General features: G+C 37.6%; 18 protein-coding genes, 1 long non-coding RNA gene and 1 other non-coding gene across 33 annotated transcripts; 13 read left to right on the forward strand and 7 right to left on the reverse strand.

Moving 5' to 3' along the window:
* Positions 1-11,380: 11,380 nt before the first annotated feature.
* Positions 11,381-53,548, forward strand: LOC118447457 (uncharacterized). Its single transcript, XM_085664320.1, has 6 exons — positions 11,381-11,539; positions 17,256-17,463; positions 50,995-51,136; positions 51,235-51,466; positions 51,587-51,976; positions 52,077-53,548. The coding sequence occupies exons 1-6, from the start codon at positions 11,381-11,383 to the stop codon at positions 53,004-53,006; spliced, it is 2,061 nt and encodes a 686-aa protein (XP_085520446.1). The 3' UTR covers positions 53,007-53,548.
* On the forward strand, positions 42,316-45,478 carry LOC118447468 (uncharacterized). Of its 3 annotated transcripts, XM_035879453.2 has the most exons (5): positions 42,316-43,965; positions 44,121-44,288; positions 44,345-44,543; positions 44,640-44,732; positions 45,042-45,478. In XM_035879453.2, exons 2-5 carry the CDS (start codon positions 44,167-44,169, stop codon positions 45,306-45,308), a joined length of 681 nt encoding a protein of 226 aa, XP_035735346.1. In that variant the 5' UTR covers positions 42,316-43,965; positions 44,121-44,166; the 3' UTR covers positions 45,309-45,478. The 3 variants fall into 3 exon arrangements, with proteins under 3 accessions (XP_035735346.1, XP_085520438.1, XP_085520437.1); XM_085664312.1 differs by lacking the exon at positions 42,316-43,965 and having other exon boundaries at positions 43,990-44,288; positions 44,956-45,091; XM_085664311.1 differs by lacking the exon at positions 42,316-43,965 and having other exon boundaries at positions 43,994-44,288.
* A 115-nt stretch (positions 53,549-53,663) lies between the features above and the next one.
* Positions 53,664-57,077, forward strand: LOC118447456 (sodium-coupled monocarboxylate transporter 2-like). The gene is made up of 9 exons (XM_035879425.2): positions 53,664-53,889; positions 53,986-54,298; positions 54,778-55,123; positions 55,231-55,385; positions 55,478-55,618; positions 55,756-55,864; positions 56,014-56,235; positions 56,321-56,814; positions 56,903-57,077. The coding sequence occupies exons 2-9, from the start codon at positions 54,084-54,086 to the stop codon at positions 57,009-57,011; spliced, it is 1,791 nt and encodes a 596-aa protein (XP_035735318.2). The 5' UTR covers positions 53,664-53,889; positions 53,986-54,083; the 3' UTR covers positions 57,012-57,077.
* Positions 57,078-61,569: 4,492 nt separating this feature from the next.
* Positions 61,570-64,303, forward strand: LOC118447462 (methanethiol oxidase). The gene is made up of 8 exons (XM_035879442.2): positions 61,570-61,730; positions 62,123-62,286; positions 62,357-62,536; positions 62,600-62,903; positions 63,002-63,262; positions 63,362-63,698; positions 63,867-63,989; positions 64,099-64,303. Exons 1-8 carry the CDS (start codon positions 61,715-61,717, stop codon positions 64,148-64,150), a joined length of 1,437 nt encoding a protein of 478 aa, XP_035735335.2. The 5' UTR covers positions 61,570-61,714; the 3' UTR covers positions 64,151-64,303.
* Positions 64,304-64,941: 638 nt separating this feature from the next.
* LOC118447438 (uncharacterized) lies at positions 64,942-66,879 on the forward strand. Its single transcript, XM_085664309.1, has 2 exons — positions 64,942-65,299; positions 65,414-66,879. Exons 1-2 carry the CDS (start codon positions 65,027-65,029, stop codon positions 66,860-66,862), a joined length of 1,722 nt encoding a protein of 573 aa, XP_085520435.1. The 5' UTR covers positions 64,942-65,026; the 3' UTR covers positions 66,863-66,879.
* A 145-nt stretch (positions 66,880-67,024) lies between these two features.
* Pgant35A (polypeptide N-acetylgalactosaminyltransferase 35A) lies at positions 67,025-70,681 on the forward strand. 2 transcript variants are annotated; one of them, XM_085664308.1, is made up of 9 exons: positions 67,025-67,305; positions 67,438-67,609; positions 67,739-67,822; positions 68,060-68,738; positions 68,882-69,017; positions 69,095-69,583; positions 69,697-69,828; positions 69,925-70,126; positions 70,196-70,681. In XM_085664308.1, exons 2-8 carry the CDS (start codon positions 67,441-67,443, stop codon positions 70,084-70,086), a joined length of 1,851 nt encoding a protein of 616 aa, XP_085520434.1. In that variant the 5' UTR covers positions 67,025-67,305; positions 67,438-67,440; the 3' UTR covers positions 70,087-70,126; positions 70,196-70,681. The 2 variants fall into 2 exon arrangements, with proteins under 2 accessions (XP_085520434.1, XP_035735316.1); XM_035879423.2 differs by having other exon boundaries at positions 68,900-69,017.
* Positions 70,371-71,511, reverse strand: LOC118447472 (uncharacterized). Its single transcript, XM_035879458.2, has 2 exons — positions 71,302-71,511; positions 70,371-71,208 (listed from the first exon to the last, which is right to left on the reverse strand). Exons 1-2 carry the CDS (start codon positions 71,356-71,358, stop codon positions 70,789-70,791), a joined length of 477 nt encoding a protein of 158 aa, XP_035735351.1. The 5' UTR covers positions 71,359-71,511; the 3' UTR covers positions 70,371-70,788.
* A 409-nt stretch (positions 71,512-71,920) lies between these two features.
* LOC118447471 (gamma-glutamylcyclotransferase) lies at positions 71,921-73,914 on the forward strand. Its single transcript, XM_035879456.2, has 4 exons — positions 71,921-72,057; positions 72,183-72,481; positions 72,565-72,669; positions 73,002-73,914. The coding sequence occupies exons 1-4, from the start codon at positions 71,953-71,955 to the stop codon at positions 73,021-73,023; spliced, it is 531 nt and encodes a 176-aa protein (XP_035735349.1). The 5' UTR covers positions 71,921-71,952; the 3' UTR covers positions 73,024-73,914.
* A 436-nt stretch (positions 73,915-74,350) lies between these two features.
* On the forward strand, positions 74,351-78,201 carry LOC118447469 (glucose-induced degradation protein 4 homolog). The gene is made up of 4 exons (XM_035879454.2): positions 74,351-74,599; positions 75,135-75,302; positions 75,441-75,673; positions 75,920-78,201. The coding sequence occupies exons 1-4, from the start codon at positions 74,453-74,455 to the stop codon at positions 75,981-75,983; spliced, it is 612 nt and encodes a 203-aa protein (XP_035735347.1). The 5' UTR covers positions 74,351-74,452; the 3' UTR covers positions 75,984-78,201.
* A 1,076-nt stretch (positions 78,202-79,277) lies between these two features.
* Positions 79,278-80,692, reverse strand: LOC118447467 (uncharacterized). Of its 2 annotated transcripts, none has more exons than XM_035879450.2 (3): positions 80,008-80,692; positions 79,589-79,923; positions 79,278-79,490 (listed from the first exon to the last, which is right to left on the reverse strand). In XM_035879450.2, exons 1-3 carry the CDS (start codon positions 80,333-80,335, stop codon positions 79,278-79,280), a joined length of 876 nt encoding a protein of 291 aa, XP_035735343.1. In that variant the 5' UTR covers positions 80,336-80,692. The 2 variants fall into 2 exon arrangements, with proteins under 2 accessions (XP_035735343.1, XP_035735344.1); XM_035879451.2 differs by having other exon boundaries at positions 79,298-79,485.
* A 371-nt stretch (positions 80,693-81,063) lies between these two features.
* Rab40 (RAS oncogene family member Rab40) lies at positions 81,064-84,474 on the reverse strand. Its single transcript, XM_035879449.2, has 4 exons — positions 83,848-84,474; positions 83,536-83,729; positions 83,151-83,373; positions 81,064-83,052 (listed from the first exon to the last, which is right to left on the reverse strand). Exons 1-4 carry the CDS (start codon positions 84,005-84,007, stop codon positions 82,745-82,747), a joined length of 885 nt encoding a protein of 294 aa, XP_035735342.1. The 5' UTR covers positions 84,008-84,474; the 3' UTR covers positions 81,064-82,744.
* Positions 84,475-84,615: 141 nt separating this feature from the next.
* LOC118447463 (developmentally-regulated GTP-binding protein 2) lies at positions 84,616-86,634 on the forward strand. The gene is made up of 5 exons (XM_035879443.2): positions 84,616-84,879; positions 85,001-85,308; positions 85,457-85,887; positions 85,964-86,165; positions 86,249-86,634. The coding sequence occupies exons 1-5, from the start codon at positions 84,816-84,818 to the stop codon at positions 86,333-86,335; spliced, it is 1,092 nt and encodes a 363-aa protein (XP_035735336.1). The 5' UTR covers positions 84,616-84,815; the 3' UTR covers positions 86,336-86,634.
* A 1,441-nt stretch (positions 86,635-88,075) lies between these two features.
* On the forward strand, positions 88,076-93,298 carry elg1 (enhanced level of genomic instability 1). Of its 3 annotated transcripts, none has more exons than XM_085664316.1 (6): positions 88,078-88,694; positions 89,007-89,197; positions 89,346-89,683; positions 89,954-91,133; positions 91,337-91,745; positions 91,860-93,298. In XM_085664316.1, the coding sequence occupies exons 1-6, from the start codon at positions 88,281-88,283 to the stop codon at positions 92,571-92,573; spliced, it is 3,246 nt and encodes a 1,081-aa protein (XP_085520442.1). In that variant the 5' UTR covers positions 88,078-88,280; the 3' UTR covers positions 92,574-93,298. The 3 variants fall into 3 exon arrangements, with proteins under 3 accessions (XP_035735298.2, XP_085520442.1, XP_085520443.1); XM_085664317.1 differs by having other exon boundaries at positions 88,553-88,694; positions 88,808-89,197; XM_035879405.2 differs by having other exon boundaries at positions 88,076-89,197.
* On the reverse strand, positions 93,266-95,271 carry eIF3l (eukaryotic translation initiation factor 3 subunit L). Its single transcript, XM_035879431.2, has 3 exons — positions 95,111-95,271; positions 93,553-95,013; positions 93,266-93,458 (listed from the first exon to the last, which is right to left on the reverse strand). Exons 1-3 carry the CDS (start codon positions 95,129-95,131, stop codon positions 93,324-93,326), a joined length of 1,617 nt encoding a protein of 538 aa, XP_035735324.1. The 5' UTR covers positions 95,132-95,271; the 3' UTR covers positions 93,266-93,323.
* A 731-nt stretch (positions 95,272-96,002) lies between these two features.
* Grip163 (gamma-tubulin complex component 6) lies at positions 96,003-102,732 on the forward strand. Of its 3 annotated transcripts, XM_085664313.1 has the most exons (16): positions 96,003-96,286; positions 96,386-96,600; positions 96,702-96,919; positions 97,001-97,239; positions 97,410-97,503; positions 97,591-97,950; positions 98,026-98,139; positions 98,212-98,382; positions 98,530-98,825; positions 98,937-99,156; positions 99,380-99,611; positions 99,785-99,977; positions 100,058-101,687; positions 101,789-101,998; positions 102,171-102,343; positions 102,435-102,732. In XM_085664313.1, the coding sequence occupies exons 2-16, from the start codon at positions 96,405-96,407 to the stop codon at positions 102,730-102,732; spliced, it is 4,644 nt and encodes a 1,547-aa protein (XP_085520439.1). In that variant the 5' UTR covers positions 96,003-96,286; positions 96,386-96,404. The 3 variants fall into 3 exon arrangements, with proteins under 3 accessions (XP_085520439.1, XP_085520440.1, XP_085520441.1); XM_085664314.1 differs by having other exon boundaries at positions 96,004-96,600; positions 98,029-98,139; XM_085664315.1 differs by lacking the exons at positions 96,003-96,286; positions 96,386-96,600; positions 96,702-96,919; positions 97,001-97,239 and having other exon boundaries at positions 97,433-97,503; positions 97,595-97,950.
* Positions 102,733-103,076: 344 nt separating this feature from the next.
* Positions 103,077-107,836, reverse strand: IleRS-m (Isoleucyl-tRNA synthetase, mitochondrial). 2 transcript variants are annotated; one of them, XM_035879406.2, is made up of 15 exons: positions 107,434-107,836; positions 107,221-107,343; positions 106,676-106,835; positions 106,392-106,596; positions 105,996-106,300; positions 105,740-105,906; positions 105,425-105,661; positions 105,155-105,327; positions 104,947-105,085; positions 104,677-104,834; positions 104,357-104,497; positions 104,033-104,243; positions 103,666-103,927; positions 103,402-103,583; positions 103,077-103,310 (listed from the first exon to the last, which is right to left on the reverse strand). In XM_035879406.2, the coding sequence occupies exons 1-15, from the start codon at positions 107,656-107,658 to the stop codon at positions 103,077-103,079; spliced, it is 2,922 nt and encodes a 973-aa protein (XP_035735299.2). In that variant the 5' UTR covers positions 107,659-107,836. The 2 variants fall into 2 exon arrangements, with proteins under 2 accessions (XP_035735299.2, XP_035735300.2); XM_035879407.2 differs by having other exon boundaries at positions 107,221-107,327; positions 107,434-107,573.
* A 447-nt stretch (positions 107,837-108,283) lies between these two features.
* Positions 108,284-108,356, forward strand: TRNAR-CCU (transfer RNA arginine (anticodon CCU)). Its single transcript has one exon. It is a non-coding gene; the product is annotated as a tRNA-Arg (tRNA).
* Positions 108,357-108,616: 260 nt separating this feature from the next.
* Positions 108,617-111,999, reverse strand: AsnS (asparagine synthetase). 3 transcript variants are annotated; one of them, XM_035879429.2, is made up of 10 exons: positions 111,838-111,999; positions 111,284-111,440; positions 111,072-111,197; positions 110,746-110,982; positions 110,498-110,672; positions 110,183-110,412; positions 109,964-110,091; positions 109,397-109,686; positions 109,046-109,280; positions 108,617-108,932 (listed from the first exon to the last, which is right to left on the reverse strand). In XM_035879429.2, exons 2-10 carry the CDS (start codon positions 111,407-111,409, stop codon positions 108,773-108,775), a joined length of 1,707 nt encoding a protein of 568 aa, XP_035735322.1. In that variant the 5' UTR covers positions 111,410-111,440; positions 111,838-111,999; the 3' UTR covers positions 108,617-108,772. The 3 variants fall into 3 exon arrangements, with proteins under 3 accessions (XP_035735322.1, XP_085520445.1, XP_085520444.1); XM_085664319.1 differs by having other exon boundaries at positions 111,734-111,858; XM_085664318.1 differs by lacking the exon at positions 111,838-111,999 and adding an exon at positions 111,522-111,659.
* Positions 112,000-112,207: 208 nt separating this feature from the next.
* Mic26-27 (MICOS complex subunit 26/27) lies at positions 112,208-115,405 on the forward strand. Of its 3 annotated transcripts, none has more exons than XM_035879447.2 (6): positions 112,208-112,294; positions 113,418-113,593; positions 113,852-113,991; positions 114,219-114,452; positions 114,760-114,941; positions 115,117-115,405. In XM_035879447.2, the coding sequence occupies exons 1-6, from the start codon at positions 112,256-112,258 to the stop codon at positions 115,168-115,170; spliced, it is 825 nt and encodes a 274-aa protein (XP_035735340.1). In that variant the 5' UTR covers positions 112,208-112,255; the 3' UTR covers positions 115,171-115,405. The 3 variants fall into 3 exon arrangements, with proteins under 3 accessions (XP_035735340.1, XP_035735339.1, XP_035735341.1); XM_035879446.2 differs by lacking the exon at positions 112,208-112,294 and adding an exon at positions 112,602-112,764; XM_035879448.2 differs by lacking the exon at positions 112,208-112,294 and adding an exon at positions 112,895-113,141.
* A 4,672-nt stretch (positions 115,406-120,077) lies between these two features.
* Positions 120,078-121,092, reverse strand: LOC146872150 (uncharacterized). Its single transcript, XR_014983649.1, has 3 exons — positions 120,966-121,092; positions 120,618-120,808; positions 120,078-120,533 (listed from the first exon to the last, which is right to left on the reverse strand). It is a non-coding gene; the product is annotated as an uncharacterized LOC146872150 (long non-coding RNA).
* Positions 121,093-125,040: the final 3,948 nt, after the last annotated feature.

A 125,040-nucleotide genomic window follows, 5' to 3' on the forward strand; every position in this document is an offset into this window, starting at 1 on the left:
CTTTACGTCAAGGCCGGCTTGGCGAAACGCGACGTCCCTGCAGTAATTGAAGACTTCCCAAGGGTGGTAGTGTCTACTAGTGCTAGTAAACCAGCGCTCCTCCTAATACTACGTTCGGTACTGATGATAAGACGAAGGTGGAAGGAGCTAACGTTTGCCTTGCTATAATATCCGTTTATTTTTGTTAACCCGTGAAAAAGGACAAAAGAAAAGAAAAAAAAAAAAAAAAAAAAAGAAAAAGAAATGAGAGAAAGAAAAAAGCAGAAAAAACTTATTAACGACTACGAACGCCTACGATTCGCAATGTGACATTAAACGTTAATATTACGCTCTTAATAAATATCCATTACAATGGTAAATAGATACGATTACGATGGTAAGTAGATGCAAGTAAACTTTTAGCAACGACTATATCGACAAGTCGAACGAACTACTCTCTCACCTTTATCGGGGAACTATCTGTCGCGCTGCATTCTATGATCTGAAAGCAGAGGAAACATTTTCTGTTAGACGTTGAACATTTATCGCGAAGCGAATAATAGATTGAAATAAGGTTTAAACGAGTCTTCTTTATATTTGATCCACGTGGAAACTATCTCGTCATCGTTATTTAACCAGGTAGCTTCGCGCGAAAAAGAAAAGAATAAAAGTGGAAAGAGAAGATAAGGACTCAACATTCCACGCGATAAAAGCGGTCGCGTAAGGAATTCTTTCTTACGCGAGCGATCAAGTCCATTAAACTCCTCTTTTCTTTCAACCAAGGATGATCTTGCGTGCGACGTATCCTCGAACGAGAAGGCAAACGACGAGCGTCCGCGGCGCGGCGCCGGCATGCAACGACCCTCGGGCTATTGGCGCGTGGCGGTGCTAATGAACTTTAGAGTCACGTTTTGTAAAAGCACGTGGCACTTTTGTATGCACATACTCGGAAGGAGGCCGAGAGGACGAGGGCTGGGGGAAAGAGGCCGCATTAACGCTTGCTCATTAAAGTACGAACATTGCGTACGTAGCTGCGTACTTCGACCTCGAAGATTATTTTAGCTGCGAGAGTGTCTGTCTCTATGTGCGTGCGTGTGAGCGTGTGTGAAAGAGAGAGAGAGAGAGAGAGAGAGAGAGAGACAGAGAAAGCACAGGCTATGCCAGTGTCGTTTTAATGGAAGCAATAACGCATAACTAATGGACGTCATCGATCAAACACTTACTCTATTTAATCGCTTAACGTTAATTAATGGTTAGTTAAGTGCCGTATTTCATAGTCCCCTAGTCGTTTGTTTCAAGTCACCGATACATCGAGTTTCGTTAATATCATTTTATTGTAGTAAGTAGACCGGAGTAATTGCGGGCGCATTTAATGGACGTGGTAATGCGTGTACTTATCGAGCGCCATTTACTAGTGCACGCGCAGCTTTCCGAGAAATGCACGGCCGTAGTGATTTACTACGAATGTATCTATATTTAAAGGATTCCTCGCGCAAGAATCATTCGTCGATTCGTAAGAGGGGCAGTATAAGAAGGCAGAAGACGAGGCCGCTGAATTTGCCAACAAAATGACAAGTATAATTTCATTGTCGCGCGAGCGATCGTCCAGCCGACTTGATCGCGCTGCTATGAAAATGCACGATATCCTTCAGGAAGTCCATTAATTAAATCTCTCCCTGAAGCGTACGGAAGAGATGGATTCTTCTTATTGTCAAAGAGAGAGAGAGAGAGAGAGAGGTAGACGGCATTTTCCACTGGAAAGCCGTGGACGTGGCTCTCATTAAAAGTAAAGCTCGGACGAGAAAGAGAGAGAGAGAGAGAGGGAGAGAGAGAGAGAGAGAGAGAGAGAGAGAGAGAAGGACGTCGTCATCTCGAGTCGACGTCGCTCGCTTACTTGCCAAGAATAACAATCAGGACGATCCGGTAGTAATGGAATTATCGTTTCGGACGGCCGTTCCTCTTTTCCCCTTTACCCTTCTATTCCGTCATCGAGTCCATCGTTCGGTCTTTCAAGCATGCCGGCGATTTAAGTGTTAATGAACTCCCACCGAGTCACGTTTTAAAAAACAAAGAAGCAAAAGGATAGGATAGCGCGACGTACATAATTGGAGAATCCCAAGACGGAGTGCGAGGCTTGCAAATTCATTGGTTGTTTCACTCGTGGCGGCGTTACGCCCGATAACATTGTCCGATAACGTCGTCCTCGGGGTTCATCGTTGGGGGCGGGAGGGTGTTCATCGATCGAACACGTACGACCCGTACGTAGACGTAATTTTCCCACGTAGAGCCCAAAATTTCCTTTTCGCCTCGTAAGGCGAACTCTTGTAACATTCACACGGGACGCTAAAGAACAGTGCTTGCTCCCACGTCCTGCCCTGCGAAAGATCGGATTCTTTCTCACGAAGAATGCATCGCTGACAGGTTAAAGCGAACAACAAGCTCACGCGCTTTTCCAGTGTGACGCGCGCGAGCCGACCGAATGTCATCGACCTTGCCCATTGCTCGCCACTTTTCCGGAGGAAGACGGGTATTATTGTTGCTCAACCGTACCAAACCGTACCTCCCGCGTAAAGGATGTACGCGTAAAGAGCACACGCACTACTCTTATCCCGCTCGACGAAGCGCCATGGGAAAAGGAGGAGGGTCGAGCCCTTCCTCTAGTTTAAAACTACCGGATCGATTGATCTCGTTCCGTAACAACTGAAAAGAAAAAAGAAACAAAGAAAAAGGAAAGGAAGAATAATAAGACGAAACAACGTAGAAATTACTGTAGAAAAAAAAAAAACAAAAAAAAAAAACAAAAAAAAACGTAGCAAAGAGGAAGAAGGTAGGGCAAAGTAACGAGAAGAGGCACGGAGAAGGATGAAGGTGAATGGGACGAGAAGTTCGGAATGAAATATAATCGGTCGATCGACTCGAGTTAAAGGGAATCCTTTGGTTCCCGATCTTCGTATCGATCTCCCTTTGCTTAACACCCGATGATGCCAATGCGTGGCAGCATTTAATCGGCGCGTACGATACGCCCTAGTAATTAGAGGTACCGATCGATCAGCGAAACGTTGTAACGTTGTTACCGGAGCGGAAGAAGGCTCAAAGCGAATTTCCCCTTTGGTCATTTAGATTTTATTTTCAACATAAAAATCGAGTTCAACAACGATCGATTATCTCGAGAGAGAATCGTATTTTCACCGTGAAAAACGTCGCGCTACACTTGTCCGCTTTGTCGTGAGCATTCTATTCTTCCAAAATGTTGTAATTAATTCAATGTTGAAACGGCCGGTAAATGAAATTTAATCGGTATATACTTTAGCGATCCTTTTCGCGTCCATAGTTTTGACTTTTCGGATTCGTAAGATCGAGGACTTTGTAAAAAAGTCGATTCGAAAATTGACCGTTCGAAAGTCACCTCGTCGATCCATTCGAAGCGAGCACAAAGCTCGATTTCTCTGGCTTCGACGGCTTCCTGTGACCGACGCTACGAGACGCTTTTAGAAACAGGAAGTCTAAAAGAGAGTGGCGCGTAGACCTCGCGGACCTTTATTTTGAGAAAAAATATTGAAGTCGAAGGTATTCTTGCCGAGAGGAAATGCCGAAAGTTTTTACCTTTTCGCTCTTATTCCCGATTTCAAGTAGAAGAAATTTCGTGGATAGCGTCGATAAATACGATAAAAATAGTATTTCGAGGAATGACGGTCCAGGAGAACGACGGAGGAGAAAAGCAGGACAAAAGAAAGAGGCAACAAAAGTAGTGACCGAGCCTAATCGGATTCGTTCAAATTTAGCATCGCTTGAAAATAGGCGGACTCCGACCTCTTAAGAGCAAGTTATTTCTGCCCCTATATATACGTTTCCGTACGATATTCCTGCCGAGGCTGCGTGTTGCGCGGCGCGAAGTAGCGCAGGCGACCCAAATGTCCAATCGTGATATTTCGTTGAAAAGGACGATCACCGGTCGTACGTGTCCCGGCATGCCGATCTATGATTCGAAATAGAATGCTTATAACGTATTTCCTCTGTCTAACGTAGGCTCGATCGAAAAATCCGAATCGCTTATTAAATAAAAGTCGATCCACGAGACGTGCACTTTCTACCCTCCAAATTCTCGGTCGTTTAATTCTCGGTCGAAATTCGGTCGACGCGACACGAGAAAGATGTTTGGCCCAACCGCCCGTCGCAACGGCCGCCCATCCGAGTGAACTTACGTGTCTGCATACGGTCAACACTCTTCTTTATAATCAGCACTCGCTTCGATATAGCTTTCGGAAGAGCATTTACTTTCGAAGAGCACTTCGACTTTCCTCTCTCTCTCTCCCTCTATTCTATATCCTCGCATTCTACTTTCGATATCGCATTCGAATTTAGAACTCGTATTTCTAGAATATCGTGAGAGAAGTGTATTTCGGAAGCAGGTCGCGTCGACCCAGATATTCGACTTTAATTACGCTCGCTTCGCCTCGCCCCGCCGCGCCTATCCACGGGTGTACGGGTAGGTACATCGATATATATATATATATATATATATATATATATCGATCGATTTAATATAGGTCTTAACCTGTAAATGCGAAAGTGCAAAATGGCGGAAAGTCGAATTGATAGGGCTTTCTTTAATAATAGTTTTGACAATATTATTAGAAGAAATAATTTTTTTCTCCTTCGCAAATTCTCGACTCAATTCTCAAAGGGGAAAAGGTCTATGGGAGTACGTATCTTCTCGTCGGAAGAAAAAGGAGAAAGAAAGATTCTTCGTGGTCTACGCTTCAACTTGTTACCGATGGTCGAACAGTTACGGCGAGGACGAAAGAGGACCAATAGTTTTTTCCATTTTTATCGGAAAGAGAAAAGAGCGGTTCCAACGGACTCCGTAATGGAGTCTAGGCACGTATCCGTCGTGCACACGCCAGCAGAGCCCGCGGCTTTTCCAGGCAGTCACCCCACCGACTACCACCACCAATAGCAGTTCTCCACCAACGTGCCGGAGGAGCTTGACAGACCGACGTTAGAAGTCCTTTCTTTTTTCCCCCTTGCACACGCCCCTCTGCACACACCAACGCAGCCCAAAACGCTTGTACGGTCGAGGCATCTCGTACAATTTTCACCGAGCGTCGCGTTTCGAGAGATTGACCTCGTTCACGAAATATCGTCCAATTTCTATCTCCTCCGTACCCTCGATTCGCCGTTGGCTCTCTTAATTGAGACTCGTATCCTTCGACGAACGTTGCTTCCTCCTATGGAGAGAGAGAGAGAGAGAGAGAGAGAGAGAGAGAGAGAGAGAGAGGGAGAGCGCGCGTATAAACATCTTCCTTGTTCGCACTGGCCTTTTTTTCTAATGGCCTTTGTAATATTACAAAAAGTAGAATAAAGTTTCATAAACGTAAAGAAGAAAAAAAGGAAAGACACGAGCGAACGATCGATGAAACTTTAATAACTCTGATTTCAATTCCGAATCGCAAGAGCTGTCCAGCGCGCCAATTTTCGTCTTGCCTCTCTCTCTCTTCTCATCTTCTTTGCACGCCCGTTTCCTCTTCTTTTCCGTTTCTCGAGCGGTCGTACATCTCCCCTTTATCTACCTACGTTTCAATTTTTTTCATTGCACTTTTTTCTAGCGTATCTCGAACGCGTCGAATTGACCAGATTGTTTTCCTACCGGACGATTAAAGAGACAGAGAAAAACGAAAGAAAAGAAGAGGCACGGATCGATTCGTTCGAAGTTCAAAAAAAAAGGGAAGGCAAGTTAGTATCGTTAAATTTTGCACAGAGAAATACGCTTCCACGCTTCATAAATCTTTCGTAAAGTCCTCGTGGAACGTTTCGCGTACGATCGCGTATAATACGCTTCTTCGAGATTAATAATTACGAGCCATGTAGCCACTAACATATCCGTATTGCTACGTAAAATGTACGTAGCGGAAAGCAAACGAAGCGGAAAATGTTCTCGATATTGTCCATCGTAACGCTGTTTCCCATTAAATTCGTAGGGAATTCCTCAACCCTGACTAATGATCCACGTCGAAAGTACGGTAACTTAACGGTAATAGATACGTTCGTGGTTCGACATTCGACGTATACTCGTTTCTCAAGTCGCACAGATGCGACGTGCGAATTGAAAAACGCCCATAGCTAAGCTACGGGTTTCTAGCGAACTATGAGACTTCGAAAAGGGATATTTTTCTAAGGAAAATCATCTTATCGCGTGGATAAGCACTAGCTGGACGAGACCTGATCGTTCGATAAACCAACGAATCTGAGGCGTCACCGAAACGAACAGATCTTATTTCATGGTCAAATGGAAATGGGTCCTTTCAAGAGAGCAACCGCTTTGCCGCATTAGGGAGGACCATTCTCTTCTTCTCCTTCTCGCGCGCGCGCGCCAACAGGGATAGAGAGAGAGAGAGAGAGAGAGAGAGAGAGAGAGAGAGAGAGAGAGAGAGCCGCTCTTCCTCTTCCTTGTCCGACCATCGTCTTGTCTGGCTCGCCCTTGTCTTTTTCTTATTTCCTGCACTCGTCTTCCAAGGAATCGGGCCGTTTTGTTCCCTCTTCTCGCCGGTGCCACGTTCGCACGCACTTTTTCGCAAAGGGCTTTCTCACAAGGAGAAAGGGAGGGAGGGAGGAATGGAGAGGCGCACGCTCGAAACACGATCCAGGTCGTCCGTGCATGCATAATGAACCTGCTAGGATGCGAGCCTCGAAGAAATTCAAACTTCCTGTTTGGAGGTTCCTCCCTCTTTCCTCGGGAGAATCTCGCGCGTCTTCTTCGTGCGCATTAAAAATACACCACGAGATCGCCGTGAAATAGGACAAAATCTCTCTCGTTTCAAAGACGATATTAAAAGGGAACGATAAACTGCTACTGCTTCGCCAAGGATTCATCCGTAATCGATGATTGAACCGGGCAAAAGGGCAGATATCATCGAAAGGACGAAGAAAGTGACGAAGAAGGCAAGGGGGGAAAGAGAGGATAAAAGAGGGGAACTCTGGAATGGCGGTGATCAAAGAGCTGGGAACGGCACGCAAGGTGCGCGCGCGCAGCTTGGCGGGAAACCGTGTCTACGAGCTGGCAGCGGCAACGACCGATGAAAGGCACCTTCTTGGCGGGACGCGAAGGACGACGGCCTTTCGCTTTCTTTCTTTCTTTCTTTCCTTCCTCGACTCGAGCGCGCGACTAAATTCTAGCGCAAGATCTAGCTTGTACAAGATCGTTACACTTTCCTTCGACGTCGAGTAACAAACGCAATCCTTTCATCTTTTTCTCTTTCAATTATATTCTCACTACTTAGAAGAAGGTATATACGCGTAATACATGCTAGAGAGGACCGGATACTTCCCCGATAAAGCACGGAAAATGTAAAAATTGGCAGTCGTGCACAGAGTGCATTTGGTACATAACCGTAGGTTTCGTCGAACTCCATGGAGAGCCAGCTAAAATATAAATTCCCGCGAACCTAACGTCTAAACGTGTTCTTTTTTCTTCTTCTTTCCCCCCGCCCCTATCTAGACTTCCGAGCAAGAGCAAGCAAACCCTTTGAATCGTTCGATCGATGTACTTCACTTTCGAATTAATCCGATTCAATGGACTTGCAGGACATTCGACGTATCGCGATGGCGCATCGTAGGTATGTATCGATGTCTATGCTGCAAATACATTTCTATCGTACGGCCAAGTCGACCCGATGGGAAATGTGCACATACGAGAAAGCTCTAAATTAATTGGCCAATAACGACCCACACATTGGAGGCTCTTTTCGCATTTCGATCGAATAGACAAGGATCGCCGATAAGTACTTGTTATTACGGATAAAAAATTATCGAAGTGACACGACGATTTTACTTATCACAAATACGTTATCGAACTTTTTGTGAAGCAGTCGTTGGAAGAGGCGCATTTTTTTGCTTTTCTTTCGTTCCCCCACCCCCGAAAAAGAAGAGAAACATCTTTCGCTTTATTATCCTAGCTTTAGAATACAAGTTTACACGTAGAATTCCAGAGGAGACGTGGCCTCTTAGAGGTATTTGAACTCGATGTCGCTTAGTCGCCGCGAACAACGTCGCAGTCGAAGGAGACGACCGCCTCTCTTCCACTACCATCTTTCGTATTAGTAGTGGTAGTAGACCGTCTAACCTTCCACGCCTTCTCTCCCTCTACTCTGCGTTCCTACGAGTAAGAGAAAACCCGCTCGAAGCGGGAGACGGAAGGGTCTCAAAGGATAGCAAACTCGAAGCTTTCTTGTTCTTATTTTTCTTCCACTCGTGCCAACATTCGCATTTTTCTATCTTAGATCTATCCGATCGAACGCATTCTTTCCAAAGATTTGATTTACGATCAAAAACGGCACACGGTGACCGACATATTTAACGGGCGCAATTAACGGGACCGTTTGTAATATTTTTCATAAAAATTATCTCAAAATCAAGGATCGATATCATTACGAGGGAAGCGAAAAATGCGTCTTACCGCATCGAAAGGGACCTGAAAAGGGAGACCCCTCCGCGTCTCCACCTAAAACGAGCTCTCTCTCTCTCTCTCTCAAGTGGCTCGTCTCGACCACAAATCTCCGGCTTCTCCTATCTTTCTCCTCCTTAGCCGCATTAGCTTGGCGGGAAACCAAACACGTGATTCTCATGGCGTCCATTCTCGTCGGACAAAGGATTTTCTCTCTCTCTCTCTCTCTCTCTCTCTCTCATGATTCCAGCAGACGTAGCAGTGGTATTACTACTACGGTCACTACTAGGCGTCCCACGCTTTCACGGGATTTGAAAAGAAGACGATTACGACGAGCGAGAGACGAGACGAAGAGAGAACACGGCCCGTCTCTTGGACAACGAGACGGGTCTCTCTGTCTCGAGTTCTTTGCGTCCATAGGACTCGGCCGGTATACAGGCAGGCCGGTATATGTAACGGTCGATTCGCGCTATGAGCGCACGAGTTTGCGAGCGACGTACATTGTCGACGACGCCGCTCTTTTATCGGTAGTATCTTTTCCCTTTCCTTTCCTCCTCCTTCCATTCCTTGTCAATTTCCATCGTTGAACGCATACTCGCGAGAGAGAGCTACGTAGTAGGGACATTTGTTACTTGGATGCAATCAAAGAGCCGATAACTTTTCTTTTCGAGAACAGGACGGTTGATAAACGTCCAGCTAGCAGAATTTTAGTTATACTTTTGCAGAATATCTCAGTAGCTTTCGTATGACTTTGAAACGATAGGCAAACGTAGAAGGCCGTTCTAGTCTATTGCCGTTACCAATGATCTTTCTCTGGCGGTAGGTCCTGAAAACTCGATGACACCGTGTCTCCCTTTACTCGATTTACAGGGAAACGAAACGTCGGTCAACGAGTCGTCGTTTTCAACGGAAATTCAATTGAAAGTATAAATAGTTCGAGAGGGGGAAGAGAGACTCTATTAAAATGGTCGACGGAGGCCAATAAGAAGGCAGATCGTGCTTTGTTTGGCCTCGCTATCGTCGCGCCTTCGGCATGGGTACGCGTTCGGCATGATGCGGCCACCGACGTGCGGCCACGCAGTGTTGCATTACGTTCCACCGTTCCAGACCTACCGCAATCCCGACCCTTTCCTTCTGGACTCGTCCAACGAGCGCCGGTCACACGTCGGTCATTCACACGTGTGCGACTACTCTACGCCCGACTATTACGCCGTAGTCTATTTTACGATTTTACGATCGCCGCCATTCGAGGACACTTTCTATGCGAACAACGTGAAACGTTTAAGAAGCGTGCCGATGCGTCGAACCTGAGCCACAAACGCCATTCTATTGTATTTCTATCATCCAGGGACCCTGCTAAATTACTCTCTCTCTCTCTCTCTCTCTCTCTCCTTATATATATATATATATATACACACATGTCGTGAAGATTGTGCAAGGGAGAACCTTTGGCATAATCACAGGGACGGTCAGCGCGTTGGATCTTTACCGCGACCTTCGACTAGAACGGTTTCACCCTCTTAACGAGGAGTACCTTATACTTCTTAGAATCGATTCGATTCCGAAAAGGATCCGGTAAGGCTAACCGCCGAAGGTCGACTTTCGATCCGTGAAACTTTCTGCGAATCTTCGCCGTTATACGTAGACGCTCGACCTTCGTGGCTGGTCGTTTCGATGAGGACGTTGCGAAGTAACGAACAGAAACGTACGAACGCGGGTGGTTCTACGTTGACGGTCACCGCAAATTAGTCCCGTTCGCTAATAATTCGACCGATCTTGCTCCGTCAAAGGAGCAAAAGTTTACGAGAGCGCTCTCTCCCCGCCCCGAGTCCCAACAAAACGATTGAAACGATCAACGTCCTTGATCTTTCCAAGTGGAATGGAACGAGGTTAAATCGAAATAAATGGAAAGCAAAGTTATATAGATCGAATAGATGAGAAATAAAAGGCCCTCTCGGAAGAGGGAGAAAAGGTGAAACGCAAATGATCAATCTCGTTTTATCATCAAATCGGTAGGGCTAAATGTTGATTCGTTGCGGCTTAAGCGCAGTAATGGATACGACCGACCCCGCGCTCGAAAGAGACGACGAGATCTGCGAGAAACGCGTGGATTCGATTAAAATAAATTAAAAGCCCTTGCCATTCGCGATCCGTCCCTTTGGCAGCGGCTTTTGAAAAGCAATTACAAGAGGAAGAAAGTTTTCTGCGAAGACATCCTTGAGCGCGTCTACGAATCAGTTCGAGTAGGAAGGAAGTCTTAGAAGATGACGGATACGAGGAATACGTAGATTCGTTCGTCTTCGTTCGGTCCGTCTCCGAGCGGACAACAACCGGTTTTGGTTTCACGGTTCTCGTCACCTGCGCGACCTTCTCTCATCGACGGGCCAACGACACTGCACCCCGGTCAAAGGAAGTCTGGTGCCATTTTAACGACCTGCGCGCCTTGTACGCACGAGAAAGCTCAGGGTCAGAGGCCAGACGGGCCACCACTACGTATGCGAAACTTCTTACAAGAGACGCACGCACACGCGACGTCCTCTCATAATATCGGAGCCAGAGGGAAGAGAGCCGGTCGAGGAGAATCGAGGTGACCGCCTCCTCCCGAGTCGTGTCTCGATTACCATTGAAAAAAACGTGCACGCGGCCTGGGTCGCGTCTGTTTACCACCTATTATGCGAATCGTACGAACTTTGCCTCTCGTTGATCTACCAAAGGCCAAAGTACATCGAGCGAAGCGTTGTTTGTTAGCTATGTTTCCATTAATGTTATATTTTTTTCGTTATAATTACTGAAGAGAGTGTATGTATAGAGTATGTAAAAAAAAGAAAAAAAAAGAAAAAAAAAATAAAGGAAAAAGAAAACAAAAAATAAAAATAAAGAGGAATATATTGTAGTAAGGTCGTAAGAGGGCAACGAGCGATCTAGCGACGGCACTGAATACCGGTACGAGTGCGAATGCGAATGAGTTATCCCTCCTTAACGTTCTTAAGAGCCCTCCATAACGGCGGCGGCGACGGCGGCGGCGGCGACGGCAGCGACGACGATGTTCGCCGTAGCTCTGGCATCGTCCATGGGAAAGATTTTCGGCGTATAAAAGGGGCTCCGTTGTGTCTTCCATGGGCAATGGGGGTTTTATTAGGATTTGGGGCGCGCGGGTATTCGAGCGGCCATAATGGATCTTGCGAATCTCTGTCTGTCCCCGTGTCTGGCCTTGCGTCTGTCCTCCCTAGGGTTCAACGAAATGGGCGTCGAACGAACGAACGAACGAACGAACGAACGAACGAACGAACGAACGAACGAACACGAGAGAAAGAGGAGAAAGAGCACTGGCATCCGAGTGTCGTCGGCGACGGCGCCGCCATCATCATCTCCCTCTCTCTCTCTCTCTCTCTCTCTCTCTCTCTCTCTCCATACGATCCATCGTTTCTTTTTCTACCAATATGATGCGCACGCCGCCGATGGCAAAGGCTAATCGAGACTTGGCCGCTTCACTTAACGCGGTTACTACGATGACTCGCTGTTCCCTTTCTCTCCCATGCTCTTTATATCTTAGATGGAAAAAAATTAACGAAGCTAGCCTCTGCCTTTGACGCGATCGTCGATCCAAAGTCGTCCTCTATCGCGTTAATATTTCGATAGGGTCCCGATCGTATTCATCGTATGATCTTGAAAAATATCGGCTAGTTGGACGAGAATGACGATAATCGTAAGGGCTTTCTTCTCTTTCCACCTTCGAAGAGTGTTGTCGGGAGTCGGTACGCTCCGACGAGTGCTCGACGACTATGCTGCCAAAGTTTTCAAGAAACTGCGAGAGATTTTCGAGACTTTCGAAGCTTCTCCAACTTTTAAATCTTATCAAGGCTTTTAAGCTTCGAAAGGGAGTATTCAGAACGCCGGAGACTTTGCTGACGTTTAAAATATCTAAATATATCAGAGTTTACGAGGCACGAGCTATCACGAGTCTTTTTACAAAGAGTCTCTCCGCGAGACATGCAAATTAAAGAGATTCGAGCGAACGAACGACCGTCAGCGATAAATTTAGGATACTCGATGATACCAAGAGAGGAATACGCAAAGAAGAAAAAAAGATTTATTTCGCGAACGTCACGTACGCTCCTATCTCGGCCCCTAGAGATTCCACGAGAATCTAGAGGAAAGTTTAACGAGCCGGAGACCTTCGCCGTCTGTGTTCCCCGAGCCGAGCGTCCTTCGTCATTTCGCAATGCCGAAGGAACGGGCTCTGTTTACTGCTAGAAATAGATAGTCTAGTTAGGTAGTGTACGTTCGTAGCCTCTATTCTTAGGCTCCTACTTTTTTCGTCCTCCGTCTCGCGCGCGCGCGCAATGCTCCGCCTCGGCAATGCTTCTCTACCTCTCACCTGTTCCTCTCAGACCACGTCCCTGCGTTCTTACGCCGCTTCTACGCCTCTTCCTTCGGCTCCTTATATCCGTGTACGAAAGCGCCTCTTACGATTCTCTGACGTCGCTTTAAGGAATATATTAATAAGTATAGGAAAAATGATTCCATGAGCTTGAGTTGCTTCCATCCTATCGTAATCCATAACGTATAAATATGTGATCACATCGATGACGTATCGTAGTATGGTGCACGGCACCATATACATTTCCTTCGTAATTATAAGTCTTATCCCCTTTCACTTTTCATTTAACCTCGTTCCTTATCTATTCGTTCGTACGGCTCTATCCGTGAAATTCCATTACTTTCCGGAGGTTGGACGAGGAATTCTACGCTCTCGTTTATCGCGAAGAGACACGAAACAGACATTTTTCTCGTCGGCGAATAATAAATTCCTACTAATAGGTACCGGCTAGACGCATGAGGAAAGATTCTCTCGGCGTCCCTTATGATCTCGTTCGGCCATTTTCATTTTGATATCGTAATCGCGACGAAACGCGTTCTCCTTCTTTGTCGTCGCCTCGCATCGGCTACTTTTTCCTACTCCTCACCCTCACTGAACGCATTACCAACGAGATTCTTTGTCCTCGGAAGGCCTCGGCCCACGGCCGACCAATTCCGAGAATAAACTTCTCATCGACTAAAATTAAGGATATTTATAGATCTCTGCGCCGTGCTGGTGCTAACTCTGGACTCTGACATTTAACGATCGAATCGATTTCTGTCCGCGAAGGAGAAAAAAGAGAAGAAAAAAGAGAAGAAAAAAGGAGAAGAAAAAAAAAGAAGAAAAAAAACGAAGGAAAAAGAAGAAAAAAGAAAAAATAAAGAAAAAAAAAAGAAAAAAAGAAAAAATCAAATTTTTCTCCATCCAAACGGGAAAATCAAATGTCGAACGAATAATTAACGTATTGAGATTAAATATTGTTATAATTTTGTTTCTTTCGGTAACGTTAACCGAGGGCATTAACCGACAGCGCGCGCAGCGTTACGAATGTAACTATTCGACGTGTTAAGTGGAACGTAGAAGGGAACGTTGGCCTATTAAAAGTAGGCGAATTAACTTAACGTGTCCAAGAGAGATGACGTTATAAGAACTGATATTAACGAAAGAAATCGGATTAGTCGGAGTAAAAGCATACGCACTTGAGAGAGCCTACTCTACTTAAGTAGCTTAGATAACGAGAGAAAAAGTATTTAATCCAATTTGCTACCACGGTCCGTACTATCTGGTATAAAAGTTTAATCGCCAACGATCAAAGCTTATATCTTGGAGGAAGAAGAAGAAGAAGCAGCGGAAATCGCGTGCGTGGTTCTTTCGAAACTTGGAAGAGAGATTCTAAGCGGAGATGGAGAGCGAAGATTGGACAAAAGTCGAAACATGGCTTTAGGTGGGACGGAGGGAGGAAGAAGAGCCGCAGCCGTCTCCCTTATGCGCCAACAGACACGAAAGTAAAGAACTTTGACACGGGCCGTGTCACTTTTGCCCGTCCGTTTCTCAATCTGAAGGCCAGAGACATTTCTTTAACTATCAAAGGCGATCGATCTAAGCTCGAGACGAAATAATATTCGGCTATCTCGATATTTTTATTTCGAAAATATCATACTCGTCTTTAGTAATTTTAATCGTTGCGTCTGCCGTCGCTATTGTGACGTTAGCTCGCGTAATAAGAGATTCGCGTCTGTTTACGAATCGTATCATCCAAAGGACGGCGAAATGTAATATATGCTCGTAGGCGTAGCGGAGTTTGTATAGTATTATACATGAAATAATGCAAGGAGAGGAAAGTAGGGTTGATCGTCGGTTGAGACAACGATTTATCAATGTCCTCCAAAAGTAAGAAAATTCGATCGGAAAAGGATCCGAAGCGCAAGAGAAAAAACGCCCAAGTCGGAGCTTGTAAGAGGCCGCATACCTTACTTATAATCTCTTACGTAAAGTTTAGGTGCAACGCGCATTATATTATAACGAGAGAATAAAAACGAATACGCATATCCTTTTAACTAATAAATTTTACAAGAACGGAACGAGCGATAAATCCGCAAAGCGATCGAAATCGTCGATAGAGCTGGAATTAGCATGAAATACTTACCTCTCTCGTTAGGAGTTCTGGCCGCGCGGCCTACACCCCCTCGAGATAATCGATCGCACCCTTTGACCGCTAAGCCCTTTGCCTCCTCGATCAGAGATTTATTTGCATAAGAAAAGCGATCTCCAAAGTGGAGGAGACTCTGCTCGGGCTAACGCGCACGCCACACCGAAATATATTGATTTTTACATCGAATTCCGGTAAGCGGCGCGGCAAGGCTGTATTAAAAAATTGACGAAAGGAACGAGTTCTTCGAGTAGGCGAAGCTAGACACGGGGAATAAAGAAAAGTATTATGTAACGATCAATCGACGTTGATATACGTTGGTATATCGATCGTCGATTTGATCGAGCCTTCGAGGTATAAGCCACGAAGATGAGGAAAAATGTGTGCTTTTCGCTGAACTCGTCGGATTAAATTTCCGCGCGTTATCGTCAACGACAAACACGGAAATATACGTATAATATTATCGGGGATCGATTTATCGTTCGTACACCCACCTCCCCCCCGCCCCCCCGCGCACATCGAGAGAAGAGACTAGCACATTTCGAAAGCGCCGCTACGTCTGCGTTTCTAACAGCCCTAATGCTTTCGAGCTAAGATTATTCCAATGCTGATTATTCTCTCGTATGTTTGTGGTAAGGAGAGACAAGCTTGATCCCGATTTGACGGATTTAATCACCCTGAACTGCGTCGTCGCTGGCAGCATTAGCAACGTTCTCTAAACGGTAGTTCTACCGTCTGCGCGCCTCCTCTTCGAGAAAAGCGGCTTTGATCGATCTTGGCCGATCGTTCTACGCTTTCCTACGTTCTATTAAATTTACAATGCGGCTACGTAAATCGGTCGCGCATCGCTTTTCGTTTTCTAACTAATAGATAGAAGTCTCTTAGCGATGGCTAAAGTCACTGGTAGTTAATCCAAGAAGGAAGAAGGAAAGAACGATGAAGAAGAAGAAAGGAGAAGGAACCCCTTGGAAGGTTCGCTCATTTGAGCGGTATTGCTCTGTCGAGCGTGAATAGATCCTCGCTTAATAGCACGTCATCTTTCTGAAAATTTCCTTAACAAAAAAAAAAGGACTCGTAACGGACGCGTAAGTAAGACTGTTGTCCGTTACGCAACGTTTGACCATGCGCGAAATGTAAAATTAATAATCGAAGTTACATCCCACGTCGTGCTCGTTATAATTCTATTTTGCTTCGCTCTTCCAACGAAGAACGATAGAGAGAAGAAATATTTATTACTTGCCATTCGATGGTCGTTAACGAACATTGACGAGAAATGTAAGAAGATCGTCCCTGAAAGAAAAGTAGAAGAATGAATTATATTTCGAAGCGAAAACCACGAACGAGAGGATGAAAATTGCTTCCCCGACGAAATATTTCCTTCGCTACCGCCACCTCTCTCTCTCTCTCTCTCTCTCTCTCGTCGCGCAATCGCATTCTCGGAATTATATGCACGTCGCGACAATGCGATCCGATCGGTGCACGGCTTCGAGAATCGCCGAGGACGAAGGTGCAGCTGTGTGCCTCCTCTCTCTCTCTCTTGGTCGGCTCATCCGAGAAAGGGGTGAGGCGAGATATAGCGAAGGCTCACCGTGTCTCCACCGATTCGCGGAATTTCGTTGGAGAAATGTGGAACGGCACGGCAGCAATGCCAGGGCCGTAATAAGCCGTCCGATCGCGCGCGCACAGCTACAACTCGGTGGTAGAAGCATTTCGAGGGGTGTTTCGAGGAAAATCATTCCTGCCGGGGTGAACGCGTTCCGTTAGAACTTCGCACAACGGTTGGTTGGTTGATTGGTTGGTCGGTCGGTTGGTCGATCGGTCGGTCGGTCGGTCGTCGAACTGAGAGCCGCGTTGAAAGCAACTTAACCCACCAGCCGATATGCGAGAACCTTGCTCCGGAGAGACCCTCGTGGCAACCGAATTAACGCGGTAAAACCCCTCGCGATATCACCTCTCTGGATCCCTTTCATCGACCAGCTACGGACTCGCAATCGGTCTCGTCTTCTTCCCTATAATTTCCTCAACCTAATCTCCTTTCATGTCGTACGAATCTTTTGTTATTATTTTCGCCATCGAGCACCCATGGATACAAGAGTATTTTTTTTGTACGATATAAATCGTGAAAAAGGAGAGAAAGATGGAGAAGAATATATCTATATTCTAAAAAAGTAAACGCGTCCGGGTTGATAAGTATAATCCCTCGATCCTGAGGGAACGCGCGACCCGTTCATTTCCATCGCCTTTAACCCAAATGCTTCTCGTCAAGTTATTAATATACATTATTTTTCTGTTAAATTTTTGCACGTACGTATATGCGGTGCTGAAAGCGCCGCGACGCCGCTAGAACTCATACCTCTGGGAGATGCGTACCCACCGGCGTGGTAATTCTTTCTCATCCCGTAATTAGGAAGCCCTTCGTCCGTGCCGGGCATAAATCACCGAGGGAAAGTCGCTCGAGAAAAGGGCTGCCGGAAACGTCGAGCGGAAAAAGCGTCCTGACGGGCGCACGACCTTGCACGGAGAGCCATGCACAAGGTAGATATGCGATAAGATTAAGAACTTCCCCACCCACGGTGTTTTATCATTAGGCGATTATAATCGAGAATAGTGTCATTTGTGGATTACCGACTCGAAGAATTAGACGCTTCCAGTCTTCCTCGATAATCCTCAAAAAGCTGTTATGTAAATTTTCATGATATATATATATATATATATATATATATATATATATATATATACATACCATATAACGTTACGCGAGCGTTTACATTATGCATTTCCTCGTTACAACTGGCGTGTCTGAATAATGGCCGTGCCTGGACTCTTGGGAAATTGTGTTTTATAATTTCCTTCTATTAATAATCCTCGCTCGTACCACTTCTCAGACATTTATTTCTACCTCCGTGTAATCGTTAAGACCTTTACCTTTGAAAACTTTGATCCTGGATCAAATAGTCGTACTTTTGAGTACCTATGCGAGAACGAACCACGATGATTTCTCGAGCGTTTCGGGAGAGGTGCAAGAGGACGAAATGGAAAAATATATACATATCTGTAAGCGAGATGGAAAAGAAAGAGAGAAGGTTGTACTCGTATTGCGAGTGCTTTCATACAAAAGACCGGACAAAGAGGGAGAAACGAGTTAACAGAGTCACTTGGGCACTTTACAATGCATCGAACGGGATCCTCAGGCGCTACTTTGAAATCGATTCGAAGGAATATATGTATGTACATATCCCATGTACGAAGGAATAACTGCAAAAGATATTGGAAAACTATGAAAAGTGTCGCGGCTAAGCGCAAATGACTCTCGATAGATAGATCAAAGTACGATGTATCGTGCTGGCGGTTTGGTAAGAGTCGCGGGGGGAGAGGGGGGAGCAATGAGTCATTGTCGAGCCAGAGAGGGTGACTGTAGGGATGGTTCCCGCATTCGTTAGGGGATATTTTAATGGCCCGCCACGTTGAATTCGCCGGTGTTTAATTACAAAGCTCTCCTCTCTCTCTCTCCTACTATTCTCCATATATATATATATATATATATATATATATATATATATCTTTCTATGTATATGTAGATACTTTGTTGCGTTTTTCGAATGCACGCGATTTCGTGAACTCGAATGATTCTATGCATTGCCGAACGGTTATCGAGGACTACAGTGCGATTCGTTCCTTTGAAAAGCTTCAAATTCCGGATGAAAGAGATGTGGCGTTATATGCCGGGAAAAATAATTTGTACGCGACAGTTTGAATGAAAATAAAATCGCAACGATAAGCGGCAAAGCCTTTTGAGGTGTCATGGGCTCGGACTTTAATTCGTTCGAAGTTAAACGTGTACCGCACAACTAAATGCAATAACGCACGGCGCAATACAAGCGCTCGTTCACCTTTTGTAAAAGGGATAGAGAGAGAGAAAGAGAGAGAGAGAGAGAGAGAGAGAGAGAGAAAGAGAGCAGACGAGCAGACGGAGAGGAGATGGAAGAAGAGAGGGGTAGTATGCCAGCCCAGTAAAAAGGGGATGAGAGTGTTGTGTCTGGAGCTGGACCCACCCTTGGGTGAACGCCCTGGAACCCTCGCGCGCAGACGGTTTTTCATCTCCTTCTCCATCCCTCCCTCCCTCCCTCTGTCTACCGCTCGCAAACTCTCCCTCCAACCTTTCGAAGCCCCTGCAGACTCCATAAGGTGTCTACATCCCTGGACCTAAATGGAAGGGTCGCGCTGGAGGGGAGGTGAAGACTATCCTTCTCTACGAGTATTTTCTTTTCCCACAGGCAAGTCTCCGATGTGAAATCTCTCTCTCTCTCTCTCTCTCTCTCTCTCTCTCTCTCCCTCTCTCTTCCTATCGCTAATAATCGCGGCAACCACGCGAAACAGGATTTTAACGAGCTGCGAGTGAATCCTATCGAGCGATGCCAAGTCGAATAGTCGCTTACTCGTAATTTTGCCTGGAAAAAGTTAAGTCGCCTCGGGAGAGACGTAAGACGTTGAAAGTGACTCTTTCTCTCTCTCTCTCTCTCTCCCTCTCGGAGTACTTAACTTGGGCCGGAAATTTGAAAGTGTAATAGGTATGGCTCTGAAAGCGGCTGAAACTAATTAACGGGCACGCACGACACCCGAGTCCATCCAAAGACCTTGTCTCGAGGAGAGAAAGATGCAGAAGACACCACACTCAACGAATTTGCGTTCAAAGTTTTCCCGTAAATGGCGAGACGATTTATGAAAACAACCCTAATAATGTAAACGCAAATGATCATACGCGTACGAACTCTCCAAGTTTCATGGGGTCGTAAGCCAAACGTAAAACCGTCATAAATATCGTTGAATTTCAAGTTGCCCGGGAAAAGCTTCGATTTATCGTTGCTCGCCCCTTTCGGTCTTCCCCTAGTCTTCCTCTATTATTTTTGTCTGAAAAAAAGTAAGGAACTCGCGTATCCACTTTGAAAAAATATGAACGATCCACGTAGGAGGACTCGGCCAGGAAATGATGTATACCTGAACAAACATACCGATAACGATCCTTCCTTTTATTAATTCTATCGTTTCCGTTTTCATTTTATTTTCCTGAATATTCAGAGGAAATCGTCAAAACGTTTCGGGACAGTGGGGACGGTAGGGAGTGACGCGAACAAAAATAAAAGGAATTAATAGTTTATCGAATTATACCGATATTCCGATCTAACATTATATAGGGAGTATTTAAGTGCACCTAAACCGTTCTACCGAAGAAGGGGACGATAACAAATGCTGCTGTACGCAGGCCATCGGCCTTTTTCGTTCACCCCTTCATCATGGCGTCGCATCGGCAGCATCGTCGTCGCCCGATCTGCCTGTCTGTTTGTAAACACAGCCGTGCTACTTTCCCCGATGAAACTTCGGTTTCGGTGTACACATTACACGGAGAAATGCGTAATGGATATACGCGTATGGAACGGGAACGGGAACGCGAACGGGAACGCGAACGGCGAGAAGAATATGTTCTTGCCTCGACGGCACGTATATAAAAATTTATTATTCGTCAGGCTAGAAGACGAATAATTTATACTGGAATTCACGGGCTATTTGATCAACTGCATTTTCTCGTCAAAGATAATCGATACATTTTCTCTCGCGAAAGAGACGTAAACGCGGTCGATGAGGTTTCGCAAAGAGATATACGCGCGGTCTTAAGCGCTAATTAAGTCCTTTCATCGGACGAAGTCTTCAAGTTAATCCATTTCCATAGTTCTTACCGCGCAGATTTGTCGTAAGTGCTTTTGCTCGACCGTAGAGAAGGGGTAATTAAAAAGTTTCACTCGTTCGCGTCGCCGCTACTCGAATCGCCGTGGCCGCGTGAAGGACACCACCCTCATAAAAGGAGCTCTTAAGGCTCGCTTAATTTATTATTTCGTTAATGAAGAGAAGCCACTGCGCGATTTACAGGAAAAACTCGACGTCATTTGTTTCGATCGTCGTAACAGTTAAATATCTCGTCGCATTTCCTTTTTCTTCTTTCTTACTCATGTCCGAACGTGAAACGAACGATTTAATATCTATCTTCCTTTTAAAAATATCAAATACGATGTACATATTTGCAAACGAATAGGAGAAAGAAGGAATTTACGATTCGATCCAGAGACCGTTCGACGTTACTTCGCAACGGCTACAGCTTGGAGAGAAAATATGAGAGTAGAAAATGTTTTCCTCATGTGTCATGGGACGCGACAAGTTTTATCGAGATAATCTTCGGTCGTTGCGAGTATGCTGCGACTCGATGTTCGGCCGACTCGGCCTGATTCGACCTCGAGGCATCTATCGTCGAACTACGAGGAAGCATCAATGTTCCTTGCGCCGATGGCAGAGGATGGAAGGCCGGGAGGATGTCCGCCAGAGAGAAGGAACACGCTGCGAGGGTGCAGGAGACGTACGCGAGAATAGGAAGGCAGGGTGGGTGGGTGGGGGGGGGGCTGTGAGATCAGAAAGACGAAGAACGCGCAAGAAAGAAAAGGAGGCGGATAAGGAGGGGCAATGGTGGCGCTACCGTTCCTGCCAACGAGAAGAAACGAATCTAACAAACGCTCGAGAGAAATCGACGAACTATGCGGTGAGAAGGAAACAAAAAGGATCGATGAACTCGATAACGTCTGCTTTTTTCGATTCGTACAAGAGCGTACAATATTGAGACGCTGCATCGTCGACCACTCTTCTCGATCCGAATGACGACAAAAGGCTCTTGTAAAAATTTCAAATCTATCGTATTAGAGAAAACAACGAAAAGATATTATTTTTGTTAACGATCGAAAGCATAAAAGAGAAGAAAGGGCGTATATGTAAACTAGAATCGTGCGCGACGAGTAGAGAGGGAGAGAGAGGAGTCGCAGAACGAATGGTACGACGGAGGGTTGATGTCGCTCGTGCGATACAGAGAGAGAGAGAGAGAGAGAGAGAGAGAGAGAGAGAGAGAGAGGATAGGACCGGTAAAGAGAGATAAAGAGGAAGGCGTCGTCCGGGCGAACAAGGTGGGAGGGGAAAGAGAGGAAGAGCGTCCGGGAGATCAATGGACGCAACTCCGCGGGGCACTACGCTCTCTCGAATACTACGTAGTAGTAGTATTTCTCTCTCTCTCTCTCTCTCTCTCTCTCTCTCTCTCTCTCTCTCTCTCTCTTGCTCTCAGTCGGTGCGGCGTGGCCGCGTAGAATCGAGTAAGTAGACACTATAGTACAGTCGGCGCAGCGCGTACTACAGCCGTCACTACTGCGCCGCCGACCTTCCCGCCGTCTAGCTGCGCAATACCCCCACTTGGAAACATCCACCGAGCAGCGACCCCGTTGCCTCTACCCCACCACGACCCTCTTCGGCTCCTCGCGGTCACGAGGGCCGACGGCCTCCCGCGCTAACTTCGATCCGCCAATGGCTTCGATCCGCAACGAGCTGTTTCGCGCGCGCGGGAAAACCTTACGCGTACCTACAAAATCCTCTCTCTCTCTCTCTCTCTCTCTCTCTCTCTCTGTGTGTGTGTGTGTGTGTGTGTGTATGCATGCGTGCGCCGCTCCGTACACGGCGCGGCGACCGAGGTATCCGCCCAAGCACGTTTCCTGCTCGAAATTCTCTGAAAATTCGACTCTCTGATACTCGAATATTTATGTCATATGTTTATACGCTGCGGTAATTTTAACGCTGCGATAAAAGGACACGGAAGCAGGGCGAGAGAGAAAAAGGGATAAGAATAAAGGGGAAAGCGCGAAAGGATGTTTTAGTACGAATAATTTCCCGACGGTAGAAAAGTTTCCATCTCGACCTTTTTCTATGTATATATGTATAGATATTCATGTACGTAGCGAGTATATTTTCTCTAGGGTGGCGGTATATTTACCGAGAATTCTAGGTGGAAAACAAAGTTTTAACAATGAAAATATTTGAAGAGACGCTACGAAAGAAGCGTTCCGAAATACCACTCAACGATAGGCACAACGATATTTCGATTGAACGAGAAGTAATTTCTGAATGTTCACTTTTGTATTTTCCAGAGATAGAACGCGCACGTTCTCCATCTCGCTCGAGAAACAATTCGAATATAGATCGTTGAGTTTTCGATTATTATCAAAAGCCTGCCTTTGCTCATTTATCAATCGAAGTTCCTACTCGAAAAATTCTACAAGCACCATTGACCACTGACTTACGTACTCGTCGTAAGTGCATTATAAATAGCACAGGCCCATTAACGGAAGGACAGTTTTTCGATAGAGTTTCGAAAGAGGTTCATTAGAGGGGACCATTACAAATATCACGTATGAAATTGCTGTTTCTTATCGGACCTCCCTCCATCGTCGTCTCTTCTTTCCCTCGTTCGCTATTACTTTTAAGGCTTTTCCTATTCCTGCGAAAGATTCGAAGGGAAAGAAGGACGTTCGTTTCATCTATCTCGAATGCGAATACTTTTAGAATTAACGTCAAAGGCTAAGTAACGAGAATGAAAAAAGAAATACTAGAGAGAGAAAGAAAAAGTATTTCGATTAATTGATAAGAGTCAAGGGACAGCTGCTAACCTGGCTTTTTTAAAAGATCACTGTGCATACATTTCATTTTCCATATCTTGTTAAAATTCTTGGATAAAAGCACCAGATCGATGTTACCATAATAGAAAGCTTCTTGGATGGTGAATGGTGAGCACCTTCCTGAGATCGGAATTAGGCATCTCAAGCGACCATCCTTGAGTCGACAGTGTTTACAGATTATTCGATTCGACTCGAGAGGACGAGGAAGGACTGTTTCAGAATTGTTCGATCGTCTTTCACCGTCGTGAAAACAGACGGCGTCGAGAACTTTTCGTTATCACCTCTCGTCAAGCTCTCGATAAAAGACATTCTCCCCAATTATTAACGGCTTTCCGATAATTTCAATCGACGTTTTGTCTCGACTGAACCTACGTTCCTTCTCTCTCTCGTGACGGTTGGAACACAATTTGCTTAATTAACGTTTAACGTGAAAAAGGTATGTACTGTTATCGCGTTTCGTTGCCATAAGTTCTGACGGGCGTTATTCTTTGAATTCTGGTAGATCGATTAAAAGAGAGACAGGGCCAGACACGATTCACACGGCGACGACTCTTTACGAGAACGAGAGATGAGCATAGAAGAGAAGAGAAAAGACGAGAAAAAAGAGAGAGAGAGAGAGAAAGAGGTCGTGAGAAAATGGTCTCCAAAGGTGCCGTAGAATCGGAGAAGGTGCTGCTGGAGTAGGAGGAGGGGGACACAAATTGTGTGAAGATAGGAGTCAGCTCGACCTCTTGGAAAATAAGAGCGCACGAGGTGAAGAGGAAGAGAGAGAGAGAGAGAGAGAGAGAGCAGACTCGACATCCTCTATTACCAATTCATGCCCCTCCACGAGGCGTCGATATATTCAAACCTAGCGGAGAAAAGACCAGTCATTGTGTCGGCCTCTTTGTCGTCCTCGCACCTTCCTATTCCTCTCGTTATCCTCCCGTCTAGCTCTTACTCTTTTACACCTCCTCGTTCCATAGAAAACGGATGCCATCGCCGCGTTCCATCGTCAATAGGAGAAGATCGAGACGGGAGGGAAGGAGGATGTTCGAGGGAGGGAGAAAAGCGACGGTGGGTGCTGAGAACAAGTTCAATGGATCGGCTGAATTGGGTCTTGCCAGAACTCCTCGACTCGGAAGGAATTAGCGATCGAATCGTCCCATCGGCGCGCCGCACCGTTTCGTTTCCTATCATACGACAAATCAAAAGGAAAGAGAAAAAGAGAAGAGTAACTCTGGTGCAACTCGTACGAAGGAATTGGAAATTTGCTTGAGGAAATTCCTCTCTAACGTTATTTTTTGTTTTCCCAAACTTCATCGATTTTCTCTCTTCCGTCGACTAAACCAACGGACTTAACGTTTTCTCGCGTATAATTCGATTATAATTCGACTGTACGATACGGACGATGTCTTTTATGACGAGATAACGTCAGAAGAAAGAGGAGAATAAATATGAAAATAGGCATATGTGCCAACGAAATTTATCGTCAAAAAATTCGCAGTCACAACGCGAACCTGGTACGCTAGTCATTGAGGAGAGCAACGAAGTTGAGAGAAAAATTCTAAATTTAAAAAGCAGAGACACCGTCGTTTCGTTTTTTATTTTCTATGTAATCGTAACATCGTTAGAATTTCATTTTTTTTTTTGGCGATCACAAAATTTTGACATACGCAATGTGACGAAGAAACAAAGATAAAATAAACTCGAGCAAAGCGTAAAGCAAAAACGAAGACAAGTTGAACGGAGAGGGAGGGAGGGGGGGGGGGAGAGAGAGAGAGAGAGAGAGAGAACGTTGACATTCGCAAAGAAGCAAAAGGAAAAAGTAGGAAAAAATAGTTTATCGCAACCCAGACGCTGATACGCACCGGATCGCAATACCCGTGAAATATAATACTATCCCTCTTTCTTCCCTCTGTCCTATGGCAAAGAAGTATAAAGGGTAGCCGACGTAAAGGCGTTAGCGACAGTAAAACGTGACACTTGAGGATTTTATCCCGCTTACTGACTCATATCTATGTGTCTACGTATTTTACAGAAAACAGGCCATTTCGGTAGCTTTTACGACGTTGAAATGAAACAAATTATTATTTCGCACGAATAAAAGATTTCTTTTATATCCTATATCGGAGGACATAGAGGAGAGACGAAAAATCTATCGAAATAGGTTGAACGGCTATCGAAACGGCGCTTAATCAATTTTTTCTGCTAAACGATTTGATATTCACATAGGGATTTCTTCAACGTAATCGAGGTCATAGGTAGGATACAATGAAGATTCTCGAAAGGGATGCTCTACCATTTGACTGACATATCCTCAAAGTCGTCCACCGAGGATATACCTTTTCCGGCCGGCCTCGACCTGACCTATATATCCTATTATTATAACGACACCTACGTTTTCCTTCCATATTCGCTTGCCTTTCCACGCGCGATACGAAAGCATAATCGATCGTAGGCAATTGCAAACGTCGTTAAAGGACATTTCGTTGTACAATCTAACGTCGGCCGTCGGGTAAAATAAAATGGTCCCTTTGACAGAACGAACGGTCAAACGATCTGGAGAAGGAACGTGGTTAAATATAAATAAAAAAAAAAAAATCGTACGAATCGAAGTTCACACGAATGATGATGAATTAAGAGAAATTACAAAGACGTTGATCCTTGAGGATGAGTCGGTACGTTGAGAATAAAGGTAAAAAAGAATGAAGAAAAATGTATAACTGCGCACTGGGATCGTAATAAGGCGCGTCCACGATACCGACGGGCAAGAGAATATTTTGTGAAACGCGCATACTTCCGTGGCGTTCCTAGTCGGCGGAACCCTTCATAAAAATTGTGCGGCAACAGGTTGCCCGTACGCACCTGCATGTAAAATAAGAGAGCGAGAGAAAGGGAGATACCGCAAAACGAGGATATGGAAATGTATAATATGCCTGTCCACATTTAGCGATCTCTGAAAATATGATGCTCCGAACGGTCGAACGGTGTAGATAAAAGTAACTCGAGATAACACTTTCGTCGTTGTTTTTTCCTTCAAATTTTTCTTATATCATCGTTTAGATTAGATTCACAAGACAAATTTATCTACGATAAGATGTACAAAACTGTGATCCGATTATTCGACGAAACCTTATTCTAAAAAGTTTTGCGTCGAAAAATATATATGCTATGGAACGTCGATGCGAAACGAAAAAAGGGAATGAAAAATGGAAGAAAACGAGAAAGGAAGAGTGAGGGGGAAGAGAGTCGAGGCGCATTTCCTGCTACGAGCATAGCGCAGCAGCGTCGCACGTAGGACGCTACGTAAATCTTTGCTAGGTTAAAAAAAAAATATAGAGGAAGAAGGAGAGGAAACGGAGCTTTTTCTTTTTATCAATTGTGCGATTCCTTCCCTCGGTTAACCCCCGACTTCAATCTAGACCGACCTCGAAGCCGAAGGGGCGGGAGGGGGGGCTTACGTCGAACGTAAGCGCGCTCGTGGACGCGAATCTTAATATTTAATACCAACGCGTATACGTGTCGTATACGGCAAATGTCATACAAAAAGTATGTTCGTTACGAAAGTAAAGAAGAGACCGAGGCTCGAAGAGTCACAAACTTAATTGGTGACTGCCGAAAGCATTATGACCAAAGTCAAGGACGATCACGTGTCCGAAATCGTACTTGTTTCGAAAATGGATTTTGCGAAAATCCATTCGGGATCAGGGAGAGAACGGGCAGCTCCGATCACGGTACTTGTGTTACATCGAGAGAGAGAGAAACAAAGTCTAGCGCACGCACGAAACGTGCAACGTAATCTTGATTGAATGGATAGCTAACACGAAACTGGTATATACTCGAACGTACAAATCCCTGCGAGCTGGACAATGCCGATTAACGCAATCTTCTCTGCATCGAGTTTTGCTTTATTTGTTTGGCGTTTATCTGCTTTCGTCTACGATAAAAGGGCATTCGCATGCGTCGCATGCCAATGCCCTTTGACAATGCCGGCCGAATCAACCGTAAATTGTTGAATTGTGTTCACACTGCGTTTCACGAGCGTCGTGCAAAGCCCTGCGCAAAGCAGTGCGTCCTTCAATGTAAACATTACTACGAACGAGCAAGACCGAGGTGGAAAATCTAGAAGCTTAGTAACCGAAACTCTCGTCAAAGGCATCGCTGCTTTTCGTCGTTCTATGCCAAACCTCTCGTTGTTATGCCGACGATCAATTCCATCTTGAACGATCGTTCTGTTCCTTTCTAAACGATCGACCTAAAGAGACCGACCTGCTCGCTCGCAAAAGACCAAAGCAACTAGCGAGAGTATTCGACAGAAATCTTTAATTATCGTAACGTTGTAAAATTGCCCTCGAACGGCGATTATCGGCTTTGAAGTCTGTCGAGGAGGAAGTGATCGACCGATATAAAAAGGGATAGGATAAAAACAAATTCATCGAGCTACTTCAAAGACGTGCTTCTTCCCTTCAAGAATACTCTTCGAATAACTCCTCTCTCTCTCTCTCTCTCTCTCTCTCTCTCTCTCATAATGGCTAGGCTCATTGTTGTTTTTCCTTTGGACTTACGCTTTCCTCTCGACTCGTTGATCGCGCTCGACCCATCTCTTCTTCCTGAATCCTCGTCTGTGAGGGAGAATATCGAGCTCGTTTATCGAGATGCAACTATAAGTATTGGATATGAAACAAGCGAAAGTCCTTGATTTCGCGACATGAGGAGATGCAATGGCGAACGAAACGATCGGAGGACGTTGTTGTCGTATCTTCGGGGCACTGCGAATATTCGATGAAGATTTATATATTTGCGATGCAATTTCAGGTCCACCTATCGAATCATAATTTGGTGATGCTCTTAAGCGCTCCACTAACTTGAAAAACATTTCGAAAGGGTCACTTCGCATGGACGCTAGTACTTTCGCGGCGGCTCCATCTTCAATCGAAAGCCGTTACTCTTTTTCCTCCTAGTCGTCATAGTCATAGCTACTTACGTTACTACTCATAAATTTCCTATGGCATCGCATAAATCAGTCGCGCGTACGTGTCTAAACGAGCCGAATTTCTCCCGAAGGAAGGGCAACGAAACGTAAAGAGGAAACGTATCAGGAGTATAATAAAAACAGGAAGAAGGGCCGAAAAGACGTGAGGTTTGATATAATGATCTTCCTAAACGTCTCTGTGTTCCTCCGGGAGAGGATATAATATTAAAAAAGGGGCCTTCCGATCGTACAAATATGCACGACGCGTTCCACGGGACATCTAAAGTCATCTACTTTCCTGCGATGGTAGTCGTTGGATAAAAAGAAAGCTCGAAATGATCGATGACCGAGAGATATTGGCTAGCGACACGTGGAGTATATGCCTGCCAACGGTGACGGCCCGGTGGACGGCCGTTTTGGGAGTTGTCTTTTGTATAATGATAAATGCTTATCAATCCGTATGTTAATCAAGAACCAAGAGAGTGGTTCAAAGTTTGTCTTTTTCGTAAACCGATTTCAGACTCATTCCGGGTCCTTCGATCATCTCGACTTGCTTTAAAAGGATCCTCCTGGCTTTGTGCGCCCATGAAAGAGAGAGAAAGAAAATATTTTTTCTTTCGCACGCAAATACATATTTCTCGTTTTTCTCTTTTCCGTTCTTCGCGCTTAAACTCCATATGGTAGAAAGAGAAAAAAAACGGCAAACAATGCCGTAAACGAGTGATCGTCTACCTCAAGATCACCTTGGCTCAAGGATACTCTTTTCAACAAATATTCTTTTCTTCGATCAGTTTCGTATTGTTGTCGAAATCAATATACCTTTCGAGCGACGAACGTTTGCCGTTAGCACGGCAAACCATTAGCGATATTATCCTCCGCGATATTGATTTTAATTTTCTTTGCCAGAACGAATCAAAGCAAAATAGGTATCTATTCGATCAATACGCGTTTACGCGTAAATTCTCGAATATGAAACGAGATCATACCTAAGATCGAACCTAAATCGAACGGGGATGTCCCTTCGCTTTTTCTTGTCCTATAATGTGATCACTTCCTTAGGGTAAAATTATCGTCCAACTCAGTCCGATAACGATGGAGATTAATCATTGGGTTCCGGTAAAAAATGTACTCGCCAATCGACTTAGGATCGTTCTCCGGTTAGTCGAAAAGTTAATCGGAAAAACTCGAGCTATTCGAGGAACGAAAGCCAAAGTCAAAGCACTAACGTCGAGAAAAATAAGCCAGAGTGGATATTTCTTTGCCGGCTTCCCTCGAACGACGGGTAACGTCGTCCCCTCGATGCGACGATCTTTCCGTTTGTAGGATGTAAAGTACAGCGAGTGGCGGTTTGCCAGCGATTCCGCCGTCGATTAATTCGAGTAGCGTCGAGCAATTAATTCGCGTTTCAGGCTGCGAATGCCGCTAGCCGCTGATAAAACGTGCAGATAAAATTAATGAGAGAGGAACAGGAGAAGAGGCAGTCTGCTCGCCCCGCGTCATGTTTCGCGAAGGGAGAAGCCAGGGCAAAACGCAAAAAGAAGGGAGGGAGGAGGCTGACGGCTCATTGAGCGGAGAGGATGAAAGGACGCGCGCCGCGCCGCGTTGGTGAGTATCGTCGACGACAACGAGGGAAGGGATTGAAGGACGATGGTGATACCAAAGCGACATCGGGAGGAAGCCCTGCGCGCACCTAGAATTGTATCAGAAATAATATTCCACGGTCCTTTGGTGAGACAAAACGGCCTGTGAAGGATGACCGAGGGGAAGAAGAGGCTGTTGAAACATCGAGTTACTGCTCGCCAACCAACAACCCTCGTTCGCTTTTCCTTTGCTCCTCGAAATCCTCTCTCCTACTCTCTCTCTCTCTCTCTCTCTCTCTCTCTCTCTCTCTTGCGCGCGCGCGCGCGCTCCCTCTCCTTTCCTCGCATTAATGCACCGAGCCATCAATATTTCTGTTATCGGCAAACTGATAATTGACTCGTTATCCGGAGCAAAACGTATGTAAAACATCCGCTTCTGCCGCGGCATCACATTTCCGCGACGACCTCATAATTAGATTTAAAAAAAAAGAAAAAGAAAAAGAAAGCTTTCTTCGATATCAAACAATACCAACCGAATGTCCTTTATCAATTAAAAGAGAACAAAAGAGAAGAAACAAGTAGAAAGATTTTTCCATCGATCGCATCGCAGTGATTCGATATCGGTGTATTCTCGAGTCCGATGATGGAAGAGCGAATAAGCGCGCGAAAGAGTACGATAGAAAGAGAGTGAGAGAATCTAACAGGGGCAAAACCGTTTGAAACGCACGTGCTCGATTCGAGCTAGCAGTCCACTAGCGTCGCCGAACATCGAGCTCTCGCGACAACAATATTTTTCCACGTGTGGAAAAAGCGATTTTCAACGAAGGCACCAATGTGGAACGTTGAAACGCGCTGGCTCCATTGGAGGTACACGGGGGAGAGGAAGAAATTTTAGCGAGCAGAATCTCACCGTGTACTTTTCAGCGTCCCACCGCTAGACCATACACATTCGCGTACGCAAGTGTTTGCATGTGTGTGTGTGTGTGTGTGTGTGTGTGTGTGTGTAGCTCGACGGTGCAGACCGAGCCTATCCCACTAACGTGGGTTGGTAGGTGGATCCTAGCGGATCAATAGCCTCTGTCTGGCCTCACCCTCTGCCACCAGTCTCAGTGCCCTCATTCGCCAACAACTCAACTTCAAACTCACCCTCTCTCTCTTCACTCTCGCAAGCTACCTTCTCTCTCTCTCTCTCTCTCTCTCTCTCTCTCTCTCTCTCTCACTCTCTCTTTGCCTCTCTGTTTTTCTCTATCTCTATGTATCCATATCCGTCCATCCATCGACCCACCCATCCATCCAATCAACCATCCATCCATCCATCCATCGATCGATCCATCCATCGACCCATCCGTCCACCTCTCCCTCCTTCTCGATTTACCTCAAAAGCACGCGGTATGCTCGTAAGCCAACGCTGGCGCTGGGATCGCGACGCTGGGGTCGGCGCTAGGGTCGCCGTTGAGGTCGACGAGTGCGAACGCGCGCACTCGCTACTTGATAGAAGTAGGGGCACGGAGAACGGGCTGACCCATTTTTTATCGTTTCACCTGTTCCATCTTCCCTCCCTTTTTACGCCAGAGCCCTACTTTGTTAATGCCGCCCCCCGCCTCCCCCACTACTTTGCCTCGCTAGATGGCAAACGACTTCGTCGCTGATCGAGAAAGAGAGAGAGAGAGAAAGAGAGAGAGAGAATAATGGCCGTCGACACTTTTTCACGCGTTCATATATTTTCATGCGCATTTTGACTCTTTTTTCTCCTCCTCGTAAAACACTCGCGCCTATTACACTTTCTATCTCAATTTATATTCACATTTTATTTCGTCGAATTTTATTGTACTCAAATATTGTACTACATGGGATTTTGATATACTTGAAATGACATAATAAATACTATCGGAACGTTTACTTTAAATACGATTTAACTTTCCATCTTAATCGCATACTAGAGCGATTTTAGAAGCTAAATATATATATATATATATATATATATATATATATATATATAGAGAGAGAGAGAGAGAGAGAGAGAGAGACAGATACTCTCCGTAGACTAGAAACTACATCGTTCAACTTTTGCGATGAACGTTGCGCTATTCCGCACTACGAACTGGAAATACCAATGCTATAAACTTCTTAATACAGCTCGTGCGAGCACAAAAAGTTTCCAAATCGAGGGACGGTAGAGTGCCTAAATAAAACCAAGATCGATTTATTCTATTAGCCATTCCTCCACCTATTCGTGCTCCTCTTTGAATAATCATAACTATTTACCTATACATGCAATCGTGATACAATTGCAATATCTCGAAATGAAATTCACGAAATCTCGCTTTCGCTGTCGACTTTCGTAAGGAAAATGGGAGAAATGGGTACGCGTCGACTTGTAAAAAAAAGAGAAAGATTGGACGCGCGACGAAGAAGTTTTGCTTCAAAAGTAGTAGACCTCCTCTTGTGCGGTCAATGCGAAGTGATCAATCAGATCGTAAAAGTTAATAACTAGGCGCAATAATGTACACGCACGAAGCATCGAACAAAGTAAAGGAAGGAAGTCAACGCTGATTCTCTCGCGAAAGAGACTACATCGTTTCTGTGTCCCCATTTTCGCATTTTTCCACGGCGTGCGTTTCCACCTCGCTGCCTTTGCGACCTCGACTCCTTCCTATCCCCTGCCTAACTCTCTTTCTTTCTCTCTCTCTCTCTCTCTCTCTCTCTCTCTCTCTCTCTCTCTCTCTCTCTCTCTCTCTCTCTCTCTTTCTCTCTCGGATAGCTTCTACGCGAGTTGGAGAAATAATAATAAAAGAATATAAACAAGTAAAAAAGTGTACAATGTTATAGTCGATACGGCATCGACGTTGGATAAAGGGTCGGTGACAAGATCCTGGAAACACCGTTTGCATATTGTGAAGCAGAAACTTAATCAACTGCCCCATCACCGGCAAATATTTTGAATCCGACATTCGAAATGGAGGGGAAATAATCCTCGTTAGGATCTTCCTTCGATGACCGATAGAATTGATCGATCGATCGATCGTAAGGAGAAACGCAAACTTGTGGAAGAACCGCAGTAAGAGGACGAACTTAATTCGTGAATGCGTCCGTTGTGCACGCATACTCGCGGTAAAACGCGAGTGCAGTTAACGCATAACGTTCGAGGATAAAAGGATGATAAGAGTGGAAGTTGCACGAACGGAAAGGGTGGAAATCGGTTGTAACGCCCTACGATACGAGGGGAAAAGTTTTGCTCGGAGAGAAACGATCGTCAGGATTCCAATCAACATTTTACTGCCTGTAAAACTGCTCCATTTCGTAACATTGCTTCCTCGGTAGCCGACACCCTTAAACTTCTTCGCCAAGTTCCGCTTTATTACCGTACCAACTCGGATTATATATCCAGCACGATACCGAGCTCACGTTTTACAAATAGAATCCGCATTCATCGATTTCTTCGAGGACACTTGGAATACTCCTCGAGGGGACTTTGCGTTTTCAATTTTTGGAAGAAACTTATCGTTTTAAAAACGATTAATCTTAGCGCAAAAGCAAAAATCCTCTCGATTCTCCTTCCGTATCATCCTCTTTCTTTAGTTAGGATGATTTTCCTCTTAGAAACTAATATATCGAAAGGGATTATTATTCTAATAGTAAGTTTAGTAGTACGAATCGAAGAAAAATATTAATCGGGAGGGCGTAGATTTATCGCTCGATTACTCTTTCTCTTCCGTTTACTACGATATTAACGAATTAATCAACGCCGAGCTCGCAAGTACCAAAGTCATTTTACAAATGACGAATTTACTTTCCATCGTTCGTTCGATATGAAACCTTGAAGATAAGAAAAATGTTACTTTTCCCGGTTATATGCTTTCCATGATAGTAGAAGGTATAGGAAAAATGAGTGAAAAATGTAAATTGAAATTTGGTTAGTTCGAGTCCTCGAGAATTTATCCCTGAATTGAAGGGAGGAGGAGGAGGAGGAGGAGAAGGAGGATTTCTCTCCTTCTATGCTATTACGAACGGGGAATAGGTTTTAAATCAAAGTATCCAAAAAGAAAGGATAGTTAAGTCTCTAGCGAGCGTAGTTTCGGGGAAAGCTTCCCGAAGAACGTCGTCTCCTAGGAAAGTCTAAGGACCCTATAGGGTATCGGGTGTTCCACTTGAAAGCAGTTTCTTTAAAACGATCCTCCCTTTTTGTTCCTACTTCGGTGTGTGCCTTTTTCTTCCTCAGTCCCTTCCTTATCGAACGAAGGAAATCCAATCGGCGGCGGCTAGTCCCTATCCCTCTTACGTTTTATGCGTCCCGTCCTAGACGAGTCGCGAGTATAAGAGTAAAAAAGAGGTCCCTTGTATAGGACGAAAAAAAGATAACAGTAGGCAGCAGCTTTACGAGAATTCAGGAGTAATCGTAAGCGTAACTCTCTTCGTTACTATTTCGAACATAATATCAAGCTCGAACACTTCGGCGACACTTATCTTTTTGCCTTTTCTTGCATTACGAAAGTTCTGCTCCGTTCGAACATCTCGCACACGTATGATACGTTAATAAGATTTCTTTGGAGAAGGAGTCCTCGATGGTGAAAAATGTCCGGTGAAAAATAATGGTTGGTACGTCGTGAAATACGAGCGTTGGAGATGGAAGAGGAACTGAAACATTCTCAAGGGTAAAGAGCACATTCGAGACGTCCCTTTGTTTGCAACTTTTTTTATCGCTGACAGCTTGGCAAGATAACTTTTCGCGTTCCCTCTTTCTCGTCCATCTCACTTGCTCTTTTCCATTTCGCTATACGAATCCTCGCTATATACAAACGTTTCTATGTAAATCGGAGGGCGTAATAACGAAAGGCCGCGAATGAAATATTTCTTTTCGCAAAGGAATTTTTTTACAGCATCCCTCTGTCAATCTACCGCACGGACAAAGGATATGTCAAAGGATACGTTGCTTTTAAAACTTGAACTTTCAATTTGTATCATGTTGAACGACAATCCGAAAGGTCTCCCAATGAACTTTTCAATAGGGCAATTAACACTCGGCCCATTGCCTGTTCAAGAAATTATCCCCCGTTTTCCATCTTTTCGATTATAGGAAACATTTATTATAAATTCTGCCTCTCCTTCCTTATATCGTATTTTGTCTCACAGAAAGCTGACTAGTAGGCTATTTCAGTATGTTCACCTTTTACAGGCTCTGTCCTTAGGCGCTACTAACCTCCGTCTCTTTGACACAACCACGCGACGCCACCACGCGATGCTGCCACGGCAAAGTTGACCGCACATTCGATACCTTTGAGGGAGGGAGAGAAATAAATTTATCGGATAAGCGATAAATTTCGAATAAATTTCGGCCGGTTTAAATGCGAAGGACTCGACCCGATAAAATTACAGCCGCGCTTCATATTCGTGTAATCTCATATCCGAGGGTAAGCAACCCTTGGCGTGACGAGCCGAACCGGACCTTGCTAAGCTGCATACATAGATGCATACGTACCACTTCGTTACTTAGGTACTTACGTACGCCTACCATGTAGGTCGGCTTACAACACAACATCGCTCAAATCTCAGGGAGCATTGTACGAGAATCTCGATAGAAATTCGACCGGTAACTATGTATCCAACACGTAATATGTGTGTGCGAACGAAAATAAACGAAAAGTCTAGTCTGGAAGAAGTCTGAAAGAAAAAGAAAAAGAAAAAGAAAAAGAAAAAGAAGAAGAAACAGAAAAAGAAACAGAAAAAAAATGAACAGAGAAGAAGGCAAATTATGCGGCATCGTAGCGAAAAGAACAGAAAATATAATATCTTGAAAAGAGTCGAAGATATTTAACGAAATAACGATAATGTCGCGTCGCATTATTTTCATGTGGCGACGTATAACCTGGAAGAAGCGGACGCGGAAAAGGCACGCGATGGCCCAGACAGGATGGCGACTATGCTAGCCCCTCTCCTTACGTTCTGCCGCCAACTCGATCGGTATAGTAGTTACCCTATTTAGACCTATTCCATTCCATACCAGTGCGCGCGGACCATCTACCTACACACATACACACACACACACACATATTATACACGTCGTAACGTTTAGTAGGCGCCCTGTTCTTTCTTAGGATTCCTAATGACCGGAAGAGAACGTGATCGCCTTTTCGAAACTTACTACATTCGAACGAGATAAAGACGATTAGATAGAAATATACGGTAATAGAAATCGACTGGTTTAACCCTTACGGCACATCATCTACCTAATACGACGACGTATATATCGCACTTTTAACAAATGTTCGCGATGAGTATAGATATACGTTATACGTTGTTATATACCTATAACCATCTACGTTTCCTAGAATAATATTCTCGTATAATAGGTATATTATTTTCTTATGTTCCCTTTAAACTTTAACATACGCGAGAGCAACCGTAGGATTAAAGATATCGATCCGACGGTCTTTAATCTCGATGTATCTCGGCGAACGATAAATCGCGCATACATAGCTCGATTACATTGGACAATCTCGAATCGTACGCATTGCTCACTCAGTTTACAAGCAAATATACGTTATAGAAACGAACACGAGGGATACTGGATTGTTGCGATTGAAAATCTATCTTTGTTATGAAGAGCAGCGCGCTCGGCCAAGGCGCAAAACGATTTCATAAGGTTTATATGAAAATCATCGGAGAGAGAAAGATTATCATATGATAATCATAAAGCATAAAGACGACGGTCAAGAAACGTCTTGCTCGTCCGAAAAAAATTCTCCTAAGAGCTTGTAACTTTGTGGAAGGGAGAGAGCGAATCATCAAGATTTGCGATTATCAGAGGAAGACAAATCTTTCAGGGAAAATGAAAACACGCCAGTTTTATCTCGTGAATAAGCAACGGCATCAATTGGAGAAAAAAAGAAAAGAGAAGCGTTGAAAGATCTGTCCGGACGTTGGGAAATTGCGTGACCGAACCATTCGTCTCGGACTTATACTTTTCCTCGAGTGGGCTCACGCGCGCAACCTTATCATTTATCCGTGCACGCGTTTTAACAGATATATCCAGGGATGGGAACATCGAATCCGTCATTCTCGACGACGAAACTCCCTGAAACTCCCGAGAAAAATGTAAGTGAAAAAAAAGTAATCAACGAGGGGAGAAAAAGAAATAGGCCTCGCGAAAAGAAGCAATAACAAGATGGGTGGTTCGTCGGTGTTACTACCGTACTCGTAGCAAAGTTGTCGCGTGCTTTTTACAAATGAAATTTCTCCTGTCAAATTCGTCAAATCTCTCTGATGATATTGACGGGTCCTATTTTTGGTAGCTATCGTTTTGATAGAACGATTGAAACAAGTTTCAACGTAAACTTCGACGAGATTTTCTATTTCTTCGAAGGTAACTTCCTCGAAGCTAACTAGGAAGAATCTTTCAGCTCGCAAAGGCAAAATCTCAGTAGGTCATCCGTCTTCGTGGTCGAGCCGCATGAAAAGTTGATACAGAGAGCGACGGTGCGCGACCACAAAGGACTAATGATCCTTGGTCGAGCAAGGGCAAGAAGCTCCAATTATTTCTGATGGATTTCCGTTCTTAACGACGAAACGTATACGCTTCCATTCGCTCGCGAGGCACATGTTTCAGAAAGAACTTTTTTCGCTATTACTCGCTGCGCGAACACGAAATGACTAATCTCTGACTGGCGATGACCAGATGCTTTTTCCTCTCGCCTTCGAGATCATCCCTTCTACGAGTTTATATTAGCGCCCCGTAACAAGAACTTTCTTAGATGATTCTTCTCTCGACGAGAACGGCAACTGCGAAGAGAATCGCAATGACCTTTAGAAATGGAAACCTTTTAAAAATATCTTTTATCCCTAAAGGTTTTAGGGGACGTAATCCCGTGCGCAAAAGTAACCATTGCTCTCTAGTTATCGTGGAGCTTGCGATTCGTATGTCAAATTTCATTACTCCAGAGATAGAAAGGTATTCTTCCTATTCTCGAGATAGTTGATAGAAAAAAAAAAAAAATAAAAAAAAAAAAAAAAAAAGAAAAAAAGCTATGAAAAAGATAAAAGTCCGGAAAGACTCGGACTTTATAATAATACCATGGATTAGAAATTCTCGCTTTTCCCTCAACATCTTTTCTTCACGCTACGTAATGCGCACTTGCAACTTTGAAAATCAAGGACACGCGATAGCTGATTAAATAACATCGAAGCGAGTCGAAGAAAAAAGAGAAACAAGGGAAAAGAGAAGGAAATGAAATTATGATACGATAAAAAGTAAACGCGATAATCGTTCGATGGAAAGGACCTTAAGACCTTCTCGATCGCTCAATTTTATCTATCGCTAGCGGCGGATCTGCCGTTAGAGAAATGACCGGACAATAATGTCCGATCGATCATGGAAAAAAGATTTTATGTCCAATTATAAAGAGGATGAGTGTGTAGAGAATTGCGACGCCGTCGCAAATACGATGCGCGTCCTCGAGCAGCGGTTATATGAATCCAACGGGATTTTAGTGGATCCTAAAAATCCCAATTTAGACTTTACGAAGGAGCTGACGATTGGATTTGCGGATTACCAAACGTGACGTTAACCAATGCCGTATGCTTATAAAAGCGAGAACCACGAGAAACGAAGAAAACTCCTTCAACAATTTTGAATCTCCCATTAGCCAGTTTTAGCATTAATCAGAGCCTAGAAAGAAATCCTATTAAATGTATTGAAAATTATGATAAACTTTCGTTAATAACAATTTACATATTGAAAGGGAATGTTAGAACGAAAGAATAAAAGAAGAAGGAATGAAATGATAAAGGAGAAGATGTAACGATTTTTTTCCTATTCCAGACTAGGCGAAACATTTTTTTTCTCCACTTTTCTTTGCGTAATACTCGAGGCGCAATAACGAAGGCCATGCGCTTACGAGGAATAGTGCGGAATGCAAGTAGAAGAGACCATTTTCAGGGACTCGTATTGCGCCAGGATAGATGAGGAAGACAGGGGAAAGGGGCGGTGAGGGGCGGGGGTGTGAGGAAGGAAGGAAAGAAAGAAGAGAGGAGAGATTGGAAGAGAGAGACGCCCGTGATGTTCCAACCCCTTCCTTTGCCTTCCCCTTTTCCTTACCCCTTGCCACCCACCCCTCTCTCTCTCTCTCTCTCTCTCTCTCTCTCCAGACGTAGGCGATAGCGTAGTACTCGAGGAGCAGAACCGCGTGTATCGACCGCTGACGTCATCCATCCCCACTAAGCTACGTCACGTATACGCTTCGTCGTCGGAGTGGAGATTGACGCAGTGCCGTGTGATCTCGTTGGCGCATTAAATCCATCAGCTTAAACGCCTTAACTTTGCCTTAAACTTGAACCGATAGACTTGCACGACGATCGATCGATACCAACAGCTTAATTCTTCGTACTTTTTTAACGCATTTCTTCGTATGATCAACTAATATTTGCGATAGAATAGGTCGCTTCGATGGTACGAATATACAGGGTTCCTTTAAATTTTCTAACGACGTCACGGCATTTTAATACGTATAAGGGATGATAATCGATTATTCTGTAAGTCTAAATTCTATTTTGTAAATCTATATGATAGAGTCGAAAGCAGGGAACGTATAAGAACAACCATATATTCTTTATTATTCTCTTCGGAATAAAAGAAATAAATAAATCATAAACTATTATGTGCGCGTATCTAATATACCTACGTCTTATTGTACTCGCGTTAATGCAGCCAAATACGACTTTTACAAATATATAAGAGCGTAAAACACACACAAGAGGGAAAACAAAACGATCGTTCTTTCGAAGTCATCTAGAATCTTACTAAAAATAGAAAATCGTCTGAAATATTCAAAGTCGATATACCGTAACGCGAGGGAAAGGCACGTGCTTAGATTACGTCAAGAGAACGGTATGATACGGTCCTGAGGCCAAGGGAGGCTGAGTACAAAAGTATTGATCCGCTTTGCCACCACTCTTGGCGCAGCAGTTACTCCCACCATTTCGCGTCTCCGCTGCCGCCGCCGCCGCCACCGCCGCCGCCACCCCCGTGCTCATCGTCGTCCTCGTCATCGTCGTATCTTCTCGTAGCTTCTCTCTGCATTTTCCATCCTTGCTCGGCCTTTCCCGCCCTTTCTAGAACGTCGAGAGAGAGAGAGAGAGAGAGAGAGAGAGAGAGAGAGAGAATTGACGAGCGGGAAACTTCGCCCTCGATTTTTCTCATAGAATGGTAACGCGCTATCGTGAAGCCTCTCTCTCTCTCTCTCTCTCTCTCTCTCATGTAGAAGCAAGCGCAAGGAGAAACAAGACCCTTTGTTATTCTTCCCTTCGTTTGTTTTGCTCATTACCCACCTTTCTAGCACTACTAGAGCCCATCGATATTCCATTACGCGACACGACCTCGTGAAAGAAACCAATTAAGACACGATGCGGGCAAATATCTTGCCAATTTTGTGTCGCTAAAGGAAAAAAAAGAAGTAAGGGAAGAAAGATTTATTATAAAAATATTACGTCGATCAAGCTGGATCAAAAAAGATCAAAGTCGCAACGCAAACTTTAAACTTTTCTTTTCGTTTCTTCGATAAAACGCATAAGAGGAAGAATCTCGTATATATCGTAGAAAGAAAGAAAACGTCGGATGACGTTGCTCGTTAGGCGAACTGTAAAACGTTATAATTATTCGACATCGTTTCAGGCTGTAATAGTAGAGTTCGTTTCGCATGTACCTACTTCTGAGCTATCGGACACGTGGCTCGTGGTGAGACACGTGTCGCGATGCCATGATGTCGCAGTTCCACCCGATTTCCCTCCGCTCTCCTCTTCTATCTGTTCTTTTTTTCTTGTTTCCTAATTATAGGGATTTAAGCGGCTCCGAGGCACGCCATCGTGTGGCTCAGGTATAAGTGGTACGTAAAGTTCTGCCGCGTGTTAACGAGAAAGAAAGAAGAGCGCGTCCTAAGATCTATCTAAGTGGTTAAGTGTACTCGGATATGTTAAGGATCGTATCGCGATCGAGGCATCGCGATTGAAACGTAGGGCCCTGACACGGGCTTGACGCAAGGTTGTGACGCATCGGCAGCGACAATTGGTACAACAGAATCGACGCGAAACGAGGAGAAACGAGTGCGAACGGAGGCGGCATGTGGGTGTCTCTGTAGATATATACAAGCATCGCTTCGATGGGGTCGTTAAAATTAACGAGCGTATTCTCGGCTTCTCAAAAGTGTCGCGAGCTTACATTTGTCACGCACACCGATCGCCGACATTTGCATTGCCGAGAATATGCGTTTTTTCCGTAATACGATACCCACGCGACGTTCAACTTAGGAACGAAGCAAGTGGCAAAAGTAGTAAGGGGAGCCGAACCGAAAAAAAGGAATAGGAATGTTGATACGGCCGTTAACCCTTTTAACCATGGTCCAACGAGTACCATGAGTCTCAAAGAGCCAACAATAAGGAAGGATCGCGCATTATTCTTATCTATTATTCTTCTCGAGCGAGTAATCGGTTCGTACGATCGCCCTACCGTCGAGTTTCCAATCGATATTCGACCATTGCCGAAGGAATAATCGAAGGACGGTCGATGTCGATGGGAATATCTAACGATACGGTAACGATAATGCGCTTTCCTCCAACGATCGTATTCTCTCTCTCTCTCTCTCTCTCGGGAACGATTCGTGCGACCTTTCGCGCAACCAACTGATTTTTATCGCGGCGTACGTTACACCGCTAATTTCTTACGATACTCGTCGATAGCAGGCAGGAGGGAGAGAGAAGGTAGGAAAGAGCACGAAGGGGCCTCGCTTTCGTAAAGCTAACGATCCGTAAGTCTGAAACGAGCTCGAGCAAGCAGCCGGGCTTTTTCGGTCGAGGGTTGCCGCGCGCGAACTATTCCATAAGAGCAGACGCTTGGAAAAAATATGCTGCGGATACGCGTAAATGGTTGCCCATATATATCCTTGCCCTATACGATGCCCTAGAGCATACGCTAAAAACGCGAGATATTGCAAAAATCCTTGTGCTCCTTATTGTTCGCCAAGAGTTTCGAGGAGGACTCTGCTGGTGTGAACCAATCGCGTCGCCACCGAATTTCTTGAATTTTCTCTAATTCTCCCAGCCCTCTCTCTCTCTCTCTCTCTTTCTCTCTCTCTCTCTCTCTCTCTCTCTCTTTCGTTCCTTGTTTTTAAGCAAGTCCTCTCCCATGGCTCTCTTTACAGCGAACGTTTGACGCATAAATAGGAAAGATGCGGGTGCATCGTCTCTCCTTGTAAGCTGCCTCGTAGACTGCCTAGTTTCCTTCCCAACTCCCTCGAAACTCGTATACTCCCCTGCGGAAGTATCTAGATAGAGGCTATGTACGCTGGCACGTCGTGTGGCTTTTGCTAAACAACCAAAGATACATTCAACGAGCGAATAAATCTTTTATCGCGCGAAGGTTTGTTGCACGTTCAACGATCGGACGATCTCGTAATTCCGTAACAGAAAAAAAAAAAAAAAAGAAACGTACGAGGAGCATCAGTAGAAAAGCATCGTCCAATTAAGAGGTTCTCTTTCACTCGTGCGGATTTAACGTGACATCAAAGAAATCCATGCATCATATCCAGGCCCGTCGCGACGACAGCTGCATTTTCCCGGCGATTTCTTAAAAACATCGTCGCGTCGCGAGGTTGCCTCTGGGGGCGAAAAAGAAAAATGTCAGAGAGAGCGAACGAGTGAGCGAGCCTTTGAGAGACACCGAGAGACGATGACAGCTGCGCGTCGTTGTCGATCAACAACGTTCTTTCTGCTTCTCGACGAAAGTGGCTTCGTTCGGTGACCGGTAACTCGATCCAATCCATTCCAAATCTACCAAAATTTATTTCCTACAACGACGAGACAGAATTACTTTTCAAAGTCCTCCCTCTCTGGTCTTATTTCCGATACGTGTTGCAACTCGGTGTAAGGCGTGCACGAACGAACGAACGAACGAACGAACGAATTTATCGAACGCGAGCAGATTTATCAAATAGGCGCGAGACACGCTTAAACACATGTAAAACAAGGGAGCACTTTTAATCGATACGTATAACCTTTTAACGAGTACAAATTCCCTCCTCCCTCCGCTCTTTTTCATTTTCTTCTACCAACCTTATTTTCTACTTCGAATGCATCGCTCGACGATATCTGTGAGTGTCATAAGTGTTAATTCATCGTTAAAAGCATATATCGAGTCGGCATTCAAAACGAGGAAGAGCCGAGTTTAAAATCCATCGACGCGAAAAGCGCATCGTAGGCTCGCGCTTGTTTTGCGCCATACTATTGCGCTGTCTCCGTCATCTTTTCTTCCTCTTATCTCCTACATGAAAGTACCGATGTTTTTTAGATGGACGACGAGTTATCGTCGAAGTTAATGCATCCACGCACGACGATGGGATTCCGAGCAATTTTCGGGTTCTAATAATAAGCGCTTAACGAAGAGCGTACGAGAAGAAATAATCGGTGCAAACTGTCAAAAGAGTTTTAACTAAGGAATAAAATTAATCGACGATTCGCAAAATTATTCGCGATAAGCGGTAAAGTGCATGAACGAATACGAGTTTCCAAGTCGACGCACGTATTCGTCGACATTTTCGTCGATATATATTTTAATAATCAAGCCAGACAGAAGAATTCATCCGATGGATCGCATCCGCGACAAACCCCGCGCCCCTTTTGCCCGTTCTTTCCCGTCTCCTGTCTCCTATTTACGGTCTATTTTCATGAAATAATAAGTTACGGCTTATGCGTAACTGTCAGAGTTAAAAACGATAAATAAACAAGGCGAGCTCGCGGCTAGCATTTCCTTCGAGGCTTTCCATTCGCAACAGGATGATGTCGCGTTCTCACGGACACGGAGAATGAAAATTTCGTTTCATAATCGGCCCGAACGAATCAACGAAGAACGAATAACGTCGAACGACCGTGCATAATTGTGCTCCGATTTGACATCGTCCAAAGCGGACGAAAACTTCCGTTATCGAAGGTAAACTAATTTTCACAATATTTACAACGTAGGTATAATACGTTATTATAATAGAGCGGCCTATTTGTTTATCTTGTGCTCGTTCGAACGAACGAGAGTACGACGTCCTTGCGACGCGGTTCGATGCGTGATGCCTATCTACCGTATAAAAACAGGCCCGAGCGAGGATTTTTCCGCAAAACTCTGCGTGTTAAAGCCGTAATGGCGAGGTTACCGGTGGTCCTCCTTTTCCTGATATCTCCGCCTTTTCTCGACAACGGAGATGCTCTGATACAAGACGGCTTATCCAAGTTGTTGTTCGGCTCCCTGGCTACGATAAAAAAGTAGGTCGGTCTTCGTTCGCTCACTTTTTTTCATTACAATCAATATCAATTTACAGCGTAAGGATCCCCGAGTTACTGAATCAATTGTGCAACGAATCGCAAGGCGCCAACGTTACGCTGCGCGATGCCTGTTACGGTTGCTTTTATAGGGCGAGCAATCAACCAACGGGATATCCCTTGCTATTAAGAATGTCCGCGTGCGCGGACATGTACCTGAATAATACCGATTACGGTCACTGCCAAGCCTATCTGAGAGTAAGCGAATAATATTGAAATCGATGACAACTCGAGAAATCGAACACAACTCGACGTTATTATTAACATTTTCGATAAAATCATTCCTTTATGCAGAATGCGACGAATAATTTGAACAACCGTGTCGGTCCTGTTACGATCTATTGTACCTTCCTCGAGTGCATTCGGCAAGTGAACAAGGACACGCTGGTAACGTACAACCTCCTTCTTTTTTTTCCTCACTTCTCGCTTCTTTTTCATCTTCGTTCGAACGTGACTATTATCCTTTAATTTTAATTCTGCGTGCGCGCAGGTGTACATATGTCGCAGAGTTTCTGAATAAAATAATATGTAAATAAGAGAGACCAGAAATAGGATAAAGAAATCGAAAACATAAATAGAACGCTCTTCTTAATAGAAATCTTCTTAATAGAACGCTCCACGACTTTCTTTTTCTTCCTCGTGCAACTCGAAAATGATAAAGCTATTAAAAGGACGAACGATGTAAATATTGTATAGGATGCTTTGCGCGCAACCATAAGGGAAGAAGGAACAACGACGGGCCGGAAAGCACGAAGGAGGAATTCCGGCTTTATAATAAAAATATATCCTCGCACTTTGAGAGCCGTTTGCGCGTTCAGAGAACGGCAAAACACCGATTCCATTACCGTACGACCCGGAGCAGAGCCCATCGATCCCAGAACGAATCCTGCAAGTCCTCGAAAATCCCAATTAGAAACTTTTGTCTCCGACGCTTTAATTACATGCACCAAGAGCCGACTGTAATAAGTCCCCTTGTATATAGGCGCATACGTACGTACTCACGTATTTACGCGTGTAAGTAGATGGTGGTGTGTAGATAGGTATACGATAATCCCATCCCATGGAATGCATTGTATAAACAACAAAAAAGCTGTATGTATGTATATAAAAGTCCTTTTATACGACGAACGACACACTTTTCTTTTTGGCCTCTATCTCTTTTATAATATAGACATTTGGAGGAAGTCGTCTCTCTCTCTCTCTCTCTCTCCCTCTCTCATTATTCGTAAGGCGTCGCTCATCAAGCCTGACGCTACCACACACCCGTTGAATATAACGATCCATTGTATATAATGTCTTCCCACTGTGTGCGGCTAAGGGAAAGAGGAGAAATAAAAAGAAGAAATATAATATATATAGTTATATATATATATATAGTTGAGCCTAAATAATATTGCGCCTAAATATGATATACGAGATGGTCGAGGCGCGCGATCCTCTACTATTCCGAGCAACTTTTTCCGCAGTTACGTGAGTGCGTAGGCGAGGCCCTGCGAATCTTTCCAAGCTTCAATTTGACAGACGTCAAACTGAGCCAACTCCTCGTCAACGCTACTGCCTGCGTTTTGGCGAAAACGCGTTGCGCTTATACGAATCCGATAACCGGGGAGATTCAAGAGGACGATCTACCCAATAAATTTCACCTACCGTCTGTCAACGCCATTTTCGTCAACACGGACTACGACATCAACATCGTGCAGTTTCCTATCCGTTACGGCACCTCGGATGTATGCGCGAAATTCCGAAACGTCGAGCCGGCTACGTGGCCCTCCGCCGCTTGTTGACGGTTGGTTGACGATCGCTTACTTATCCTTATTCCACCTTACCTTTTATTCATTTTACTATCCACTTATATGTGGTCGATCATTTATCTATTATGTCGGATATTATTTAACGAATCATTATGCTCTTTTCGTTCGACTATCGACATCGCGCCAGGACGTTCTCGTTAGATCTAACGTTAGCAATCCTTCGAGCCGGATCTCAGAGATTTAAAAAAGAAATCTAAAAGAGCCAATGTAAATAAAGGAACTAATATATTTTAATATGTCATCGTCTAATCGTTTCCTAATATCATATAAAATTTCGCACAGGACGTTTAAGAAATTTCTCGAAACTCGACGTGATACTTGGCATAAGGAACAAAGACTCTTCTACGTAATATACGTATTACTACGTATACGGACACGTCGTTCCATTTAGCGAAAAGGCGATTATTTCTATCCATTAACTTGGCTAATCGGATCACGAGCGACGATACTGGCAAAGTCGGTACCGATCCTTGGACTCGAACGACTGCGCTTAACGAAGTCTCTAAGTGTTTCTTTAAGTATTTACCAGTTAATTATCCTTAATCCCGATATCTCGAAAGAGCGCATCGCGCGATTATCATATTCTTTCGGAATTTCGCTGCTGCATAAACGTAAGAGCGGAATTTCAAAAGACAACGAAGAAGGGAGGAGAAGAAGCGTAACATCTTGGACCAATGCGAATGATCGCGATCAGTTAGAGACGCCGCGCCTTCCATTTGGATCGCGCGTCTTGTTCGACATAATTGCGATATATGCAAATGGATACTTAGTAGTAGGACCTCGAGTAGGCGCACTTGTCCTACACGGGGCGCGCGCTCGTCTCTCCTCTATTATATCCATCCGTTCTAGCTATTCGTTGGTACTTACGTGAACCATATAAGAAAGCAGAGAGAGAGAGAGAGAGAATGTATGTTCCACAGTAGAGAGAGCGCGCGCGCACGCTTCGGTTCTCTCCAAGCCAATTTAACTTAACATGCAGATGTAGTGTACGTGGAATCGACGTGAACAGAGCGTGCGTGGACATAAGGAAGAAGAAGAGAGAGAGAGAGAGAGAGAGAGAGAGAGAGAGAGAGAGAGAGAGGAAGTCTGAATCATTTGGTGTCATTTTCAGGCGTTCCTTGCAATTACACCTTGTATACGTCATACACGGGTTTCGCATTATTTAAGATAGTCCTTCGGAATAAGAATAAGACGCGTTCGTGTCCAAAATTACATTTCCATCTCATATTGCGCGTACTTTGCTAAAGACATCTCTGCTATGGTCACTACTCTACGACAAGTTGACGGGAGAAAAAATGCGATACGTCATCGGCGCTGATCGTTCGAAGCTGACAATGAGTCATCGACCGCATTTTTTCATATATGGAACACTTATATGAAACAAATATAAAATTATTCCGTCGAAATGATGTCAGCCTGAACGCGCGCGCGTCGATGCTATTCCGGACGCGATGACAACTTCACCTACACGGAATCCGCGCCTACGCTCGCGGATGACGCACTAAACGCTATCTCGCGCTAACGTCAAATATCTTTCAAATGTCGTCTCATACATAAATTTTGATTACGCGATCGTTTCTACGCCCGTTTTGTTGACGTAAACCTATTCGTATACGAGCAAACTACGAAGCTTTTAAAATAGTTTCAAATATCGAACGCATTATCTCCGTATTATAATACATACACGTATAATATCATACACGTGGCGCCATCTGGTAAAAAACACTTCGACCACTTTATATATCATGTATTCCGACTTAGTCGAGTCGACATTTTAAATCTCTATCTAGTCTCGATACCATAAAAGAAACTAAAATAATATCTCTCGATAAATTTGATCGCTTATCTTTTTTTATTAATCCAATGGACGCATGCGTATCTAATGTCAAAAGATTTAGATCGTATGAAGATATATATTCGATCGTTAGGACATAATTCGACGAAGTTCGTTAGAAGATTAGACGAGATATTGAAAGGTAATCCAGAGCCATAAGAGAAGCGACCGCGAATAATCCTTCCTATTCGCTCGCTTGGAAGAAGCGGAGATTGCAACGCTCGATTGCATCATCGCGGCGCAATGACGTCACGGGCCGAACGAGGCGCAACGGTCCGAACAGGTGACAGTCGCTGTCAAGCAATGACGTCAATCGGCTGACGGCCAATGAACCTGCGGCTCGCGTATGCGCGTTCAAACTTTTGATATCGTATCGTATGCATCGCGAATCTCTCTCTCTCTCCCTCTCTCTCTCTCTCTCTCGCGCGCGCGCGCGCGCGCTTGACGAAGGACAATAATCGAGAACGGCCAGATGCAGATCAATTTGCCAATTCGCTCATCGTCGAACAATTTCTTACACTTTTATCTTTCTTCCTTCCTTCGCAAAATCCATTAGGATTCTACCCGTTAATCGTCTATAATCGAACGCTAATGCAGTTAATCGTTTGACGTAAGAATATAGACGAGTCTGAAAAAAATCTGAATATAACCTAACGAAAGACCGATCCTCCTCGAGAGTACCATCTTATAAAAATCTTAATAAAGATTGTCATTACTCACGAGTGGCGACGGACCGTCGGTCATTCTTTAAAGGATGCTTTCGCCGGGCTTGGGAGCTTCTCGCTTGATTTAACACTCGATAAAGAGGACACACACTCGCGTTACCCTCCTCGAAATAGCAAACGCTGCCTCGGCCATCATGGTTTCGGACGACGACGTCGATCGCTCGAATTTTTCCCACCGCAGAGACTCCTGGTGCCATCTTGCGATCGATCTTCGAACGATCAAATGTACACGCGGAATAATTTGAAAATGAAGCGCGCTACCGTACTTTCTTTTCATCCCTCGGTTAAGACTAAAATCATCCTCTGTCGTCGATAATAACGCGATCGACCTTATCGTCGATAGAGAATTTATAAAAACGTTGCCATTAACTAAAACGATCGCGGATATATTTTGCGTAAATTATTTCACATACTAAAGAAATATCAGATAATTAATTTAATTTACAATGGACAAGCGTTAATTACAATTCCTTCAGCGATAATTTCTTGTGCGCGAATCAATTTCAAACTAATTAATGAAATTTTCAATGAAAATTCGATATGTTTATTGTATCGTTTCCTTTAAAGTTCTCTTACACAAGCTGACCTTTTTCTATAGAAATATTCCATTTGACGTATTTATCTTTTACGATCATTCGTAAAAAGTAAACTTTGTCCCCGATCTGTTATTTATCGCAGGACTCTCTCTAAGGTGATGCACGTATGTGTACACGTATGCATACGTGTATGCTATGTATATACGTGATATTATATATGTGAAAGAGGAAGAAAAAGATGTTGGAGAAAATTCTAAATAAGCGTTAAATTCTTCCAAGGGAGCAGATGTTTTTCTTTGCCCTTTTGCCCACCCAATAAGGCAGATTTCTCAATCTACTATTGGCCACCTACGATGACTGCCGAAAAGCCGAGGGTACGTAGGCACAATGAGACCTCGCCGCCATAAAAGGTAAACGCAACTTTTTCTCATTTCGATCTAGCAACGCTCGAGTTATTTCTTAATATTAAAAAGACAAATCCGCTATCCAATGATTTGTTTTTCTTTGTTTCTTTTCTTCTCTTTTTCATATACGCGAATGGCCCACCAGACGAGGAAAAAAAAGCAAGGAAACGCTTTCGAGGTAACCCTTACAACGGGGCTCCTCGAAAAGATTTTCCTACGAAAAAGAGAATTTTTACCTTCGAGATATCTTCTTCGGGCCCAGATCAACGCAGGATCATGAACAAGAGAAAGAAAGAGAATGAGAGAGCGAGCAAGAGAGAGAGAGAGAGAGAGAGAGAGAGAGAGAGAGACAGAGAGAGAGTGGGGACAAGACTATATAATCTTGGGGTAGGTCGGTCAGAGAGAGTATTCTCTGAAAAGTACGAATAGTGAAACTTTCGTCGCTAATAAATAAAAACGTCGTCCTTCGAGACATCAAATAACATAATATTTTAAAATAAGGTTTTCGATAATAACGTTCCCCATAAAACACACAAACACACACACACACACACACACACACACAAACACAAGGATGTTTCGGATAATTAAGCTCCTTACTCCACTAATAATCTTTGGTACGTACTAATATCTTTTTTTACGCTCACTCGTTCGTAGGATCAGTGGCTCGTAACTTTTTAGCGCATTTAGTATTTTCCCACAAAATGGCTTTTTTAATCGTTTTTATCTTAGCGTTTGTGATAGCGTAGTAAATTTTCCGTGAACAAGGTACATAAGTATTCAAAGATCTTGTAACGCGTCTTCGTACGAATAACATATACGAAAAGCAAAGACGACGCATAACTGCACGCATCGTATCCGCCGACGTGATTATCGTCGAGTCGAGATTCGATTCGACTGGAATACCAATCGAAACGATAACAATGAAAGGATAGACGCTGACGACCAACCTCGATGGGTGAAGCAAAAGCGATCGAATGTTAAGCAGCCGCGACAACTTTTCTCTCTATTGACTTCTTAAACTCGTTGTTAATCTATCTTTTTTCACCGAATAAAGGATCTTGTCGTTCAGATTTTTGAAGGATCGCATTCTAAAGAAATTGCGACCTTTTCAACCTATTCGTCCGCGCCCCTATTGACGCTTATCCGATATTCCTCGGTATTCGACGATATTCGAGCAAATTTTATCGATAAACGTAACCCCCCAACTTAACTTAACCTTCCCTTTTACCTAAAATTTATTATTCGTTAGACTTGGTAACTGTAACACGGCAAAGCGATCCTTTTTCGTTTAATTCGAGATCATTTTAATTATATTATCGATTCTGTTATTTCTCAGGCATTTCTCAGGCGACCACATGGAGATCGGAAAACAACGAGGATCAGTGTGAGGCAGCTATCAAGAAGGTCGTCCGAGAAGATCGGGCCATAATAGAAGATGACAGTCTAACTAGGCTACGCTATACATGGTCGTCTCAAGAGTGAGTTTGCTTTTTTTCTTATGAAACGATATACGTTAGTAAAATCGATAAAAATCCTCTGATATCAAAGATCCATGTAGCGAATAACTTTCTCTTAGATGCGAAGTACGCGCCGGTCCAGAATATATCATTCGAAAGTATACATTTTTCGAAAACGGCACGTTCTTGTTACTGCGCTATCACTATGCCGAAGAATCTTGTAGCATAGCAACGCACACCGTAGTAGCACGTGGATCCATCCAACTTGGTTTACCATCCGCATTGATACCTGGTGCGACTGATACCAAATTTCACATAGACATTGTTCATATTGTACCATTGAATCGTCAGGTAATATAAACGAGAAATATCTATTACAATTAGATTATTCTAATGCACGATATGTGGTACTCCTTATGGATCGCCTTTAATTTGCCAACTCTCCTGTTATTCGCGACGTTTCACACACAGATCGCGAATAAATTTGGGCATAGATTAAACGTCACTTGTAGCCTACAACCTAAATGGCGTCCGTACGTGGCTCAACCAATTTACGAGCGTCTTCATCGTCAATTCGAATCTCCTTCCTGGTACGGTCCAAGATATAATTCGCTTCAAAGTTATCCTTTCTCGAAAAAAGGAAAAGCGATAGACTGTCTGGAAACGCTTGGAATCGAGTTTGACGAATTGAGTATGCTAAGAGTGCAAAAGAAAGAGTTCGATCAGAAATACGTTGTCCCTGGTTCAAACGTTAAATCGAAAGTCGAATTGGCGCTTGCAAACGTGCCACCGAACGTTCAATCCCCATGGATTCGTCGAGCCACGTCGTTACAATCTACCATGTTAATCCGCATGGATACCGTAAGTATATGCTCATGTTTTCTACCAATTGTAAGTTGGCTCTCTCTCTCTCTCTCTCTCTCTCTCTCTCTCTCTTCCAACGTTCATTTACAAATTTTAGACAAGCGAATGTCCGATCTGCGGTAGTATATTCCGAGGAACGGAATATAATCCACCTCTGTTACACGAGGTAGCGCCACTTCCAGCGTTGCTCGGTGGTTCCTGGATAAGCTCTCAATGCGAGAGCGTCAAAGGTGGTCTATGGTCTCGACGACGCGTGAAAATTTATTCCGGCGACAAACTTTGGACAGGTCGTTGGGATTATCATTTAGATCCACGATGTATCATTTTCTCTTACTCGATCACTGCGGCAGGGAGCTACGTTCAACGTGCCGGAAGATATAAACGCGAAAAAGATAATGCGAAACTATTTCAACTATCTTGGTATCCTTCGATGGACAGGCTAAAGGATAGATCGAGAAGAAGTATGGACGGGGCGTATCGTCATCTCTTTCGAAACGCTCGACCTTCGATGATCGAATCATTTGCCGCTATGCTCAGGGGCAATAAAAAACATGAAGAGGTCGTAACGAGCTCAGAGACATCCTCGAGTACACCCTCCGGGACGACGGAGTTGGACCTTCACGTAGCCGAGAGCGTTCTCGTTCCAGGAGATATGTCGATAGTTGACCGATGTGCTGGCAAAGAGGCAGGGAAACCTCTTACCTTATGGCCCAGTAATTGCGTTCCTCTAGCCATAGAAGCGCCATCCACTCTTCGATTAAGGGCCAAAATTGGCGTTAGTTGGTCGGGTCAATACATTCTGCGATTAAGTCCGAGAGATGACGACATTTGGGATATGCCGCTTCGTCAATGCGGATCAACAAATTCGCGCAATCCTAGATTAAGAGTATATCTTAGGAAAAGCCTAGGGCTTAAATATGGACTTGCTTCTTCGGCGATTTCACTCAATCGGACATCCGTCCACTTGACCCTGTTCGTCCTTCTCTTTTTCCATTATTTTTACCGAACAGATAGTCTTCTGTTATAATTTTGTGATATAAATTTGATTGTCCGTTAAATTTAAAAAAGTTTAACGTCGTATGTACTTATTAGATGTACGCGAATACACAGTATGTACCTACTTTAGTATGTATCTACTTAGCTTCTACTCGTTTCAAGGATATCGTTCGTAGGATAAAATGGGAAAAAGAAACGGAAAGAAGAGAGAAAAAAAATAAAAAAAAAATATTCGAGAATATTTATAAGAAATAATGAAAAGCTTTGGTGAACGAACGATATCAAGCAGTGACTCAAAGTACAATCCTTTTGGCCTCGCCGAGTGAGACAAACCTGATGAGTTGAGGTTTCCTTCTGAATCTTGTACATAATTTGTATATACATAATATTACGATTATTTTTTCTCTTTCTTTTCTTTGCGTGCATGCGTGTGTGCGTGCGTGTGTGTATGTGTGTGTGTGTGTGTGTGCAAGAATAAGTATATGGTATATTATAGTTTAAATAGCCTATTATCTCGGCTGTCTTCAAGCAAGAATAATGCTAATACTAATAAGAAACTAATAAAGAAATAAATCCGACAGCGTTCTTTTATATCATTTTAGATATTTTTCATCAAATATACGTATTTCCCTTATCTATACGTTATAAATTACTCCCGTAGACGAAATCATTCGAGCTACCGTATCATGTGCTTCACTTTGCGAGTTAGTATTTCCGTGGGTTCCGTACGAATCCATTACTTCTTCGTTATGTATCACCTCTTTCTATAGTATCAGGATCTGTAAAATCTGTTTACATATTTAGCTCCTATATATTACTTGTGTATACATAAATTACTTGGTATAAACTATAGAATTGTTATGTCCATCGTGTATTAGATGAAACGAGTTTCGAAGGAAAAGAGCGTAACAAAGGTAAGAATGACATACCGTACTCCGTAGAAAATAACGATGCGCAAAGGCAATCATGAAAATGTGATATAACTTCTAAATTATATTTTGTAATTTTAGATAAATCGCAGCGACGTACGTACGTACGTACGTATAAGTACGTGCTATACCTACTTATCCTATCTACTGTATCCCACGGAAAAAGCGTGCAATTGAAAATGTCTCTCAACGATTCGTCGATTCTCAATCCGGAAATTTCTGACCGTTTCATTTTCGGATGGACCGATTACGTCCTTTTCGCTATGATTCTAACGGTCAGCATCCTGATTGGAATTTATTTCGGCTTTTTCAGCAAGCAAGACACAACCATGGAATATCTTTTAGGTGGAAAGAGAATGGGATTCTTCCCAATAGCAATGAGTTTAATAGCCAGGTGAGCGATCGATTATCTATGCAAAGTACGATCCCGATGATACGAATATTAAATGTCCATTACATAGATGCTTCGACAAAAAGTCAAGCTCTTTCTTAGAAATGAAAGCGCAGTGCTATGACAATGACCTACTATCGATATAGATAATCGTAAAAGATGGAAGGAATAAGCGCGTCATTTCATCTCTCAAAAGTAACGATCAAATCGTAACGACATTCTTACGCTTACTATCTTTTATCAGTAATGACTATTTAAAGAATCCAAAGGAAAATATTTATTTTTCATTATCTGAGAACGATCTTCGTTTCGTTATCTTTGAACCGTTCGGACGATCGGTTGGACTGAAAATAATATCCACCTATCCATTATACATCGACATATCTTATATATATATATATATATATGTGTGTGTGTGTGTGTGTGTGTGTGTGTGTGTGTGTGTGTGTGTATGTATATATATATCGTCATATTATTTTCAGCCATATATCAGGTATTACGCTATTAGGAGTACCATCCGAGGTCTATCAATACGGAACTCAATATGCGGCCTGCGTTATTACGTCGATCCTTTCGTGCTTTATCAGTGCTTACGTATTTTTGCCGGTTTTCTTCAAACTCCAACTAACCAGTACCTTTGAATATTTGGAAGTCAGATTCAGCAGGCGGGTTAGGATACTTTGCTCTCTTTTATTCCTCATATCGTTACTGATGTATATACCCATCGTAATCTACGTACCGGCTTTGGCATTCTCTCAAGTAACCGATTTCAGTCTGCATACCATTACACCCGTCCTTTGCGCCGTTTGCATCCTTTATACGAGCATAGTGAGTAAACATCCAAATGTTATAACGCATATTTAATGATAAATTTGTAACAACATTACCTAAATATTCTTTGAAATATCGCTTTATATTTCACTCAAATTTTGTAGGGTGGCTTAAAAGCCGTCGTTTGGACGGATACGATCCAGTTTACTGTTACAGTCGGAGGTTTATTCGCCGTTCTTATCTTAGGTATAAAATCTGTTGGCGGAGTATCGGAAGTATGGAAACGCTCCGAGATGGGTAATCGTTTAATATTCTTCAAGTAAGTTCATCGAGAAATAATCCTAAGAGCAAACTCTATTTCGTTATTTATTATTTCAACGTCGTCTCATATGAACGCGATTGTTCTATTAGCATGGATGTCAGCCCTTACGCTAGAAATACATTTTGGGGAATGACGATAGGAATGACGACGACGTGGCTCGTACATCTTGGCATACATCAAGGATGCGTTCAGAGGTACCTTTCTGTACCAAAAGAAAGAGATGCGAAACGGTAAGATTCTAATTACCCACGTAAATTAACCTACGTAATTCGAATTCGAGAAAATTTCATTGTGTCTTTTCTTTTTTCTTTCTTCTTCTTTCAAACAACAAAAAATCATAAAATTTTGTTTCGTTCATCTACAACAGAGCGCTGGGCATAACAGCTGTGGGTTTGATCGTCGTTAAGCTCGTTTCCGTTTTCACAGGATTAATCATATTCGCCAAATATTATGATTGCGATCCTTTGCTTTCCAAGGTTAGAGACAATCGTTTCGTTAGGTGTATACCTATTATACAGATATTATATATATATATATATATATATATATATATATATGTATATATACACATAGGTAGATCGTTTGATTGTCAATTTCTTTTTCTCATTTGCATGTTATTTCGAAGACAATAAAAAGGGCTGACCAAATCTTACCTTATTACGTAATGGACGTGGCAGGAAACGTACCAGGACTGCCAGGTTTGTTCTTAGCCGGTCTTGTAAGCGCAGCTCTCGCCACAATGAGCGCGAGCTTAAACACCATGTCCGGTACGATCTATAAAGATTTTATCGAGCCCTGGATACCGGACGGACCAAAAAAAGAAGCTCGAGCAGCTACCATCATGAAGGTAGGTGTCGCATTATGAATCCCGTCGAGTGACTTAAGAATAAGCTTTATTTTCCTTTTTGTTCTTTTTCCTTTTTCCACGACAGATAATCGTACTTATCATTGGCGGAATTTCGGTAGGTTTAGTTTTCATCGTCGAACATCTAGGGACAGTTTTCCAAATGGCCATTAGCATACGCAGCGTAACCGATGGCCCTTGGCTCGGTTTATTTCTACTCGGAATGTTGTTCCCATGTTCCAATGCGGAAGGAGCTCTTTTAGGTGGTTTCGTGTCCTTGATAGTTATGTTTTTCTTAGCCGGAGGATCGGAATGGTACATAGCAAATGGACAAATTCATAAGATTTTATTGCCAGTGTCCGTCGAGGGATGTTCTTATCCGTTAAACGAAACAGATAGCACCACCCGAGCCCCGTTAACGCTAAACGAAGAACCAATGGGCATCTTCAAGATATCCTTTATGTACTTTACCCTTATAGGCTCGCTAATTGTCGTTGTAGTAGGTGTTATTGGAAGTTATCTATTTGGTAATGTCGATCTAACTGAAATCGATCCTGACCATATATCTCCGATAATGAAAAGGTGAATGGAAAGGTGTACTTATGACCATTCTTACGTACACATCAAATTTATTCTTATCAGCATCATTTTTAATACTTGCTCTTCGTAGGTTCCTGCCACGTAAAGAATATACGGAAGTATCATTAAAATCAATGCCGGAGGAATTCGAAATGAGTAAGGACATCGATCGTCAAATAATAAAGAAATTGAACGAGTAAAGACGATTAGCGTGACGAAAAGGAACGTATCCTACCAAGACGAATACTATATATATATATATGAATGTATGTATATCTGTGTATGTATCTGTGTATGTATGTATGTATGCAGCTTGAATGGAAATATACGTGAACAGTACAGAGAGAATCGAGGTTGATCCTGAGTGGACCAAATAGAAAGCACACGCAGCTTCTTTATCGATTTGCAAGCGCAAGCGCCGGTCGACCTGCCGTTCTCGGCACGCATCGACGAATCCCGGCTATTTTCGGCTACGCAGTACCGTTTCAAACGGCCTGTCGCGGTGAATCCGTATTAGAAGAGCAATCATTCGTCTTCGGGCTGAGTATCGTTTTTCAAAATCGTCACCATCACCAGCCACATTCCTCTTAGAGAGGTTGAAAAGGGAAAGGATCGTTTGTGTTTCCAAAAAAAAGAATCCATTGCTAATTGATTAATCGCTTTGATGCAATAGACGACGGTTGCAACGACAACGACGATGGCGATGACGACGACGACGACGATGGCGACGACGACGACGACGACGACGACGACGACGACGACGACGACGACGACGACGACGACGACGACGACAACGACGACGACGGCGACGACGACGATGAATAACAAAACACACAATAACGATCGAGAAATAATCTTGAAAATAATAATGGAAAATTGGTCAAATTTCATCTCGCTATTCGTCTTGACTCGACTCGGCTCTACTCGGTGATAAGAAATTAAAATGAGGGAAAAAAATTGAAAATAAGATGGGGGAAAGATCGAACGGTATGATACAGCCCTGTAAAACGTTCCTCGCGGCTGCTCGGAGGTAGACGGTCGTCCTCGCTTACCTCCTCGAGGGTAAAACGACCGCGCCTACACGTGGAGTAAGCACCAGCAATTCTCGTCGTCGGTTAAATCTCGAACGGAGGGAGTCTCGGCCGTGCCGTGACACGATCAACAAGTACATACGCGGCGTAACGATGCACGCATAAGATCGCTCTCGCTTTGGTTAACTTTCTCTCAGCCGCGTGCGCTCTGTTTTTGCCTCTTGTCTCGTTCTTCCATTTCCTTTCGCTCGATCGACCGCAATGTTTATAATCGCCAGGACTTGAAAGAATCGTAGAAGGAGAAGTAGTGTACGGTGCTCGTTGTACGATCAAAGTGTCGTGTAAACCGAAAGAAATTCTTATCCAAACAGACTGGTCAAATCAAGCTCCGATCGGAGTCGCTGATTGCAGTAAAGAAAAAAAATGAAATATTTTGGGTGCAACTCGGACGCTCCGATGATAACGAGTAAAATAGGATTTAGTCGGTATGACGAAACGACATGCATTCCTTCGACTTGACGTTCGTCGCTCGAGATACTCTTCGAGGGAAAGCGCGAGGAGAGCTCCGCGAAATGCGAAATGCGAATACGCCGGAACGAATTCCAGAAATAATATTAACCGAAGGACGATTCAGGAGGTGGAATATTTACTTACGTTAGACTGCCGTCTTGCTTTTAATAATAGATAAAAACGTAGGGGCGGGCTCGCGCGCCGGAAAAAGAACGGAAACGGTTCACAGTTTAACGAGACGATCTCTCGACTATTATCTCATCGTGCTGCACCTTTTCGACATTTTCGATTGAACGACGTTTTTCCCTAAATTTTACCCTCGGTCCGGCTGGATTTACAACAAAAAAAAAAAAAAAAAAAAAAAAAAAAAAAAAAAAAAAAAAAAATCGAAAGAAGAAGAAAATGTCATCATTTCGCAGTAAGATAGTAAGATAGTAATTCTTTTTAACGAGATAGTTGAACGAACGAGATTGCTCGTCGTTGTTTATCGATCGATCGATCGATCGATAACTGTGCATCGTCCCTCTAATCTCTAATTTGTAATCTAATACGTTAATATAATTTATTCAAAGTTTGTTCCGCGATGACGTCACAGAGATCGAGTAATGCTACGACACGTATGTCCTATTGGAAATGATGTCGTTGCCATACAAAGGTCTTCTTGGATCGTCCATACTGTTAATGATCGCTCTGGTTGCCTTATTGACGAGCAAGCGGTACGGCTTGGAAACGCGTAAAAAGGATAAGGACGCTTTGCTGCTCGATATTATAGCAAACATAAGCGGCACCATAGATAAACTCAGCACTGGGTTCGACGGGATGGCAATGGAAACGGAAATGGCAAGGAGTCGGCTCAAGCAACTGGTTGCCCTTCATCGGGAGAATGCTGCAATTTGTGCGATGATGCATGAGCAACGAAGAAAGAAAATATTAAGGAAAGCGACGAAGCGCGTGTGACAAATTCGAGCGTCTTCAAAATATGTCGAAACACTAGCCGAGAATCGGACAGTTTTAATTTATCTCGTACTCGGGATCAGATGTGAAACTCTGCGCTATGGTGTATAGTAATATATCTTACTTCTTAAATACCAAGATACGAGATGGTAAATGTCAAGATCGACGAACGATAAAATAATGAAGTAACACTTGAACCGTTGTCGACTTCTAAATAAATTTCGGAAGATTCGTATTAATTTATTATAGTATTAAATTGTTATACGCCTCTTATTTTACTACGTATACCATATATCGATATTAATTGGTTTAACTTTGTGCAATCTACCGAGGTATTATGAAAGATTATACAAGAGGCCACGTAAGAAGGAAGCATCGCTTCCAAATATAACAAATTCTTCTTCTTCATGGGAAAAAGAATAAGCACAAATTGTTGATTATTAGCAAGACGATGACTAACTTTAACTAGATTTACAAATGCGAACGTTAAGTAACATCTGATACTGTGAGCGTATCACTAGTTACATAAACTATACATATAATATTATACGGTGCGATAATTTTTAACAGGATGCGAAACGGGAACGTAACTTTCCAGGCGAGAACTTGATTGCTTACACACCTTGCAATTATTGATATGCATACACACGCACACACACACACACACACGCGCGCGCGCGATAGACAGTCCAAAGATACGTTTTCATCGATATACCCTTAAATACACAGTTTGACCAAATCGCAAGGTGGAACGTAAATCGCAATATAAACAGAATTGTTAGAATCGTGTCGCGCGGAATTGATTGAAGTTTATCTACCGATAGAGGAGACATAGAACGAACAACCTAATTCTGTACTGGACTCGATAGAGTCACATTATATAGTATTATATGCCTAACAGTAATAGTATTATGTCGTAACTAAAATATCGTAATAAAAATATTTAAAAAGGCATATATTTGAATGAAGAAAACGACCCAATGAAATAATCGCCTTCATTAAAACGTCGATGTCTCCTAAGAGGCGGCTCTAAAAAAAGAAAAAATCATTCGAAAAAAGACAATCATTCGAAATATCTACAAATAGAACATTTATTTTTAATAACGTTGAGTTTTAATTCGCAAATAGATAAGAGAGTGAAAAATAAGAAATAATTTATTCGATATAGGGGCCAATGACCTACTCGATGTCCCAATTAAATAAGAAATATAATCGCCAATGTGAAACGCTATCCCTATCATTTGATAGCTGGATCACAAATATGGAAAATCGATAATCTACAGGTACTCGGTTGTTAATACGTAGGTAAAATGCAGCACTTCGTTACGTAAATTACTTTTATACCTTAAGAAAAATGTAAAAGAAAGATACGAACACAATGATACAATTTGCACTTTCATGCTTTCCAGTTCGTGACAAATATAATGACAAAAACTCGATAACCCAGCCCGAATCGATGATATTACGTTCCGAAAATACAATGCGCGAGCGCACGAATAAAATTATCGTGTCAGATTATATGTAAGGTCGTATTCGTGAAAAATAATACAACGAAACTATATTCTCTCGGTAAATACTTTGCGATATCAAATTCTTATTTCTTACGTTAAAAGAACCATTGTCATACTGTTGTCGCCTACGCAATAAAATTTACAGATATAAACTTACATATATGTGGATAGTTAAACAGATTCTCTCCGTTAGGAATTGAAATAATCTTGCATGTATAATATTATATCTAAATAAATTTAATAATATTAATTTCGAACGGACCAAACTGTTAAAGCTGTTATTTATTTAAGAAGACATGGGATACGTTATAAAATTAATTCGATCGTGAATGCATGCTTTCGTCGTCTTTCCAATTATTTTTGTAATCCTACCAAAAGAAACGAATAAAGCCATTTGTCATGAATATCTATGTACGTTGATCGAATCAAAACCGATTCCCTTTAACCATAATTTGAATTATCCCATTTATAAAAGTGCTTATTATTATAATATTATAAGTACATTTATATTTCATACATTTCTACGTTTTAAAAAAAATGTTCAGGCTAACATCGTAATAAGTTAATTTCTCGTAATCAGCTAATATCGAGACCTTGGGGCACAAATTATATACGAAACTACGATATACACTATCTCTCTCTCTCTCTCTCTCTCTCTCTCTCTCTCTCTCTCTCTCTCTCTCTCTTTCTCTCTCCCTCTCTCTCTCTCTCTCTCTCTCGACAGGACGTTACCGAAGATGAAGAAAGTGGCGAGACTTATCTGACAGTAGTCGAGCGACGACCGTCATTGGAAATAGTCCCGTTCGTTTCTTCAATAACAACACATCGTTAAGTCGTTCCTTGCTTCTGTCCCATTTAAGTGAACGTTCGAGAGAGGGATCGACAACCTAACGCCTAATGTCAAAGCATACTAGTGAGTATTTTAAATTACTTATATGAAGTCGGGTAGAGTTACGAAAGGCGAAAGCGTCCTTTTACGTAAGATATCTGGATATATAACCTGGATATATGCATACGTAGGAAATGTCTTCCATATCGTCGTTATATCCGTCGAAATACTTCAATAAATTAATTAAATAATCCATACTTGATCGATCATGTACATTTGCAATCTACTTAAGAACGTAATATTGTGCCCTACTCGTATAAACTTATTAATTATAATTACCCCCTGTGTTATCTCTTTTCTCTTTTACATTTTCCCTTTACTCGATTCTGAGCCTTTCTTCTTTCATATATCCCGTATCTATAAAAAGATTTGCTCTTTTATTGGCGAGAAATCATAACGACGTCGAAACATTATAGATTGTACGGCCGATTGTCGGCCGGGCTATCCCAGTCCTAAAATGGCGATGCTGGATGGGCCGCGTGAAAAAATTATGTACGTCGTTTGCATACATACGGATCCCGATAAGCCTGATGTCCTTTCAACGGTCGATGTAGATCCTAAAAGTCCTACGTATTGTAAAGTAAGTTTTACTTTCGGACATCGAACCACGTATTTATATATATTTAAGCGCTACTACTAATGTCTTCTAGATAATACACAAACTTAGAATGTTACACGTCGGGGACGAACTCCATCATTCCGGTTGGAACATATGCAGCAGTTGTCACGAATTACCGCGCGCGCGCGATGTATTGGTATTACCATGTCTTATGTCGGATAGGATTTACTTCGTTGATACGAGTAACGAGACGTCACCAAAAATAAAGAAGGTCGGTATGCGAAAATGTTAAAAAGATAAAAACCATATTTGAAGGTCTACGACGCGCATTTAGGTCCTGGAGCCGAAGGATATGCATGAATTTGGCTTATCGACGCCGCACACCTCGCATTGCGCACCGACAGGCGAAATAATCATCTCTACGATGGGTAAACCTAATGGCGACGGACAGGGAGAATTTCTTTGTATAGATAGCGAAACGTTAGAAACGAAAGGCTCGTGGATTAAAGACGGAAATAAAGCAGCATTCGGTTACGATTTCTGGTATCAGCCCTATCACGATACGCTCATAGCTACCGAATGGGGCACGCCAAGGATTTTTAAGAAGGGTTACGCTCCCGATCACGTTACCGATACAAGTGAGAAATTAATCTAATTATCTAACATCAATATCGCATTTTATCTTTTACTTCACTCGCCTTATCGCAAATTCAAATTTTCTTTATTTTTACGACAGCTATTTATGGTAGAAATCTAAATATTTACTCTTGGTCCGAACGAGCATTAAAACAAATCATTTGTCTTGGTGACGACGGCATTGCACCGCTCGAAATAAGATTTCTTCACGATCCAAAGGCAGCGGAGGGCTACGTTGGATGTGCTGTCACCTCGAAAGTCTATAGATTTTACAAGACGAGCAAGGGCGATTGGGATGCCGAGAAAGTGATCGAGGTACCTCGGAAAAAAGTTGAAGGATGGATTGAACCTTATATGTCTGGTAGGTATTATATGTCCTCTTATCCCTTTCTTTCTACATCTTCTAATCGTCGATACACAAGTTATGTGTACCGTTTCTTACTATTTTCCTTCCTCGCAGGAATGATCACGGACATACTGATAAGCTTAGATGACAAATATTTGTATTTTTCCAACTGGTTGCATGGCGATGTCAGGCAGTACGACATAACCGATCGTCGAAATCCAAAATTAACTGGACAAGTCTTCCTCGGTGGATCCATATTAAAAGATTCGAAAATTCGTGTCTTAGAAGAATCGGCCGAATCGGAGAGTCGACCGGATCCCGTATATGTGAAAGGACGTAGATTATACGGTGGACCGCAAATGTTGCAGCTCAGTCTCGACGGACGTCGACTTTATGTAACGACGTCCATTTTCAAGCCCTGGGATAAACAATTCTATCCCGAACTCATTGAGTAAGTTGCAAAATTCTAAATGCGACCTCTCGAACATACCACAACCTTTCCTTTTTGCTTGGCTCTGAAAGCATTAAATGGTACATTTCTCTCTCTCTCTCTCTCTCTCTCTCTCTCTCTCTCTCTCTCTCCCTCTCTCTCTCTTTTCTTCTTGTATATAACGCATAGGCATGGATCGACGATGGTCAAACTTGATGTCAACATTGAAAATGGAGGCATGACGTTGGATGAAGAATTTTTGGTTGACTTTGGATTGGATAAAGATGATATTTTATTGGCTCATGAAATGAGGTGAGCATAGATTACGCGTCATCTTTTTCCTCCCTCTTTTTTTTACGTTGCTTTTAATTTAAGTCACACCTAATTAAGATCGATTAATAACCAATTTTTCTCGAAACAGATACCCCGGCGGCGATTGCACATCCGACATATGGTTACTGGAAAAACAATGATGATATACGTTTATTATATGCAGAAAAAAGAATAATATTTTTTATGCTTATAGGCATTTGCCGTAAATACTTGCGCATAATATTACTTTGATATATTTTCTACTCTTTCTTATATGCATATATAGAAATATAATTTTTATTTTCAAACTATTATCATCAAATTTGTTCTTTCATACTTCTCGAGAAATTTATTGCAAATTTAATTGACTTTAAATACCACATTCATTTTTCCCACCTTCATGGTACCTTTCTATGTATCATCTATCCGATACACGAGAAAAACGTTACGATCATGGATCTTGCAATTAAAAGGGTATACTTGTACATATGCACATATGACCCAGTACGACCTCTGGCTTACGGCGGCTCACTTATATTAAAATCCCATGTGACCTTTTTTTTCTTTTCTTTTTTTTTTTTTTCAAAGATACGTTTAACCAAATTTCCGTAATGTAGTAGGCACCCAACGATTTTTCACGTAAGTAATGTTTCGTAAGTAAAACTTTATATATTAATAATAAGCGAATTCGTTTGAACATTTTTGCTCGATCTTCGGCTTAACTAGATTTTTTATGGCAAAACAATCGTCTATCACATTTTATTATATAAAGTTTTAATCAAATATTTCATTTATTAGTCTTACTTACTTGCTGCACCGAAAACTACCGAAATCTTTACAATAAACATGTAAATACGTTTATGTTTCAAATCTGTTAACTTTGGTAAGTATAAATAATTATCGTATTGGAGCAGTTTTGTGTTAAACGTAATCGTAATATTACGGTTTGACATATTGCCGTTGTACGAGTTAAATAATTATTCCTCTATCCCCATAAGCAGATACATTTTGATTACGTATGACTTCAGAATGCCGAAATGATTAGCAAAATGGTTCGAAAAGATAGGTATGCTAAAAGTAATGTTCAAAAATTGAGACACGAAATTAAACCAGATATAATGTTATTTACGGAAAATAAAATGCTTCCTACATTCAAATCCGTACCCACAAAAATGCCTCCAAGGATTTGCTCTTTTCCAAATGTTAAACCCACAATGATGCAACTTTCAAAGCGTGAAAAGAAACGTACGTTGTCGTTCCTACAAAGCCCATCGCACGGCTTTTATAATACCATCCAAGAAAAACGGAAGGTGAATACTGCAATGACATTAATAGATAAAACGTCCTTTTTCTTTTTTTCTTCCCCCGAATTAATCATCGGCGTGATTTTAATACAAGTCATTAATTAAATCAATATTTCTTAGGTATATGGCTCTACTTACGAAAAATCGTACAAGACGCAATACGAGAAAAGTATTAGCCGGAATAAATTAGATTCGCAAAAGAACGATATTTCTAGTACTTTAGAACAATTTTCTTATAAATCGAGAAAGTTAAAGAGAGAAAACGAAAATAAATCTCTATTATTTCCGAATACAATAAATTCATCGGACGATAAATGTTATTCTCAGGAAAAGATGTTTAATTCTAGTAGAGAGTCCTTTCCTATTTCTACAGTAGTATTATGTAGCGATGCACCAGAAGAACAGAAGGTACTTAAACGGCCGTGCGAGAAAGATCAATTTTCTGCTGAAAAAAATACTTTACTTTGTAAAAAGAAAAATACGTTGCATAGAAACAATAAAATATTTATGCCAATGACTCAAAATATTTTTCAAGAGACTGACAAAACAAATATAAATTGCATTAATTATATAACGTCGAATCTCGATCGCACAGAAAATCACTATCGAAGGAATACTGTCGGATTAACATTCTCAAAGATGAAAACTACAAATAATGAAGATTTATTAATTGCTCCAATGTATCAATCATTTTTTTGCAATCTTATTACGCCTGATTTATGCAAAAACGGCAATAGAAAAGAAGATGTCAATGTTAAGGATAAACTTTATACCAGTTATAGCGAGGATATGATGAAAATAGTAAATCATAAAAGTGAAATGCGATTATTACAAGTATATCATCCTAAAATTTGTTATTTATGTTGTAGTAGAGAAAAAAAAAGAGACATAAAAGGATCAATGAGCGCCATACGTTATAGCAGATCTACTCAATGCGTATTCGACATAAAAAATAATAATTCATATTTGCACATCTCACAAAGTAAACGTAACAATGACCAACGATATGACGTTAAATGTTCGTTTGAGGATATTAATTGTATAGGTATGCCTGAAAAAAGATCGTGGTTAATTAAAACGTCCGAAGGAAAAGAGAATAAACGATGCATGGAAGATGGTTGTGATTGTAAAATAAAATATTCCTGGCAGATTATAGGCACAAGTTCGCAAACTTCTAAAGTTTTGCTACATAATGATCTAGAAGAAAATCAAAGTCAATTTTCCAATCATAATGATAAATCTTCAACGTATAAATGCGAAATCAAATACTCTTGGCAAATTGTAGGTACTGGAACGCAGGTTGCATTGCAAAATAGCAATGATACGGATTATTGGACCGGAGTTATATTTTCACCGAGTATTCATCGAAATAGGAAAAGCTTCATTGATGAGGAAAATAAAAAGACATGCAACGAGATTGATTGGTGCAAATTACAAGGATGCAAAAAAAAATGTATAATTTTAAATAATCAATGTATTCAGACGCTCGCCGAGAAAAAAACTCAAACTGACATTCTTGACTGTAATGTAAAATATTCCTGGCAAAATTTAATTCTACGACATCTGTGAATTAAGCATAATAGAAAATAATTATAGTAGACAATGTAGTTCCTGTAGTATTGTAGATGTTGTCGTGGTCGTGGATCGATAATTGGATTTTTCCAACCTTTGGATATATTAATGTACATAGGAAAAATGAGGCGGGCGATCAGTGCGAAGTCTAGCGACGAACTAAACGAAGCACGCTACACGTGCAATGAAAATATTTTCATGAAATATTGTGAAATAACAAAGATAAGAGAATGCGACTGCACTGTTACTAATACTTTTAAATATTTCCTCGTATATTATATACGATTATTACATTCGTATTTATCTATTTTAAATTTACAATGTCCTTGTCCGTGCTAACAGCGTTTCTATTGCATAACCTGAAAATATGTATTATAATGTAATCATTAAATTGCAAATTTGAAGATAAAGGGACATACAAGTGCCGTTCTAAGCAACAAGTAAGTACACATTTATAATATGTCAAATGAAAACAAAATCATTCGTTTTATCTTCAACCGTAAAATAGAGAAATAAATTATATCACCGTACTCTGTATTAAGAAACATCAATATTTTGTTGTCAACTTACAGATTATGTCGACAACGTACACAGCATTTATAACTGGGGTTGTGATAGCATCGCTAACATGGATATTGAGCTTATACCTTTACTCGACGCTTTCTCATAACGAAGGAAATAAGAATATTTACTCGTCATCAAATTTTTTACAAGTTTTAACAAAGACCAAAACTTTTGATAAAGGTACCATAATAATATCTGATAAAGTTAATGGACTCTTATAATGTTCTGACAAAAATAAATTACATGTACATATATATATATATATATATATATACATACCCACGTACATATCTATATATATTTTAATAGGCATGAATAACTATGAAAACAGCAACAAGCTGCTGCATCATTTACAAGCAGTTTCGCTTAAACCTGCCGTTTTATTAAGCAATGGTAAGATTTTGTACAATATGTACCTGCGCCTTTACAATAATACAATATAAATTATATATTATTATAAATTGAATACTTACACTTGAGATGAGTGTGGGTGTGTGTGAATGAACACGCGCCATGTGCATATAACTCATTTACAATAAGGCTCTTTTAATCATGTGCTACGAATTATATAAAAAAATATATAACATGATACGATTTCAATATACATATAACATGATACAATTTCTTTAGGATTGGATACTTTAGGAATGGTGAGGAATTTGGAAGATCAACAAAAAAGAAATGAAGGATATAAAAATTATTCTTTTAACATCTTGGTATCGGATAATATTGGCTTTTACAGAGACATATTAGACACAAGAAATGAATTGTGTCAAACGCAAAAGTATGCAAATAATTTGCCAAACGCTAGTATCGTTATTTGTTTCTACAACGAACATTATACAACACTCATGAGATCTTTGCAATCTTTGATCGTAAGAACACCAATGTCATTATTACATGAAATTATTTTAGTGAATGATTATAGCGAAAGTAATATGTTACATGAAAAAATAAAACGTTACATCGATAACTTTAACGGCAAAGTAAAATTATTTAAAACTGAAAGGAGGGAAGGATTGATTAGAGCAAGAATGTTTGGTGCAAGAAAGGCAACAGGGAACGTTTTAATATTTTTAGACAGTCACATTGAAGTAAATAAAGAATGGATAGAACCTCTTCTTTCGAGAATAGCATATTCAAGGACTATTGTGCCTATGCCAGTTATCGATATTATAAACGCAGATACATTTCAATATACTGGGAGTCCTTTGGTCAGAGGAGGTTTCAATTGGGGACTGCATTTTAAATGGGACAACTTACCCGTTGGTACATTGACCAATCACGAAGACTTTGTAAAACCTATTAAGTAAAAAGATTTTTCCTAAATATGCATATATATACATATATATATATATATATGTATATATATATATGTATATATATATACATATATATATATACATATATATATATATATATATAAAATACCGTGTAATCTGAAATAGATAGGCATTATATTACCAACAGATCGCCAACTATGGCAGGAGGATTATTTGCTATCGACAAAACATACTTTATGGAGTTAGGTGAATATGATCCTGGCATGGACATTTGGGGTGGTGAAAATCTAGAGATCTCCTTTAGAGTAAGATTAAAATCTAGTAATGTATATGTATAATAGTTGATGCGAAAATAATTACAAATACGTCCCTTTATTTATAGATATGGATGTGTGGTGGAAGTATTGAACTTATACCATGTTCAAGAGTTGGTCATGTTTTTAGAAGACGCAGACCATATGGCAGTAACGAACAATATGATACAATGTTAAAAAACTCTTTACGCGTTGCACATGTGTGGATGGACGAATATAAAGATTATTTTTTAAAAAATGTTAAAAAAATAGATTACGGTGATATTTCCGATAGAGTTGCATTGCGACAAAAATTAAACTGCAAAAGTTTTGCTTGGTATCTCAAAGTAGTTTATCCCGAATTAGTATTGCCGGATGATAATGAAACCCAATTAAAGGACAAATGGTCAAAGTTAGATCAAAAGCCAATGCAACCTTGGCATTCAAGGAAGAGGAATTACATTGATCAATATCAAATAAGACTTACCAATTCCACATTGTGTATTCAAAGTGAAAGAGATATCAAGACTAAAGGTTCGAAACTCATTTTAGCTCCATGTTTAAGAATTAAATCACAGGTAAGAATTAGAAATAAGTGAATAAGTGTACCTGAAATAATTAAATGATGCAATATCAAGAATTGGATCTTTATTGTGTAATATTCAACGGTAGCTTTTTTTCGTGTGCGTAGATGTGGTATGAAACGGCAAAAAATGAGTTGATACTTGGACAAGTGCTTTGTATGGAAGGAGGAGGAAAGATACCGAAGCTTGGAAAGTGTCATGAGATGGGTGGAAATCAAGATTGGCGACATAAAAGCTCCGTAAGTATTTTTCTTTCCTTTGTACAAATTCCCTATGCATCATAGTAGATATATAATTAATATCTAATGAGAATACACACGTGGATTAATATTCAGAATGGTACACCTATTTACAATATGGCAATTGGTACGTGCTTGGGAGCCTTACGAGCAACTAAAAAGGCAGAAATTATCATGAATTTATGTACCAAATCTGACGTGTCGTCGATGTCTTGGGATCTTGTTCGTTCTAAAATAGGACAAAAAACAATCAGATGACACGTAAACGGTCCTTTTAAAAGATATATATAACGCGTCTGTAAGTTATAAATTATAAACAGATGCAAATCATGATGTTTAAGAAATATCATTATACTATTTTTTACAGCATATCAAATCGTTTGTGAATATAGCAAAGGAGAAGTGTTTACACGTCTGTTTGACGGATATTCAATTGAAACACGATCAATAATCGATTTATCATTCGCATCTATCGTAACTGATAAAAGGAGAAAAGGAAAAAAAGAAAAATCAGTATTAAAAAATATGAACAAATTTATAAGTGTATTTAATAAGTTTATTTCCGTTTAAAAAATATTATTGAATATGCGTAAAGATATATTGCCCTTGCAAAGTGGTCGGTCCTTTTCTTACGTTCCTTTTTGTAAATCGATTTGTATCCGATACCGATACAACATTAGATAGACTAAGGTCGAATCTATTGCTGCTAAGGTCTACATTATAATTCATTGTAATTGAATCGTTTTTCAAGCTACCGATCAATCAATCCCCATCCATAGATAAATATGTAATAATGTTATGAAACAATTTTTTCTTTGATAAAGTTATTTCAATAAATAAAAATTTATGTCTATTCGTATTTTAATAAATAAAAATTAATTAGCCCTAAGGCGCTACAGACAAATTCAGTGCCAGTCGCCTTTGAATACAGCCATGGCATTTGATGTCTTAATACTACATTTATAAATTGTTCCTACTTTGTAATAACAATAATCTCTCTAATTCTTTCCTATCGTTCAATCTGTGATTACCAACGCAAATCTCCAAAAATTGTTGTAAATTGGATAAATCACTATTATCACTATACAACAAAATTGTTAATGCATAACGCCAAATTAAATACTCTATTTCATTGGAATAATCTAATAAAAATGGAAATAGGTGTTGTATATGCTTCCAATTTTGTTTACCTAAATGTGACCTAATCTCTAACATAAATAAGCTTTTGGAGAATCCTGTAAGTGATACGTAATCCGATTTCTTTTGTAATGGCATGCTTGTGCAACGATGTGTCATTTTCTGACACTTATCGTTATTCTTATTATTCCAACTTCGCTTCTTATTATTTAACCTTGTTTGTAGAAGTTCAACAGCTTTAACCTAATTTTCGTAAAAGTCCCCAAAACGTAATGCAATAGATTATAATATACTGTCTATTAATAACTGTAAACGAATTATCGAATTCATAATTACCGTGCTTTCTTTTCCAGCCAAATACACACGAGATTTTCTCTTATTTTTATCTGACATTTTGCACGTTTATTATCTCTTTTCAAACATTAGTCGTTTGACAAAAACTTTTATATAATAGAAAATATCACGTCAATGGAGAGTCCGTTGAATATCTACTTTATACGAATGAAAATCAGATTAGTCAATTGAAAAAATGGCAAAAGGGCATTAATAATAATAATATTAATCATTTACAAGATCAGCCGATCGAGGAAAATGAGAAAAAAAATTAGACGTTAGCATAGAGTAGTCTAGCCGTACGATTAGGTTAGGATGGACGCGACCACGTATCTTTAGGCATAGCTTATGTCACGTGACGCAAGTAACGTAACGTAGAAGAATAATGGCAAAGTTTTAATGTGACATTCCTCCTCACGAAGGAGATTAATTTTGGCAATGTTGCTCCTAAAAAACTTTTAAGATTAACTATTAGGTGGCGCTTCAAATGGCATGGATTTTGCCTCCTTATCTTGCTTATCGCCGCCAATTTGCGTTAAATGTTTCTTATCAAATGATATCTGTTTGTATTTGTTATTAATTTCCCTCTGTAATTCTAATTGATCTCGACATAACTGAAAATTTTCATATTCGCGATTTGATAATCGTCGCGATATGGCAAGTACCTTTTTATACTTTGCTTATGGCAGCAATTTGTTAATGAAAAGAATTCACTTCAATAATCCAACAGCCGTGCGAAAGGACATTGGTCGCTTAAAAGTAAATTGAGCATATTCATTCTTCCCTTTACATTTCTTTCTACATGCGTCTATACAATACCTGTATATATGTTTCATAGTATGGTCCAATATTTGTAAATATATAAATTCTTACAAATATTTTAGAATTACAGGCTTGATTTTATAACGTACACAAAAAGATGGGGTGGAGCAGCAGCTACGATAGTTCCTACAGAAAATTGTTCTGTATGGGGCGCAATTTGGGAATTGGATACATGTAATCTTTCTACGTTGGATTGTCAAGAGGGTGTTATGGATAATATATACTTTCCATTAATGGTCAACGTTGAAACTCCCAGTGGTACTGTTTTAGAATGTAGAGTATATCAACAATGTAATATTCCAGCGAACTATATAAAACCAATGTTCCTACCAATCGAGAGGCGACCATCGCCTCTTTATTTGTACGTATTATTTTATAACAATTCACTTTGATTTTATCACTTATATTCATAACTTATTTCTATATATTCTTATATTATTTTAGAGAAACAATTATTAAAGGTGCTCAAGAGAGCCAACTTCCTGATAGTTATATACAATTTTTAAAGATGATATCGCACAATGGATTTAAGGGAAAATGTGAAATTAGGTAAGATAACTTTCACACGATATTAAACACACTTTCACAATATAGTTATTTATGAACTTATTAATTTGCTAATGACATCCAAGGTCATGACAATTAAATGAGCTGTTTTTATATTTTATTATTACTTTCCGTTCTGTTTCGTGATTTTCTTTTTTCTTTTCCTCTCTTTTTCTTCCTTAAAATGATCTTTCAGCGTTATAATCATTTTTATACTATTTAAATACCTTTTATCTTTTATATTACCATTATGATAAAAGTCTATCAGAACTATATCTTAGCTACAACTTTCTCTTATTATTTTTTCTCTACTAATATGCAAATTTACATCACAGCCTATCCTTGAAAGAAGCTTAACATCTGTGACTCTACATCTTTGTGTAAAGTTTTGAGGGTTTGTTCGGCCATTAATAATTCTGAAGCTTCCTGCAGAATTAACTTATCTAAGGTATAAAAGGGAATTTTTATTTTCACAAACATATATTCGTTTATCTCTGTAATTATTGCAAATAATGGATAAGGATATACATATATATACATATATATATATATATATATATATATATATATATATATATTTACACACACAAACGTATATGTATATATATTTATAAAATCTATGTTATAATATTCTGTGTGCATGCGTGCGTGTTTATATATACATATAGCAAAAAGTAAACGATAAACTTAATTAAAGTATCACTCTTGTCTCAATTTATATATATTTCAGGCCACTTTTTTTCTAATACATTTGTGTTGCATCTTAGAATTATAAAACAAAATGTAGTCTTTAATAATGGAGCAAGGAGTGGTGGAGTTAATAGTCAAAGTATTATTTGTATCCATTCGTATCTATTACTTTTTAATTTATATATAACACATATACTTTTGCACATTGAACAGTTCAAATATTATAATACACTCATACAATTTATTATTTTTGCTTATGCATTTAATTATTGAAACTCTTTTATTTCATTGACAAACTTATTCGTATGTACTTGCATTCAAGATAATGTAACGCAAGAAACAACTACGATTTTACTCGTATTCATCGTCTTTAATGTATTTAAGATTATTATTAGGGTGCTGTTAAACCCCTTAATGAATCCTTTAAAAATAATCCACATAAGATTTGAACAATTTTAAAGCGAGAAATATGTCAATAAAGATAAATAAAATGTGATTCTAAGTATCTATATATATATAGATATATATATATAATAATTATTTTTGTAAAATACGAATCTTATCACATACAATAAAATAGCCTGTATATATTTTATATCGGAAAAGATTATACCCTGATCTATTTATATTAATAAACGTGACGTATTAATTTGAAATAATATTAATAATCCATGTGCATTTATACCATTATTATTAGATAAATGAAAAATTTTGTCATAATACCTTGTATGGTATATCATAATTAATTGAAATCATTTTTCAAAATCCCGCCATTTTTACTTAGTCTTTTCTTCTATCATATAACCGGACAGATGGGTGAAATAAAATAAAAAGATATTATTGGGAAAATTTGAAACGATGATCTCCGAGTTTAAAAAGCGATAGGGCAAATAAAATGATTCATACGATTGAAATATTTTGGTAAGAGTGAGCGAAGAACGAAGCGACAAATCCGTGGAAATACGACTGGGTTCGAGGCTTCATATAAATACAGCCATATTCTTCAAATTACCGGCAGTCATTGCGAGAATCTTGTGATGTAGAGTTCTTCGATCAACAAGAAAAAGAATTGAGAAAGCATTCACTTTGGCCGAGAATGCCGGTGAAAGTTGATGTAATTCCACCGCCGCCTGCTAATTCGAAGCAGCCGGGTGTTACAAAATCGTTGCTCTACAACGGTTCGCGCTTTCAGGGATCGCAAAAGTCGAAGGGCAATAGTTACGACGTTGAAGTTGTTTTACAGGTTAGTTGTTCGTTTTTTCTTTTTTTTCTCTTTTCCTTTTTTTTTTTTTTTTTTTTCTTTTTTGGAAATTACACGACAAATTTATCGAAGCTTTATTATGTGCCTTTAAAAATTTATTTTATGCGTGACCTTGTTATTCCATCCTTTCTCTCATCGTTAATTTAGCACCTCGTTTCTAAATGGCAAATCGAACGAGAACATTGTCAGCAATTAGTAATACATGAATTCTTTGAGGCAACCTCATATTAATGCCTTAAATATATTCTGTTTTTGGTATATTGTTTTAATACATTGTTACTCTAATATCTCCTTAAGATATATCCATTACTTTTGTGATGTCAATTTTTTTCATTATCCAAGGATATCAATATTGACAATCCTATAATATAATGTTATATTTCAAATATTTACTTTTACAAGTACATTCGCGCACTAATAATATTATTACAAATAATGAAGTTTATCAGAAATCCAGTCAATAATTCGTTTGAAATTTTATGATTTTATATAAGCTTGAATCGTATTGATGTTTTAGCATGTGGATGAGGAAAACAGCTACTTATGCGGTTATCTTAAAATAAAGGGTCTTACAGAAGAATTTCCCACATTAACTACGTTCTTTGATGGTGAAATTATTTCCAAAAAATATCCATTTTTAACTCGTAAATGGGACGCGGATGAAGATGTTGACAAGAAACATTGGGTTTGTTTTTCTTTACACACACACACACGCGCGCGCGCCCGCCCGCACACACACACTTTCCATATCCTTTTTATCACATGATCTTAAGACAAGTTTACTAAGTATAATTATAAATTTAATCTATTTCTTATTTTTCAGAGTAAATTTGAATCTTTCTGTCAATATGCCAAAACTTTTAACTCCGACACATTTGATTACGAAGCACTAAAAGGGACAGATTTTGTATTTATGAGATGGAAGGAACATTTTTTAGTTCCTGACCATACTATTAAAGATATTAACGGAGCTTCATTTGCAGGCTTTTATTATATTTGCTTCCAAAAGTCTGCTGCAACGATTGAAGGTTTTTATTATCATCGAAGTTCTGAATGGTAAATTGATATTATATTTATTTATGAATACTTTAATACATTTTAGTTCTTTTAATGTCTTGCTATAATGAAACTATAAAATGTGAGACTTTAAGAAAAGATTGTTAGATCGTAAGATCGATCAAGATCTTTCAGATTTTCACTGCTATTATAATACAATACAAAGAAAAGCATTGTTGTGTGTTTATACATACATTATTGATTTAATGAATATATTTATTATTAGATTATTTATTATCATTTTAGGTATCAATCATTGAATTTAAGGCATGTTCCAGAACACAGTATACAAATCTATGAATTCAGGTGAAATCCATGCTTTTCCTATATTACCTCTCTAAATTCATATTTTCTCTGTCCCAGCATACAGATCTCATAAAAGTCCCCTTGGTCTTAAAATTTTCTTCATATTTGTATATCTATTCATTTTATATTTAAGGATGAAAATCTGGTTAAATTTGAGTTACGTCGACTATATATCTCTACTGCTACTGCGCGCGCGTGCTCACACACACACACACACACACACACACACGCGCGTGTACACACTATCGCGCGCGCGCGATACATACACACGATACTTTTTAATTCTGACATATAATATACGGTATGTACCATATTGTTCGGTATATCCAACATTTTTGATCATAATTATAAATATGATGAGTAGAGTGCCTCAGTGAGAGATATTTAATTAAAACAATTATTTATATAGATATTCATTGTGTAAGGCACATTATTAAAATAAATTAATTGATACTTTTTGTCAATTAAAACCGTTGTTGTTGATTATTTGATATTCATATATTCTACAACGAAGATTAACTTCTTTGTCATTGTTGCATGAAACGATCTTATAAGATTCTGGTACGTTTATTGTTATTTAATCTATCCTTTTGAAACTTTTAAAAACAGAATTAAATTGTAAGATAATAATGATATAATATATATTATATTATTACTAATATTTAGAATATACATAGAATGCCTATTGTGCAATTTCGTTTTTATTGTAAGTGGTCTTATCTCTTTTAAACGTTAAAACTTCGTAATTTCATAAATGAGTGCTAATTATGTCATTAATGTGGAAGCACATAATGTCATTTGTACAATATGATAATTATATCACTATATTATATGTCTGTATTGAGATATCTTGTTTTTTAATAGATTCTATATTATTATTTCCTCCTTTTTTTAACAAATAAATATCTTTTATTCATTATTTTAGGGGTATTTATGAGATCTGCTTGCTTAAATATGTCACTTATGATCATATTGCAGTGAAAATGTTATATTTCAATTGTATTTGGATGAATAACATCTAATGTGTGAAGAAGCCAAGGAAAGCTATTACATAAGGAGTTTAATTTCAGTAATTCAAAAAATCCATGCGTATGATTATTAGAATTTTTGTCGATCCGTGCTTCATTGGTATAAGAATGGTATGGCAAGAAGGAAAAGGAAAACAAAACAGAAAGACATATGCATATCTATATGCATATGTATATGCATATGTATATGCATATGTATATGTATATATATATATATATATATATATATATATATATATATATATATATATATGTATAGCAAACACGTACACGTACACGTACTCACATACGTATACATACACATGTGCGTACCTATGTATGGATATGTATATGTATATATATATCGTTAAAATCTTTAAATGTATCAGTGAAAAAAGGGTGTATGCATCTGTATTACAATGTTGATTAAATATTTCAATCATAATGCAGACACTAATAGAACATTTCTTTTATTATCAAAATGAAATATTAACCAATGCTATTAATGTTTTTTTTTCCTTTATAGTTTGCATAAACGATTAGTAATGTTTTTTGTAAAATATTTCTCTTTTGTTACATTTGGAATTACATGCATATAACAAAATTTCTAATTACTTGTTACTCTTTATAAAAATATTTTTTAAAAATGGTATCAACTTGAGGCATTTTCCAATTACAAAAACACTATATAATCATACTTGTTAAAAATCTGGAATTATTTTATCATCGTCGATATGTCATTACATGTGCCTTTTAATTGGAAAATGCCTCTTTTATTTTATATTCTTCCACTTTTTAAAGTTCTTTTGAAAGATCATTTTCTGATATAAAAATTCCCATTTTATGCACGATTGCAGGGAGTGTTTTATTCTTTACAATTGTATTTAGAAGGTGCATTTTTCAAAAGTAACAATAACAAGTTATATTATGTGTACATAATATGGCATACGATATTTGTTTTTAAAAAACATCTTCTATATTAAAACCAATAGGTAATTACAAAATCCATAAGTTGCAAAAAATGTATACCTTAAAACATTTTGTGTTATTATTTCTAAATACTTTATTATTGTTACTATTTTTTTCTCTTTTTTTTTCTTTTCATTTTTTTCTTTAATTTTTTTTCTTTTTTTTTGTTTTTTAGAGTGTATACTGTTGAAAATATCCTAAAAACATTAGACCCTCATTGATCTTATTTGACGCAATTATTTTTATTATTTTTTATATATTTATTTTAAATATATATATATATATATATATATATATATATATATATATATATATATACACACACACACACACACTTACATATATAGATATGTATACGTATGTGTATGTGCGTGTGTGTGTATATATATATATATATATATATATGGACACACGCATATACACACAGATACACACATCCTTTTTCTTTTTCTTCTTTTCAAAATCAAAATTTTCACATGGGATAATATATGTCAATAAAAATACGTAGAAAATCCTTCAATTTCTCCGTTATTAGATTAACATTTTATCACTTATTTTCTAGTTTTACATACAATAGATATATGGATACTCCTTGTATCTAAGTGATTATTGCATACGCTTTTAAAAGGTAACATCGTAAATCACTCATAAAATGCGAATTGAATAGATTAATATCACGTGTCAGTAAGATTAATATGATAAAAAAATGATTTATTTAAATATTTGTATTTTATAAAATTGATGTGTAATTTGTTTCAATGCTTTTAATTTAATTTAAGCCATTTATGTTTAAACACACAGAAAATATTTTTTTGTATTATAATTATTTTAGTATTCCTTGTGTGTGAATTGCAATGTTAAATGAAATAATCAAAAATGAAAAATAATTGGACCGATAAAAATCTGTATACGTAGACGTAGTGCTACAATTTCATTGTTAAACAAAATAATTCCAACTAATACTATTATATAAACAAAAATTAGTTTCTAGCATAATAGTAGAAGATTATAATTTTTTAAATGTATAACAGAGTGTTATGTGGATTATCCCGATGTAAAATTGCCCATAATTTTCACAAAAATTTAATAAAAATATATCTTAAAAACTATTTTATTATTTATAATCGCTTATATCATATTATTTTATTAAGTAAATACTCTACACACAGACGTTTCTATCGAATTTTTTAATTTTATGAGTAATTATAATTTTGTAAAGTTTCTTTTATTTCATATTATTCCATACATCATATCAAATGTATATATATATATATATATATATATACATATATATATATATGTAAATAAAAATCATAGTGGCATCATTTCTTTCTTTTGCATATTGCATTTGATCGATCACCATCGCCAAGAGATGCTGACTGCTTTTTTCCTTGTCTTCGAATAAAACTTTTTTTAGATCTAGTACTTCGTTTCCACTTCGATGTTTTCGTTTGTCTTATTATCCGATCGTTCATCTTCTTTTGTTTCTTATCCAATGTCAATTTTTCTATTTTCCTCTTCTGCCTTACACTATCCTATTATAAAATAATTTACAATTCAGTATAATATGAGCCTCTGTGTGTGTCGCATAAGGCACAAAGTGTAAGTAATTATTTTCATCGCATATCATTACGTTTGAACAAATTTTGCAAAGACAAGAAACATCACTTGGTGATGTAGTTGATGTTTTATGTAACACTGCTTCAAATCCTAAAAACTTAGTATCAAAATTGATTTTGGCCTTGATAACATCGGCAAACGAATTATTAATTCCAAGGAAATGAGTATGAAAGTGGTTCCCTTCTTTTCTTAAAACATTTGAGTTTGCATAGTTTAGCAACGAAAGATCGAGCGTTTCTGCAATTGGCTTGCACATTGATATTTGACTCGCAGTTATATCTGGACAGTACATTGGTACATCTTGTTTCTCCGAGATCGATAAATTAGGTTGCTTATTTTGTAGGAGCACTGTAAAAATTTATATTAATTTGTATAATTAAATATATTTGAAAATAATTGTAGCTCTCGATATAACGTCTTCTGTTTGCTTGCCAATGAAATCATTAAGTTGCTCCAAGAAAGATTTATTGCATGAAAGTAAGTTTTGAAAGGTTTCATCCAAGACTTTTTCAGAAAAAAATGTTCTGGCTAATACGGATTCCTCCCAAGGTTCGTGTATGACCGTCTTGGAGCTAAATATTTTCCATTGTTGATGCGAAACTTTGGCTTGACATTCTAAAGCACAGTCTTCCAACTGTGTACTTATGGATTTTAATAATTCATTTACTTTTTTCAATTGTGGTGGTACGGGATCGTATTCTTGAGTAGACAAGCGTGAAATACTCTCTTCATCGACGCGTCCTTCTTCGAGCATAGACATGATTAAATATTACTTTAATGGCTGCATGAATTCTTATTAAATATTAAGTAAGAGTATTAAGTTGATTTACTAATGCTGAAACAATTTAAATCCACAGCATTGCTACTTTATACGTTACACATTTATGAAGTGAAATACACATAAAAATTAGAATCTATTGCAGATAAAATGTTTGTTATGAATCATAATTCTGTACGTTAAACAAATGAAGTAGTTGTTATGGAAAGCAATTGTTATTACATATTGTACCCAACTAATCGTATTAAAAAAGATTCGTTCAGCAAGTCTCTGAAAATAAAAGGAACATCATTTACAATTCTAAAGTTATAATGCAAAATATAATATAACAATGAATGCACAAGCTTTTACGTGCAATACTAAAGTTACTATTATATAATCATATAGTATTACATACATATATAGGTATGTGTGTATATATATATATATATATTTATATGGTGTATGTGTATACATATGTACATCATGCAAGAGAGTAAGGGAAATAATAAGATTTGTCAAATAATGTTAGGGAGGGAAAAAAAAAGAAAGAAAAAACAAGTTCATTTTTAGATGAGTAGTGCACCAATATTTTATTATTATCGCTCTGGGTCGTCTCCTATTTTATTAAAATATTTTTAACGAGGGAAAGAAAAACGTTTAAACATTTTTCATGAAATGCTCAATTAAGCACAGTTTTATTAAACTATTAACATTGTTTTAATAGTTATGCATCTTATTTATTTATACATTTTTATTTAAAAATAAAGATATAAAAGAGGGAAAATACAATTATCAATCAAGTTTGAAGATATATTTGTTTTATACACCATGATATTCAATGAGGGGATTCCTTTTAAACATAAACAAAGAATAGGATTTTATTCATGATCGCACTTTTTTTTTTTTGTTTTTTCTTTCTTCGTGGCCCCTTAACATGGCCCCTCTCATTAAATGTTTTTAGCACTACCAATGATTTATTATCCTAGAACCAAATATATACAATAATAATACAGTCAACTCTATTTTGTTGATTTACAACAATATAATTCTTTTACAAATACGTTTTTACAGTTGATGCAATAGCTTTCTTTGAGATTGGGAAAATAATATATTCTTTAAGCAGTTCATGTTTTAGGTATGTCTGTTGTATAAATTTATATATCACTAGTTTTATTACAATCTCCCAGACAATGAAACACAAAAAATGTTTATTTATATATAAAATAATGTTAAATCATATAGTCATTTTATATACATAGATAATTTAGTTAAATCCTATATAGTATAAATATATTTCACACTGTATCCTAGAGTAAAGAAATTTTCAAGGAAGAAAAAAGAAAAAAAAAAAAAAAAGAAAAAATACAATGTACACATTGCTGCTAAGACAATGATCTTCTTTCAATATTTCAACATCCCCTAACGGCAAAACTATTACTCCGTCGATTGATTGATCGATTGACATAATGATGAAATAGATTACTAAATATTTATAATCAAAATCAGTTACTAGAATGAAAAATCATGCATAAATAATAGAGATACAATATGATTATGCACAAATATTGCAATTTTTTTTGTTAAAATACGTATAGTTTACATCAATACTATTTATCAAAAGTACGTTGCAGTTATACATAGAGAGAATATATTTAAAATTATTATTAAAAAAATTTTCTTTTTAACAATATATTTCTATATATTAGGTATCCTTTATAATGACATTATGTTGTCTTAACAAAAGTTCTATGCAGAGATGTCTTTCTGAAAAAGTAAATTTCATATCAACAGCCAAAAATGCAATAAAATAGACATTAATAAAATATAGATATACTTGAAGTGTGTGTGCATCTGTTATACATACTGTTCTGTCTGTCTCGCGCCTATCTCATTTCATTATCAAAAACCACTTTTGCTTAATGATCGGCATCGTAAAAAGACATATTCGACTATATCAATCAATTATTTTTTAGCAGGTGTCATAAAATTCGTCTCAGGTTTGTCTAACAAATGGCACCGATATAATAATTACCTTGCATATAATAACTGCCGTTATTTAAGCTCGATGTTGTCATTATAGATATTTTGGTAAACCACAAACTTGAAGAAACATGGCGTATAGGGCACCAAAACCATTTTTTTTCTTTTTCTTTTTTCTCTTTTTTTTTCTTTCTTTTTTTTCTTTTTTGTACGAATAACAATAGTAATAACATTAAAATGAGGTCTTTGATCTCTTAAATTGTGTTTTTACCCAAGAGATATACCATCGATGATGTACTTATATCTCATTCTGCACAACGTTACATTGCCATATTCTTAATCGGAACAGGGTATATAATGTAACAGGAATGGAAGAACTTTGATATCACGTTGCACGTTTAAACATAACTGCAACCTGAGCTTTTAATCTCAAGATATTGTACAGGAATTACGGCCTACACAACTTGTCCTAGAATCTGTCATACTACCAGGAGAGTTGCCTGGTGTGGATAGTCCATTATGGCCCACTCCAACGAAACGCAATTTCCTTTGATGAGAACTTAAGCTTTTACTAGTGCTACGCGTACGAGTGCCATTATACCGATGTTGGGAGGTTGTAGTCATTGCATACGACTTCAAATGTGATTTAATAGATTTAGGCAATGGAAGTTGATCGATTCCATATACCGTTGTTCTTGCAACTATTGCACGGCATGCGAGTTCTTGAAGACTGGGAACTGCGGCAAAGGAAATATATTATTTTAAGGGTGAAATTACTGAAAGAGCAATACACCCTTTGGACACGTTATGAGGAATAAAAAAAAAGGTGTAATACCTTTGTTTGATCTCCAAAGCCTCTCCATGCCATTACGATGTAGGGCCATGCGAGAAAGTTCTGAGAAACTTTCTCGTATATTGAAATCGCATAGGGGTGACACTTCAAAAAATGCCATTCGATTTTTAGCTGCATATGCTTCCGCGTCACGTTCTCCTACTTTCCTTTTAAATGCCAAATGAAGCCGATTGCCAACCAATATTTTTGGTATACCTGGTGCATGCTATAATAATTGAACTATATGAATATATATATATATATATATATATATATATATATACATAAATATATAAATGAAATTTAAGAGCACCGACGTTGGCCCGGTGTAAAATATTAATCCATAACGTTAATCTTATTTAATGATCTTTTAATATTATACGTATACCTCTTCGACTTCTTTTAACCATCTATCGATACCATCGAAGGACCATCTATTGGTAATATCATAAACCAAAAGTATGCCTTGCGCTCCACGCGAATAAGACCTGATAATTGTACAAAATCTACCTTGTCCGGATGTATCCCATAATTGTAATTTTACTCTTTTCCCATCCAGCAGGATAGTAGTAGTTTTGTATGCTAAAAGCAACGATTACCGATATGAAATAACATTAGACATATAGATGCGATAAGAGGTTAGGCTAAAGGAAATGAAGTGGAGTGTTAGGAATCAGTGCTAAAATGATCAAATAAATACCACTGCCACTGCAAAACGGTGATTCGGCGGCACCGTCCTCTAGACCACTTAATATTTCTTGTTTGCCAACATCGCTGTCACCGACCAACAAGAACTTTAACAAGTAATCGTACTGCTTTTCTTGACGAGGCTTAGCAGTGCTGGCCTCACCTGCAGCCATAATATCTTTGTATTATAAACCCTGAGCATACTGCAGAAGGCCCTCTGAGCAATGCTCGCCCCCGTTTTACGTTTCCCGTACTTATATTGCGAAAAATAAGACGCTAGATTAATGATTTCGTTTTTATACTCTTACAATATTGACATCTCGTGTTTTTGTTTGTTTTTTTTCCAACACGCCGTTCAAGTTCGAGTTTATTACATCTATCCCGCCGTTGACTGTTTCGAATTTCCAAACGAAATCATAACAAAACAAGACAGGGAAATCCACATTGTACATAGCCTTTTATTACCCTTTTACACCCCTGCTTTAGTCTGCTTTACTTGTCTGATGCCATGCTATTAGAGAATTTTTCTAAATTTTCCTAATATGTTCGTAAATAAGCCATTCTCTATCGTAACTTTTCTGTCTTTGTAACTTTCGAGAAATAGATGATACTTGTGAAGTACATGTAACGTCTACGATAACGATTGGTCGATGTGCCTCGATTCGTCTCGTTTCTATATATTCACACGTTCGAGATGTCGTTAAATGCGAATTATCCTTTATTTCTCTATAGTTTCATGTGCAGTCATATGTGAACTACCCTACGCATATGCGTGCGCACGCGCGTGTTTACACGCACAGCGTATTCTTGTGTGTGTGTGTGTGTGTGCACGGACTTGCATATCTCTCTAATAGAGTCGTCATCCGAATTCATACAAGCTCACAGGGAACCAATAAATACGCGCGTGTGCGTAAAATTGACCGGATTAGTAACTTGGCAAATGTTGATTTCTTAACGCGGATAATAATATTTTATTTAACAATGGGTATATTGGAAAAAATATCTGAGATTGAAAAGGAAATCGCAAGAACGCAAAAAAATAAAGGTTTGTATTTTACTTGTCAAATAAAATTTCGACGTTCCCCTTCTAACCGCATTTTTTAAATCCATGTATTTTCTCAAGTATCAAAGTTATAATTAATAAGAATGACGAATTATACTTGTAGCTACGGAATACCATTTAGGGCTTTTAAAAGCAAAATTAGCGAAATATAGATCACAATTACTGGAGCCTGCAAAAAAGTCGGAGAAAGGAGAAGGTTTTGATGTATTAAAGTCGGGCGATGCAAGAGTAGCATTAATTGGGTTTCCATCTGTTGGAAAATCTACGTTATTAAGTACATTAACTCATACAGAGTCAGAAGCTGCATCATACGAATTTACCACTTTAACTTGTATTCCTGGAGTTATAGAGTATAAGGGTGCAAATATTCAATTGCTCGATCTACCAGGTATAATTGAGGGAGCTGCACAGGTAAAAATCAATTATTATTTCAATCAACTTTGTGTAGAATATGTGTGTGTGTATATATATATATATATATGTATGTATATGCATGTGCATATGATATGTATACACACACACACACACACACACACACACACACACACAATGATTTCAGGGTAAAGGAAGAGGTAGACAAGTTATAGCAGTTGCCAGAACGGCGGATTTAGTATTAATGATGCTAGATGCTACAAAACAAGATGTACAACGACAACTTCTAGAAAAAGAATTGGAATCTGTTGGTATACGACTTAATAAGAAAAAGCCTAATATATATTTCAAGATTAAAAAAGGAGGTGGATTGGCTTTTAATTCTACATGTCCATTAACTAAAGTTGATGAAAAATTAGTTCAAATGATATTACACGAATATAAAATTTTTAATGCGGAAGTATTATTTCGAGAGGATTGCAGCGCGGATGAATTGATCGATGTTATCAATGCAAATAGAGTATATCTACCGTGTCTTTATGTATATAATAAAATAGATCAAATATCAATAGAAGAGGTAGATAGGATTGCAAGACAACCGAACAGCGTTGTAGTAAGGTAAAATTATTATAAAAACTTGTTAATCGTTTTCTATTTTTCTACGTAATTAACACGTACACGTTATTTTCTTCAGTTGTAATATGAAGTTAAATCTTGATTTCTTACTGGAAACCCTCTGGGAATATTTATCTCTTATAAGAGTATACACAAAGAAACCAGGCCAACCGCCTGATTTTGATGATGGACTGATTCTGAGAAAAGGTGTCACGGTAGAACACGTTTGTCATTCTATTCATCGTACGCTCGCTCAACAATTCAAATATGCTCTCGTTTGGGTACGTGTGCGGTTTGATGTAAAAAATATCTTATATATAAGTGTACATACATATACTTGACTAAAATATATTTTCTTGAACAGGGTACAAGTACTAAGTATTCACCGCAAAGGGTAGGATTGCAGCATATTATGCACGACGAAGATGTTATACAAATTGTTAAAAAGTAAATTTAAATTAGTATACTATTAAAAGAAAGGGGAAAAAAAAAAGAGAAAAAAAAAAAAACAAGAAAGAAAGAAAGAAAAAAGAAAAACAAAAAGAACGGAAAAGCAAATTATTATAAACGCCAATAAATTTCTCATTCCATCTGATCAAAAATTCTCATCAATTTATATTTTTTTCATCTTTCGTATCTTTTGTGAAATATACTCTCCGTGGCTTTTCTTTTCATCATCATCTTCAAGAAATTAATCTAATGTGTACGATCGAAACATCATAGATACTTTTGTTAAAAAAAGAACACTATAATAAAATGGCTATACATTAGGATTTTTTTTTAATAATAACCGATAATGGGACTCGTCGAGAATATACGATTTTTTCCTTCACGCCATTTTGCGTTTGACGGATTAAATGAAAAATTTTTCCATAACATTTACCAATGGACACGTATCACTGAATACGTGATAATAAAATAAGAAAAGATAATGATTATTTTCAAGCACGCATATAAATATTATTGATAAAATATTTATACGTACATAGGCAATAAAAGAGCTTTGTAATTACCTATCGGCGTGTTGGACAAAATTTACATCTTTAAGGGTGAAAATAGAAATGGCATATGTTAAAGATATCATCACTTCTTTTCGTATGTTTTACATTATTTTGGGGGTTCTCGTTGCATGATATTAAGAAGAAGAAGAAGAAGAAGAAGAAGAAGAAGAATAGTTTGTACGTAAAAGAAAACCCTGTTGTAAAGCAGACGTCGAAGGTAAGGAAAAGTAAACGATTTTTACCCAATGGTTGGGAATTAACACGAAAAAGAATCGTTGTTCATGCTTATCTTCGCTTTTAGAATTCACCATCAAAGGACAAGATAGATACATATGCATGTGATTTATTTTATAGGCTAAAATCTATATTGATAACTGATATAGTGATAACTGTTTTTTTCTTCGATTTCGATCGTTATTCGGAAATTTTCGTTTTGTTTTATTATTGTCAAAATTGTACGACTATTGTCTTGAACGAAGACACAACGGAGAAAAATCTTATAGTAAAATGAATTTGTATGGAAAGATTGTTATGTTGTTTCCAATATATACAAATTAATGATACTAATTTTGATACGAATTTTATTGTGTATCTCAGAAGGTAAAATACTGGAGTGCATAAATTGTGATCGTAGAGGGTTCGACTGAGATATTAAGTTGCAATAATAATATGATAATAATAATAAGAAGGAACAGGTGGATGGGCAATGACAGCAGTACAAATGACACAGTACAGAGAGAGACGAAAAAGATTAAAATTTGTTTCAGCTTATGCTACATTTCTATCTTGTTACATCCTTCTATATTAGACGTATCTGCGTTATTTATATACGCTTTGCTCGTTGAAGCATAAACCTATGAGTCCAGGAAGAAATCGGTAACCAGATTAAAATAATTGTATTGTTTGGTTCGAAAGATAAAATCGTGAACGGTATTCCGATTGGTCCGTTTCAACACAGTCCGAAGCTGCATTAGCACATTGGCGCAATTTTTTTCAAGATAACCTGGCCTATCTGACCAATAACAAGTTGCGTCAGAACTAACGCAGTTTTAATTATTACTATTATAAAAGTAACAATAGAAATAATATTAGGATATTAATCTAATAGTTTATATTAAAAGCAATAGTTATAAAATATTCTTATCGTTATCGATTATGGGCATAGGGGAAAAACGTTGTTGTAAACGGTCTTGGGCGAAGGCCCTGCAAATTTGCGATATAGAAAGAATTCTATATAGAATTCTATATAGAAAGAATTACATGATGACCAAACGTGTCCGTGGCGCCAAAAAATCGTAGACGTTCTCGCGCGCGCGCGCGCGCGAAGTTGTGATTAATATTATTTATAATAATTTTAACGATTTATAACTATATTATAGGTTTTAGTGACGAAAGATGAAGGACCTTACTCATTATTTTTCAGATAATGTAAAATCCCCGACGACTTCTAAATTGAATGTTAGGCTAAAGGATGATTCTGAATACACCTCTAGAAAAAAACGTACTCGTGTTAAAATCAAGATATCTCGTACAAATTCTAAAAGTAGGGTATGTAATATCGTTGAAAATAAAAGTGATTTAATTGATAAAACTCCGAGCCCATTTACTAAATCGTTCGAACAAGAGAAAAGAGGTCCACACCTGGATGGAACTCCTAAAAATACTTACGAGATATCATCTAGCATGGAACCCAATGGGATAGACCAAGAAGAGAATATTGGAAAAACGAAAGAACAAATATTTAGGAAAGTTAATTTAAATTGTATATTAATTGAATCGGATAGCGAGCCCGAAATGTTAGGAACTAAGGTAAATAATAAACTTTCTTTAAAGAAATCTTTCGATAAACAAATGTCAAATGAGGATCAAATGGAATGTAATTTAAAAGATTATAACGAGTTAAAATTTAATACTGCGCATAGAAGTAATAGAGAAAACAATAAAGAAGCTGATACAATTTATGAGGATATTAATGAGCATAAAGAATCAAATGCATTTAAAGTTCTTATGAATCAAAATAAGTCGATAGATGATATCTCATCTCTACGGTCTTTCTCGGAAAGTGATATTTCTATCGACTCGAGAAAGAATAAAAGTAAAGAAAAATCAAAATGTTGCCAGGACAAATTATTAGGTAACGAAGACATAAAAGGTAATTCAAAGAGGAAGCGCGACGACAAGAAAGATATTGACAAAATAGAAGAAGTATCAGGAAAACGTATGAGACTTATAAAAGAAAATACAAAGAAAGATAATAATTCTACGATCAATAGGGAGAAGCATACCTCAAATAACTTGTTACATTTTTTCAGGTAATTCTCTTAATAAATATAAGCCTTAAATAATATGTATTAAGTTGAATAAATTTATATAAGATAATTACATACAAGAGACAAGTACTTATATTATATTTTATTTTAAATCTTTTTTTCTTCCTCTTCGATTTTATTACTTGTAAAGCAAATCGTCAATAGGACTAGAGGAAGAAGATAAGATAGAAGTTAATGTGTCTACGACCATAGTGGTAAAAGCTGATGTGCACATGTCGGAAATACCTACGGTAGTACATTCGCCAGCTGATTTTAAATCAGAAATTAAATCAGATTTTCAACATAAGTTAACGGACAATAAATCGCAAACGGAATGTTCAACTGTAAATAAAATAGATTTAATAACATTGAACGAAAGAAAACTAAATCCAAGCGTAGAACACAATCAACGATTGGTCCAACGAGATAAGCCTAAATGGTCTTTAAGAATTAAAATGCAGTCTCCAAAAGATAAAGAATCTTTATCCGGTAAGAACTATTAATTTTATATAATGTATACAAACCTCATGTTATATCCGAGGATTCATTAAATTATAATTATTATATTTCCTTATAGTAGATGATGAATAATTAAATTAGAGTCTCCCAAGTAATATTTTTGGTCGATGGCAATGATTTATGACACTTTGATCTCTGACTATTGATTTCTCTTTCATTAATAATCGATTTCTATGAATATCCATGCCATTATATACTTCTAGCATTATTAATACATATCATTTTCCTTTAAAAATCTAGACAGCGGCGAAGAAGAGATGTATTCACCAAGAAGTAGAATGAAATCTAACGCGGAAGGAAGGAAACAGTCCAAAGCATTACACGATAATACTTTCGCCGTAAAGAGGTATAATACAAATGAATCTGCAAGATTAAATTCGGAAAGGAATGTTAAAAGAAATAAATCTGATAAAGTGGCCGCTTATTTTAACGATACGACACAGGAAGATCTTAACGATGGTGTTGTAATTGAAAGGGAAAGGAAACAATTAAGGCGTATAAAAAATATAGAAAGATATAGAAATTGTAATAACAATGAAATTGATATTAATACGGCGGAGGTTTCCAAGGAATTAGAAATTATAGATGGTCACGTTTCAGAAAAGAAACCGCATAAAAAGCTTGCACCTCTTTTTATTAAACACTCTAAACCAAATGCCACGACCGTGGCAGCAAGGCGTTCATTTTTGCAATCTGATGCTACTATTAATAACGACGGTAAAAGTGTAGTAGAAAAAAAGGTACCCAATTATAATTTGATTTGTTTTCCTTTTCCAAAGATTAGCCATATCAGACAATTGAATGATGAAATTCAAACTAATGACGAAGCGATTAATCATAAAATTCGACTCAAATCGGATATGATATATCTACCGACAATGAATTATAATGATTACAAATATATATCTCAATCTTCTAAATTGTCAAATAAGTCTTTGATAACTATAAACGCATCCGTTGAGAAAACAACAGAGGAAATATTGACAGAAATGGAAAAGCATTGTGCGGATACCAGAAGTATCTGGGAAACTGTTATATCCGTGGCAAAGGATCATTTTGGCGCGATACAATCGAAAAAAGGAAAAAGTAAGAAAGCAAAATCAATAGAGAAGAAAGGTCTAACGAAAGATTCTGACAAAAGGTTGCTGATTGCAAACAGTATTTGGACACAGAAATATAAACCAATGAATAGCCGTCAAATAGTTGGCAATGAAGAGGGTGCAAAAAAGCTAAGAGATTGGTTAAGTCATTGGAGATCGTCTCTGCATAAAGAACATGGTAGCAGCGGTGACGAATTTTATTCGTCCGATTGTAGTTTTACAAGTAAACATGAAAACAATCAAGTAGCAGTATTATTGGGACCACACGGGACCGGCAAAACTGCTAGCGTTTATGCTGTTGCAGAAGAGCTTGGTTACAGGTACGATCGATTCAAAGGATATTCTTTATAATCTATACATTTTCAAGCGTTCTTTGCGCTTTGTAATATTATAAAAAATATTATACGCACGCATTGAAAGTTACTTTTATTTTTTTCGTTTTTCTTTTTCTTTTTTTTTTTTTTTTTTTTTTTTTTTTTTCTTTTTCTTTTTTTTTTCTTTCTTCTTCTTCTCCCCTCCTCAGTATATTGGAAGTCAATGCTTCATCTAGAAGAACGGGGAAAAAAATTTTAAAGGAACTCGACGAAGCGACCAAATCGCACAGAATTAAAAAGAACGAAAGCAAGTCATTGGTAGCACCAATATTGAAAGAAGCAAATAATTTACCACAAAATTCATTAATTCTTTTGGAAGATATTGATTTAATATTTGAAGAAGATGAAGGATTCATTTCTGCTACATCCCAATTGGTATCTAACACAAAACGTCCTATTGTAATGACATGCAAAGACGTTTGCCCTCATTTAAATAAAATGGCACCCGAACAAAATCGGATTTATTTTCAAAAAGTAGATGGTAATAGGGCATCAACTTTGTTAGAATTGATATCATTAGCAGAAACAGGTTCTAGAATTTCGTGCGAATGTTTAACAGTAAGTGGTTGATCCTCAGAGATCAATTTCATATTGTGAATATAATTTTCTTTATAAATTGTATTTCTAATGTTAACAGATATGATTAATAAGATAATTTACGTTTGTTTATAGGAACTTTTGCAGAATGGGGATTTAAGAAAAGCTTTATTACAATTGCAATATCTATTAGTCTCAGGTTTCACCCATGCTACTAAATATTCTTTTAATTCAAGAAGGATACTGTGGCAAGATATGAGGTATTATATATATCAGCCAGCTATAAAGGAAAATAAAAAACAAAAGGCGAAAGGTCGCTTAACGAATAAGAATACGAATATATTAATTAATTTGGCTGATCATTTAGATAACTTATCATTATTACCATCTTTAATTGAGATCAATGACCCTGCGCTTGATATAGTATGTAACAAACTTCAGCCCAGTTTATCTCTGACAGAAGACACGGCGTCATATTCTGTTTTGCAACATGTGAGTACAGAAATAGGGGAATGGATTGATCAAGAGATAATTCAGAAGAATCATTTAATTGGTAAAAACCATGGAATCCAATATAAAGACACATTGAGCTTAAGAAAGCAATTAAACAAAGGGGTCGATAGTGCTTTGTCACCAATTACATCCTATACTTTGGACAATCGATCTGTATCCTTGGATTACTTACCTTGTGTTAGAACAATATGTAGAACAGAAGAATGTCGAACGGTATCAAGTATTAAAAGAGGTAATCGATTTTTTCATTATCTTAGTGGATTAAAATTACCCGCCTCGTCGGTAAAACCTAATATATTAACAGCGGCATGTAAAATGCTACAAGAGAAATCATGATACGATATTTCGTCTATCAGAATACCCAGATATATACATATACATATACATATACATGTGTGTGTGTGTGTGTGTGTGTGTGTGTGTGTGTATGCATATATGTATGTATGTATGTATGTATGCGCGGATGTGAATGTGCCCTATTCTAAAGAAAGTATGCGTACTCCTTAGGGATAGTATTATAGTTAATTAAAATTGCGCACATAATTCGCGAGTTTTTGTAACATTTATTAATGTTTCAATCGAAAGCATTATATTTCTTGATTGTATCATGAAAAAAGTTAAAGTTATATTACACTCGATTATAATCGTATAAAATGTATAATTCGTGTACTTGCTATAAGTACTAGTATTTTTAATAGCACGTTCGTGTCTTCTAACGGATATATCCTTTGAAAATGCATAATGATCCTTGAATTTTACTGATAAAACCTACTCTTCTCATTATATTAGATATAAATATATTAATGTAACACGAAATTAATGCGAAGGATGTAGTAATTAATATGAGAGAAAGAAATTTTCTCCAAATTTCTACATTCATCATAATCGTGGAATCGTGGTATTTTGTTTCCAAATATATTAAGCCGAATGAATGAATGAAAAGGCTTAGAAATTGTAAAACAATGATAGAACACGTTACGAATATGAGTGCCTTAGGAAAAGTGATGAAGTAGAGAAATACATATTCCTTTCGTTATGGAATTTTATTATTTTTTTCACTTTTACATAGAATAAAAATAGTTTGAATTAAATCTTTATGTGATGTAATTTGCGGTTCAACTCTTCAAACTTCAAAATTTTACGTATAAAAAAATCTCCATATCTGTGTGCTACTTTTGTGTCCGCAATGTGAATCATATCATGATCTATGTAGAAATCCAACTGTAAAAATATCATTTGTATGATTATTAAATTTTTATTTCACTCGATGTGTCCCCCTCACATATTAAATATACATGTATAAGAATTTACATACCTCAGAGCCAGATTGAAATTTACCATCCAATCCTGATGCACCTTTTGTCCATACAATATTTTTCATCTTATGCTTGAAACACAATAAATGAATAGTTAGTACATTAACTTCTTTATTCAAATCCCAGCTTTCATCTTGTCTAGTGGCACTGCCCATGAAGGTAGCCAATTTGGTCAATGGTAAAGTTGTATATAATTTCAAATAAGAACGTATCGTAGGTAACATTTTTTGTTGTACAACCTCATCCATGAACACTTGAGTTTGATGTCTAATAGCTTCTCTAACATAGTCCTCGTGTAAATTATCAGGATTGGGTTGGGTCAAAGATAAAAATCTAGGACAGGCAAATAAGAAACATGATTCAAATTCTCCAAGATCTCCGTACTGCATTTTATACATTTTTTCGTGATAATTCTTATCCCTTAATGCCTGTTGTAAACCTTCATCTATGCACTGTGGATGAAGAACAAGACAAATTGCCAAGAGATGATACATTTGTTCAGTTTGCTTATTGATTTGATCATTCTGATAGCTACGAGTTGCAAATAATTGTTTTGTGCGTTGAATATATAATAAAATACCGGAGAAGGTTCTAATTGCATCCGTGTATCTACGCATCATCATGTATGCAAATCCGACGTAATAGGCGGTTGATATTTGACAACCGGGTACATGAGAATAAGCACTTTTTTTATATAATTCAACATTTTCTAAAACTTTAATTGCCTGATAATAATCGCCCAATAATGAATGTAATCTTAAAAGACCAACGAGCGAGAAATAACCCAACATCTTATACAAGGAGTGCCTGCCAAAGATTCCAGCGACAGAATCGGGATCTCCTCCGCTCGCATAAACCTCCAATTGTCTCTTGATATTAGACTTATCGACTAAATAATGAAGAACATTTAAAACACAGAGGACGTCCCATATTTTAATGTGGGCATTTAAATTCTCTATCTCATCGGGCGTTTTGTTAGACAAATTTGCACGGTATTGCGTAAATGATTGAAATTGGTAAACAAATTCATCTATAAGCTCCCATAACCATTGATCGGGCAGTTCCAATTGAACGGGCGTATCTGGATGTACTATGTAATTGAATAAATCGCAATAATTATAGAAGGATGCAAAACGTTGCTCCAATGTTGGTCCTTGCATTCTGGCATATATATGACGATAATAAAGTTCCTTGTAAAGAATTAGAAATACTACATCATTGTCAACTATGTGGGCAACGCTTGATGCATCCGGCCAGGATGATTTATCGAACAATTGTTCAGAAATCTTTGGAAATGATGTTTCATATAAATTTTGAATTTCAAAGATCATTCCTTCATTTATGCAATTTCGTAAATACACAAGAAAATTTCGCACCACTTCGGGCACTTGACGATAACTTAATCTGTCATATTGTTCTGAGTGTACATCCGGTGGTCCATATTCGTCGTAAGTTTCGTACTAAAAATAACATAAATAGTAATAATGTAAGTTAGATAGGAGAGAAGAGACGAGACGAGACGAAAGGATACAAAAGGGACATCTTTAATATGTCTACCTCGTTATAATCTTCGTACATAATGTCGAGGAGTTAATGAATATTTTAACACACGCGACTTTTTAACCTTAAAAACGTAATTGACGGCGACGACGACGACGACGACGACGACGGAAGACCCAAATTAGAATCTAAAGAAGATTGGAAACTGGCCTGTTACAAACATTGACCTAGCTGTAGGAACTGAATATGATCCAGCCTTAAGGCGTAACGTAGGCAGACTGGACAAAATAATAAATTCTTCAGGAAGCCACTTGTTAATGAGACTTTCATGAGACTTTCTTATTGGCTAGGTTATCCCTCACGCGCGCGTCATATAAAAATTGAATTGCCGCTTGAAAGAAATTTTTATACGCGGCAAAAATATTATTACGTCCGATAAAAGCTAGAAAAAAAGATCATATGCCAGATAATACTAAAGGTTTGATGAACAAGGTGTCTGATTTTTCATAATACTTGCGACATATAAATCTAATTGTAAATCACGCAACGCAAGTACTAGTTGTACGGTTGTACGAATGACTGCGTATTTTTGTAATTCCTTTTAATCTAATTCTGATTATTAGACTTAACGTTATTCTTTTACATTGCCGATAATATTTCTACAGGTAAGTAGATAAGATATAGTTCTTTAAATTAGTAAATTTACATACTAATTATTACATGCGTCAATTATATTTATTATCATGCATTTGTCGCGTGAAACAAATGCATACTTATTATTTTTATTATTTAGCACGGATCATTGCAAGTACCTGACACTATCGTAAAGAAAAAAAAACCATATGAAAGAATAAAATGTGTGAGTTTACTAATAATACTTACTAATACTTATTTATCGACACAAAGTCGATTGTTACACGGGGATTGGTATTGTAACAAACAAGCTTATACATTGATACGATAGGCGCATGATTAAAAGAGCGTTACCCGCGCTTGCGTTTGTAGTTCATATTTTGTCCACCCACGCGCAAAGATCTCACGAACAGTCTTAGTTGCGCTTTCAAACGTCATGCTCTATATATGGCGCGCAATTAGAAGAGTTCCTCGTTCTTAGGACGTCACACTTTCGCAATTGTCAAAGGATAATAAACAATTGATCGAGTAACATGTATAATTTGTCAATGTATGTTGCAATTTAAGTTGCAACATTACCAAACTAGCAAAAACTAACAGGTATAATAAGTTGATAAACAGCTGTAAAAAAAAAAAAAAAAAAAAAAGAAAAAAATGTTAACTCACAAATTATAGATGTTATAACCTATTTTGCTATAGTCAGAGTATAAAGTGAATTATGAATTTTAAAAAAGAAAATTCAGATGTTTACCATCTCATAACTGAACTAAGTAAGGAAATATGTCAAAAAGAATGTCTTTCGTTAGAACATACGTATCTAGAAAGCAGGAATGATATAACCAAAATAAAGAAATTAAGAAGTAAAGCTTTTGAGATACTATTAAATAAAAGTCTGAAAAGACAAAATAATCATGGTACGATACATATGTGATAATATATAATTTATTGATATTTTCATGCATATCTTATTTTGTAATATTGTAAACAGCATACATTATTATTGGAATATTTACAGATGAGATAATGAAGGAAAGAAAGGATCCTGTAATAGAGATATACAAGTATGCGTTTGTATTAAAACTTCATATGAGACATGTGTCAGAAGGTATATTATTAGAAAGCCTTGTGGATGAATTTAATGGAGATGATTTACAAACAGGAAGCGTAATATATTTAGTTTTGCAATTGCTTACCGAATTAAAAAATTATCATAATAATCAAGAACCTGATTTAGTAAGTTCATTATTAAAATTGTGTTTAAGTTTTATATTTTTATATCATGAATTGCGATATAAAATTTAATTGTATTTATAGAATATCTTTTACTACTCAAGCGTCAATCCTGCATTATTGGAACCTCTTCGGACATTAGAGAATGCATCACAATTTCCAATATATCCTATAGAAACATTTATACTGTCGAACAAATTGGATGCATTGTTAGATATTCAGAAATGTTATATTATACAACAGACAAATGCAAACTCCATAAATAGATCATGTTTATATAATCAGAATATATTGGCATTTTCAAATAAATTAGACCCTATTAGGTAAGACAAAGTGCATATGTCGTTTTAAACTCTTTGATTGTAATAATAGTTTAAATATAAATATTCCCATAGATTTATCCCAACATTTATTACATTTAAGCATTTTGATCAATTTAAAAAAAAAAAAAAAAAAAGAAAAAAATAGAAATAACGATTTAATGAAATTTTAGACGTAAAATTGACGTCGGTTGGTTTCCCATACCAAAGTGTATAACTGATTTCTACTTTAGAGATACTGTTTCATATTTCTTACCACAGACTATGGTAAGGACATCATTTATGTGTATACATATGTTGTGTATATACATTTACACATATATGTAAAATAAACAAGTTTTTTTTTATAATCAGACAGATATCGATTATAATGCAAATTCTATGGATAAATCTAGACAAGAAATAGAAGTGGAACGAAATAAGCCTTGGTTGAATGGAAAATTTCTAAATAGGTGTATTGAAAGCATTTCGGAAATAAGGAGATCATCTAGCGAAAGCCTTTATAATGAAATTGTAAATGTTAAAGACATCTACGAAGAGATATGGGATAACGTGGACATAACAAACACTTTAATGCTCAATCGTCGTACATGGGAAACTTTGGGAGAATTTGAATCTGCAAAGCAGTATAATTTTTTAACGGATACCCCAAATGCTATGTTGCATTTGACAAGAATAAAACAGATTTGTACTTTATTGTTACTTCCAGAAAGGGTAATGTGCATCTACTTTTATTTGGACATCATAGCACTTAATATGTATAAATGTAATGTGGATTTTTCTAACCAGCAGGTTATCAGTAATATAGAATTTCCAGAAGAAATTTCAACCAAAGAATTTGCAATGAATATAAAATTACTGTTATTGGGTACCGAAACGAGATCTTTTAAATATAATAATGAGGTAGAACATATGCGATCAACGATTAATGGCACAGTTAAACACTTTATAATATTTTTATATTTTATCATCTAGATTGGTTTTTACATGCCTCAGAATATTGCTGTTCGTGATATTTGTAATGAAACATTAATCAATATGTGCCAAAGATTTATCTACTGGGGTAATTGTTTCAAACATTTAACAAACTTGATTACACCAAATTCAAACAGCGGAAAGCTCCCACAAGAAGGCCTTATATTCAAGGTAATGTATTTATATATTGAATAGTCTATTTTCATATATTACAGAGAAGTGACATTTTACATTTTAATAATAATTAGGTTACAGTTGTTATGTTAACTCGTACTGTTTACAAGATATATTCATGAATTTTATTATTTATATTTTCAGGCAATGTGTATGAGTATCAAAGAAATACTTCTCCATTACAAAGCTGCTATTTTGCGAATTTTTGAGCATATTAATGAATATACAGGATTATTGAATGTGTTAAATAAAGTCCAACCAGTGGCTCTCTTATTGTCCGAAGTAACTAAGCTTTGTCGGTACAATGGAGAAAACGGAAAAATGGGTGAAAATTGCAACATTTTTGCGATAGTTAACAAAATGATTACAAAGATCACTCTTCCCCAAATTGCATTTGCTTTGTATACTATTCTAAAATCATGTTGCGAAGTTTATTTTCGGTACGTATGTGATAAACGCACACGCACACACACATAAATATTTATATTTATTTCGTTCTTGTAAGACTTTTTATTAATTTATTGCATTAATTCTACTAAATAAATATTTAGATTTTTGCAGAAATGGCTGTTCGAAGGTATATGTCACGACATTTATGGAGAATTCATGATTAAAGAACATTCACAATTTCTACGTAGCAAAGGTCCAAAATTTTGGACCAAAAGTTTTACTCTCCATCACGAGTCAGTTCCAAGTTTTCTAAATCGGTTAACAGAATCTATATTACAATGTGGGAAAGCAGTACGACTTTTGAAAATATGTGATCCTAAGGTAAAAAAATGCATTACCAATTTTGTGTGTGTACGTCTGAGTGTGTGTGTGTGTGTGTGTGTGTGTGTGTGTGTGCGTGCGTGCGTATGTATGTATGTATGTATGTATGTATGTATGTATGTATGTATGTATGTATGTATGTATTTATGTATGCGTGCGTGCCTATGTACATATATGTGAACTATTATTCTAATATTGAACTCTCTAATAATTCTTAACATAGAATCCCGTGTGTAATGTTTTTAATTCTTCGCAACCAGAATTAAAAGTATGCTTGAGCGTTACAATGTTACGTGAACAGTTAATAAAATGTAAAGAATATAAATGCAAAGGAGAAGAAGCTCTAGGCCGTCCGATATCACTTTCAGTGGCTATTCAGGATCAAAAAGATGCTGAAAGAGAAAAGGCCAATCTGGTCATTAATGCGCAACAGGATACATTATCGAGAATAAAGAGTCAGTATTATATTCATTAACGACTATTCGATATAAAATATTATTGAATATAGTATTTAAATACAAAAAAGTATGCTATCAATTAAGTATTTATCATTTATTTATATAAAAGTAAAAGACCAAAATTTATAATAAAAGATTCTACTTCATTATGCAGCAATTAATTTTTATAGGAGAGCAAGAAGAATTCTTAAAGAATGCGATTGAAAACAAAAGAGAACTTTTAAAAGTATTAAAGGAACAAGCTATTGAAGCTAATTTATACAAAGCAAAAGAAAGGGAAGCTGAAATGTTAACCGATAGATTACTTATGGAAAAAAATAACCAAAGAGAAGAAGAATTGTATAACTGGAAGTGTTCCGAAAGGTAGAACAAATATTATTTATTTATTATCTATTATAATTTTCACTTTCATATTACTAATGTGAATTTGATTTATATCTTAGCGCTTATTTAAAAAATTATTACACCGATCTTGATGGTAACATTCAGAAGCAACGCGCACGTATAGAATGGTGTAATAAAAGAATGAAATATTTCGATAAAAGGGTAGCTGCGTTATCTAAAATGGAGGAAGATATATGGAAATCGGATACGCAAATATTGAAGAATTTTGAAAACAATAAAACTGAGCGTGTTATAATACCTGCAAGAAATATATATAATCTTCAACATGTTTTGAATAATATTGAGTCAAATACATTATTATCTGACAATATTGCGCAAGAAGATGAAAATAGTAATTTCGAAGAAGTCGAAATACGAGCGTTAAAGCCTTGCGAGATTATCCGCCCTGATAATGTCAACATTGTTATACGGTCTGACGAGGAACAAGCTACGTTAGAAAATATTTCTGATAATAGGAATACAAATAAACAATTTGGAGTTACGCGGTCTACGAAAACGTTAGAAACGCCCGCAAATATGAATAATATTTATAAATGCAATAATGAGAGAAGTAGTTTGCAAGAATTTTTACGAAGTGAAGTACTAGTAAAAGAATTACAATCGGAAGCGATTAAAAATCCATTTAAAGTACAATCGACGATTAATGATGTTGTCACGAATGCGTTAATGAATCATGCACAAGCCAATTTAGAGATACATAATAAGGATAATAGAATTTTGAATAGACCTAAAGTTCTCGAAATAGAGAGACTTGATAACATGACAGAAGCGAAGCGTAATAAAATGAGAATGTTGAGACATGAGTTTGGCATAACGCCAAATAACAATCAATCAAATTTATTTATTGTCGATAGAAGATCAATTTCGGATGATATTATTATTAATGCCGATAACCTCCCTGAGGATAATAATCGAAATTATGATGTTACAAGTGATACAATTAAATCACCCATCGACGCGATAGGAGGAGGTATTACAAAAAATTCCAAAGTGGTTGGGGAAATGAGCGTCGAAGGAAATTTGGAATTTTTCGACAAAGTCAATAACGAAATCAACGAAATTGGACAAATTTCCTCTGCGACGGATAATTTCGCATCGTCCATAAATAGTATTACGTCCAATTTACCAACTTGCGAAGACATTTCTCCTTTGGATATAAATAGTTTATCCTCATCGTCAAATATTAAATTAAATGGTGCCGTTCCTTCCGTATTCCCAGAACATCACAATGTCAATATTTTCACGCCTTCGACTTCAAATGATGATATTAATACCACAGATTTTACATCATTGACCATAGCTGACGTCGAATTAATAGATAATACATCTCTACAGGTTTATTTGGAAAAATCAATTATTATACCATTGCAAATACAAAGTCGTATTGTTAATGATGCTCTTATTAAATATTTATTAAATGAGCATAATATGCTTTTACATTTGCAAAGCTTAAGAAGTTATTTTTTCTTATTAAATGGAGAATTTGCCAAATGCCTAACGAATTCTTTATACGCTCGTCTGTATGAGATATCCGTACCAATAGAACTTTTTAATTCAGCCACTCTAACGAATTTATTGGAGCGTGCACTTATTAGCTCTTTCAGCAGCAATTACATGAATTCGGAATTGCTTAGCCTTTCGGCCATCGATACGCCCATCCAGTTACATGTAAGTTCGAATATTGTCAAGTTCGTCAAAATACTTTTCTGGAAAAATTCTTCAATTTTTCCGCATGCCAATGAACGTAATTTTTATCCTTATCATTGCAGATATCCGATCCCCATGCTTTGGATTGTCTGTGCCTTAGTTACAAAATTTCATGGCCTTTAAATATCATCTTAGATGACGCAGTAATGGTACAATATAGCAAGGTGTTTAAATTTTTGTTGATGATTGGTAGAGTACTTTGGGTATTACAAGAAGATTTTCGTATGATGAAGATTGAACACGAAGCAGCCATATCGGAACAATATCACAAGGTATTTCTTCTTTTTTTTTTTTTCTTTTTTTCTTTTTTTTTTCTTCCATATTTTCTTATTACATTGTGTTTCTCACAAAGTTAACATTTTAAAATTAAGATAAATAAACGCACGTATGTGTGTTTCTATATATAATTCTGTTTATTTTTAATTGTACTTTCTGATTTTCTAGCTTCAACTGTACAGGCATTCAATGACACAATTTATCAGTGCACTTCATAATTATATAACTTGCAGTGTATTGCATGCAAGCTGGATTGAATTCGAGAAAGATTTGTGTAATTCTTTGACTCTAGATCAAATTCGATTTTCACATGTAAATTATATCAAAAGAATTTTATCGAGGTAAATTTTTTACCATTAATATGATTATACGATATCAAATATATACTGTAGCAGACGTTAGCAAATACAAATCTTAATAAATTAATTTCAGGTGTATACTTAACACCCGTGGTGAAAAAATGCGAACATGCTTGGGGAATATTTTTAAAGTTATATTGAAATTTCATAACCGATTAAGATCTCAAAGCTGGATTACTAATTCAGAAGGTCATGTCCACCCTAATTTTAAAAAATTAGAACAAATGTATGAGGTATTCTGTGAATTACGCATATATCTATCTCGTATAGCTCATAAGTTAACTACCAGCGGTTACCAGCCACACTTGATACATTTTCTTAATACTTTGAATATAAATCATACGTATGATTTAACAGAGAAAACAGCTTAGCTTTATTATATTTTGTAAAGGACAAATTTTTAATTAAATAAATACAATTATCTTTAGATGCTCCTTGAAATAGAAGAATATAATAGTCGCAGTTGAGAAATTTTTATTAATGCAGATTATCACATATTAGCACATAAATATTATATTTCACTTTTTCCTCTTATATTATATATCATTAACCCGTGTATATAGACAAGTATTTTTTTGTACAAAGTAAATAATACCAACCGTAAGTGGTGCCTGTTACGAGCGAATAATTTATTTACTTTATTTCCCTTAAGATATCTTATCAATATATTTTCTTGTCATTAGACTATTGTATTTTATCGGATAATAATGATTATTTAAGTAAATGCCGTTGCTGAAATATTTCTATCGAGTATATTAGTACAACGTTCACATATTTCAGCTTCGTACATTTCAGGATGTCTTCGACAACGTTTACATAGTTGTTTTTCTATAGGATTTAAAAGCACTTGCGTTTCATTAAGCGCATCATTTTCTATGAGAGTTACTTTTGAAACTTGTAAAATATTACATAATTCGGACAAAGAAGATTGCTTTTCTTTCTGAAGAATCTATAATGGGATAATTAGTACGTATTAAAATAACTAATAAAATAATTTTGTAGTAATGCCAATTGATAATTAACATCGAAGGAGCACTTACTGATAATACTTCATAATCTTGTTTAGTAGTCATTATTGTAGCTGCTAACTCCCATGTATTTCTAGTGGCAAGTTTGTTAACTTTATTTCTTAAACATAATGCAGCTTCTATACATTCAATGGTTTCTGGTTGATTCCAAGTCTCTGGTACATTATATCTGGTATAATGCAGTGGTATGTATTCTAATAGAACAAAGACTTATGATACGCCCTATTTTGTAACAGGAATCTTTATCAGGAGAGTTTATCATATAGATTCATTTACCAGTATCATCAGTAGTTTTATTACGATGTAACCAAACTTCTTCTGCCAAGTGGGGTACAATTGGAGCGATACTTCTCAAAATAACAATGAGTATTGCATCTATTACTTTTATAGTAGCAGCACGGTATGGCGATGTTATTGCGTCGCAGTAAAGCTTATCTTTATTTAAATGACAATATATCGATGATACATCGTTCGCAATAAAATTTTTTACCAGTTTGCATACGTTCTGATATTGATAACTGTCGTAGAAGTTTTGAATCTATAAGAATATTTTTTAAATAAAAGTTAACTATTTTTCTCTTCGTCCCTGCTCTTAGATATTATATAATTATACTCATATACTATATTTACGAAGATTATTTACCTGTTTATTGTAATGATATAAGCGATGTAGCATGTTTCGATCAAGATGCAAAAATTTTGGATCTAAATTGAATTCCGTATTAGGATGTAGAATACCCAACAAAAAACGCAATATTAATCTAAGCTTTTGTATTGATTCTTTACTTTCTTGCAATATTTCTTGCGTAACACGTATTTGAATGTGTTGACAACCATGACTGCCAACCCACCATCTGACAAAAGTATGACAAAATTACTTTAATATTTCAGAAACCAAGCTCTTTACATTATCCTTATATCGAAATAAATTTGGAACGTAATAAAATTGTATTCTTTCCATTTTTACCTTAGTGCATCAACTCCATATACATTTTTTCCAAAATTATTACCACCCTTTGTAATATCGTCCGGATGTATAACATTGCCTTCTGACTTAGACATTTTAGAAGCATTCTCATCTACCACGAATCCATGTACAAATAATTCACTTAAAAAGAAATATTATATATGACGAGGAGAATATATTTTCATAATATAGTTCAAATATATATACATGCTATATAAAAGGAAACAACTCTTGCATGGAAATATTATTACAATTAGCTGTAATCATTATGATACCTTTTTATGATACTATTTGTTTTATTACAAAGTTTTATAACATACTTGTAAGGAGAAGAGCCCTGAAGTGCAACAGAAGTTAACAAAGACGATTGAAACCAGCCTGTAAGTTGATCTTGTCCTTCCAAATATAAATTGGCCTTTTTTTCTGGTAAAATTGCGGACCATGAAATACCACTGTCAAACCAAATATCCATAATATCCTATAAAGGTTAGTGCCCACATTTAACGACAATATACGATAAAGAAGAAAAATATTATAGAGGAGCGTTCAATAATTATATAGTTTTAAAAATAATAAAAATTTTTCCGTACATCACCCTTTCTTAGATTGTCTTTGTCGAGATTAAATTTTTTAAGAATCTCTTCTCCTGCCAATTCTTCTATTGTAAATTTCCACCAACAATCCACACCATTTTTTTCTATAAGATCACATATTCTATTTACCCATTCTCTATAAGTAAGGCATAAATTAATAAATCAATATGTTTAAGAGTGATATATATACACACGTGTATATTACCTATTCGTAAATACTTCTCCCGTATCTTTTAAATACAAAACAGGTATAGGTGTACCCCAAGATCGTTGCCGTGAAATGCACCAAAACGGTCGCTTCGTTATTTGTACAAGCAGACCATTGAGAAAAGACGATCGATTATTTTCTGGAAATAGTTGTATGCTATCTAAAGTTTCCTAATAACAATAAAAACTTAAAAGTAAAATATTTCTAACGTTGGATTATTTTTCTTTTTTTTTCTTTTTTTCTTTTTCTTTTTCATCAGCGACTTACGAGAGCTTTTGTTTTAATGGAATTAATATCAATGAACCATTGATGACTTGCTCGAATTATAACTGGTTCCTTGGTTCTCCAATCATACGGATAACTGTGTTTAATAGATTCAACAAGTAAAATATCTTTGTTTATGCATTCTAGGACTTTTTCAGTGCCTTCGGATAAAACTTTCAAGCCTGCAAATTCAGGACCAGCTGCTTCCGTATATCGACCATTGTGGTCTACTAAAGATAGCTAATGATAAAAATTAAGAATAAGTCTTTTTCACGTAGTGTAACGTCTGCTTGTTTTTAAAATGCATGCCACTCTTACAACTGGTATGTTATATTCAAGCGCAAGAAGAAAATCTTCTGGACCATGTGCAGGAGCTGTATGTACCAATCCAGTACCGAGATTCATTGTAACGTGTTCTCCTGGTAAAAATGGTAGAGTTTCTTTAGTGATTGGATGTAAATATTTGGCATCATTTAATTCGTTTCCTATAATAAATTGCACATATCAATAAAATACCTTATTCCTTTTGAAATTCTTGTAATCTATTCAATGTATATAGTAATAATATACTAACCATTAATGGTTATTATTGACTTCAAATGACCAATTTTTAATTCAATATCTTTTACCAGTGGTTCGGCGATAATGTAAAAATTGCCACAAGCATCCTCGGTCAAGCAATATTTAGAATTAATAGAAAACGCTAAAGCTTGATTAGCTACTAAAGTCCAAGGTGTAGTTGTCCATGCGAGGGCATATATACTGCCATTGGTAAATGTTTTGAACTTGTACGGTACATCAGACATTTGTAAACGAATAATGGCACATTTACTTTCATGCTGTTCGTTATATACTAATTCTGCTTCGGCCAAGGCTGTTCTATAAAGAATTACAATTTTTTTGAATTTTAAATTTCAATTAGCAAGCAGATATAGAACTTTGTTTAAAAAAAAAATAAATTTTACTTTACCTAGAGGAAGGTGACCAATAGACTGGCTTAAAATCTCTAAAGACTAGCCTTTTCTCATATAAATTCATAAATTGCTGTAACTGATTTTTGACATATGAAACTTGATTTGTAAAATAGCATCCAGTTTCTTTCCAATCAGCCATTATACCCCAGGAAGAGAAAACTTCTCTTTGCTTTACAATGGCACTTTTAGCAAATTTACATGCTAGGAATATATCACGAGGTTAAAAAGAACTTTTATTTCATATATAATATCCTTAAAGCAAACTGATATAATTATTTACCTCTATGTCGAATTTCTAAGGCATCCAATTTCTGATATCCGGTATCAAAGTTTTTAATCGCTTTCAGTTCAATCGGTAAACCATGGCAATCCCAACCTGGTACATAATGTACTCGTTGACCTTTCATAATTTTACTTCGTAATGTAATGTCCTTTAAAATCTATGAATACATAAAAATTTGCCAATTAATAATATGACGTTTTCAAGCAAAAAAGATGTCCCATTTAATACGATCGAAAAATTATATTAAAAATATGAAAAAGAATTTTCATTTTTCTTTTTATGCCTTGACACAATATGCGAAAATATTTAAATAACAGAGGTTCATATTCGTAATCCTTTTTAAATAGAATCTTATATTCTCTCTGAAGATAGAAGGGACAAATAGATTATGCAATGGAAAGCAATCCTCAATTAATACTCTTTAAATTTTATTTGAAACGCTTTGTATCCTTAGCGGATTGTTTTAAATATGGCACACCCTCTAGACAGATATATTCAATTAATATATCGTATATAAATTTTTATCAAATCTAATATTTAACCTTATTGACAGCATGTCCCATGTGAGGATCTCCATTGGCATACGGTGGTCCATCGTGCAAGACAAAATCCGGTCCTACCAAATTTTTCCTTTGCCAACGATACAAATCTAAGAATCCACATTTCTATTAAAGTAACGGTTTTTCTTCAATTCAAATTGTACACTTTTATATAAACATTATTCGTTATAAAAATGCAATCAAAATAATCCTTACTTCTAGTAAATACTTATCCATGTCAATTCGTTTTTTCCCATTAAGTCGTAATTGAAAGTCTGTTTGTGGTAATATAACAGTTTCGGTGTATTTTTTATTAACTTTATCTTTAGCTGCATCTTGTAAATTTCTTATGTGACTTTTGTATGATTTTCTATATTTTAAAATGCAAAAATTAAAATGTTTCGTTGGCATTCTCAGAGCATATAGGTTTCTGTATTGCATTTTCTTTATTATTGTTTTATTATTACTATTATTATTATATTATATTACGTTGAATTATAAATTATTTTTTTAAATGTTAAATTTTTATCATCAGTAACTACACTATGCGAATAAACAATAATTAGAGTTTATGAAATATAAAAATTCTTTCTGTACGAAACACGGATCAGTAATAGAAGATCATCTATTTCTCTCCTGTAGAGGAGGGTAAACGAAATCAATCGGTTTGTTTTTAGCCCACTAGATGTCGCATAAATCGCGCATCTCGCACGCTCAAATTGCGAACATTACAATACACACAATTTTCGAAAATTTTTATATCTATAGGTACATATGTATGTATGTGTTATATATATATATATATATATATATATATTTCATAGGAATAACTGATCAGCTATGATTTAAATAACAGACACATGAGTGATGTTGACAATTATCACCGAGTCTGTTTTTTATTGGATTACGCAATTCCTCTAATTTGATCGAGTTAAAATGTGATTTATTTCGAACTGTCACGATATGTTAAATGGATAATGAGCCAATACATTTATAAATGTTAGAATTACTTTGTTAAGATTTTCTTTCCACCATAGTTACATAAAGAGAAAATAACGAAATGTAAGCCCCTGTGGCCTAATGGATAAGGCATCGGTCTCCTAAACCGGGGATTGTGGGTTCGAGTCCCACCAGGGGTAGCGCAAGTTTTTTTTTCTTTATTAATCCATTCATTATTTTGAAACATCAATCGAAAAAATTAGCTTTGAAATAACATGCAGAATATAATATTTTACAATCCCGTAATAACTGGAATCAGATGAAAATTATTAATATTATTAACAATTTGGTACATCTTTCTCTTTTTAGAGAAAATATTAAAAGATCACTTTTAATTATTGTAGTAAAAAGTTCAAAGGTTGCACTTTTTCTTTTACAAAATAATATGTATACCACAGAATATTTTTATATTACTATTTTTATATTAATATTTTTATATTATTAGTACATGAATTTCCGAATATATATTTAATTCTTATCATATTAACAAATATGATAAAAAGATGTTAAAAATTTGGTTTATAGGATAGGTACATCTTTTCATATAATTCTATTATCAATTTTTGATCTGATAATCGTTATTAATATCTACATCGGCAGAATAGTGATTAATAAATCGTGCAGATGGATCCACGATGTCTTCCACCCAACGTGGCATCCAAAAGTAAGGAGTGAAAATTTCAGCTTGACCACCGTAATATGATTCGAATACATTTCTGTTAAAAACGACAAACATTAAGTTCATTTTATCCTTGACTTACGTGAATTTTAAACTAATTTAAAGGTTTAAAAGAGAGAGAGAGAGAGAGAGAGAGAGAGATCCCATCACCTGTAATAAAGGGCTTCTTTAGTCTTTGGCGTACAGTGGGGATATTTAATGCGTGCTTTTGCTAAATCTTCATCTTGTACTTTATCTTCCACAATATCTTGAATGATTTGAAAAAGAGATTTTTTAATGGAAGTAACACCATCGCTAAACGCTTCTTTATGTCGCCAAAGTATTTTAGATGGTAATATGTCAGTACCATCAAATGCAGATCTTAATAAATATTTTTCAATTCCACCTGTATTAATGAGAAACTAAATGAAAAGATGTTCATTCTAGAAATCTAAGCTACCTTAAAAATGTATTATTCGTTAATTTAACGAGTGATAAATTTGAAATACGTATTTTAATTACCTTGCGGTTGTCTAATGGCAGCATCAAGTGACAAATAATAATTTGTAAATTGTATATCAAGGAATGGAACTCTAAGTTCTAAACTAAATGCACTGGTTGTCCTATCAGCTCTTAAACCGTCATAAAGATAAATGTCTTTTAATAATCTAATTGATTCATTGTGCGCATCCATAGCTGTGGGAGCATCCCTGAAATAAATATATCCTTGTGCTAATTCATCTGCGCCTTCACCGCTAAATATCACAGTTGTTTCTGTATTTTGGGAAATGTATCTTGATATAATATACATCCTAAAATATAAATAAGATATATAATCATTAATAACTTATTCTTCCTTATTTTTAATTTGATGATTAAAACAGTTGAGATAAGTTTTTTCCGCCAAGCTCTTTTAAATAATTAAGTAATTTTCTACCAAATATTATACATGTAAACGGAAAAATTCTTTTTTAATAAATGAGATATATATATATATATATATATATATATACAAGCACACAAGATGGACAGACACATATATATCATACGTATATATACATATACATGAAAATATATGAAAAATCTTACGCGATAGAAGCTCGTATCGTTGTAATGTCAAATGTTTCTAAATGGTAAATAACTTTATCCAAAATTTCAGCTACATCTTTGGAAGAGAAAATAATTTCATGATGTTCCGTTCCTATATAGCTTGCAACCTAGTATATAAAAATGTACATTTCTTTTTCGTTATATGCACAAGAATCAATAGGATAATAACAATAGAAAAAAGACACAAGTAGTCCTTACCTGTCTTGCTGCAATAATGTCTGGACTATCTCCCATACCTATCGCAAAACTTTGTATTTTGTATGGTAACTTATGTTTTTTTGCATGTTGCACAAGCGTAGCTGCAACTAAGCTGGAATCTAAACCACCAGATAACAAACAACCTATTCGTCTATCTGCCAATAAGCGTTTCTCAACAGCTGCCGAAAACAATCTTCTTATGTTCTCATGTACGTCGCTATTACTTAGCACTGAAAAATATATTTTATCGCATTATTATTAACATTAGATGAATATAAGAGAAGATCTTAGTTTACGTTTTCATCCTTAACGTACTATTCCAAGGTGTATAAACTTGAAAGTTAGGTTTGTCCCCGGGCTTATGATAGTTGATGGTTTTTAATAGTTTTGTTCGGCCGTCGATCAAAACTTCATATTCCTCGTAATTACCTGGTAGAAATGGTTGCAATATGTACTCATCTTGCATATGTTTACATATATTAATGAGACCCTGTATAAATATGATGTGCATTATGTATTATAAAATTTATTAATACACAGACATTCAGAAAAGCTAAAATTACTTTGCTTTCGGAACTTATCGCTAAATGTCCACTATTTGAATATAATTTGAATAAGGGTCTAACGCCGTATGGATCCCTTCCGATAAGTATTTTCCTTTGTTTAATATCGAGTAAGCAAAATGCAAATACACCATCTAGAGATCGTGTGACATTATCGGATCCACCTTGGGCGTATAAATGCAAAATTACTTCTACGTCGCACTTTGTTGTATACTGAAAATTATATTGCTCCGCTAGCTGCAACATAAAAAGAAAAAAGTTCATGTCTTAGATGTAATACAATTTATATTCAATTTACGTAGTTTTTGAAATTTATACAGATTTACCTTCTTGCAGTTATATACCTCACCATTGCACAATAAAAAAAGATATGGATATTTCTTAAGCCTCATTGGTTGCATCCCATTGAGACAATCGACAATTGCTAATCTATGAAATGCAAAATATCCATTCTGCGGGATAACATTTTACAAGTTAAAAACATAAATCTTTAATAGAGTATTATATTTTATTTTATCGTTTGGAAAGAATTTTATACCTTAACTCTATTATCAAATTCAATTCGGAATGCTTCAGGACCGCGATGAGATATTTTTTCAAAATTTTCACAGATACAATTTATAGGCTTTCCATCTAGACCAAAGAGAGCCCAAATTCCACACATTTTATCAACCCACCGTTAACCTTCCTCGTCTCTATAATTTATTACATTTTAATAATTATTCTTTTATAATATATCAAGTGAAAATTTAACAACATATTGACTTCTCCTTTACACAAATTATATGTTATTATTTCAGAGGGATTCGCAATAGTTTTCTCTCTCTCTCTCTCTCTCTCTCTCTCTCTCTCTCTCTCTCCGTTTAATTTATTAATTTAACGATTTCTTATGTTGTTTTTCTTATATCTATAAACTATTGACAAATAAATAGATAAAAATCTATTGCTATGTAATTATGTAATTAAATAGTAACTATTAATAGCTTACATGAACAGTTCACCGACATTAAAATTAAAAATTTTATATATATATATATATATATATATACATTAAAAGATATATGAAACAATACTTATTTATTTATATACAACCTTTTGTAATTATAATATAACGAGAAAGCACTTTGCGAAATATGCTTTAAATAAAAGAATTTTCAATTTCTTAATTTGACACGTAGAATACACGCGTTTACGCAAACTCCTACGGCACGTAACATATATATATGCGTATGCATATATGTATATACATATATTTATATTTTTATATGTATCTTAAAGCCATCTGATATCTGATATCTTTAAAGAAATAATCTATTGATAATGTGCGCCTCGAAAGGTTATATGATCAATTTTTAATAAAAGAGAAATTCTTTTTTCATTAGTATAACTCTTTTCTTAATAAATCATCATTTTATTCATTATTATGACGTGCACGTCTGTTAATTTTCATTTAATATTTATAAATATCTTTTTATTTCTATCTTTAATAACTTATCTTAAGGATTATATAATGTGTCTCTTGCTGGTTGGCTACATACATACGTACAAAGTAAGCTTTACATGAGATAGTTTTCTATAAAGTTTTATTTACATCGAACTATTTCCGATTAAAAAATATTTGAAAAATATGCTTTTCGAGATTTATATGATTTATTACATACATATGTATATATGTTTGGCATTAACTGTGAAGTTTTACATTCATTTCCTAAAGTAAATAGACGTATACATATAGAGACGTTACCATAGAAACGTTTTACAATCTGGGAGTATTGTTTTGATGTATGGTAAAGTTCAAATAAATATCAGATTACATTTTTGGCTGTTAAAATTGAGATAATATCATTGATAAAGCATTTTGATATAATTCAATGGGAAATGAATGATTTTGTACACAAATTTTTGGATTACACAATTGGAAATATTTTTGGAAAAGATATAACGTGTCGGGAACCGGTTCATCGTTGCGATAATTATCAACCCGGTATTCTAACGGAATTTGGAAGAGTCGGTATAAAAGTATGTGTGTACGGATACTTATGTGCGTATATATACAATATATATATATATATATATATATATATACACCCACAATTTGCCATTTTTAGGAAAATATTTTTCAGTCTTTCTTTTATAGAAGTTCGCAACAGTCATTTCATATTGTATTATAAAGAGTGTCACTCTGCTCTCTAAAGTTAACCCAAAAGTTTCTCGATCGGTATATCATTCACCTTCTTTACCGAATTACGTATTAACGGTTACGTATACGGCGCGTATCTACTATTTAATGATTTCCAGTTCTTTTACTACAGTTAAACGGCCATATCGTCTTTGATATAATAGTCAAAACTTGGAGCAATTGTATATACACGAAATTTATAATGAACAGATTAAAGGTAATTGCGTTTTAAAGGTTATGACTATGTTGGATAAATGGTCTTGTCTAGTGTATTTTCGACTTTTATTTGTGAATTCGCTTGTCCGACAATGAGATACATAAAGAGTCATATCTTTTTCATTAATATTTTCATTGAATTTTGTTCAACTATATATTACCTGTAATATAGTTCAAGAATTAATATCTGACTATTTGGTTAATTTTTATATTATTCAATCATCGAAGAGTGTACCGTCTTTTAAAATTGAAACTCGATTCGTTTATGTTTATATAGTTTCTGAAAAAGTTCTTAATGCCATGCGGACTTTGCGCAGCGGTGCCAGTACTTCGATCTCAATCTCCTCAAGATTCTCCTGATCCTTGCAACAATAAGAAAGAAAGCAAGATGATTCGACCTTCTGAACTTCCTATTTATCCGTTAGAAGATGTTTACTCCAAAGATATTCCATGGTAAACCATCGGTAATATGTTTCCTAATTTTAGAAGAGTTTCTAATTTTATATTTTTAGACGTCTTGATATAATAATAATAATAATAATAATAATAATAATAATAATAATAATAATAATAATAATAATAATAATAATAATTTGTACGCATATGTTATATTAAATGAACTAAAAATTAACGAATGGAAAACAAAATAGAGTTCAATGTTTTTTAGGTTATGATATAGTACAAATTGATTCTTAGAGATATTACTTGCAGTTCAAACGTTTATCCATCTTCTGCCTTGGAGCAACAATTTGGGTCGATTAGAAGATCCCTCGAAGGTGTCATGTTACAATGGCAAGTCATATCTGACACAGTTACGTCAAAGATAAACACCGGATTGGAGCATAGTCAATGTAAAGAAATATATTAATTTATTGAAACGACATCTTTTATTTAACAAAAATTAAACTTTAGTACGATTAAAGCTTTTCCTATGTTTTGAAATAATATTATTAATGTTAATTATTAGTCAATGTTTGTATTTTGGTATATCATGCTTGAGACAAGTACAAATAATATTTTTAAATGCCATATTGTAAGTAAACTACCTGTCTCTGCGTGTTTCATCTTTTTATTTCAGATTTAGTAGAGTATCTTCAAGAAGAAGATAATACTATGCCACGTTTCGGTGCTATTGGAATCGGTGGACTGACAGGTATAATATTTGGACTTCGAGGAGGCTTCTTGAAAAAATTGATATATACCAGTACAGGTGCTCTTAGTATCGCAGCCATTTGTTATCCTAAGAAAGCTGAGGAAAGTTTAGAATATGCCAAACATTATGCTAATGTTAGTTATAACTTTATTTATGGCGGTGAGTAACAATATTTTTTAATGTACATTTCATAAAACAAATCGTAGAATTAAAGTTAAAGTTAACATTAATACCTACCCCTCCTATCGATAAAACATTTTTCTTATCATTGTACTTTACAAGAAGATAATGTTTAATGTATCTTTTGAAATGGCATTTTACATATTTCTATTAGTTTAGATTTATTTATAAAAAATATCCATACATAAGAGAGGTTTATTCCTTTCTTATGTTTATCTTTAATTTTATTATATTTTATGAATCATTTATTGAGTCTTAGATTTTAAGATCACATTACTTATTTCAGTGAAGCCAGGAGATAACGAGCGAGTACTGCCAGATATTACATTGTCAGATATGTCGACATTTAAAATGCCTAGTACTTTTTCGGAACTCGTAGAATTGACCGCTGATACGGGGCGGGCCATTGTCAATGTAGTTGGTTCTTTAAGCGAAAGAACATGGGAACTGGTAACCGATAAGAAGGAGGTATATCGTATTCATATATCATATATATATATATATACATATATAAACATTAATTTTTAGATATATATTTTTCATTAAAAATATACCATAACATCGTTTAATCGTACTACGTACATAAACTTGCTTTTTATGTAATCGATTATCTGATTTATTGCATAAGGTTGCTGTGTTGCAGGTGACGACATCAACGCTTAAGACAGACTCTGAAAATAAAGAAAAAGTCGATTAAAAAGATAGCTATCACCGGATTATCTAAATCGTAATTGTTTGTAAAAATATATAGTAACAAGTATTAGAAAAAGATTTCATTGTTATTTATATATGTAAGATATATGTATATATTGGTTTCTATAAGTCATATTTTCTCTCTATGATTTATTCTTCTAATTCATTAAGAAGACACAGGTAGATACTAATAGAGCGGCAAGAAGCTTATGAAAAGAATATATGTCATTGGAAGAGTTTCTCCAATTTCTCTCTCTCTCTCTCTCTCTCTCTCTCTCTCTCTCTCTCTCTCTTCCCCCCCTCTCGTCACAAAATTGGGAATTTTTATATAAAAATCTAATGTCAATTATATCGTATGGTTGGTAAAGAATACGAGCAGTCTTTAGTATCATACACACACACACACACACAAGCACGCACGAGTCTTTCGATTAATTAATCATGTTGGACTTGCAAGAATAGATGCAATAGTAGATAGTAAAACTTGTACATAGTATTAAGTAATTTTTAAATTTGTCAAATCAAATTAGTAAATAATATTTATATGATGTTCGTATAATTCGACATTTTTTATACATCGAAGAACATCTCTTTCTATAACACGTTAAAGTTGAATCGTACATGATTGTTTTTATTTACATATAAGTAAGAATTATGTACGAAAACAATGAATGTAAAAAGGAAATTTTACTGTGCGATATAGATTGTAGAATTATCAATAGTAATTACATTCCTTTAAAAATGTATAATATCGAAGTTTGATTAGAATATATTATACCTGTTTACAAATCTGTCACAGTAGCTTGATCAAGCTACTTCTTTATTTTTATTTCATGTGTACGTCCGTTGGCTCGTAATGGCAGAGAAAGAGAGAGAGGGGGAGGGGCGGAGGGAGAAGAAAGAGTCTTCTTAATTGACTCGGCGTCGAGCGCGTTAGGTCCAATTGTTGGGGTAAATGCGGTAATGTAATACTGTCGTAGAATCTTCCCACATCTTCCCAACATGTGGCGCTTCATATTCGCCTAGCTGAATGTTACATTCGTGAGGATAGGTATCGCGTGTGTATTTCTTGCATCGGTCGCGTTATATAAATGTACGTAGGTGAAGTGTAACGCACACCATAGGTAGTATGAATTCTAAACGCTATACACGTACGTACATTCTTGCAGCTATACGAACTTTTAAAGAATTTTAGTATTCTTAGCTGCTTTGCTAATATATAAAAGAATATTGTTGATATTATTTCAAGTGATTTGAACAAAGGCTATAAGATATGAATTAGATTCGTTTAATAATAACGTAATAAATGTCTCGTCAAATGTGCGTTTTTATACTATATTTTTATACTATATTTTTATTTTATAATATATATATATATATATATATATATATATATATATATATAAAATTGGTATTTCACATCAGTTTACAATACGCTGTTAATAGACTGACGCTTAGATATATACGTTAAAGATTTATTTTACTCATGTTACGAAAGTCGAGGCGATGTAACCCTTTTTCAATTATCATATTCAATCTATGAAATATTATATATTAAATATCAGAGTAATTATTATAGAGCAGCGTTGTAACCTTTCCGTGGTTAGAATGCCGATTGTAAGGAAAAAGAAACGATGAAATGACTGTAGTGTCATAGATTGCCTTTCCACTTACTCTTCCGCGTGCTACAATTCGCAAAGTATCCGATGGCTTGAAAGGTATATAATACTAAGGGGCTCCGAGGAAAGTTAATGCGCTGAGTCGAACGAACTTCCGGGTCTTCAGTGACCCTCGCTTGTACCGGAAGCCAAAGAAGTCACGAGGAGCCGTTACATCGAGGGCATAAAAGCATTTAAGGAGTTGGCGTTTTGTTCCATTACCGGAAACAAAGGTGTTATTACGAAGTACTAGATGATACATTCGTATTCCTCTATACTTCATAGCTTCACTTTATTCTCTCTCTCCCTCTCCCATAATTTCTACGTAAGCTAATATTTAGAATGAATCGTCCAAAGAATCACTGGAAAGACATCTTGATTTTGTAATATTCAGCTTTTAAAATTTGTGCTTGTACTTTATTGAAAATTATTGACGATGCAACGATCGTTTGATCGATGGGCTACGATCATACGCTGATGTAATAAGTATCACGTAATAAGGATACGTGGATACGTATCGATCGATTACAATATGGTATATAAATACATGGATATACATACTTACATAGATACATAGAGATGGATAGATATAAACGGCGAGCCATTCTTACCCAGCGACGACACGAAGCGATGTGGGATCGCGCCCTCCGTCGAAGAAACCGTTATGAGAGGTGAACGATAACGGAGTGCCCTCTTCCATTCGTTTCATCGTTTCTCTCCTGCTCCATCTCGAATCGCTCGTCTTGGAAGAGCCCGACGGCTGATTGCGAGGTACATAAGCGTAAACGGAAATAGAGGAGGACACTCGCGTATTATCGCGTTCCTCGGATCTTTTAACGTCGAGTAAGTTTTTTCCGTTTGGTTACGCATATACGAGATTGTTCGTTGAATAATTTCTAAATTTTATCGATATAATCAACTAAACTAATCAACGAAATCATAAGGATCGTTTATGACCTTTACGGGATAAGGGATAAAAATAAAAACTAGGATAGTTAGGTGGATATGTCCGTGAAGGTGGATGAAGAAGCGTATATAATGGCACAATCGTCGAGATAGGACCACACGACAAATTGTCTAAATTAAGGCAGCATTGGGGTCATTTTAGAGGATCGAGATGAAAATTGTCGAGCGTTCTTGGAATTGTCGTTAACCTTTAGTCGTCTATTAAAGTGCTCTCATGGCAAGAATACCATAATAATTGGAAATTTAGAATAAACAATCATTGCAAAAGATAGACACTTTTCGCATATCGCAAGCAAGTAATTTTCGTCCGGATGGTTGCGCTCGAGAGTCAAAACTTTCTCAACGCGTCTAGATTGCGAAGCAAGTTGAAATGATTTCAATTAGAGATTTAACTTACAACGTAGAGCGCTGCCTCCAGAATGACTTCAACGCGTTCGTTCGAAATATTCAATACGTAAACGGCATGTAAACGACGGGTAAACGACGAGTAAACGATGACAAATGTTTTAAAGAAAATAATATTTAATAGTACGATATGTAATGCGAGTACGTGTCCTAGTATGTGTCCATTATACAAATGATCGACGATACGGCGAATTAGGCGAATTAGGCGAATTAGACGAATTTGAGGAATAGTGCAATAACGAAAACTATTTTCCTAAAAGCATAGGTGTATCTTGGCGAGGTAACAGCGCGCGAGTACCGTATACCTATACGTATGCCTGTGTCCATCAGAAGCGTACGTAGGAATTTCAAGAGTGGGAACTCCGAGGTCCTGCTGGCCCTCATCTTCGGTGGCCTCACGGTGAAGGTTGGAAGAGAAGGAGGAGGAAGGCATCGTGTACCGTTCTGTCCTCCGGAACCTCGGTTCATCGGGTCGGTTATTCCAGCTTCTCATACTCTTTAGAAAAAGCAGTCTATGACCGACCTGGCTGTGCGGCCATCTCTCTTGGCTTCTATCGCCCCCTATCGCCCCCCTTCTTCTCTGCGATCTCGACGATCGACGCAAGATACGTTAGAGCGCTTTTCTCAAACTTATTTTCTTCATCTAATCATATTCGTTTGTTTATTGTAACGATCGGCACTTTATTTTAGTTTGAAAATTTATTTCTTACGTATAAAGCCATATCAATATGTAATTATTTATTTGTAAGAGTGGTCGAACAGTCAGCGGAACGCCTTGAAACTCGATATTCTTTCAGATTGTTACAATGAAGCGTATAACGTTTTGCAATGACGAAGAGAGCACTGGAAGTGTGAGAGCGATAGATAGCTACGCAGAGTAGTAGAGATGTAGTTGAAAGGAGAGAGACAGAGAGAGAGAAAGAGAGAGAGAGAGAGAGAGAGAGAGAGAGAGAGAGAAAGAGAGAGAGGTAGTCGATGCTGATTCGTAGAAGGAATAAAAACAGAAATGGAAGCAAAACGATAGCTTTGCACTGCGAGAATAGATGAAGCGAGTGCGAAGATGGAGACGCTCCGAAGGATGTTACCATAGTTGGAGGAGGGAGGAGTACCCCACCACAGTATGCCACGCGTGATCGAGTTACTTGGACGAACTGGCCTGGCACAGGTGAGGTGAGGTTGGTATACGGCCTGCGGGACAAAGAACCGCAAGAAATACCGATACTACCTTGCTTCGGGACTTAAAGTCGCTGTTCGAACGAAAAGTATCCCGGCACCGTTATCCCTACTCGATGATGAATATTTTGACGTGTATCATGGATCGTGGGAAATAGTTGTTAGGACTCGCGTCGACTTATAAATATCAACTTTTGATGACTCATACAATCCAAATATAATATACATATAGTGAAATTATCTTCCAACTTTTACAACTAAATGACTTCCGTATAAGTCATAGATAACGTTGCGTGGGTGATGATATCGATTTTTTTTTGCAGAGACAAAAATTCATCTTTCTTCATTCGAATACTATTATTTTCGAATCAATCGTGATCCCAACCGCACCCTTAGAAGGTCGTAGACACGTAAAACCTTCAAAGAAGATATCGTTACACCGAAACGTCGATACTTCGTAACATTGCCTCATCCTCCTGTGTTGCGGTTTATGTTAAAGTTCTTTGGTGATCTCATGTCGTATCTATGTATTATGCGCAAAAGATTACAAAAGTAGCGAAATCTTTGTTGAAGGAACGTTTTAAAGTTGCTCAGTGACAGAAGAAAAGAGCGATATATACATATGTATATGTGTATATATATATATATATATATATATATATATATATACATGCGATCTATATCATCTACATCAGTCGTACGAGCGTTATGTTTGAAAAAAATAAAAGCGATTTTTACGGCGATTAATGAGATTACTCATGATAAGGACTGCTCAACCACTTGTACGGTTCTTTTATACGTACGAGGAATGATCGATGTATCAATCCTGATCGACGATCTGAAAGCGGAAGCCCCACCCGTTTTACCAGTCCTACCTGCTTGGCCTGCGGGATCGAGGCGTTTCCACGTAAGAATTCAACTCGTTTCCGGTTTCTCCGCGACAGGTTAGCGAAGTATCAACGACGAGTCTTTAATCCAATGCACGTGCATTCGTTGCAGTGCAGTGGCTTACGTGGTATATGTAAAAACTGGAATCTCTCTCTCTCTCTCTCTCTCTCTCTCTCTCTCTCTCTCTCTGTCTCTGTCTCTGTGTAGTACATGTCAAATTCATTAATGTAGTTTTATGAATATTTCTAACGAAATATTACGTCCGGATACATATTTACTGTAAGAAAAACTCAAACAGCATTAGTCCATTGTGAGAGAAAGAGAAAATGACAATTTTACTGGGAAATTTAGAGATACCTACCATCTAGAGATGATTGCGCATATTAACGCACGCATGTACATGCGCAGTATCTACATAATTGCAAGCTCTCAACTCAGAATGATGTAGGAATATTCGTTCATCGTGAATAACGAGCAAAATAAGGTTTTACTTTCGTTCATTATAATCCGTCAAGGTGTTATAGTTGCAGTAAATGAGTCTGAAAAATGCCACTTCGAATCGACGTTTACATATCGTATGTACTAAGTAATATACTTTTATTTAATCGTGAGAATATCTCAAGGATCATTGGAGATATTGGTTCGGTTTTGATTTCTATGGAAATCTCTTATCTTGGATTGTTTCTTTAATTGGAAAAATTTCACTTACGAATTTCTATGATGCTATAGCCTATCTTTCCTCAGTCATGGGTGCCTTTTTACATTCGTCCTCTCATATACCGATTTCGTTGTCATTGCACAATGGTCCGTGTAATCAGGAGCGAGTGACTGTTGCCTGATGCACACCTTCCTCTCTTTTTCTCTTTTTGTTTTCTATTTTCTTTCTTCCCACATTCGCCGCGCTTTCTTTTACATTTTTCCCTTTCCTCCTGCATTTTCATCGGAGCTGCAGGGGCAACCACAATGACGTCGGGGATTCGTCATTGTTCCAGGCGGCTATAAAGGCAAAAGCAAAAGCAAAAGCAAAAGCCAAAAGCGAAAGCGCTCCGGCAATACTTTAATGCGCTCCGGTTTCTTTCAACAAACGCGACCCTTCCTCCGCGCGACGGATGGCATCGAAAATCTCATCATTTAGAGTGGCTTGCTTTCAAAATACGAAGCATCAGCGAGAAGGGTTTCCCTTATATTCGTTGACGAGTATGATACAAGGTCTACGTATTCCTATTCGACAGGTAAAAGAACTAAACAACTCACTTAATAAAGAGAAACGAAGAAGATTCATGAAGTTTCGTATTCCTTCTTACTTTTTCCTATTAGTATATAATAGCTACATTTATTGAACAGGAACGAAAACGTGGACGCTCGATGATGCTTTTGAATGGTGTGCGAGATGAAAATTGCATTCTACAAAGTAGAATAACCATAGTAGGATAGCGGAAGGGTGCATTTCCCATTCCTGCGAGGGTTAAAATCCACGGATTTGGGGGACGTGGTAGTGAGAGAGAGAGAGAGAGAGAGAGAGAGAGAGAAAGAGAGCGCGGCTAGTAGTTGGAGGGTGGCACAAAAGAAACCAAAGTACTAACTAGGGCATTAGCAGGGAAGCCCGGTTCGACAAACAAATTCAGCCCTCTCCTAAATCAGCGGCCTTCGCTCCCTTCGCCATATTTCCGTTTTCACAAGGGCAGCTAGATATGCATTGCACACGTTATCGATTAGAAAACGAGGGTAAGGATAGCAAACGAATACGCTATATTTTTATATGTCTTTATATATTTGAAATTAGAATTCTCTTAGTTTACAAGTGAGATAAAAGTAGATTGAATTATTGTAAATTTAGATATTTATATGTATCAATAATGTAGATCGTTATCTACATTTACATACGTATAGGTACATATGATACGTGCACCTATCAATTTATCAACGAAATAAAGCTTATTGACGATAGAAGAAATTCCAGGCAAGTTTAAGAAAATTCACTAAAGTGCAGTTGCTAAGAGGGAGATGGTAGTAAAAAATCAGAAGGATATTTGCCGCTACTTGGGAGCACCGATCAAATCCCAACCCGCCTCTAGGATAAACCGAGATTGATTCGGCCTTGGAAATGGAGAAGGGAAGAACCAGCAACAACTCCAGGGACGCAACCCAGCTGCGCTAGGAGTGACTAATACTCGGAAGAGTATTCTCGAGGTGTGGCCAGATTTCGGGCCGATGTAGGAAGGGGAGTTCTAGACAAGCAAGCTCAAGGGGTGAGTACGAGGCGAGGGTTCCTCTACTTTTACAGTATATCTATATGTAGGTGTGTGTGTGTGTATCATACATATCATACGTACGTAGAAGCGTCCTGCCGCGAGAAGCATTCAGCATTAATACGTAGATTAGATATATGAGATGCAGGTAGATATATCTCCGATTTCGTAACTGAGAATCTGTTAAGGAATGTTTATCGAGTCTTCATCGAGTCTTTATCGAGTCTTTATCGAGCCTTCATCTAATGTTCACCGAGCAGCTATCGTTTGGTCTCCGTTTAAAGGCGAATTACTAAAATTTGTACGATTTAAAGAGAAAGAGGGATTAATACATCGTGCATGATACTGACGATTATACTATAGCAGTAGTGGTTATAATAATAATGATAAGAAGGAGGAGAGGAGACATCAGAGGAGGAAGAAGCCTCTCGAGCGTGGCCGGGCTACTTTACCCGCATGTGCACACGCGTGTCATTGACCGATGTGTCACGTTCATTGGTGGCTCGAACGCTCGGAATGATCGCGAGGAGAAGAAGAGGAACAAAGAAGGCGATGAGAAGGAAAGAAGGCGACGTATGCAGGACGGTCCCGGTGGTGACGTAGGACGTAGGAAAGAGAAAAGGGGTGGGGGAGATCCGCGAGTCGGGGGCACCGGCTAATCTAAAGGAGCGACCCACGGGGTATGTCGTTCGCTAATCACCCTGATGAAGCTTGATGGGGCCAGCAGCAATTGTCTCGAGTGAGATCACTTTGCGCGCTCCGCTTCGCTACGTAAGCATTACCACGATATATTGATTTTTTTCCATTTTTATTCTCCATCGATTTAGTATTACGATCGATCGATCGATCTAGCTTAACACTTGAATCTAACTTGGGTCTTGCGTTTGAATTGCGTTTGAATAAAAAAATTCATTAGCGAGGTTCACGAGTTAATTACGTCGAATTATAAATCGTTTTTCAACTTTGAGAATCTAGATATTACATCGTTCTACTTTGGTTGATTAATTTCTAAAAAGGGAAAGGCAAAAGGGATAACGAATAAAAACGATACATCTCTGAGATTCACTTTTATCTTCTTTGTCTTTTGAAAGGACGCTGACATTCTTCTCGATAGCGCGACGTAGTCACTTTCGACGAAATAGCGGGAGGGTGTGCGACAGAACGTGCACAGATGGTACGTCCCGCGTGGTTTAGAATGTGCCGCACTACCATCCCCATATGTAGGGATGATAGTAAAACTCAGTTCAGAAAAGGGAGGGGGTGTCGTATAACTCCAGCTAGATCCTTCTTTTCTCCTTCTCTTTCGCTATTCTCTCGTTTCTCTTCTCTTTTTCTGCTGCCCCGATCGGTATCGATCGTTGAAAGATGTCCACAGAGAAGAGTACCGCATCGCGTCACCTTAGCCTATTATCGAAATTTACTCGAGCGTTATATTCATAATGTATACTCATAATGTATACTTATGAACTCGACATTCTTTTTCGTTACTCTTGTGGCAAAAATAACTGCGAAAATAAACCAGAAATTTCATGTTATTTCAAAATTTCGAACGAGAGAGAAAGAGAGAGAGAGAGAGAGAGAGAGAGAGAGAGAGAGAGAGAGAGAGAGGAAAAGAAAATCTTACGTATGTATATAAGTATACGTAGCGTTATATACATAGGTAGCCCGACGCGATGGGACACACGAGTGAACCTTGAGAAAATCCAAATTCTGGGGTCGTGTGAAAGGTTACTATGTTCTACGTTCTACGTTGTTAGGATAGATATAACACATGTGCGGCAACCTTCTTCGGTCGCCTCCCTCGATAATCATCATCCCGGCGCGTCTTTACAGTCACACATGAGCGCTGCAAGCAAGAGTATTAATGTGCGTGTGCGGGTGCATAGTAACTTTTCGGACATTGGAGATTTTAGCGCGGAAAAAGTTTTAAAATGTATTACGTCAAAAAATATTATCTATTATATCTTTCGATATAATACATGTTAAAACAATCGATAAATTATAAGATTTCTCTCTTTTATAAGCAAATTTTGTTGCTACTCGTACAAAAGCAACGCCAATAGACAAGCCAAGGTATACAAAGTAATGGTTTATTCCTTGTAAAAAAAAATGTCCACGATGTTTGGAATGTATTTCGAATGGATCGCTAGAGTTCGTTGGCACCGCAGTGTAAAAGATACATCGAAACTCGCGACAGGTGCGTAAAGCACACTTCTCACCAAGTTGCTGGCACACGTACATCCGGGGTAAGTACACGAACCGCTCGGTTTCTCATCGAGAATACGTAATCTCGTGACACGAAGGAGCATACCAATTCCTCCCGTTACACGAAATACCAACTCGACAGACCATAGGCTTTTATTCAAAAAGAGAAGGAGGTGTATTCTCGATTGTTGCGTTTAAGTAGATTTCGGAATGATCAAATGATCAACGGCATACCAACGAACTTTTTTCGACGATTTCAACGATCAAGTATGGAATCGAAGATGAATTTTGATTTCGTTTGATTCCGGTTAAGTATATCTACCGAATTTA

This window comes from Vespa mandarinia, unplaced genomic scaffold (genome assembly GCF_050613455.1).
Source record: "Vespa mandarinia isolate Hongniang unplaced genomic scaffold, ASM5061345v1 scaffold_37, whole genome shotgun sequence".
Classification (NCBI taxonomy): Eukaryota; Metazoa; Arthropoda; class Insecta; order Hymenoptera; family Vespidae; genus Vespa; species Vespa mandarinia.

Coding starts and splice junctions, on each gene's coding strand:
- AsnS (XM_035879429.2), bottom strand. CDS start 111,409: ATGTGTGGAATTTGGGCTCTCTTTGGTCTAGATGGAAAGCCTATAAAT. Junction 111,198..111,283: donor AATTTGATAATAGAGTTAAG/GTATAAAATTCT, acceptor GTTATCCCGCAG/AATGGATATTTTGCATTTCA. Junction 109,687..109,963: donor ACGATACGAGCTTCTATCGC/GTAAGATTTTTC, acceptor TTTATATTTTAG/GATGTATATTATATCAAGAT.
- Pgant35A (XM_085664308.1), top strand. CDS start 67,441: ATGTCGACAACGTACACAGCATTTATAACTGGGGTTGTGATAGCATCG. Junction 69,018..69,094: donor ATCTAGAGATCTCCTTTAGA/GTAAGATTAAAA, acceptor CTTTATTTATAG/ATATGGATGTGTGGTGGAAG. Junction 69,584..69,696: donor GTTTAAGAATTAAATCACAG/GTAAGAATTAGA, acceptor TCGTGTGCGTAG/ATGTGGTATGAAACGGCAAA.
- LOC118447472 (XM_035879458.2), bottom strand. CDS start 71,358: ATGTCAGATAAAAATAAGAGAAAATCTCGTGTGTATTTGGCTGGAAAA. Junction 71,209..71,301: donor TGGCTGGAAAAGAAAGCACG/GTAATTATGAAT, acceptor TACGAAAATTAG/GTTAAAGCTGTTGAACTTCT.
- elg1 (XM_035879405.2), top strand. CDS start 88,281: ATGAAGGACCTTACTCATTATTTTTCAGATAATGTAAAATCCCCGACG. Junction 89,684..89,953: donor AGATAAAGAATCTTTATCCG/GTAAGAACTATT, acceptor TTAAAAATCTAG/ACAGCGGCGAAGAAGAGATG. Junction 91,746..91,859: donor TTTCGTGCGAATGTTTAACA/GTAAGTGGTTGA, acceptor GTTTGTTTATAG/GAACTTTTGCAGAATGGGGA.
- Mic26-27 (XM_035879446.2), top strand. CDS start 112,624: ATGAATGATTTTGTACACAAATTTTTGGATTACACAATTGGAAATATT. Junction 112,765..113,417: donor TTGGAAGAGTCGGTATAAAA/GTATGTGTGTAC, acceptor ATGTTTATATAG/TTTCTGAAAAAGTTCTTAAT. Junction 114,942..115,116: donor TGGTAACCGATAAGAAGGAG/GTATATCGTATT, acceptor GCTGTGTTGCAG/GTGACGACATCAACGCTTAA.
- Rab40 (XM_035879449.2), bottom strand. CDS start 84,007: ATGGCTGCAGGTGAGGCCAGCACTGCTAAGCCTCGTCAAGAAAAGCAG. Junction 83,374..83,535: donor GGTTAAAAGAAGTCGAAGAG/GTATACGTATAA, acceptor CAATTATTATAG/CATGCACCAGGTATACCAAA. Junction 83,053..83,150: donor GCTTTGGAGATCAAACAAAG/GTATTACACCTT, acceptor CCTTTGCCGCAG/TTCCCAGTCTTCAAGAACTC.
- LOC118447457 (XM_085664320.1), top strand. CDS start 11,381: ATGAGTTATCCCTCCTTAACGTTCTTAAGAGCCCTCCATAACGGCGGC. Junction 11,540..17,255: donor CTCCGTTGTGTCTTCCATGG/GCAATGGGGGTT, acceptor CGGTGCTGAAAG/CGCCGCGACGCCGCTAGAAC. Junction 51,977..52,076: donor TGTTAATCCGCATGGATACC/GTAAGTATATGC, acceptor TACAAATTTTAG/ACAAGCGAATGTCCGATCTG.
- LOC118447438 (XM_085664309.1), top strand. CDS start 65,027: ATGATTAGCAAAATGGTTCGAAAAGATAGGTATGCTAAAAGTAATGTT. Junction 65,300..65,413: donor CCATCCAAGAAAAACGGAAG/GTGAATACTGCA, acceptor AATATTTCTTAG/GTATATGGCTCTACTTACGA.
- eIF3l (XM_035879431.2), bottom strand. CDS start 95,131: ATGTACGAAGATTATAACGAG. Junction 95,014..95,110: donor TGTACGAAGATTATAACGAG/GTAGACATATTA, acceptor TGTTATTTTTAG/TACGAAACTTACGACGAATA. Junction 93,459..93,552: donor AATTTCAATCTGGCTCTGAG/GTATGTAAATTC, acceptor ATATTTTTACAG/TTGGATTTCTACATAGATCA.
- Grip163 (XM_085664313.1), top strand. CDS start 96,405: ATGAATTTTAAAAAAGAAAATTCAGATGTTTACCATCTCATAACTGAA. Junction 96,601..96,701: donor GAAAAGACAAAATAATCATG/GTACGATACATA, acceptor GAATATTTACAG/ATGAGATAATGAAGGAAAGA. Junction 99,612..99,784: donor TACATTATCGAGAATAAAGA/GTCAGTATTATA, acceptor TAATTTTTATAG/GAGAGCAAGAAGAATTCTTA.
- LOC118447467 (XM_035879450.2), bottom strand. CDS start 80,335: ATGTCTATGCTCGAAGAAGGACGCGTCGATGAAGAGAGTATTTCACGC. Junction 79,924..80,007: donor GCAACTTAATGATTTCATTG/GCAAGCAAACAG, acceptor AAATTTTTACAG/TGCTCCTACAAAATAAGCAA. Junction 79,491..79,588: donor TTTGCAAAATTTGTTCAAAC/GTAATGATATGC, acceptor ATTTTATAATAG/GATAGTGTAAGGCAGAAGAG.
- LOC118447463 (XM_035879443.2), top strand. CDS start 84,816: ATGGGTATATTGGAAAAAATATCTGAGATTGAAAAGGAAATCGCAAGA. Junction 84,880..85,000: donor AAGAACGCAAAAAAATAAAG/GTTTGTATTTTA, acceptor TTATACTTGTAG/CTACGGAATACCATTTAGGG. Junction 86,166..86,248: donor TCAAATATGCTCTCGTTTGG/GTACGTGTGCGG, acceptor TTTCTTGAACAG/GGTACAAGTACTAAGTATTC.
- IleRS-m (XM_035879406.2), bottom strand. CDS start 107,658: ATGCAATACAGAAACCTATATGCTCTGAGAATGCCAACGAAACATTTT. Junction 106,301..106,391: donor TATTGGTCACCTTCCTCTAG/GTAAAGTAAAAT, acceptor AATTCTTTATAG/AACAGCCTTGGCCGAAGCAG. Junction 103,928..104,032: donor TATATCATTACAATAAACAG/GTAAATAATCTT, acceptor ATATTCTTATAG/ATTCAAAACTTCTACGACAG.
- LOC118447469 (XM_035879454.2), top strand. CDS start 74,453: ATGCCGGTGAAAGTTGATGTAATTCCACCGCCGCCTGCTAATTCGAAG. Junction 74,600..75,134: donor ACGTTGAAGTTGTTTTACAG/GTTAGTTGTTCG, acceptor TTGATGTTTTAG/CATGTGGATGAGGAAAACAG. Junction 75,674..75,919: donor TATCATCGAAGTTCTGAATG/GTAAATTGATAT, acceptor TTATCATTTTAG/GTATCAATCATTGAATTTAA.
- LOC118447468 (XM_085664311.1), top strand. CDS start 44,089: ATGCGTGATGCCTATCTACCGTATAAAAACAGGCCCGAGCGAGGATTT. Junction 44,289..44,344: donor TCCCTGGCTACGATAAAAAA/GTAGGTCGGTCT, acceptor ATCAATTTACAG/CGTAAGGATCCCCGAGTTAC. Junction 44,733..45,041: donor AAGTGAACAAGGACACGCTG/GTAACGTACAAC, acceptor AATATTGTATAG/GATGCTTTGCGCGCAACCAT.
- LOC118447471 (XM_035879456.2), top strand. CDS start 71,953: ATGGCAAGTACCTTTTTATACTTTGCTTATGGCAGCAATTTGTTAATG. Junction 72,058..72,182: donor AGGACATTGGTCGCTTAAAA/GTAAATTGAGCA, acceptor CAAATATTTTAG/AATTACAGGCTTGATTTTAT. Junction 72,670..73,001: donor AAGGGAAAATGTGAAATTAG/GTAAGATAACTT, acceptor TTTACATCACAG/CCTATCCTTGAAAGAAGCTT.
- LOC118447462 (XM_035879442.2), top strand. Junction 62,537..62,599: donor CGTCACCAAAAATAAAGAAG/GTCGGTATGCGA, acceptor ACGCGCATTTAG/GTCCTGGAGCCGAAGGATAT. Junction 62,904..63,001: donor CGATCACGTTACCGATACAA/GTGAGAAATTAA, acceptor TTTTTACGACAG/CTATTTATGGTAGAAATCTA.
- LOC118447456 (XM_035879425.2), top strand. CDS start 54,084: ATGTCTCTCAACGATTCGTCGATTCTCAATCCGGAAATTTCTGACCGT. Junction 55,619..55,755: donor AAAGAAAGAGATGCGAAACG/GTAAGATTCTAA, acceptor CATCTACAACAG/AGCGCTGGGCATAACAGCTG. Junction 56,236..56,320: donor GAGCAGCTACCATCATGAAG/GTAGGTGTCGCA, acceptor TTTCCACGACAG/ATAATCGTACTTATCATTGG.